The sequence below is a fragment of the Pleurodeles waltl genome, chromosome 10 (assembly GCF_031143425.1).
Source record: "Pleurodeles waltl isolate 20211129_DDA chromosome 10, aPleWal1.hap1.20221129, whole genome shotgun sequence".
In the NCBI taxonomy this organism is placed as follows: Eukaryota; Metazoa; Chordata; class Amphibia; order Caudata; family Salamandridae; genus Pleurodeles; species Pleurodeles waltl.
Window position 1 is genome coordinate 596,840,861 of NC_090449.1, and position 144,179 is coordinate 596,985,039.

Sequence of the window (144,179 nt, forward strand, 5' to 3'; positions counted from 1 at the left end):
TGATAGAAAACAGAGGTGTTTTTTACAAAGTGCCTACCTGTAGATTTTGGCCTCTAGCTCAGCCGGCACCAGGGGAAAGCTACCAAACCTGTGCATTTTTGAAAACATAGAGACCGAGGGGAATCTAAGATGGGGTGACTTGTGGGGCTCTGACAGGTTCTGTTACCCAGAATCCGTTGCAAACCTCAAAATTTGGCTAAAAAAACATGTTTTCCTCACATTTCGGTGACAGAAAGTTCTGGATCTGAGAGGAGCCACAAATTTCCTTCCACCCAGCGTTCCTCCAAGTCTCCCGATAAAAATGCTACCTCACTTGTGTGGGTAGCCCGAGTGCCCGCGACCAGGAAATGCCCCAAAACACAACGTGGACACATCCCATTTTTTGACAGAAAACAGAGGTGTTTTTGCAAAGTGCCTACTTGTAGATTTTGGCCTCTAGCTCAGCCTGCACTAGGGAAACCTACCAAACCTGTGCATTTTTTAAAACTAGAGACCGATGGGAATCCAAGATGGGGTGACTTGTGGGGCTCTGACCAGCTTCTGTTACCCAGAATCCTTTGCAAACCTCAAAATTTGGCTGAAAAAACACGTTTTCCTCACATTTCGGTGACAGAAAGTTCTGGAATCTGAGAGGAGCCACAAATTTCCTTCCACCCAGCGTTCCCCCAAGTCTCCCGATAAAAATGATATCTCACTTGTGTGGGTAGGCCGAGCGCCTGCGACAGAAAATGCCCCAAAAACGCAATGTGGACACATCCCATTTTTTGATAGAAAACAGAGGTGTTTTTTGCAAATTGCCTACCTGTAGATTTTGGCCTCTAGCTCAGCCGGCACCTAGGGAAACATACCAAACCTGTGCATTTTTTTAAACCAGAGACCTAGGGGAATTCAAGATAGGGTGACTTGTGGGGCTCTGACCAGGTTCTGTTAGCCAGAATCCTTTGCAAACCTCAAAATTTGCCTAATAAAACATGTTTTCCTCACATTTCGGTGGACAGAAAGTTCTGGAATCTGAGAGGAGCCACAAATTTCCTTCCACCCAGCGTTCCTCCAAGTCTCCCGATAAAAATGCTACCTCACTTGTGTGGGTAGCCCGAGCGCCCGGGACAGGAAATGCCCCAAAACACAACGTGGACACATCCCATTTTTTGACAGAAAACAGAGGTTTTTTTGCAAAGTGCCTACTTGTAGATTTTGGCCTCTAGCTCAGCCTGCACCTAGGGAAACCTACCAACCTGTGCATTTTTTAAAACTAGAGACCGATGGGAATCCAAGATGGGATGACTTGTGGGGCTCTGACCAGCTTCTGTTACCCAGAATCCTTTGCAAACCTCAAAATTTGGCTAAAAAAACACGTTTTCCTTACATTTTGGTGACAGAAAGTTCTGGAATCTGAGAAGAGCCACAAATTTTCTTCCACCAAGCTTTCCCCCAAGTCTCCCGATAAAAATGATACCTCACTTGTGTGGGTAGGCCGAGCGCCTGCGACAGGAAATGCCCCTAAACGCAACGTGGACACATCCCATTTTTTGATAGAAAACAGAGGTGTTTTTTGCAAATTGCCTACCTGTAGATTTTGGCCTCTAGCTCAGCCGGCACCTAGGGAAACATACCAAACCTGTGCATTTTTTTAAACTAGAGACCGATGGGAATTCAAGATAGGGTGACTTATGGGGCTCTGACCAGGTTCTGTTAGCCAGAATCCTTTGCAAACCTCAACATTTGGCTAAAAAAACACGTTTTCCTCACATTTCGGTGACAGAAAGTTCTGGAATCTGAGAGGAGCCACAAATTTCCTTCCACCCAGCGTTCCTCCAAGTCTCCCGATAAAAATGCTACCTCACTTGTGTGGGTAGGCCGAGCGCCTGCGACAGGAAATGCCCCAAAACGCAACATGGACACATCCCATTTTTTCATAGAAAACAGAGGTGTTTTTTGCAAATTGCCTACCTGTAGATTTAGGACTCTAGCTCAGCCGGCACCTAGGGAAACCTACCAAACCTGTGCATTTTTTAAAACTAGAGAACAAGGGGAATCAAAGATGAGGTGACTTGTGGGGCTCTGACCAGGTTCTGTTACCCAGAATCCATTGCAAACTTCAAAATTTGGCTAAAAAAACATGTTTTCCTCACATTTCGGTGACAGAAAGTTCTGGAATCTGAGAGGAGCCACAAATTTCCTTCCACCCATCGTTCCCCCCAAGTCTCCCCGATAAAAATGATAGCTCATTTGTGTGGGTAGGCCTAGCGCCCGCGACAGGAAGTGCCCCAAAACACAACGTGGACACATCCCATTTTTTTACAGAAAACAGAGGTGTTTTTTGCAAAGTGCCTACCTGTAGATTTTGGCCTCTAGCTCAGCCTGCACCTAGGGAAAGCTACCAAACCTGTGCATTTTTTAAAACTAGAGACCGATGGGAATCCAAGATGGGGTGACTTGTGGGGCTCTGACCAGCTTCTGTTACCCAGAATCCTTTGCAAACCTCAAAATTTGGCTAAAAAAACACGTTTTCCCTCACATTTTGGTGACAGAAAGTTCTGGAATCTGAGAAGAGCCACAAATTTCCTTCCACCCAGCGTTCCCTCAAGTCTCCCGATAAAAATGATACCTCACTTGTGTGGGTAGGCCTAGCGCCAGCGACAGGAAAGGCCCTAAAACGCAACGTGGACACATCCCATTTTTTGACAGAAAACAGAGGTGTTTTTTGCAAAGTGCCTACCTGTAGATTTTGGCCTCTAGCTCAGCCGGCACCTAGGGAAACCTACCAAACCTGTGCATTTTTTAAAACTAGAGACCAAGGGGAATCAAAGATGGGGTGACTTGTGGGGCTCTGACCAGGTTCTGTTACCCAGAATCCTTTTCAAACCTCAAAATTTGGCTAAAAAAACACGTTTTCCTCACATTTCAGTGACAGAAAGTTCTGGAACCTGAGAGGAGCCACAAATTTCCTTCCACCCAGTGTTCCCCCAAGTCTCCCGATAAAAATGATACCTCACTTCTGTGGGTAGGCCTAGCGCCCGCGACAGGAAAGGCCCCAAAACGAAACGTGGACACATCCCATTTTTTGACAGAAAACAGAGGTGTTTTTTTGCAAAGTGCCTACCTGTAGATTTTGGCCTCTAGCTCAGCCGGCACCAGGGGAAAGCTACCAAACCTGTGCATTTTTGAAAACATAGAGACCGAGGGGAATCAAAGATGGGGTGACTTGTGGGGCTCTGATCAGGTTCTGTTACCCAGAATCCGTTGCAAACCTCAAAATTTGGCTAAAAAAACATGTTTTCCTCACATTTCGGTGACAGAAAGTTTCTTGAATCTGGGAGGAGCCACAAATTTCCTTCCACCCACCGTTCTTCCAAGTCTCCCGATAAAATGCTACCACACTTGTGTGGGTAGCCCGAGAGCCCCGCGACAGGAAATGCCCCAAAACACAACGTGGACACATCCCATTTTTTGAAAGAAAACAGAGGTGTTTTTGCAAAGTGCCTACTTGTAGATTTTGGCCTCTAGCTCAGCCTGTACCTTGGGAAAGCTACCAAACCTGTGCATTTTTGAAAACTAGAGACCAATGGGAATCCAAGATGGGGTGACTTGTGGGGCTCTGACCAGCTTCTGTTACCCAGAAACCTTTGCAAACCTCAAAATTTGGCTAAAAAAAACACGTTTTCCTCACATTTTGGTGACAGAAAGTTCTGGAATCTGAGAAGAGCCACAAATTTCCTTCCACACAGCGTTTCCCCAAGTCTCCCGATAAAAATGATACCTCACTTGTGTGGGTAGGCCGAGCGCCTGCGACAGGAAATGACCCAAAACGCAACGTGAACACATCCCATTTTTAATAGAAAACAGAGGTGTTTTTTGCAAATTGCCTACCTGTAGATTTAGGACTCAAGCTCAGCCGGCACCTAGGGAAACCTACCAAACCTGTGCATTTTTTAAAACTAGAGGCCAAGGGGAATCAAAGATGAGGTGACTTGTGGGGCTCTGACCAGGTTCTGTTACCCAGAATCCGTTGCAAACCTCAAAATTTGGCTAAAAAACATGTTTTCCTTCCATTTCGGTGACAGAAAGTTCTGGAATCTGAGAGGAGCCACAAATTTCCTTCCACCCAGCGTTCCCCAAGTCTCCCGATAAAATTATAGCTCATTTGTGTGGGTAGGCCTAGCGCCCACGACAGGAAGTTGCCCAAAACACAACGTGGACACATCCCATTGTTTTACAGAAAACAGAGGTGTTTTTTGCAAAGTGCCTACCTGTAGATTTTGGCCTCTAGGTCAGCCTGCACCTTGGGAAAGCTACCAAACCTGTGCATTTGTGAAAACTAGAGACCGATGGGAATCCAAGATGGGGTGACTTGTGGGGCTCTGACGAGCTTCTGTTACCCAGAAACCTTTGCAAACCTCAAAATTTGGCTAAAAAAACACGTTTTCCTCACATTTTGGTGACAGAAAGTTCTGGAATCTGAGAAGAGCCACAAATTTCCTTCCACCCAGCGTTCCCCCAAGTCTCCCGATAAAAATGATACCTCACTTGTGTGGGTAGGCCGAGCGCCAGCGACAGGAAATGCCCCAAAACGCAACGTGGACACATCCCATTTTTTGATAGAAAACAGAGGTGTTTTTTACAAAGTGCCTACCTGTAGATTTTGGCCTCTAGCTCAGCCGGCACCAGGGGAAAGCTACCAAACCTGTGCATTTTTGAAAACATAGAGACCGAGGGGAATCTAAGATGGGGTGACTTGTGGGGGCTCTGACAGGTTCTGTTACCCAGAATCCGTTGCAAACCTCAAAATTTGGCTAAAAAAACATGTTTTCCTCACATTTCGGTGACAGAAAGTTCTGGAATCTGAGAGGAGCCACAAATTTCCTTCCACCCAGCGTTCCTCCAAGTCTCCCGATAAAAATGCTACCTCACTTGTGTGGGTAGCCCGAGTGCCCCCGACAGGAAATGCCCCAAAACACAACGTGGACACATCCCATTTTTTGACAGAAAACAGAGGTGTTTTTGCAAAGTGCCTACTTGTAGATTTTGGCCTCTAGCTCAGCCTGCACCTAGGGAAACCTACCAAACCTGTGCATTTTTTAAAACTCAAGACCGATGGGAATCCAAGATGGGGTGACTTGTGGGGCTCTGACCAGCTTCTGTTACCCAGAATCCTTTGCAAACCTCAAAATTTGGCTGAAAAAACACGTTTTCCTCACATTTCGGTGACAGAAAGTTCTGGAAATCTGAGAGGAGCCACAAATTTCCTTCCACCCAGCGTTCCCCCAAGTCTCCCGATAAAAATGATATCTCACTTGTGTGGGTAGGCCGAGCGCCTGCGACAGGAAATGCCCCAAAACGCAATGTGGACACATCCCATTTTTTGATAGAAAACAGAGGTGTTTTTTGCAAATTGCCCTACCTGTAGATTTTGGCCTCTAGCTCAGCCGGCACCTAGGGAAACATACCAAACCTGTGCATTTTTTTAAACCAGAGACCTAGGGGAATTCAAGATAGGGTGACTTGTGGGGCTCTGACCAGGTTCTGTTAGCCAGAATCCTTTGCAAACCTCAAAATTTGCCTAAAAAAACATGTTTTCCTCACATTTCGGTGACAGAAAGTTCTGGAATCTGAGAGGAGCCACAAATTTCCTTCCACCCAGCGTTCCTCCAAGTCTCCCGATAAAAATGCTACCTCACTTGTGTGGGTAGCCCGAGCGCCCGGGACAGGAAATGCCCCAAAACACAACGTGGACACATCCCATTTTTTGACAGAAAACAGAGGTTTTTTTGCAAAGTGCCTACTTGTAGATTTTGGCCTCTAGCTCAGCCTGCACCTAGGGAAACCTACCAAACCTGTGCATTTTTTTAAAACTAGAGACCGATGGGTATCCAAGATGGGATGACTTGTGGGGCTCTGACCAGCTTCTGTTACCCAGAATCCTTTGCAAACCTCAAAATTTGGCTAAAAAAACAAGTTTTCCTTACATTTTGGTGACAGAAAGTTCTGGAATCTGAGAAGAGCCACAAATTTTCTTCCACCAAGCTTTCCCCCAAGTCTCCCGATAAAAATGATACCTCACTTGTGTGGGTAGGCCGAGCGCCTGCGACAGGAAATGCCCCCTAAACGCAACGTGGACACATCCCATTTTTTGATAGAAAACAGAGGTGTTTTTTGCAAATTGCCTACCTGTAGATTTTGGCCTCTAGCTCAGCCGGCACCTAGGGAAACATACCAAACCTGTGCATTTTTTTAAACTAGAGACCGATGGGAATTCAAGATAGGGTGACTTGTGGGGCTCTGACCAGGTTCTGTTAGCCAGAATCCTTTGCAAACCTCAACATTTGGCTAAAAAAACAAGTTTTCCTCACATTTCGGTGACAGAAAGTTCTGGAATCCTGAGAGGAGCCACAAATTTCCTTCCACCCAGCCCTTCCCCCAAGTCTCCCGCTAAAAATTATACCTCACTTGTGTGGGTAGGCTGAGCGCCTGCGACAGGAAATGACCCAAAACGCAACGTGGACACATCCCATTTTTTGATAGAAAACAGAGGTGTTTTTTTGCAAATTGCCTACCTGTAGATTTTGGCCTCTAGCTCAGCCGGCAGATAGGGAAACATACCAAACCTGTGCATTTTTTAAACCAGAGACCTAGGGGAATTCAAGATAGGGTGACTTGTGGGGCTCTGACCAGGTTCTGTTAGCCAGAATCCTTTGCAAACCTCAAAATTTGCCTAAAAAACACGTTTTCCTCACATTTCGGTGACAGAAAGTTCTGGAATCTGAGAGGAGCCATAAATTTCCTTCCACCCAGCGTTCCTCCATGTCTCCCGATAAAAATGCTACCTCACTTGTGTGGGTAGGCCGAGCGCCTGCGACAGGAAATGACCCAAAACGCAACGTGGACACATCCCATTTTTTAATAGAAAACAGAGGTGTTTTTTGCAAATTGCCTACCTGTAGATTTAGGACTCAAGCTCAGCCGGCACCTAGGGAAACCTACCAAACCTGTGCATTTTTTAAAACTAGAGGCCAAGGGGAATCAAAGATGAGGTGACTTGTGGGGCTCTGACCAGGTTCTGTTACCCAGAATCCGTTGCAAACCTCAAAATTTGGCTAAAAAAACATGTTTTCCTTCCATTTCGGTGACAGAAAGTTCTGGAATCTGAGAGGAGCCACAAATTTCCTTCCACCCAGCGTTCCCCCAAGTCTCCCGATAAAAATTATAGCTCATTTGTGTGGGTAGGCCTAGCGCCCACGACAGGAAGTTGCCCAAAACACAACGTGGACACATCCCATTGTTTACAGAAAACAGAGGTGTTTTTTGCAAAGTGCCTACCTGTAGATTTTGGCCCTCTAGGTCAGCCTGCACCTTGGGAAAGCTACCAAACCTGTGCATTTGTGAAAACTAGAGACCGATGGGAATCCAAGATGGGGTGACTTGTGGGGCTCTGACGAGCTTCTGTTACCCAGAAACCTTTGCAAACCTCAAAATTTGGCTAAAAAAACACGTTTTCCTCACATTTTGGTGACAGAAAGTTCTGGAATCTGAGAAGAGCCACAAATTTCCTTCCACCCAGCGTTCCCCCAAGTCTCCCGATAAAAATGATACCTCACTTGTGTGGGTAGGCCGAGCGCCAGCGACAGGAAATGCCCCAAAACGCAACGTGGACACATCCCATTTTTTGATAGAAAACAGAGGTGTTTTTTACAAAGTGCCTACCTGTAGATTTTGGCCTCTAGCTCAGCCGGCACCAGGGGAAAGCTACCAAACCTGTGCATTTTTGAAAACATAGAGACCGAGGGGAATCTAAGATGGGGTGACTTGTGGGGCTCTGGACAGGTTCTGTTACCCAGAATCCGTTGCAAACCTCAAAATTTTGGCTAAAAAAACATGTTTTCCTCACATTTCGGTGACAGAAAGTTCTGGAATCTGAGAGGAGCCACAAATTTCCTTCCACCCAGCGTTCCTCCAAGTCTCCCGATAAAAATGCTACCTCACTTGTGTGGGTAGCCCGAGTGCCCGCGACAGGAAATGCCCCAAAACACAACGTGGACACATCCCATTTTTTGACAGAAAACAGAGGTGTTTTTGCAAAGTGCCTACTTGTAGATTTTGGCCTCTAGCTCAGCCTGCACCTAGGGAAACCTACCAAACCTGTGCATTTTTTTAAAACTAGAGACCGATGGGAATCCAAGATGGGGTGACTTGTGGGGCTCTGACCAGCTTCTGTTACCCAGAATCCTTTGCAAACCTCAAAATTTGGCTGAAAAAACACGTTTTCCTCACATTTCGGTGACAGAAAGTTCTGGAATCTGAGAGGAGCCACAAATTTCCTTCCACCCAGCGTTCCCCCAAGTCTCCCGATAAAAATGATATCTCACTTGTGTGGGTAGGCCGAGCGCCTGCGACAGGAAATGCCCCAAAAACGCAATGTGGACACATCCCATTTTTTGATAGAAAACAGAGGTGTTTTTTGCAAATTGCCTACCTGTAGATTTTGGCCTCTAGCTCATCCGGCACCTAGGGAAACATACCAAATCTGTGCATTTTTTTAAACCAGAGACCTAGGGGAATTCAAGATAGGGTGACTTGTGGGGCTCTGACCAGGTTCTGTTAGCCAGAATCCTTTGCAAACCTCAAAATTTGCCTAAAAAAACATGTTTTCCTCACATTTCGGTGACAGAAAGTTCTGGAATCTGAGAGGAGCCACAAATTTCCTTCCACCCAGCGTTCCTCCAAGTCTCCCGATAAAAATGCTACCTCACTTGTGTGGGTAGCCCGAGCGCCCGGGACAGGAAATGCCCCAAAACACAACGTGGACACATCCCATTTTTTGACAGAAAACAGAGGTTTTTTTGCAAAGTGCCTACTTGTAGATTTTGGCCTCTAGCTCAGCCTGCACCTAGGGAAAACCTACCAAACCTGTGCATTTTTTAAAACTAGAGACCGATGGGAATCCAAGATGGGATGACTTGTGGGGCTCTGACCAGCTTCTGTTACCCAGAATCCTTTGCAAACCTCAAAATTTGGCTAAAAAAAACACATTTTCCTTACATTTTGGTGACAGAAAGTTCTGGAATCTGAGAAGAGCCACAAATTTTCTTCCACCAAGCTTTCCCCAAGTCTCCCGATAAAAATGATACCTCACTTGTGTGGGTAGGCCGAGCGCCTGCGACAGGAAATGCCCCTAAACGCAACGTGGACACATCCCATTTTTTGATAGAAAACAGAGGTGTTTTTTGCAAATTGCCTACCTGTAGATTTTGGCCTCTAGCTCAGCCGGCACCTAGGGAAACATACCAAACCTGTGCATTTTTTTAAACTAGAGACCGATGGGAATTCAAGATAGGGTGACTTGTGGGGCTCTGACCAGGTTCTGTTAGCCAGAATCCTTTGCAAACCTCAACATTTGGCTAAAAAAACACGTTTTCCTCACATTTCGGTGACAGAAAGTTCTGGAATCTGAGAGGAGCCACAAATTTCCTTCCACCCAGCGTTCCTCCAAGTCTCCCGATAAAAATGCTACCTCACTTGTGTGGGTAGGCCGAGCGCCTGCGACAGGAAATGCCCCAAAACGCAACATGGACACATCCCATTTTTTCATAGAAAACAGAGGTGTTTTTTGCAAATTGCCTACCTGTAGATTTAGGACTCTAGCTCAGCCGGCACCTAGGGAAACCTACCAAACCTGTGCATTTTTTAAACTAGAGAACAAGGGGAATCAAAGATGAGGTGACTTGTGGGGCTCTGACCAGGTTCTGTTACCCAGAATCCATTGCAAACTTCAAAATTTGGCTAAAAAAAACATGTTTTCCTCACATTTCGGTGACAGAAAGTTCTGGAATCTGAGAGGAGCCACAAATTTCCTTCCACCCATCGTTCCCCCAAGTCTCCCGATAAAATGATAGCTCATTTGTGTGGTAGGCCTAGCGCCCGCGACAGGAAGTGCCCCAAAACACAACGTGGACACATCCCATTTTTTTACAGAAAACAGAGGTGTTTTTTGCAAAGTGCCTACCTGTAGATTTTGGCCTCTAGCTCAGCCTGCACCTAGGGAAAGCTACCAAACCTGTGCATTTTTAAAACTAGAGACCGATGGGAATCCAAGATGGGGTGACTTGTGGGGCTCTGACCAGCTTCTGTTACCCAGAATCCTTTGCAAACCTCAAAATTTGGCTAAAAAAACACGTTTTCCTCACATTTTGGTGACAGAAAGTTCTGGAATCTGAGAAGAGCCACAAATTTCCTTCCACCCAGCGTTCCCCCAAGTCTCCCGATAAAAATGATACCTCACTTGTGTGGGTAGGCCTAGCGCCAGCGACAGGAAAGGCCCCAAAACGCAACGTGGACACATCCCATTTTTTGACAGAAAACAGAGGTGTTTTTTGCAAAGTGCCTACCTGTAGATTTTGGCCTCTAGCTCAGCCGGCACCTAGGGAAACCTACCAAATCTGTGCATTTTTAAAACTAGAGACCAAGGGGAATCAAAGATGGGGTGACTTGTGGGGCTCTGACCAGGTTCTGTTACCCAGAATCCTTTTCAAACCTCAAAATTTGGCTAAAAAAACACGTTTTCCTCACATTTCAGTGACAGAAAGTTCTGGAACCTGAGAGGAGCCACAAATTTCCTTCCACCCAGTGTTCCCCCAAGTCTCCCGATAAAAATGATACCTCACTTCTGTGGGTAGGCCTAGCGCCCGCGACAGGAAATGCCCCAAAACGCAACGTGGACACATCCCATTTTTTGACAGAAAACAGAGGTGTTTTTTTGCAAAGTGCCTACCTGTAGATTTTGGCCTCTAGCTCAGCCGGCACCAGGGGAAAGCTACCAAACCTGTGCATTTTTTGAAAACATAGAGACCGAGGGGAATCAAAGATGGGGTGACTTGTGGGGCTCTGATCAGGTTCTGTTACCCAGAATCCGTTGCAAACCTCAAAATTTGGCTAAAAAAACATGTTTTCCTCACATTTCGGTGACAGAAAGTTCTTGAATCTGGGAGGAGCCACAAATTTCCTTCCACCCACCGTTCTTCCAAGTCTCCCGATAAAAATGCTACCACACTTGTGTGGGTAGCCCGAGAGCCCGCGACAGGAAATGCCCCAAAACACAACGTGGACACATCCCATTTTTTGACAGAAAACAGAGGTGTTTTTGCAAAGTGCCTACTTGTAGATTTTGGCCTCTAGCTCAGCCTGTACCTTGGGAAAGCTACCAAACCTGTGCATTTTTGAAAACTAGAGACCAATGGGAATCCAAGATGGGGTGACTTGTGGGGCTCTGACCAGCTTCTGTTACCCAGAAAACCTTTGCAAACCTCAAAATTTGGCTAAAAAACACGTTTTCCTCACATTTTGGTGACAGAAAGTTCTGGAATCTGAGAAGAGCCACAAATTTCCTTCCACACAGCGTTTCCCCAAGTCTCCCGATAAAAATGATACCTCACTTGTGTGGGTAGCCCGAGCGCCCGGGACAGGAAATGCCCCAAAACACAACGTGGACACATCCCATTTTTTGACAGAAAACAGAGGTTTTTTTGCAAAGTGCCTACTTGTAGATTTTGGCCTCTAGCTCAGCCTGCACCTAGGGAAACCTACCAAACCTGTGCATTTTTTAAAACTAGAGACCGATGGGAATCCAAGATGGGATGACTTGTGGGGCTCTGACCAGCTTCTGTTACCCAGAATCCTTTGCAAACCTCAAAATTTGGCTAAAAAAACACGTTTTCCTTACATTTTGGTGACAGAAAGTTCTGGAATCTGAGAAGAGCCACAAATTTTCTTCCACCAAGCTTTCCCCCAAGTCTCCCGATAAAAATGATACCTCACTTGTGTGGGTAGGCCGAGCGCCTGCGACAGGAAATGCCCCTAAACGCAACGTGGACACATCCCATTTTTTGATAGAAAACAGAGGTGTTTTTTGCAAATTGCCTACCTGTAGATTTTGGCCTCTAGCTCAGCCGGCACCTAGGGAAACATACCAAACCTGTGCATTTTTTTAAACTAGAGACCGATGGGAATTCAAGATAGGGTGACTTGTGGGGCTCTGACCAGGTTCTGTTAGCCAGAATCGTTTGCAAACCTCAACATTTGGCTAAAAAAACACGTTTTCCTCACATTTCGGTGACAGAAAGTTCTGGAATCTGAGAGGAGCCACAAATTTCCTTCCACCCAGCGTTCCTCCAAGTCTCCCGATAAAAATGCTACCTCACTTGTGTGGGTAGGCCGAGCGCCTGCGACAGGAAGTGCCCCAAAACACAACGTGGACACATCCCATTTTTTTACAGAAAACAGAGGTGTTTTTTGCAAATTGCCTACCTGTAGATTTAGGACTCTAGCTCAGCCGGCACCTAGGGAAACCTACCAAACCTGTGCATTTTTTAAAACTAGAGAACAAGGGGAATCAAAGATGAGGTGACTTGTGGGGCTCTGACCAGGTTCTGTTACCCAGAATCCATTGCAAACTTCAAAATTTGGCTAAAAAAACATGTTTTCCTCACATTTCGGTGACAGAAAGTTCTGGAATCTGAGAGGAGCCACAAATTTCCTTCCACCCATCGTTCCCCCAAGTCTCCCGATAAAAATGATAGCTCATTTGTGTGGGTAGGCCCTAGCGCCCGCGACAGGAAGTGCCCCAAAACACAACGTGGACACATCCCATTTTTTTACAGAAAACAGAGGTGTTTTTTGCAAAGTGCCTACCTGTAGATTTTGGCCTCTAGCTCAGCCTGCACCTAGGGAAAGCTACCAAACCTGTGCATTTTTTAAAACTAGAGACCGATGGGAATCCAAGATGGGGTGACTTGTGGGGCTCTGACCAGCTTCTGTTACCCAGAATCCTTTGCAAACCTCAAAATTTGGCTAAAAAAACACGTTTTCCTCACATTTTGGTGACAGAAAGTTCTGGAATCTGAGAAGAGCCACAAATTTCCTTCCACCCAGCGTTCCCCCAAGTCTCCCGATAAAAATGATACCTCACTTGTGTGGGTAGGCCTAGCGCCAGCGACAGGAAAGGCCCCAAAACGCAACGTGGACACATCCCATTTTTTGACAGAAAACAGAGGTGTTTTTTGTAAAGTGCCTACCTGTAGATTTTGGCCTCTAGCTCAGCCGGCACCTAGGGAAACCTACCAAACCTGTGCATTTTTTAAAACTAGAGACCAAGGGGAATCAAAGATGGGGTGACTTGTGGGGCTCTGACCAGGTTCTGTTACCCAGAATCCTTTTCAAACCTCAAAATTTGGCTAAAAAAACACGTTTTCCTCACATTTCAGTGACAGAAAGTTCTGGAACCTGAGAGGAGCCACAAATTTCCTTCCACACAGCGTTTCCCCAAGTCTCCCGATAAAAATGATACCTCACTTGTGTGGGTAGCCCGAGCGCCCGGGACAGGAAATGCCCCAAAACACAACGTGGACACATCCCATTTTTTGACAGAAAACAGAGGTTTTTTTGCAAAGTGCCTACTTGTAGATTTTGGCCTCTAGCTCAGCCTGCACCTAGGGAAACCTACCAAACCTGTGCATTTTTTAAAACTAGAGACCGATGGGAATCCAAGATGGGATGACTTGTGGGGCTCTGACCAGCTTCTGTTACCCAGAATCCTTTGCAAACCTCAAAATTTGGCTAAAAAAAACACGTTTTCCTTACATTTTGGTGACAGAAAGTTCTGGAATCTGAGAAGAGCCACAAATTTTCTTCCACCAAGCTTTCCCCCAAGTCTCCCGATAAAAATGATACCTCACTTGTGTGGGTAGGCCGAGCGCCTGCGACAGGAAATGCCCCTAAACGCAACGTGGACACATCCCATTTTTTGATAGAAAACAGAGGTGTTTTTTGCAAATTGCCTACCTGTAGATTTTGGCCTCTAGCTCAGCCGGCACCTAGGGAAACATACCAAACCTGTGCATTTTTTTAAACTAGAGACCGATGGGAATTCAAGATAGGGTGACTTGTGGGGCTCTGACCAGGTTCTGTTAGCCAGAATCGTTTGCAAACCTCAACATTTGGCTAAAAAAACACGTTTTCCTCACATTTCGGTGACAGAAAGTTCTGGAATCTGAGAGGAGCCACAAATTTCCTTCCACCCAGCGTTCCTCCAAGTCTCCCGATAAAAATGCTACCTCACTTGTGTGGGTAGGCCGAGCGCCTGCGACAGGAAGTGCCCCAAAACACAACGTGGACACATCCCATTTTTTACAGAAAACAGAGGTGTTTTTTGCAAATTGCCTACCTGTAGATTTAGGACTCTAGCTCAGCCGGCACCTAGGGAAACCTACCAAACCTGTGCATTTTTTAAAACTAGAGAACAAGGGGAATCAAAGATGAGGTGACTTGTGGGGCTCTGACCAGGTTCTGTTACCCAGAATCCATTGCAAACTTCAAATTTGGCTAAAAAAACATGTTTTCCTCACATTTCGGTGACAGAAAGTTCTGGAATCTGAGAGGAGCCACAAATTTCCTTCCACCCATCGTTCCCCCCAAGTCTCCCGATAAAAATGATAGCTCATTTGTGTGGGTAGGCCTAGCGCCCGCGACAGGAAGTGCCCCAAAACACAACGTGGACACATCCCATTTTTTTACAGAAAACAGAGGTGTTTTTTGCAAAGTGCCTACCTGTAGATTTTGGCCTCTAGCTCAGCCTGCACCTAGGGAAAGCTACCAAACCTGTGCATTTTTTAAAACTAGAGACCGATGGGAATCCAAGATGGGGTGACTTGTGGGGCTCTGACCAGCTTCTGTTACCCAGAATCCTTTGCAAACCTCAAAATTTGGCTAAAAAAACACGTTTTCCTCACATTTTGGTGACAGAAAGTTCTGGAATCTGAGAAGAGCCACAAATTTCCTTCCACCCAGCGTTCCCCCAAGTCTCCCGATAAAAATGATACCTCACTTGTGTGGGTAGGCCTAGCGCCAGCGACAGGAAAGGCCCCAAAACGCAACGTGGGACACATCCCATTTTTTGACAGAAAACAGAGGTGTTTTTTGTAAAGTGCCTACCTGTAGATTTTGGCCTCTAGCTCAGCCGGCACCTAGGGAAACCTACCAAACCTGTGCATTTTTTAAAACTAGAGACCAAGGGGAATCAAAGATGGGGTGACTTGTGGGGCTCTGACCAGGTTCTGTTACCCAGAATCCTTTTCAAACCTCAAAATTTGGCTAAAAAAACACGTTTTCCTCACATTTCAGTGACAGAAAGTTCTGGAACCTGAGAGGAGCCACAAATTTCCTTCCACCCAGTGTTCCCCCAAGTCTCCCGATAAAAATGATACCTCACTTCTGTGGGTAGGCCTAGCGCCCGCGACAGGAAATGCCCCAAAACGCAACGTGGACACATCCCATTTTTTGACAGAAAACAGAGGTGTTTTTTTGCAAAGTGCCTACCTGTAGATTTTGGCTTCTAGCTCAGCCGGCACCAGGGGAAAGCTACCAAACCTGTGCATTTTTGAAAACATAGAGACCGAGGGGAATCAAAGATGGGGTGACTTGTGGGGCTCTGATCAGGTTCTGTTACCCAGAATCCGTTGCAAACCTCAAAATTTGGCTAAAAAAACATGTTTTCCTCACATTTCGGTGACAGAAAGTTCTTGAATCTGGGAGGAGCCACAAATTTCCTTCCACCCACCGTTCTTCCAAGTCTCCCGATAAAAATGCTACCACACTTGTGTGGGTAGCCCGAGAGCCCGCGACAGGAAATGCCCCAAAACACAACGTGGACACATCCCATTTTTTGACAGAAAACAGAGGTGTTTTTGCAAAGTGCCTACTTGTAGATTTTGGCCTCTAGCTCAGCCTGTACCTTGGGAAAGCTACCAAACCTGTGCATTTTTGAAAACTAGAGACCAATGGGAATCCAAGATGGGGTGACTTGTGGGGCTCTGACCAGCTTCTGTTACCCAGAAACCTTTGCAAACCTCAAAATTTGGCTAAAAAAACACGTTTTCCTCACATTTTGGTGACAGAAAGTTCTGGAATCTGAGAAGAGCCACAAATTTCCTTCCACACAGCGTTTCCCCAAGTCTCCCGATAAAAATGATACCTCACTTGTGTGGGTAGGCTGAGCGCCAGCGACAGGAAATGCCCCAAAACGCAACGTGGACACATCCCATTTTTTGACAGAAAACAGAGGTGTTTTTTGCAAAGTGCCTACCTGTAGATTTTGGCCTCTACCTCAGCCAGCACCTAGGGAAACCTACCAGACCTGTGCATTTTTGAAAACTAGAGACCTAGGGGAATCCAAGATGGGGTGACTTGTGGGGCTCTGACCAGGTTCTGTTACCCAGAATCCTTTGCAAACCTCAAAATATGGCTAAAAAAACACGTTTTCCTCACATTTTGGTGACAGAAAGTTCTGGAAAATGAGAAGAGACACAAATTCCCTTCCACTTAGCGTTCCTTCAAGTCTCCCGATAAAAATGATACCTCACTTGTGTGGGTAGGCCTAGCGCCCGCGACAGGAAATGCCCCAAGACGCAACGGTGACACATCCCATTTTTTGACAGAAAACAGAGGTGTTTTTTGCAATGTGCCTACCTGTAGATTTTGGCCTCTAGCTCAGCCGGCACCTAGGGAAACCTACCAAACCTGTGCATTTTTTTAAACTAGAGACCAAGGGGAATCAAAGATGGGGTGACTTGTGGGGCTCTGACCAGGTTCTGTTACCCAGAAATCCTTTTCAAACCTCAAAATTTGGCTAAAAAAACACGTTTTCCTCACATTTCAGTGACAGAAAGTTCTGGAATCTGAGAGGAGCCACAAATTTCCTTCCACCCAGTGTTCCCCCAAGTCTCTCGATAAAAATGATACCTCACTTCTGTGGGAGGCCTAGCGCCCGCAACAGGAAATGCCCCAAAACGCAACGTGGACACATCCCATTTTTTGACAGAAAACAGAGGTGTTTTTTGCAAAGTGCCTACCTGTAGATTTTGGCCTCTAGCTCAGCCTGCACCTGGGAAACCTACCAAACCTGTGCATTTTTTAAAACTAGAGACCGATGGAAATCCAAGATGGGGTGACTTGTGGGGCTCTGACCAGGTTCTGTTAGCCAGAATCCTTTGGAAACCTCAAAATTTGCCTAAAAAACACGTTTTCCTCACATTTCGGTGACAGAAAGTTCTGGAATCTGAGAGGAGCCACAAATTTCCTTCCACCCAGCGTTCCTCCAAGTCTCCCGATAAAAATGCTACCTCACTTGTGTGGGTAGGGCCGAGCGCCTGCGACAGGAAATGCCCCAAAACGCAACATGGACACATCCCATTTTTTGACAGAAAACAGAGGTGTTTTTTGCAAAGTGCCTACCTGTAGCTTTAGGACTCTAGCTCAGCCTGCACCTATGGAAACCTACCAAACCTGTACATTTTTTAAAACTAGAGACCAAGGGGAATCAAAGATGAGGTGACTTGTGGGGCTCTGACCAGGTTCTGTTACCCAGAATCCGTTGCAAACCTCAAAATTTGGCTAAAAAAACATGTTTTCCTCAAATTTCGGTGACAGAAAGTTCTGGAATCTGAGAGGAGCCACAAATTTCCTTCCGCCCAGCGTTCCCCCAAGTCTCCCGATAAAAATGCTACCTCACTTTTGTGGGTAGCCCGAGTGCCCGCGACAGGAAATGCCCCAAAACACAACGTGGACACATCCCATTTTTTGACAGAAAACAGAGGTGTTTTTTGCAAAGTGCCTACCTGTAGATTTTGGCCTCTAGCTCAGCCAGCACCTAGGGAAACCTACCAGACCTGTGCATTTTTGACAACTAGAGACCTAGGGGAATCCAAGATGGGGTGACTTGTGGGGCTCTGACCAGCTTCTGTTACCCAGAAACCTTTGCAAACCTCAAAATTTGGCTAAAAAAACACGTTTTCCTCACATTTTGGTGACAGAAAGTTCTGGAATCTGAGAAGAGCCACAAATTTCCTTCCACACAGCGTTTCCCCAAGTCTCCCGATAAAAATGATACCTCACTTGTGTGGGTAGGCTGAGCGCCAGCGACAGGAAATGCCCCAAAACGCAAAGTGGACACATCCCATTTTTTGACAGAAAACAGAGGTGTTTTTTGCAAAGTGCCTACCTGTAGATTTGGCCTCTACCTCAGCCAGCACCTAGGGAAACCTACCAGACCTGTGCATTTTTGAAAACTAGAGACCTAGGGGAATCCAAGATGGGGTGACTTGTGGGGCTCTGACCAGGTTCTGTTACCCAGAATCCTTTGCAAACCTCAAAATATGGCTAAAAAAAACACGTTTTCCTCACATTTTGGTGACAGAAAGTTCTGGAAAATGAGAAGAGACACAAATTCCCTTCCACTTAGCGTTCCTTCAAGTCTCCCGATAAAAATGATACCTCACTTGTGTGGGTAGGCCTAGCTCCCGCGACAGGAAATGCCCCAAGACGCAACGGTGACACATCCCATTTTTTGACAGAAAACAGAGGTGTTTTTTGCAATGTGCCTACCTGTAGATTTTGGCCTCTAGCTCAGCCGGCACCTAGGGAAACCTACCAAACCTGTGCATTTTTTTAAACTAGAGACCAAGGGGAATCAAAGATGGGGTGACTTGTGGGGCTCTGACCAGGTTCTGTTACCCAGAATCCTTTTCAAACCTCAAAATTTGGCTAAAAAAACATGTTTTCCTCACATTTCAGTGACAGAAAGTTCTGGAATCTGAGAGGAGCCACAAATTTCCTTCCACCCAGTGTTCCCCCAAGTCTCTCGATAAAAATGATACCTCACTTCTGTGGGTAGGCCTAGCGCCCGCAACAGGAAATGCCCCAAAACGCAACGTGGACACATCCCATTTTTTGACAGAAAACAGAGGTGTTTTTTGCAAAGTGCCTACCTGTAGATTTTGGCCTCTAGCTCAGCCTGCACCTAGGGAAACCTACCAAACCTGTGCATTTTTTAAAACTAGAGACCGATGGAAATCCAAGATGGGGTGACTTGTGGGGCTCTGACCAGGTTCTGTTAGCCAGAATCCTTTGGAAACCTCAAAATTTGCCTAAAAAACACGTTTTCCTCACATTTCAGTGACAGAAAGTTCTGGAATCTGAGAGGAGCCACAAATTTCCTTCCACCCAGCGTTCCTCCAAGTCTCCCGATAAAAATGCTACCTCACTTGTGTGGGTAGGCCGAGCGCCTGCGACAGGAAATGCCCCAAAACGCAACGTGGACACATCCCATTTTTTGACAGAAAACAGAGGTGTTTTTTGCAAAGTGCCTACCTGTAGCTTTAGGACTCTAGCTCAGCCTGCACCTATGGAAACCTACCAAACCTGTACATTTTTTAAAACTAGAGACCAAGGGGAATCAAAGATGAGGTGAATTGTGGGGCTCTGACCAGGTTCTGTTACCCAGAATCCGTTGCAAACCTCAAAATTTGGCTAAAAAAACATGTTTTCCTCAAATTTCGGTGACAGAAAGTTCTGGAATCTGAGAGGAGCCACAAATTTCCTTCCGCCCAGCGTTCCCCCAAGTCTCCCGATAAAAATGATAGCTCATTTGTGTGGGTAGGCCTAGCGCCCGCGACAGGAGGTTGCCCAAAACACAACGTGGACACATCCCATTTTTTTACAGAAAACAGAGGTGTTTTCTGTAAAGTGCCTACCTGTAGATTTTGGCCTCTAGCTCAGCCTGTACCTTGGGAAAGCTACCAAACCTGTGCATTTTTGAAAACTAGAGACCGATGGGAATCCAAGATGGGTGACTTGTGGGGCTCTGACCAGCTTCTGTTACCCAGAAACCTTTGCAAACCTCAAAATTTGGCTAAAAAAACACGTTTTCCTCACATTTTGGTGACAGAAAGTTCTGGAATCTGAGAAGAGCCACAAATTTCCTTCCACACAGCGTTTCCCCAAGTCTCCCGATAAAAATGATACCTCACTTGTGTGGGTAGGCCGAGCGCCAGCGACAGGAAATGCCCCAAAACGCAACGTGGACACATCCCATTTTTTGACAGAAAACAGAGGTGTTTTTTGCAAAGTGCCTACCTGTAGATTTTGGTCTCTAGCTCAGCCGGCACCAGGGGAAAGCTACCAAACCTGTGCATTTTTGAAAACATAGAGACCGAGGGGAATCAAAGATGGGGTGACTTGTGGGGCTCTGATCAGGTTCTGTTACCCAGAATCCGTTGCAAACCTCAAAATTTGGCTAAAAAAACATGTTTTCCTCACATTTTGGTGACAGAAAGTTCTGGAATCTGAGAGGAGCCACAAATTTCCTTCCACCCAGCGTTGTTCCAAGTCTCCCGATAAAAATGCTACCTCACTTGTGTGGGTAGCCCGAGCGCCCGCGACAGGAAATGCCCCAAAACACAACGTGGACACATCCCATTTTTTGACAGAAAACAGAGGTGTTTTTGCAAAGTGCCTACTTGTAGATTTTGGCCTCTAGCTCAGCCTGCACCTAGGGAAACCTACCAAGCCTGTGCATTTTTTAAAACTAGAGACCGATGGGAATCCAAGATGGGGTGACTTGTGGGGCTCTGACCAGCTTCTGTTACCCAGAATCCTTTGCAAACCTCAAAATTTGGCTGAAAAAACACGTTTTCCTCACATTTCGGTGACAGAAAGTTCTGGAATCGGAGAGGAGCCACAAATTTCCTTCCACCCAGCGTTCCCCCAAGTCTCCCGATAAAAATGATACCTCACTTGTGTGGGTAGGCCGAGCGCCTGCGACAGGAAATGCCCCAAAACGCAACGTGGACACATCCCATTTTTTTATAGAAAACAGAGGTGTTTTTTGCAAATTGCCTACCTGTAGATTTTGGCCTCTAGCTCAGCCGGCACCTAGGGAAACATACCAAACCTGTGCATTTTTTCAAACCAGAGACCTAGGGGAATTCAAGATAGGGTGACTTGTGGGGCTCTGACCAGGTTCTGTTAGCCAGAATCCTTTGCAAACCTCAAAATTTGCCTTTAAAAACACGTTTTCCTCACATTTCGGTGACAGAAAGTTCTGGAATCTGAGAGGAGCCACAAATTTCCTTCCACCCTGCGTTCCTCCAAGTCTCCTGATAAAAATGCTACCTCACTTGTGTGGGTAGGGTGAGCGCCTGCGACAGGAAATGCCCCAAAACGCAACGTGGACACATCCCATTTTTTAATAGGAAACAGAGGTGTTTTTTGCAAATTGCCTACCTGTAGATTTAGGACTCTAGCTCAGCCGGCACCTAGGGAAACCTTCCAAACCTGTGCATTTTTTAAAACTAGAGACCGATGGGAATCCCAGATGGGGTGACTTGTGGGGCTCTGACCAGCTTGTGTTACCCAGAATCCTTTGCAAACCTCAAAATTTGGCTAAAAAAACACATTTTCCTCACATTTTGGTGACAGAAAGTTCTGGAATCTGAGAATAGCCACAAATTTCCTTCCACCCAGCGCTCCCCCAAGTCTCCGGATAAAAATGATACCTCACTTGTGTAGGCATGCATAGCGCCCACGGCAGGAAATGCCCCAAAACACAACGTGCACACATCCCATTTTTTGACAGGAAACAGAGGTGTTTTTTGGAAAGTGCCTACCTGTAGATTTTGGCCTCTAGCTCAGCTGGCAGCTAGGGAAACATACCAAACCTGTGCATTTCTGAAAACGAGAGACCTAGGGGAATCCAAGATGGGGTGACTTGTCGGGCTCTGACCAGGTTCTGTTGCCCAGAATCCTTGGCAAACCTCAAAATTTGGCTAAAAAAACAAGTTTTCCTCACATTTCAGTGACATAAAGTTCTGGAATCTGAGGGGAGCCACAAATTTCCTTCCACCCAGCGTTCCCCCAAGTCTCCCGATAAAAATGATACCTCACTTGTGTGGGTAGGCCTAGCCCAAGTGACAGGCAATGCCCCAAAACGCAACGTGGACACATCCCATTTTTTGGCAGAAAACAGAGGTGTTTTTTGCAAAGTGCCTACCTGTAGATTTTGGCCTCTAGCTCAGCCAGCACCTAAGGAAACCTACCAGACCTGTGCATTTTTGACAACTAGAGACCTAGGGGAATCCAAGATGGGGTGACTTGTGGGGCTCTGACCAGGTTCTGTTACCCAGAATCCTTTGCAAACCTCAAAATATGGCTAAAAAAACACGTTTTCCTCAAATTTGGTGACAGAAAGTTCTGGAAAATGAGAAGAGACACAAATTCCCTTCCACTTAGCGTTCCTTCAAGTCTCCTGATAAAAATGATACCTCACTTGCGTGGGTAGGCCTAGCGCCCGCGACAGGAAATACCCCAAGACGCAACGGTGATACATCCCATTTTTTGACAGAAAACAGAGGTGTTTTTTGCAATGTGCCTACCTGTAGATTTTGGCCTCTAGCTCAGCCGGCACCTAGGGAAACCTACCAAACCTGTGCATTTTTTAAAACTAGAGACCAAGGGGAATCAAAGATGGGGTGACTTGTGGGGCTCTGACCAGGTTCTGTTACCCAGAATCCTTTTCAAACCTCAAAATGTGGCTGAAAAAACACGTTTTCCTCACATTTCAGTGACAGAAAGTTCTGGAATCTGAGAGGAGCCACAAATTTCCTTCCACCCAGTGTTCCCCCAAGTCTCTCGATAAAAATGATACCTCACTTCTGTGGGTAGGCCTAGCGCCCGCGACAGGAAATGCCCCAAAACGCAACGTGGACACATCCCATTTTTTGACAGAAAACAGAGGTGTTTTTTGCAAAGTGCCTACCTGTAGATTTTGGCCTCTAGCTCAGCCTGCACCTAGGGAAACCTACCAAACCTGTGCATTTTTAAAACTAGAGACCGATGGGAATCCAAGATGGGGTGACTTGTGGGGCTCTGACCAGCTTCTGTTACCCAGAATCCTTTGCAAACCTCAAAATTTGGCTAAAAAAACACGTTTTCCTCACATTTTGGTGACAGAAAGTTCTGGAATCTGAGAAGAGCCACAAATTTCCTTCCACCCAGCGTTCCCCCAAGTCTTCCGCTAAAAATGATACCTCACTTGTGTGGGTAGGCCGAGCGCCTGCGACAGGAAATGCCCCAAAATGCAACGTGGACACATCCCATTTTTTGATAGAAAACAGAGGTGTTTTTTTGCAAATTGCCTACCTGTAGATTTTGGCCTCTAGCTCAGCCGGCACCTAGGGAAACATACCAAACCTGTGCATTTTTTTAAACCAGAGACCTAGGGGAATTCAAGATAGGGTGACTTGTGGGGCTCTGACCAGGTTCTGTTAGCCAGAATCCTTTGCAAACCTCAAAATTTGCCTAAAAAACACGTTTTCCTCACATTTCGGTGACAGAAAGTTCTGGAATCTGAGAGGAGCCACAAATTTCCTTCCACCCAGCGTTCCTCCAAGTCTCCCGATAAAAATGCTACCTCACTTGTGTGGGTAGGCCGAGCGCCTGCGACAGGAAATGACCCAAAACGCAACGTGGACACATCCCATTTTTTAATAGAAAACAGAGGTGTTTTTTGCAAATTGCCTACCTGTAGATTTAGGACTCAAGCTCAGCCGGCACCTAGGGAAACCTACCAAACCTGTGCATTTTTTAAATCTAGAGACCAAGGGGAATCAAAGATGAGGTGACTTGTGGGGCTCTGACCAGGTTCTGTTACCCAGAATCCTTTGCAAACCTCAAAATTTGGCTGAAAAAAAACGTTTTCCTCACATTTCGGTGACAGAAAGTTCTGGAATCTGAGAGGAGCCACAAATTTCCTTCCACCCAGCGTTCCCCCAAGTCTCCCGATAAAAATGATACCTCACTTGTGTGGGTAGGCCGAGCTCCTGCGACAGGAAATGCCCCAAAACGCAATGTGGACACATCCCATTTTTTGATAGAAAACAGAGGTGTTTTTTGCAAATTGCCTACCTGTAGATTTTGGCCTCTAGCTCAGCCGGCACCTAGGGAAACCTACCAAACCTGTGCATTTTTTAAAACTAGAGACCAAGGGGAATCAAACATGGGGTGACTTGTGGGGCTCTGACCAGGTTCTGTTACCCAGAATGCTTTTCAAACCTCAAAATTTGCCTAAAAAACACATTTTCCTCACATTTCGGTGACAGAAAGTTCTGGAATCTGGGAGGAGCCACAAATTTCCTTCCACCCAGCGTTCCTCCAAGTCTCCCGATAAAAATGCTACCTCACTTGTGTGGGTAGGCCGAGCGCCTGCGACAGGAAATGCCCAAAACGCAACGTGGACACATCCCATTTTTTGACAGAAAACAGAGGTGTTTTTTGCAAAGTGCCTACCTGTAGATTTAGGACTTTAGCTCAGCCGGCACCTAGGGAAACCTACCAAACCTGTACATTTTTTAAAACTAGAGACCAAGGGGAATCAAAGATGAGGTGACTTGTGGGGCTCTGACCAGGTTCTGTTACCCAGAATCCGTTGCAAACCTCAAAATTTGGCTAAAAAAACATGTTTTCCTCAAATTTCGGTGACAGAAAGTTCTGGAATCTGAGAGGAGCCACAAATTTCCTTCCGCCCAGCGTTCCCCCAAGTCTCCCGATAAAAATGATAGCTCATTTGTGTGGGTAGGCCTAGCGCCCGCGACAGGAGGTTGCCCAAAACACAACGTGGACACATCCCATTTTTTTACAGAAAACAGATGTGTTTTCTGCAAAGTGCCTACCTGTAGATTTTGGCCTCTAGCTCAGCCTGTACCTTGGGAAAGCTACCAAACCTGTGCATTTTTGAAAACTAGAGACCGATGGGAATCCAAGATGGGGTGACTTGTGGGGCTCTGACCAGCTTCTGTTACCCAGAAACCTTTGCAAACCTCAAAATTTGGCTAAAAAAAACATGTTTTCCTCACATTTTGGTGACAGAAAGTTCTGGAATCTGAGAAGAGCCACAAATTTCCTTCCACACAGCGTTTCCCAAAGTCTCCCGATAAAAATGATACCTCACTTGTGTGGGTAGGCCGAGCGCCAGCGACAGGAAATGCCCCAAAACGCAACGTGGACACATCCCATTTTTTGACAGAAAACAGAGGTGTTTTTTGCAAAGTGCCTACCTGTAGATTTTGGTCTCTAGCTCAGCCGGCACCAGGGGAAAGCTACCAAACCTGTGCATTTTTGAAAACATAGAGACCGAGGGGAATCAAAGATGGGGTGACTTGTGGGGCTCTGATCAGGTTCTGTTACCCAGAATCCGTTGCAAACCTCAAAATTTGGCTAAAAAAACATGTTTTCCTCACATTTCGGTGACAGAAAGTTCTGGAATCTGAGAGGAGCCACAAATTTCCTTCCACCCAGCGTTGTTCCAAGTCTCCCGATAAAAATGCTACCTCACTTGTGTGGGTAGCCCGAGCGCCCGCGACAGGAAATGCCCCAAAACACAACGTGGACACATCCCATTTTTTGACAGAAAACAGAGGTGTTTTTGCAAAGTGCCTACTTGTAGATTTTGGCCTCTAGCTCAGCCTGCACCTAGGGAAACCTACCAAACCTGTGCATTTTTTAAAACTAGAGACCGATGGGAATCCAAGATGGGGTGACTTGTGGGGCTCTGACCAGCTTCTGTTACCCAGAATCCTTTGCAAACCTCAAAATTTGGCTGAAAAAACACGTTTTCCTCACATTTCGGTGACAGAAAGTTCTGGAATCTGAGAGGAGCCACAAATTTCCTTCCACCCAGCGTTCCCCCAAGTCTCCCGATAAAAATGATACCTCACTTGTGTGGGTAGGCCGAGCGCCTGCGACAGGAAATGCCCCAAAACGCAACGTGGACACATCCCATTTTTTTATAGAAAACAGAGGTGTTTTTTGCAAATTGCCTACCTGTAGATTTAGGACTCTAGCTCAGCCGGCACCTAGGGAAACCTTCCAAACCTGTGCATTTTTTAAAACTACAGACCGATGGGAATCCCAGATGGGGTGACTTGTGGGGCTCTGACCAGCTTGTGTTACCCAGAATCCTTTGCAAACCTCAAAATTTGCCTAAAAAACACATTTTCCTCACATTTCGGTGACAGAAAGTTCTGGAATCTGGGAGGAGCCACAAATTTCCTTCCACCCAGCGTTCCTCCAAGTCTCCCGATAAAAATGCTACCTCACTTGTGTGGGTAGGCCGAGCGCCTGCGACAGGAAATGCCCCAAAACGCAACGTGGACACATCCCATTTTTTGACAGAAAACAGAGGTGTTTTTTGCAAAGTGCCTACCTGTAGATTTAGGACTTTAGCTCAGCCGGCACCTAGGGAAACCTACCAAACCTGTACATTTTTTAAAACTAGAGACCAAGGGGAATCAAAGATGAGGTGACTTGTGGGGCTCTGACCAGGTTCTGTTACCCAGAATCCGTTGCAAACCTCAAAATTTGGCTAAAAAAACATGTTTTCCTCAAATTTCGGTGACAGAAAGTTCTGGAATCTGAGAGGAGCCACAAATTTCCTTCCGCCCAGCGTTCCCCCAAGTCTCCCGATAAAAATGATAGCTCATTTGTGTGGGTAGGCCTAGCGCCCGCGACAGGAGGTTGCCCAAAACACAACGTGGACACATCCCATTTTTTTACAGAAAACAGATGTGTTTTCTGCAAAGTGCCTACCTGTAGATTTTGGCCTCTAGCTCAGCCTGTACCTTGGGAAAGCTACCAAACCTGTGCATTTTTGAAAACTAGAGACCGATGGGAATCCAAGATGGGGTGACTTGTGGGGCTCTGACCAGCTTCTGTTACCCAGAAACCTTTGCAAACCTCAAAATTTGGCTAAAAAAACATGTTTTCCTCACATTTTGGTGACAGAAAGTTCTGGAATCTGAGAAGAGCCACAAATTTCCTTCCACACAGCGTTTCCCAAAGTCTCCCGATAAAAATGATACCTCACTTGTGTGGGTAGGCCGAGCGCCAGCGACAGGAAATGCCCCAAAACGCAACGTGGACACATCCCATTTTTTGACAGAAAACAGAGGTGTTTTTTGCAAAGTGCCTACCTGTAGATTTTGGTCTCTAGCTCAGCCGGCACCAGGGGAAAGCTACCAAACCTGTGCATTTTTGAAAACATAGAGACCGAGGGGAATCAAAGATGGGGTGACTTGTGGGGCTCTGATCAGGTTCTGTTACCCAGAATCCGTTGCAAACCTCAAAATTTGGCTAAAAAAACATGTTTTCCTCACATTTCGGTGACAGAAAGTTCTGGAATCTGAGAGGAGCCACAAATTTCCTTCCACCCAGCGTTGTTCCAAGTCTCCCGATAAAAATGCTACCTCACTTGTGTGGGTAGCCCGAGCGCCCGCGACAGGAAATGCCCCAAAACACAACGTGGACACATCCCATTTTTTGACAGAAAACAGAGGTGTTTTTGCAAAGTGCCTACTTGTAGATTTTGGCCTCTAGCTCAGCCTGCACCTAGGGAAACCTACCAAACCTGTGCATTTTTTAAAACTAGAGACCGATGGGAATCCAAGATGGGGTGACTTGTGGGGCTCTGACCAGCTTCTGTTACCCAGAATCCTTTGCAAACCTCAAAATTTGGCTGAAAAAACACGTTTTCCTCACATTTCGGTGACAGAAAGTTCTGGAATCTGAGAGGAGCCACAAATTTCCTTCCACCCAGCGTTCCCCCAAGTCTCCCGATAAAAATGATACCTCACTTGTGTGGGTAGGCCGAGCGCCTGCGACAGGAAATGCCCCAAAACGCAACGTGGACACATCCCATTTTTTTATAGAAAACAGAGGTGTTTTTTGCAAATTGCCTACCTGTAGATTTAGGACTCTAGCTCAGCCGGCACCTAGGGAAACCTTCCAAACCTGTGCATTTTTTAAAACTACAGACCGATGGGAATCCCAGATGGGGTGACTTGTGGGGCTCTGACCAGCTTGTGTTACCCAGAATCCTTTGCAAACCTCAAAATTTGGCTAAAAAAACACATTTTCCTCACATTTTGGTGACAGAAAGTTCTGGAATCTGAGAATAGCCACAAATTTCCTTCCACCCAGCGCTCCCCCAAGTCTCCGGATAAAAATGATACCTCACTTGTGTGGGCATGCATAGCGCCCACGGCAGGAAATGCCCCAAAACACAACGTGCACACATCCCATTTTTTGACAGGAAACAGAGGTGTTTTTTGCAAAGTGCCTACCTGTAGATTTTGGCCTCTAGCTCAGCTGGCAGCTAGGGAAACATACCAAACCTGTGCATTTCTGAAAACGAGAGACCTAGGGGAATCCAAGATGGGGTGACTTGTAGGGCTCTGACCAGGTTCTGTTGCCCAGAATCCTTGGCAAACCTCAAAATTTGGCTAAAAAAACAAGTTTTCCTCACATTTCAGTGACATAAAGTTCTGGAATCTGAGGGGAGCCACAAATTTCCTGCCACCCAGCGTTCCCCCAAGTCTCCCGATAAAAATGATACCTCACTTGTGTGGGTAGGCCTAGCCCAAGTGACAGGCAATGCCCCAAAACGCAACGTGGACACATCCCATTTTTTGGCAGAAAACAGAGGTGTTTTTTGCAAAGTGCCTACCTGTAGATTTTGGCCTCTAGCTCAGCCAGCACCTAGGGAAACCTACCAGACCTGTGCATTTTTGACAACTAGAGACCTAGGGGAATCCAAGATGGGGTGACTTGTGGGGCTCTGACCAGGTTCTGTTACCCAGAATCCTTTGCAAACCTCAAAATATGGCTAAAAAAACACGTTTTCCTCAAATTTGGTGACAGAAAGTTCTGGAAAATGAGAAGAGACACAAATTCCCTTCCACTTAGCGTTCCTTCAAGTCTCCTGATAAAAATGATACCTCACTTGCGTGGGTAGGCCTAGCGCCCGCGACAGGAAATACCCCAAGACGCAACGGTGATACATCCCATTTTTTGACAGAAAACAGAGGTGTTTTTTGCAATGTGCCTACCTGTAGATTTTGGCCTCTAGCTCAGCCGGCACCTAGGGAAACCTACCAAACCTGTGCATTTTTTAAAACTAGAGACCAAGGGGAATCAAAGATGGGGTGACTTGTGGGGCTCTGACCAGGTTCTGTTACCCAGAATCCTTTTCAAACCTCAAAATGTGGCTGAAAAAACACGTTTTCCTCACATTTCAGTGACAGAAAGTTCTGGAATCTGAGAGGAGCCACAAATTTCCTTCCACCCAGTGTTCCCCCAAGTCTCTCGATAAAAATGATACCTCACTTCTGTGGGTAGGCCTAGCGCCCGCGACAGGAAATGCCCCAAAACGCAACGTGGACACATCCCATTTTTTGACAGAAAACAGAGGTGTTTTTTGCAAAGTGCCTACCTGTAGATTTTGGCCTCTAGCTCAGCCTGCACCTAGGGAAACCTACCAAACCTGTGCATTTTTTAAAACTAGAGACCGATGGGAATCCAAGATGGGGTGACTTGTGGGGCTCTGACCAGCTTCTGTTACCCAGAATCCTTTGCAAACCTCAAAATTTGGCTAAAAAAACACGTTTTCCTCACATTTTGGTGACAGAAAGTTCTGGAATCTGAGAAGAGCCACAAATTTCCTTCCACCCAGCGTTCCCCCAAGTCTTCCGCTAAAAATGATACCTCACTTGTGTGGGTAGGCCGAGCGCCTGCGACAGGAAATGCCCCAAAACGCAACGTGGACACATCCCATTTTTTGATAGAAAACAGAGGTGTTTTTTTGCAAATTGCCTACCTGTAGATTTTGGCCTCTAGCTCAGCCGGCACCTAGGGAAACATACCAAACCTGTGCATTTTTTTAAACCAGAGACCTAGGGGAATTCAAGATAGGGTGACTTGTGGGGCTCTGACCAGGTTCTGTTAGCCAGAATCCTTTGCAAACCTCAAAATTTGCCTAAAAAACATGTGTTTCTCACATTTCGGTGACAGAAAGTTCTGGAATCTGAGAGGAGCCACAAATTTCCTTCCACCCAGCGTTCCTCCAAGTCTCCCGATAAAAATGCTACCTCACTTGTGTGGGTAGGCCGAGCGCCTGCGACAGGAAATGACCCAAAACGCAACGTGGACACATCCCATTTTTTAATAGAAAACAGAGGTGTTTTTTGCAAATTGCCTACCTGTAGATTTAGGACTCAAGCTCAGCCGGCACCTAGGGAAACCTTCCAAACCTGTGCATTTTTTAAATCTAGAGACCAAGGGGAATCAAAGATGAGGTGACTTGTGGGGCTCTGACCAGGTTCTGTTACCCAGAATCCGTTGCAAACCTCAAAATTTGGCTAAAAAAACATGTTTTCCTTCCATTTCGGTGACAGAAAGTTCTGGAATCTGAGAGGAGCCACAAATTTCCTTCCACCCAGCGTTCCCCCAAGTCTCCCAATAAAAATTATAGCTCATTTGTGTGGGTAGGCCTAGCGCCCACGACAGGAAGTTGCCCAAAACACAACGTGGACACATCCCATTTTTTTACAGAAAACAGAGGTGTTTTTTGCAAAGTGCCTACCTGTAGATTTTGGCCTCTAGCTCAGCCTGCACCTTGGGAAAGCTACCAAACCTGTGCATTTGTGAAAACTAGAGACCGATGGGAATCCAAGATGGGGTGACTTGTGGGGCTCTGACGAGCTTCTGTTACCCAGAAACCTTTGCAAACCTCAACATTTGGCTAAAAAAACACGTTTTCCTCACATTTTGGTGACAGAAAGTTCTGGAATCTGAGAAGAGCCACAAATTTCCTTCCACCCAGCGTTCCCCCAAGTCTCCCGATAAAAATGATACCTCACTTGTGTGGGTAGGCCGAGCGCCAGCGACAGGAAATGCCCCAAAACGCAACGTGGACACATCCCATTTTTTGACAGAAAACAGAGGTGTTTTTTACAAAGTGCCTACCTGTAGATTTTGGCCTCTAGCTCAGCCGGCACCAGGGGAAAGCTACCAAACCTGTGCATTTTTGAAAACATAGAGACCGAGGGGAATCTAAGATGGGGTGACTTGTGGGGCTCTGACAGGTTCTGTTACCCAGAATCCGTTGCAAACCTCAAAATTTGGCTAAAAAAACATGTTTTCCTCACATTTCGGTGACAGAAAGTTCTGGAATCTGAGAGGAGCCACAAATTTCCTTCCACCCAGCGTTCCTCCAAGTCTCCCGATTAAAATGCTACCTCACTTGTGTGGGTAGGCTGAGCGCCTGCGACAGGAAATGCCCCAAAACGCAACGTGGACACATCCCATTTTTTAATAGGAAACAGAGGTGTTTTTTGCAAATTGCCTACCTGTAGATTTAGGACTCTAGCTCAGCCGGCACCTAGGGAAACCTTCCAAACCTGTGCATTTTTTAAAACTAGAGACCGATGGGAATCCAAGATGGGGTGACTTGTGGGGCTCTGACCAGCTTCTGTTACCCAGAATCCTTTTCAAACCTCAAAATTTGGCTAAACAAACACATTTTCCTCACATTTTGGTGACAGAAAGTTCTGGAATCTGAGAAGAGCCACAAATTTCCTTCCACCCAGCGCTCCCCCAAGTCTCCGGATAAAAATGATACCTCACTTGTGTGGGCATGCATAGCGCCCACGGCAGGAAATGCCCCAAAACACAACGTGCACACATCCCATTTTTTGACAGGAAACAGAGGTTTTTTTTGCAAAGTGCCTACCTGTAGATTTTGGCCTCTAGCTCAGCTGGCAGCTAGGGAAACATACCAAACCTGTGCATTTTTGAAAACGAGAGACCTAGGGGAATCCAAGATGGGGTGACTTGTCGGGCTCTGACCAGGTTCTGTTGCCCAGAATCCTTGGCAAACCTCAAAATTTGGCTAAAAAAACAAGTTTTCCTCACATTTCAGTGACATAAAGTTCTGGAATCTGAGGGGAGCCACAAATTTCCTTCCACCCAGCGTTCCCCCAAGTCTCCCGATAAAAATGATACCTCACTTGTGTGGGTAGGCCGAGCGCCTGCGACAGGAAATGCCCCAAAACGCAATGTGGACACATCCCATTTTTTGATAGAAAACAGAGGTGTTTTTTGCAAATTGCCTACCTGTAGATTTTGGCCTCTAGCTCAGCCGGCACCTAGGGAAACATACCAAACCTGTGCATTTTTTTAAACCAGAGACCTAGGGGAATTCAAGATAGGGTGACTTGTGGGGCTCTGACCAGGTTCTGTTAGCCAGAATCCTTTGCAAACCTCAAAATTTGCCTAAAAAAACATGTTTTCCTCACATTTCGGTGACAGAAAGTTCTGGAATCTGAGAGGAGCCACAAATTTCCTTCCACCCAGCGTTCCTCCAAGTCTCCCGATAAAAATGCTACCTCACTTGTGTGGGTAGCCCGAGCGCCCGGGACAGGAAATGCCCCAAAACACAACGTGGACACATCCCATTTTTTGAGTGAAAACAGAGGTTTTTTTGCAAAGTGCCTACTTGTAGATTTTGGCCTCTAGCTCAGCCTGCACCTAGGGAAACCTACCAAACCTGTGCATTTTTTAAAACTAGAGACCGATGGGAATCCAAGATGGGATGACTTGTGGGGCTCTGACCAGCTTCTGTTACCCATAATCCTTTGCAAACCTCAAAATTTGGCTAAAAAAACACGTTTTCCTCACATTTTGGTGACAGAAAGTTCTGGAATCTGAGAAGAGCCACAAATTTTCTTCCACCAAGCTTTCCCCCAAGTCTCCCGATAAAAATGATACCTCACTTGTGTGGGTAGGCCGAGCGCCTGCGACAGGAAATGCCCCTAAACGCAACGTGGACACATCCCATTTTTTGATAGAAAACAGAGGTGTTTTTTGCAAATTGCCTACCTGTAGATTTTGGCCTCTAGCTCAGCCGGCACCTAGGGAAACATACCAAACCTGTGCATTTTTTTAAACTAGAGACCGATGGGAATTCAAGATAGGGTGACTTGTGGGGCTCTGACCAGGTTCTGTTAGCCAGAATCCTTTGCAAACCTCAATATTTGGCTAAAAAAACACGTTTTCCTCACATTTCGGTGACAGAAAGTTCTGGAATCTGAGAGGAGCCACAAATTTCCTTCCACCCAGCGTTCCTCCAAGTCTCCCGATAAAAATGCTACCTCACTTGTGTGGGTAGGCCGAGCGCCTGCGACAGGAAATGCCCCAAAACGCAACATGGACACATCCCATTTTTTCATAGAAAACAGAGGTGTTTTTTGCAAATTGCCTACCTGTAGATTTAGGACTCTAGCTCAGCCGGCACCTAGGGAATCCTACCAAACCTGTGCATTTTTTAAAACTAGAGAACAAGGGGAATCAAAGATGAGGTGACTTGTGGGGCTCTGACCAGGTTCTGTTAGCCAGAATCCGTTGCAAACTTCAAAATTTGGCTAAAAAAACATGTTTTCCTCACATTTCGGTGACAGAAAGTTCTGGAATCTGAGAGGAGCCACAAATTTCCTTCCACCCAGCGTTCCCCCAAGTCTCCCGATAAAAATGATAGCTCATTTGTGTGGGTAGGCCTAGCGCCCGCGACAGGAAGTGCCCCAAAACACAACGTGGACACATCCCATTTTTTTACAGAAAACAGAGGTGTTTTTTGCCAAGTGCCTACCTGTAGATTTTGGCCTCTAGCTCAGCCTGCACCTAGGGAAAGCTACCAAACCTGTGCATTTTTTAAAACTAGAGACCGATGGGAATCCAAGATGGGGTGACTTGTGGGGCTCTGACAAGCTTCTGTTACCCAGAATCCTTTGCAAACCTCAAAATTTGGCTAAAAAAACACGTTTTCCTCACATTTTGGTGACAGAAAGTTCTGGAATCTGAGAAGAGCCACAAATTTCCTTCCACCCAGCGTTCCCCCAAGTCTCCCGATAAAAATGATACCTCACTTGTGTGGGTAGGCCTAGCGCCAGCGACAGGAAGGGCCCCAAAACGCAACGTGGACACATCCAATTTTTTGACAGAAAACAGAGGTGTTTTTTGCAAAGTGCCTACCTGTAGATTTTGGCCTCTAGCTCAGCCAGCACGTAGGGAAACCTACCAAACCTGTGCATTTTTGAAAACTAGAGACCTAGGGGAATTCAAGATGGGGTGACTTGTGGGGCTCTGTCCAGGTTCTATTACCCAGAATCCTTAGCAAACCTCAAAATTTGGCTAAAAAAACACATTTTCCTCACATTTTGGTGACAGAAAGTACTGGAAAATGAGAAGAACCACAAATTCCCTTCCACTTAGCGTTCCTTCAAGTCTCCCGATAAAAATGATACCTCACTTGTGTGGGTAGGCCTAGCGCCCGCGACAGGAAATGCCCCAAGACGCAACGTGGACACATCCCAATTTTTGACAGAAAACAGAGGTGTTTTTTGCAAAGTGCCTACCTGTAGATTTTGGCCTCTAGCTCAGCCGGCACCTAGGGAAACCTACCAAACCTGTGCATTTTTTAAAACTAGAGACCAAGGGGAATCCAAGATGGGGTGACTTGTGGGGCTCTGACCAGCTTCTGTTACCCAGAATCCTTTGCAAACCTCAAAATTTGGCTAAAAAAACACGTTTTCCTCACATTTTGGTGACAGAAAGTTCTGGAATCTGAGAAGAGCCACAAATTTCCTTCCACCCAGCGTTCCCCCAAGTCTCCCGATAAAAATGATACCTCACTTGTGTGGGTAGGCCTAGCGCCAGCGACAGGAAGGGCCCCAAAACGCAACGTGGACACATCCAATTTTTTGACAGAAAACAGAGGTGTTTTTTGCAAAGTGCCTACCTGTAGATTTTGGCCTCTAGCTCAGCCAGCACGTAGGGAAACCTACCAAACCTGTGCATTTTTGAAAACTAGAGACCTAGGGGAATTCAAGATGGGGTGACTTGTGGGGCTCTGTCCAGGTTCTATTACCCAGAATCCTTAGCAAACCTCAAAATTTGGCTAAAAAAACACATTTTCCTCACATTTTGGTGACAGAAAGTACTGGAAAATGAGAAGAACCACAAATTCCCTTCCACTTAGCGTTCCTTCAAGTCTCCCGATAAAAATGATACCTCACTTGTGTGGGTAGGCCTAGCGCCCGCGACAGGAAATGCCCCAAGACGCAACGTGGTCACATCCCAATTTTTGACAGAAAACAGAGGTGTTTTTTGCAAAGTGCCTACCTGTAGATTTTGGCCTCTAGCTCAGCCGGCACCTAGGGAAACCTACCAAACCTGTGCATTTTTTAAAACTAGAGACCAAGGGGAATCCAAGATGGGGTGACTTGTGGGGCTCTGACCAGCTTCTGTTACCCAGAATCCTTTGCAAACCTCAAAATTTGGCTAAAAAAACACGTTTTCCTCACATTTTGGTGACAGAAAGTTCTGGAATCTGAGAAGAGCCACAAATTTCCTTCCACCCAGCGTTCCCCCAAGTCTCCCGATAAAAATGATACCTCACTTGTGTGGGTAGGCCTAGCGCCAGCGACAGGAAGGGCCCCAAAACGCAACGTGGACACATCCAATTTTTTGACAGAAAACAGAGGTGTTTTTTGCAAAGTGCCTACCTGTAGATTTTGGCCTCTAGCTCAGCCAGCACGTAGGGAAACCTACCAAACCTGTGCATTTTTGAAAACTAGAGACCTAGGGGAATTCAAGATGGGGTGACTTGTGGGGCTCTGACCAGGTTCTATTACCCAGAATCCTTAGCAAACCTCAAAATTTGGCTAAAAAAACACATTTTCCTCACATTTTGGTGACAGAAAGTACTGGAAAATGAGAAGAACCACAAATTCCCTTCCACTTAGCGTTCCTTCAAGTCTCCCGATAAAAATGATACCTCACTTGTGTGGGTAGGCCTAGCGCCCGCGACAGGAAATGCCCCAAGACGCAACGTGGACACATCCCAATTTTTGACAGAAAACAGAGGTGTTTTTTGCAAAGTGCCTACCTGTAGATTTTGGCCTCTAGCTCAGCCGGCACCTAGGGAAACCTACCAAACCTGTGCATTTTTTAAAACTAGAGACCAAGGGGAATCCAAGATGGGGTGACTTGTGGGGCTCTGACCAGCTTCTGTTACCCAGAATCCTTTGCAAACCTCAAAATTTGGCTAAAAAAACACGTTTTCCTCACATTTTGGTGACAGAAAGTTCTGGAATCTGAGAAGAGCCACAAATTTCCTTCCACCCAGCGTTCCCCCAAGTCTCCCGATAAAAATGATACCTCACTTGTGTGGGTAGGCCTAGCGCCAGCGACAGGAAGGGCCCCAAAACGCAACGTGGACACATCCAATTTTTTGACAGAAAACAGAGGTGTTTTTTGCAAAGTGCCTACCTGTAGATTTTGGCCTCTAGCTCAGCCAGCACGTAGGGAAACCTACCAAACCTGTGCATTTTTGAAAACTAGAGACCTAGGGGAATTCAAGATGGGGTGACTTGTGGGGCTCTGACCAGGTTCTATTACCCAGAATCCTTAGCAAACCTCAAAATTTGGCTAAAAAAACACATTTTCCTCACATTTTGGTGACAGAAAGTACTGGAAAATGAGAAGAACCACAAATTCCCTTCCACTTAGCGTTCCTTCAAGTCTCCCGATAAAAATGATACCTCACTTGTGTGGGTAGGCCTAGCGCCCGCGACAGGAAATGCCCCAAGACGCAACGTGGACACATCCCAATTTTTGACAGAAAACAGAGGTGTTTTTTGCAAAGTGCCTACCTGTAGATTTTGGCCTCTAGCTCAGCCGGCACCTAGGGAAACCTACCAAACCTGTGCATTTTTTAAAACTAGAGACCAAGGGGAATCAAAGATGGGGTGACTTGTGGGGCTCTGACCAGGTTCTGTTACCCAGAATCCTTTTCAAACCTCAAAATTTGGCTAAAAAAACACGTTTTCCTCACATTTCAGTGACAGAAAGTTCTGGAATCTGAGAGGAGCCACAAATTTCCTTCCACCCAGTGTTCCCCCAAGTCTCCCGATAAAAATGATACCTCACTTCTGTGGGTAGGCCTAGCGCCCGTGACAGGAAATGCCCCAAAATGCAACGTGGACACATCCCATTTTTTGACAGAAACCAGAGGTGTTTTTTTGCAAAGGGCCTACCTGTAGATTTTGGCCTCTAGCTCAGCCGGCACCAGGGGAAAGCTACCAAACCTGTGCATTTTTGAAAACATAGAGACCGAGGGGAATCAAAGATGGGGTGACTTGTGGGGCTCTGATCAGGTTCTGTTACCCAGAATCCGTTGCAAACCTCAAAATTTGGCTAAAAAAACATGTTTCCCTCACATTTCGGTGACAGAAAGTTCTGGAATCTGGGAGGAGCCACAAATTTCCTTCCACCCACCGTTCTTCCAAGTCTCCCGATAAAAATGCTACCACACTTGTGTGGGTAGCCCGAGAGCCCGCGACAGGAAATGCCCCAAAACACAACGTGGACACATCCCATTTTTTGACAGAAAACAGAGGTGTTTTTGCAAAGTGCCTACTTGTAGATTTTGGCCTCTAGCTCAGCCTGCACCTAGGGAGACCTACCAAACCTGTGCATTTTTTAAAACTAGAGACCGATGGGAATCCAAGATGGGGTGACTTGTGGGGCTCTGACCAGCTTGTGTTACCCAGAATCCTTTGCAAACCTAAAAATTTGGCTAAAAAAAACACATTTTCCTCACATTTTGGTGACAGAAAGTTCTGGAATCTGAGAAGAGCCACAAATTTCCTTCCACCCTGCGCTCCCCCAAGTCTCCGGATAAAAATGATACCTCACTTGTGTGGGCATGCGTAGCGCCCACGGCAGAAAATGCCCCAAAACACAACGTGCACACATCCCATTTTTTGACAGGAAACAGAGGTGTTTTTTGCAAAGTGCCTACCTGTAGATTTTGGCCTCTAGCTCAGCTGGCAGCTAGGGAAACATACCAAACCTGTGCATTTTTTAAAACTAGAGACCGATGGGAATCCAAGATGGGGTGACTTGTGGGGCTCTGACCAGCTTCTGTTACCCAGAATCCTTTGCAAACCTCAAAATTTGGCTAAAAAAACACGTTTTCCTCACATTTTGGTGACAGAAAGTTCTGGAATCTGAGAAGAGCCACAAATTTCCTTCCACCCAGCGTTCCCCCAAGTCTCCCGCTAAAACTTATACCTCACTTGTGTGGGTAGGCCGAGCGCCTGCGACAGGAAATGCCCCAAAACGCATCTTGGACACATCCCATTTTTTGATAGAAAACAGAGGTGTTTTTTTGCAAATTGCCTACCTGTAGATTTTGGCCTCTAGCTCAGCCGGCACCTAGGGAAACATACCAAACCTGTGCATTTTTTTAAACCAGAGACCTAGGGGAATTCAAGATAGGGTGACTTGTGGGGCTCTGACCAGGTTCTGTTAGCCAGAATCCTTTGCAAACCTCAAAATTTGCCTAAAAAACACGTTTTCCTCACATTTCGGTGACAGAAAGTTCTGGAATCTGAGAGGAGCCACAAATTTCCTTCCACCCAGCGTTCCTCCAAGTCTCCCGATAAAAATGCTACCTCACTTGTGTGGGTAGGCCTAGCGCCCGCGACAGGAAATGCCCCAAGACGCAACGTGGACACATCCCAATTTTTGACAGAAAACAGAGGTGTTTTTTGCAAAGTGCCTACCTGTAGATTTTGGCCTCTAGCTCAGCCGGCACCTAGGGAAACCTACAAAACCTGTGCATTTTTTAAAACTAGAGACCAAGGGGAATCCAAGATGGGGTGACTTGTGGGGCTCTGACCAGCTTCTGTTACCCAGAATCCTTTGCAAACCTCAAAATTTGGCTAAAAAAACACGTTTTCCTCACATTTTGGTGACAGAAAGTTCTGGAATCTGAGAAGAGCCACAAATTTCCTTCCACCCAGCGTTCCCCCAAGTCTCCCGATAAAAATGATACCTCACTTGTGTGGGTAGGCCTAGCGCCAGCGACAGGAAGGGCCCCAAAACGCAACGTGGACACATCCAATTTTTTGACAGAAAACAGAGGTGTTTTTTGCAAAGTGCCTACCTGTAGATTTTGGCCTCTAGCTCAGCCAGCACGTAGGGAAACCTACCAAACCTGTGCATTTTTGAAAACTAGAGACCTAGGGGAATTCAAGATGGGGTGACTTGTGGGGCTCTGACCAGGTTCTATTACCCAGAATCCTTAGCAAACCTCAAAATTTGGCTAAAAAAACACATTTTCCTCACATTTTGGTGACAGAAAGTACTGGAAAATGAGAAGAACCACAAATTCCCTTCCACTTAGCGTTCCTTCAAGTCTCCCGATAAAAATGATACCTCACTTGTGTGGGTAGGCCTAGCGCCCGCGACAGGAAATGCCCCAAGACGCAACGTGGACACATCCCAATTTTTGACAGAAAACAGAGGTGTTTTTTGCAAAGTGCCTACCTGTAGATTTTGGCCTCTAGCTCAGCCGGCACCTAGGGAAACCTACCAAACCTGTGCATTTTTTAAAACTAGAGACCAAGGGGAATCAAAGATGGGGTGACTTGTGGGGCTCTGACCAGGTTCTGTTACCCAGAATCCTTTTCAAACCTCAAAATTTGGCTAAAAAAACACGTTTTCCTCACATTTCAGTGACAGAAAGTTCTGGAATCTGAGAGGAGCCACAAATTTCCTTCCACCCAGTGTTCCCCCAAGTCTCCCGATAAAAATGATACCTCACTTCTGTGGGTAGGCCTAGCGCCCGTGACAGGAAATGCCCCAAAATGCAACGTGGACACATCCCATTTTTTGACAGAAACCAGAGGTGTTTTTTTGCAAAGGGCCTACCTGTAGATTTTGGCCTCTAGCTCAGCCGGCACCAGGGGAAAGCTACCAAACCTGTGCATTTTTGAAAACATAGAGACCGAGGGGAATCAAAGATGGGGTGACTTGTGGGGCTCTGATCAGGTTCTGTTACCCAGAATCCGTTGCAAACCTCAAAATTTGGCTAAAAAAACATGTTTCCCTCACATTTCGGTGACAGAAAGTTCTGGAATCTGGGAGGAGCCACAAATTTCCTTCCACCCACCGTTCTTCCAAGTCTCCCGATAAAAATGCTACCACACTTGTGTGGGTAGCCCGAGAGCCCGCGACAGGAAATGCCCCAAAACACAACGTGGACACATCCCATTTTTTGACAGAAAACAGAGGTGTTTTTGCAAAGTGCCTACTTGTAGATTTTGGCCTCTAGCTCAGCCTGCACCTAGGGAGACCTACCAAACCTGTGCATTTTTTAAAACTAGAGACCGATGGGAATCCAAGATGGGGTGACTTGTGGGGCTCTGACCAGCTTGTGTTACCCAGAATCCTTTGCAAACCTAAAAATTTGGCTAAAAAAAACACATTTTCCTCACATTTTGGTGACAGAAAGTTCTGGAATCTGAGAAGAGCCACAAATTTCCTTCCACCCAGCGCTCCCCCAAGTCTCCGGATAAAAATGATACCTCACTTGTGTGGGCATGCGTAGCGCCCACGGCAGAAAATGCCCCAAAACACAACGTGCACACATCCCATTTTTTGACAGGAAACAGAGGTGTTTTTTGCAAAGTGCCTACCTGTAGATTTTGGCCTCTAGCTCAGCTGGCAGCTAGGGAAACATACCAAACCTGTGCATTTTTTAAAACTAGAGACCGATGGGAATCCAAGATGGGGTGACTTGTGGGGCTCTGACCAGCTTCTGTTACCCAGAATCCTTTGCAAACCTCAAAATTTGGCTAAAAAAACACGTTTTCCTCACATTTTGGTGACAGAAAGTTCTGGAATCTGAGAAGAGCCACAAATTTCCTTCCACCCAGCGTTCCCCCAAGTCTCCCGCTAAAACTTATACCTCACTTGTGTGGGTAGGCCGAGCGCCTGCGACAGGAAATGCCCCAAAACGCATCTTGGACACATCCCATTTTTTGATAGAAAACAGAGGTGTTTTTTTGCAAATTGCCTACCTGTAGATTTTGGCCTCTAGCTCAGCCGGCACCTAGGGAAACATACCAAACCTGTGCATTTTTTTAAACCAGAGACCTAGGGGAATTCAAGATAGGGTGACTTGTGGGGCTCTGACCAGGTTCTGTTAGCCAGAATCCTTTGCAAACCTCAAAATTTGCCTAAAAAACACGTTTTCCTCACATTTCGGTGACAGAAAGTTCTGGAATCTGAGAGGAGCCACAAATTTCCTTCCACCCAGCGTTCCTCCAAGTCTCCCGATAAAAATGCTACCTCACTTGTGTGGGTAGGCCGAGCGCCTGCGACAGGAAATGCCCCAAAACGCAACGTGGACACATCCCATTTTTTAATAGAAAACAGAGGTGTTTTTTGCAAATTGCCTACCTGTAGATTTAGGACTCTAGCTCAGCCGGCACCTAGGGAAACCTACCAAACCTGTTCATTTTTTAAAACTAGAGACCAAGAGGAATCAAAGATGAGGTGACTTGTGGGGCTCTGACCAGGTTCTGTTACCCAGAATCCGTTGCAAACCTCAAAATTTGGCTAAAAAAACATGTTTTCCTCAAATTTCGGTGACAGAAAGTTCTGGAATCTGAGAGGAGCCACAAATTTCCTTCCGCCCAGCGTTCCCCCAAGTCTCCCGATAAAAATGATAGCTCATTTGTGTGGGTAGGCCTAGCGCCCGCGACAGGAGGTTGCCCAAAACACAACGTGGACACATCCCATTTTTTTTACAGAAAACAGAAGTGTTTTTTGCAAAGTGCCTACCTGTAGATTTTGGCCTCTAGCTCAGCCTGTACCTTGGGAAAGCTACCAAACCTGTGCATTTTTGAAAACTAGAGACCGATGGGAATCCAAGATGGGGTGACTTGTGGGGCTCTGACCAGCTTCTGTTACCCAGAAACCTTTGCAAACCTCAAAATTTGGCTAAAAAAACACGTTTTCCTCACATTTTGGTGACAGAAAGTTCTGTAATCTGAGAAGAGCCACAAATTTCCTTCCACACAGTGTTTCCCCAAGTCTCCCGATAAAAATGATACCTCACTTGTGTGGGTAGGCCGAGCGCCAGCGACAGGAAATGCCCCAAAACGCAACGTGGACACATCCCATTTTTTGACAGAAAACAGAGGTGTTTTTTGCAAAGTGCCTACCTGTAGATTTTGGCCTCTAGCTCAGCCTGTACCTTGGGAAAGCTACCAAACCTGTGCATTTTTGAAAACTAGAGACCGATGGGAATCCAAGATGGGGTGACTTGTGGGGCTCTGACCAGCTTCTGTTACCCAGAAACCTTTGCAAACCTCAAAATTTGGCTAAAAAAACACGTTTTCCTCACATTTTGGTGACAGAAAGTTCTGTAATCTGAGAAGAGCCACAAATTTCCTTCCACACAGCGTTTCCCCAAGTCTCCCGATAAAAATGATACCTCACTTGTGTGGGTAGGCCGAGCGCCAGCGACAGGAAATGCCCCAAAACGCACCGTGGACACATCCCATTTTTTGATAGAAAACAGAGGTGTTTTTTTGCAAATTGCCTACCTGTAGATTTTGGCCTCTAGCTCAGCCGGCACCTAGGGAAACATACCAAACCTGTGCATTTCTTTAAACCAGAGACCTAGGGGAATTCAAGATAGGGTGACTTGTGGGGCTCTGACCAGGTTCTGTTAGCCAGAATCCTTTGCAAACCTCAAAATTTGCCTAAAAAACACGTTTTCCTCACATTTCGGTGACAGAAAGTTCTGGAATCTGAGAGGAGCCACAAATTTCCTTCCACCCAGCGTTCCTCCAAGTCTCCCGATAAAAATGCTACCTCACTTGTGTGGGTAGGCCGAGCGCCTGCGACAGGAAATGACCCAAAACGCAACGTGGACACATCCCATTTTTTGACAGAAAACAGAGGTGTTTTTGCAAAGTGCCTACTTGTAGATTTTGGCCTCTAGCTCAGCCTGCACCTAGGGAAACCTACCAAACCTGTGCATTTTTTAAAACTAGAGACCGATGGGAATCCAAGATGGGGTGACTTGTGGGGCTCTGACCAGGTTCTGTTACCCAGAATCCTTTGCAAACCTCAAAATATGGCTAAAAAAACACATTTTCCTCACATTTTGGTGACAGAAAGTTCTGGAAAATGAGAAGAGACACAAATTCCCTTCCACTTAGCGTTCCTTCAAGTCTCCCGATAAAAATGATACCTCACTTGTGTGGGTAGGCCTAGCGCCCGCGACAGGAAATGCCCCAAGACGCAACGGTGACACATCCCATTTTTTGACAGAAAACAGAGGTGTTTTTTGCAATGTGCCTACCTGTAGATTTTGGCCTCTAGCTCAGCCGGCACCTAGGGAAACCTACCAAACCTGTGCATTTTTTTAAACTAGAGACCAAGGGGAATCAAAGATGGGGTGACTTGTGGGGCTCTGACCAGGTTCTGTTACCCAGAATCCTTTTCAAACCTCAAAATTTGGCTAAAAAAACACGTTTTCCTCACATTTCAGTGACAGAAAGTTCTGGAATCTGAGAGGAGCCACAAATTTCCTTCCACCCAGTGTTCCCCCAAGTCTCTCGATAAAAATTATACCTCACATCTGTGGGTAGGCCTAGCGCCCGCAACAGGAAATGCCCCAAAACGCAACGTGGACACATCCCATTTTTTGACAGAAAACAGAGGTGTTTTTTGCAAAGTGCCTACCTGTAGATTTTGGCCTCTAGCTCAGCCTGCACCTAGGGAAACCTACCAAACCTGTGCATTTTTTAAAACTAGAGACCGATGGTAATCCAAGATGGGGTGACTTGTGGGGCTCTGACCAGCTTCTGTTACCCAGAATCCTTTGCAAACCTCAAAATTTGGCTAAAAAAACACGTTTTCCTCACATTTTGGTGACAGAAAGTTCTGGAATCTGAGAAGAGCCACAAATTTCCTTCCACCCAGCGTTCCCCCAAGTCTCCCGCTAAAAATTATACCTCACTTGTGTGGGTAGGCCGAGCGCCTGCGACAGGAAATGCCCCAAAACGCAACGTGGACACATCCCATTTTTTGATATAAAACAGAGGTGTTTTTTTGCAAATTGCCTACCTGTAGATTTTGGCCTCTAGCTCAGCCGGCACCTAGGGAAACATACCAAACCTGTGCATTTTTTTAAACCAGAGACCTAGGGGAATTCAAGATAGGGTGACTTGTGGGGCTCTGACCAGGTTCTGTTAGCCAGAATCCTTTGCAAACCTCAAAATTTGCCTAAAAAACACGTTTTCCTCACATTTCGGTGACAGAAAGTTCTGGAATCTGAGAGGAGCCACAAATTTCCTTCCACCCAGCGTTCCTCCAAGTCTCCCGATAAAAATGCTACCTCACTTGTGTGGGTAGGCCGAGCGCCTGCGACAGGAAATGCCCCAAAACGCAACGTGGACACATCCCATTTTTTAATTGAAAACAGAGGTGTTTTTTGCAAATTGCCTACCTGTAGATTTAGGACTCTAGCTCAGCCGGCACCTAGGGAAACCTACCAAACCTGTTCATTTTTTAAAACTAGAGACCAAGAGGAATCAAAGATGAGGTGACTTGTGGGGCTCTGACCAGGTTCTGTTACCCAGAATCCGTTGCAAACCTCAAAATTTGGCTAAAAAAACATGTTTTCCTCAAATTTCGGTGACAGAAAGTTCTGGAATCTGAGAGGAGCCACAAATTTCCTTCCGCCCAGCGTTCCCCCAAGTCTCCCGATAAAAATGATAGCTCATTTGTGTGGGTAGGCCTAGCGCCCGCGACAGGAGGTTGACCAAAACACAACGTGGACACATCCCATTTTTTTTTACAGAAAACAGAAGTGTTTTTTGCAAAGTGCCTACCTGTAGATTTTGGCCTCTAGCTCAGCCTGTACCTTGGGAAAGCTACCAAACCTGTGCATTTTTTAAAACTAGAGACCGATGGGAATCCAAGATGGGGTGACTTGTGGGGCTCTGACCAGCTTCTGTTACCCAGAAACCTTTGCAAACCTCAAAATTTCGCTAAAAAAACACGTTTTCCTCACATTTTGGTGACAGAAAGTTCTGTAATCTGAGAAGAGCCACAAATTTCCTTCCACACAGCGTTTCCCCAAGTCTCCCGATAAAAATTATACCTCACTTGTGTGGGTAGGCCGAGCGCCAGCGACAGGAAATGCCCCAAAACGCAACGTGGACACATCCCATTTTTTGACTGAAAACAGAGGTGTTTTTTGCAAAGTGCCTACCTGTAGATTTTGGCCTCTAGCTCAGCCGGCACCAGGGGAAAGCTACCAAACCTGTGCATTTTTTAAAACATAGAGACCGAGGGGAATCAAAGATGGGGTGACTTGTGGGGCTCTGATCAGGTTCTGTTACCCAGAATCCGTTGCAAACCTCAAAATTTGGCTAAAAAAACATGTTTTCCTCACATTTCGGTGACAGAAAGTTCTGGAATCTGAGAGGAGCCACAAATTTCCTTCCACCCAGCGTTGTTCCAAGTCTCCCGATAAAAATGCTACCTCACTTGTGTGGGTAGCCCGAGCGCCCGCGACAGGAAATGCCCCAAAACACAACGTGGACACATCCCATTTTTTGACAGAAAACAGAGGTGTTTTTGCAAAGTGCCTACTTGTAGATTTTGGCCTCTAGCTCAGCCTGCACCTAGGGAAACCTACCAAACCTGTGCATTTTTTAAAACTAGAGACCGATGGGAATCCAAGATGGGGTGACTTGTGGGGCTCTGACCAGCTTCTGTTACCCAGAATCCTTTGCAAACCTCAAAATTTGGATGAAAAAACACGTTTTCCTCACATTTCGGTGACAGAAAGTTCTGGAATCGGAGAGGAGCCACAAATTTCCTTCCACCCAGCGTTCCCCCAAGTCTCCCGATAAAAATGATACCTCACTTGTGTGGGTAGGCCGAGCGCCTGCGACAGGAAATGCCCCAAAACGCAACGTGGACACATCCCATTTTTTTATAGAAAACAGAGGTGTTTTTTGCAAATTGCCTACCTGTAGATTTTGGCCTCTAGCTCAGCCGGCACCTAGGGAAACATACCAAACCTGTGCATTTTTTCAAACCAGAGACCTAGGGGAATTCAAGATAGGGTGACTTGTGGGGCTCTGACCAGGTTCTGTTAGCCAGAATCCTTTGCAAACCTCAAAATTTGCCTTTAAAAACACGTTTTCCTCACATTTCGGTGACAGAAAGTTCTGGAATCTGAGAGGAGCCACAAATTTCCTTCCACCCAGCGTTCCTCCAAGTCTCCCGATTAAAATGCTACCTCACTTGTGTGGGTAGGCTGAGCGCCTGCGACAGGAAATGCCCCAAAACGCAACGTGGACACATCCCATTTTTTAATAGGAAACAGAGGTGTTTTTTGCAAATTGCCTACCTGTAGATTTAGGACTCTAGCTCAGCCGGCACCTAGGGAAACCTTCCAAACCTGTGCATTTTTTAAAAGTAGAGACCGATGGGAATCCAAGATGGGGTGACTTGTGGGGCTCTGACCAGCTTCTGTTACCCAGAATCCTTTTCAAACCTCAAAATTTGGCTAAACAAACACATTTTCCTCACATTTTGGTGACAGAAAGTTCTGGAATCTGAGAAGAGCCACAAATTTCCTTCCACCCAGCGCTCCCCCAAGTCTCCGGATAAAAATGATACCTCACTTGTGTGGGCATGCATAGCGCCCACGGCAGGAAATGCCCCAAAACACAACGTGCACACATCCCATTTTTTGACAGGAAACAGAGGTGTTTTTTGCAAAGTGCCTACCTGTAGATTTTGGCCTCTAGCTCAGCTGGCAGCTAGGGAAACATACCAAACCTGTGCATTTTTGAAAACGAGAGACCTAGGGGAATCCAAGATGGGGTGACTTGTCGGGCTCTGACCAGGTTCTGTTGCCCAGAATCCTTGGCAAACCTCAAAATTTGGCTAAAAAAACAAGTTTTCCTCACATTTCAGTGACATAAAGTTCTGGAATCTGAGGGGAGCCACAAATTTCCTTCCACCCAGCGTTCCCCCAAGTCTCCCGATAAAAATGATACCTCACTTGTGTGGGTAGGCCTAGCCCAAGCGACAGGCAATGCCCCAAAACGCAACGTGGACACATCCCATTTTTTGACAGAAAACAGAGGTGTTTTTTGCAAAGTGCCTACGTGTAGATTTTGGCCTCTAGCTCAGCCAGCACCTAGGGAAACCTACCAGACCTGTGCATTTTTGAAAACTAGAGACCTAGGGGAATCCAAGATGGGGTGACTTGTGGGGCTCTGACCAGGTTCTGTTACCCAGAATCCTTTGCAAACCTCAAAATATGGCTAAAAAAACACGTTTTCCTCAAATTTGGTGACAGAAAGTTCTGGAAAATGAGAAGACACACAAATTCCCTTCCACTTAGCGTTCCTTCAAGTCTCCCGATAAAAATGATACCTCACTTGTGTGGGTAGGTCTAGCGCCCGCGACAGGAAATACCCCAAGACGCAACGGTGATACATCCCATTTTTTGACAGAAAACAGAGGTGTTTTTTGCAATGTGCCTACCTGTAGATTTTGGCCTCTAGCTCAGCCGGCACCTAGGGAAACCTACCAAACCTGTGCATTTTTTAAAACTAGAGACCAAGGGGAATCAAAGATGGGGTGACTTGTGGGGCTCTGACCAGGTTCTGTTACCCAGAATCCTTTTCAAACCTCAAAATGTGGCTGAAAAAACACGTTTTCCTTACATTTCAGTGACAGAAAGTTCTGGAATCTGAGAGGAGCCACAAATTTCCTTCCACCCAGTGTTCCCCCAAGTCTCTCGATAAAAATGATACCTCACTTCTGTGGGTAGGCCTAGCGCCCGCGACAGGAAATGCCCCAAAACGCAACGTGGACACATCCCATTTTTTGACAGAAAACAGAGGTGTTTTTTGCAAAGTGCCTACCTGTAGATTTTGGCCTCTAGCTCAGCCTGCACCTAGGGAAACCTACCAAACCTGTGCATTTTTTAAAACTAGAGACCAATGGGAATCCAAGATGGGGTGACTTGTGGGGCTCTGACCAGCTTCTGTTACCCAGAATCCTTTGCAAACCTCAAAATTTGGCTAAAAAAACACGTTTTCCTCACATTTGGTGACAGAAAGTTCTGGAAAATGAGAAGACACACAAATTCCCTTCCACTTAGCGTTCCTTCAAGTCTCCCGATAAAAATGATACCTCACTTGTGTGGGTAGGTCTAGCGCCCGCGACAGGAAATACCCCAAGACGCAACGGTGATACATCCCATTTTTTGACAGAAAACAGAGGTGTTTTTTGCAATGTGCCTACCTGTAGATTTTGGCCTCTAGCTCAGCCGGCACCTAGGGAAACCTACCAAACCTGTGCATTTTTTAAAACTAGAGACCAAGGGGAATCAAAGATGGGGTGACTTGTGGGGCTCTGACCAGGTTCTGTTACCCAGAATCCTTTTCAAACCTCAAAATGTGGCTGAAAAAACACGTTTTCCTCACATTTCAGTGACAGAAAGTTCTGGAATCTGAGAGGAGCCACAAATTTCCTTCCACCCAGTGTTCCCCCAAGTCTCTCGATAAAAATGATACCTCACTTCTGTGGGTAGGCCTAGCGCCCGCGACAGGAAATGCCCCAAAACGCAACGTGGACACATCCCATTTTTTGACAGAAAACAGAGGTGTTTTTTGCAAAGTGCCTACCTGTAGATTTTGGCCTCTAGCTCAGCCTGCACCTAGGGAAACCTACCAAACCTGTGCATTTTTTAAAACTAGAGACCAATGGGAATCCAAGATGGGGTGACTTGTGGGGCTCTGACCAGCTTCTGTTACCCAGAATCCTTTGCAAACCTCAAAATTTGGCTAAAAAAACACGTTTTCCTCACATTTTGGTGACAGAAAGTTCTGGAATCTGAGAAGAGCCACAAATTTCCTTCCACCCAGCGTTCCCCCAAGTCTCCCGCTAAAAATGATACCTCACTTGTGTGGGTAGGCCGAGCGCCTGCGACAGGAAATGCCCCAAACCGCAACGTGGACACATCCCATTTTTTGATAGAAAACAGAGGTGTTTTTTTGCAAATTGCCTACCTGTAGATTTTGGCCTCTAGCTCAGCCGGCACCTAGGGAAACATACCAAACCTGTGCATTTTTTTAAACCAGAGACCTAGGGGAATTCAAGATAGGGTGACTTGTGGGGCTCTGACCAGGTTCTGTTAGCCAGAATCCTTTGCAAACCTCAAAATTTGCCTAAAAAACACGTTTTCCTCACATTTAGGTGACAGAAAGTTCTGGAATCTGAGAGGAGCCACAAATTTCCTTCCACCCAGCGTTCCTCCAAGTCTCCCGATAAAAATGCTACCTCACTTGTGTGGGTAGGCCGAGCGCCTGCGACAGGAAATGACCCAAAACGCAACGTGGACACATCCCATTTTTTAATAGAAAACAGAGGTGTTTTTTGCAAATTGCCTACCTGTAGATTTAGGACTCTAGCTCAGCCGGCACCTAGGGAAACCTACCAAACCTGTGCATTTTTTAAAACTAGAGACCAAGGGGAATCAAAGATGAGGTGACTTGTGGGGCTCTGACCAGGTTCTGTTACCCAGAATCCGTTGCAAACCTCAAAATTTGGCTAAAAAAACATGTTTTCCTTCCCTTTCGGTGACAGAAAGTTCTGGAATCTGAGAGAAGCCACAAATTTCCTTCCACCCAGCGTTCCCCCAAGTCTCCCGATAAAAATTATAGCTCATTTGTGTGGGTAGGCCTAGCGCCCGCGACAGGAAGTTGCCCAAAACACAACGTGGACACATCCCATTTTTTTACAGAAAACAGAGGTGTTTTTTGCAAAGTGCCTACCTGTAGATTTTGGCCTCTAGCTCAGCCTGCACCTTGGGAAAGCTACCAAACCTGTGCATTTGTGAAAACTAGAGACCAATGGGAATCCAAGATGGGGTGACTTGTGGGGCTCTGACGAGCTTCTGTTACCCAGAAACCTTTGCAAACCTCAAAATTTGGCTAAAGAAACACGTTTTCCTCACATTTTGGTGACAGAAAGTTCTGGAATCTGAGAAGAGCCACAAATTTCCTTCCACCCAGCGTTCCCCCAAGTCTCCCGATAAAAATGATACCTCACTTGTGTGGGTAGGCCGAGCGCCAGTGACAGGAAATGCCCCAAAACGCAACGTGGACACATCCCATTTTTTGACAGAAAACAGAGGTGTTTTTTACAAAGTGCCTACCTGTAGATTTTGGCCTCTAGCTCAGCCGGCACCAGGGGAAAGCTACCAAACCTGTGCATTTTTGAAAACATAGAGACCGAGGGGAATCTAAGATGGGGTGACTTGTGGGGCTCTGACAGGTTCTGTTACCCAGAATCCGTTGCAAACCTCAAAATTTGGCTAAAAAAACATGTTTTCCTCACATTTCGGTGACAGAAAGTTCTGGAATCTGAGAGGAGCCACAAATTTCCTTCCACCCAGCGTTCCTCCAAGTCTCCCGATAAAAATGCTACCTCACTTGTGTGGGTAGCCCGAGTGCCCGCGACAGGAAATGCCCCAAAACACAACGTGGACACATCCCATTTTTTGACAGAAAACAGAGGTGTTTTTGCAAAGTGCCTACTTGTAGATTTTGGCCTCTAGCTCAGCCTGCACCTAGGGAAACCTACCAAACCTGTGCATTTTTTAAAACTAGAGACCGATGGGAATCCAAGATGGGGTGACTTGTGGGGCTCTGACCAGCTTCTGTTACCCAGAATCCTTTGCAAACCTCAAAATTTGGCTGAAAAAACACATTTTCCTCACATTTCGGTGACAGAAAGTTCTGGAATATGAGAGGAGCCACAAATTTCCTTCCACCCAGCGTTCCCCCAAGTCTCCCGATAAAAATGATACCTCACTTGTGTGGGTAGGCCGAGCGCCTGCGACAGGAAATGCCCCAAAACGCAATGTGGACACATCCCATTTTTTGATAGAAAACAGAGGTGTTTTTTGCAAATTGCCTACCTGTAGATTTCGGCCTCTAGCTCAGCCGGCACCTAGGGAAACATACCAAACCTGTACATTTTTTTAAACCAGAGACCTAGGGGAATTCAAGATATGGTGACTTGTGGGGCTCTGACCAGGTTCTGTTAGCCAGAATCCTTTGCAAACCTCAAAATTTGCCTAAAAAAACATGTTTTCCTCACATTTCGGTGACAGAAAGTTCTGGAATCTGAGAGGAACCACAAATTTCCTTCCACCCAGCGTTCCTCCAAGTCTCCCGATAAAAATGCTACCTCACTTGTGTGGGTAGCCCGAGCACCCGGGACAGGAAATGCCCCAAAACACAACGTGGACACATCCCATTTTTTGACAGAAAACAGAGGTTTTTTTGCAAAGTGCCTACTTGTAGATTTTGGCCTCTAGCTCAGCCTGCACCTAGGGAAACCTACCAAACCTGTGCATTTTTTAAAACTAGAGACCGATGGGAATCCAAGATGGGATGACTTGTGGGGCTCTGACCAGCTTCTGTTACCCAGAATCCTTTGCAAACCTCAAAATTTGGCTGAAAAAACACGTTTTCCTCACATTTTGGTGACAGAAAGTTCTGGAATCTGAGAAGAGCCACAAATTTTCTTCCACCAAGCTTTCCCCCAAGTCTCCCGATAAAAATGATACCTCACTTGTGTGGGTAGGCCGAGCGCCTGCGACAGGAAATGCCCCTAAACGCAACGTGGACACATCCCATTTTTTGATAGAAAACAGAGGTGTTTTTTGCAAATTGCCTACCTGTAGATTTTGGCCTCTAGCTCAGCCGGCACCTAGGGAAACATACCAAACCTGTGCATTTTTTTAAACTAGAGACCGATGGGAATTCAAGATAGGGTGATTTGTGGGGCTCTGACCAGGTTCTGTTAGCCAGAATCCTTTGCAAACCTCAACATTTGGCTAAAAAAACACGTTTTCCTCACATTTCGGTGACAGAAAGTTCTGGAATCTGAGAGGAGCCACAAATTTCCTTCCACCCAGCGTTCCTCCAAGTCTCCCGATAAAAATGCTACCTCACTTGTGTGGGTAGGCCGAGCGCCTGCGACAGGAAATGCCCCAAAACGCAACATGGACACATCCCATTTTTTCATAGAAAACAGAGGTGTTTTTTGCAAATTGCCTATCTGTAGATTTAGGACTCTAGCTCAGCCGGCACCTAGGGAAACCTACCAAACCTGTGCATTTTTTAAAACTAGAGAACAAGGGGAATCAAAGATGAGGTGACTTGTGGGGCTCTGACCAGGTTCTGTTACCCAGAATCCGTTGCAAACTTCAAAATTTGGCTAAAAAAACATATTTTCCTCACATTTCGGTGACAGAAAGTTCTGGAATCTGAGAGGAGCCACAAATTTCCTTCCACCCAGCGTTCCCCCAAGTCTCCCGATAAAAATGATAGCTCATTTGTGTGGGTAGGCCTAGCGCCCGCGACAGGAAGTGCCCCAAAACACAACGTGGACACATCCCATTTTTTTACAGAAAACAGAGGTGTTTTTTGCAAAGTGCCTACCTGTAGATTTTGGCCTCTAGCTCAGCCTGCACCTAGGGAAAGCTACCAAACCTGTGCATTTTTTTAAACTAGAGACCGATGGGAATCCAAGATGGGGTGACTTGTGGGGCTCTGACCAGCTTCTGTTACCCAGAATCCTTTGAAAACCTCAAAATTTGGCTAAAAAAACACGTTTTCCTCACATTTTGGTGACAGAAAGTTCTGGAATCTGAGAAGAGCCACAAATTTCCTTCCACCCAGCGTTCCCCCAAGTCTCCCGATAAAAATGATACCTCACTTGTGTGGGTAGGCCTAGCGCCAGCGACAGGAAAGGCCCCAAAACGCAACGTGGACACATCCCATTTTTTGACAGAAAACAGAGGTGTTTTTTGCAAAGTGCCTACCTGTAGATTTTGGCCTCTAGCTCAGCCAGCACGTAGGGAAACCTACCAAACCTGTGCATTTTTGAAAACTAGAGACCTAGGGGAATTCAAGATGGGGTGACTTGTGGGGCTCTGACCAGGTTCTATTACCCAGAATCCTTAGCAAACCTCAAAATTTGGCTAAAAAAACACGTTTTCCTCACATTTTGGTGACAGAAAGTACTGGAAAATGAGAAGAACCACAAATTCCCTTCCACTTAGCGTTCCTTCAAGTCTCCCGATAAAAATGATACCTCACTTGTGTGGGTAGGCCTAGCGCCCGCGACAGGAAATGCCCCAAGACGCAACGTGGACACATCCCATTTTTTGACAGAAAACAGAGGTGTTTTTTGCAAAGTGCCTACCTGTAGATTTTGGCCTCTAGCTCAGCCGGCACCTAGGGAAACCTACCAAACCTGTGCATTTTTTAAAACTAGAGACCAAGGGGAATCAAAGATGGGGTGACTTGTGGGGCTCTGACCAGGTTCTGTTTCCCAGAATCCTTTTCAAACCTCAAAATTTGGCTAAAAAAACACGTTTTCCTCACATATCAGTGACAGAAAGTTCTGGAATCTGAGAGGAGCCACAAATTTCCTTCCACCCAGTGTTCCCCCAAGTCTCCCGATAAAAATGATACCTCACTTCTGTGGGTAGGCCTAGCGCCCGCGACAGGAAATGCCTTAAAACGCAACGTGGACACATCCCATTTTTTGACAGAAAACAGAGGTGTTTTTTTGCAAAGTGCCTACCTGTAGATTTTGGCCTCTAGCTCAGCCGGCACCAGGGGAAAGCTACCAAACCTGTGCATTTTTGAAAACATAGAGACCGAGGGGAATCAAAGATGGGGTGACTTGTGGGGCTCTGATCAGGTTCTGTTACCCAGAATCCGTTGCAAACCTCAAAATTTGGCTAAAAAAACATGTTTTCCTCACATTTCGGTGACAGAAAGTTCTGGAATCTGGGAGGAGCCACAAATTTCCTTCCACCCAGCGTTCCTCCAAGTCTCCCGATAAAAATGCTACCTCACTTGTGTGGGTATCCCGAGTGCCCGCGACAGGAAATGCCCCAAAACACAACGTGGACACATCCCATTTTTTGACAGAAAACAGAGGTGTTTTTGCAAAGTGCCTACTTGTAGATTTTGGCCTCTAGCTCAGCCTGCACCTAGGGAAACCTACCAAACCTGTGCATTTTTTAAAACTAGAGACCGATGGGAATCCAAGATGGGGTGACTTGTGGGGCTCTGACCAGCTTCTGTTACCCAGAATCCTTTGCAAACCTCAAAATTTGGCTGAAAAAACATATTTTCCTCACATTTCGGTGACAGAAAGTTCTGGAATCTGAGAGGAGCCACAAATTTCCTTCCACCCAGCGTTCCCCCAAGTCTCCCGATAAAAATGATACCTCACTTGTGTGGGTAGGCCGAGCGCCTGCGACAGGAAATGCCCCAAACCGCAACGTGGACACATCCCATTTTTTGATAGAAAACAGAGGTGTTTTTTTGCAAATTGCCTACCTGTAGATTTTGGCCTCTAGCTCAGCCGGCACCTAGGGAAACATACCAAACCTGTGCATTTTTTTAAACCAGAGACCTAGGGGAATTCAAGATAGGGTGACTTGTGGGGCTCTGACCAGGTTCTGTTAGCCAGAATCCTTTGCAAACCTCAAAATTTGCCTAAAAAACACGTTTTCCTCACATTTAGGTGACAGAAAGTTCTGGAATCTGAGAGGAGCCACAAATTTCCTTCCACCCAGCGTTCCTCCAAGTCTCCCGATAAAAATGCTACCTCACTTGTGTGGGTAGGCCGAGCGCCTGCGACAGGAAATGACCCAAAACGCAACGTGGACACATCCCATTTTTTAATAGAAAACAGAGGTGTTTTTTGCAAATTGCCTACCTGTAGATTTAGGACTCAAGCTCAGCCGGCACCTAGGGAAACCTACCAAACCTGTGCATTTTTTAAAACTAGAGACCAAGGGGAATCAAAGATGAGGTGACTTGTGGGGCTCTAACCAGGTTCTGTTACCTAGAATCCGTTGCAAACCTCAAAATTTGGCTAAAAAAACATGTTTTCCTTCCATTTCGGTGACAGAAAGTTCTGGAATCTGAGAGGAGCCACAAATTTCCTTCCACCCAGCGTTCCCCCAAGTCTCCCGATAAAAATTATAGCTCATTTGTGTGGGTAGGCCTAGCGCCCGCGACAGGAAGTTGCCCAAAACACAACGTGGACACATCCCATTTTTTTACAGAAAACAGAGGTGTTTTTTGCAAAGTGCCTACCTGTAGATTTTGGCCTCTAGCTCAGCCTGCACCTTGGGAAAGCTACCAAACCTGTGCATTTGTGAAAACTAGAGACCAATGGGAATCCAAGATGGGGTGACTTGTGGGGCTCTGACGAGCTTCTGTTACCCAGAAACCTTTGCAAACCTCAAAATTTGGCTAAAAAAACACGTTTTCCTCACATTTTGGTGACAGAAAGTTCTGGAATCTGAGAAGAGCCACAAATTTCCTTCCACCCAGCATTCCCCCAAGTCTCCCGATAAAAATGATACCTCACTTGTGTGGGTAGGCCGAGCGCCAGCGACAGGAAATGCCCCAAAACGCAACGTGGACACATCCCATTTTTTGACAGAAAACAGAGGTGTTTTTTACAAAGTGCCTACCTGTAGATTTTGGCCTCTAGCTCAGCCGGCACCAGGGGAAAGCTACCAAACCTGTGCATTTTTGAAAACATAGAGACCGAGGGGAATCTAAGATGGGGTGACTTGTGGGGCTCTGACAGGTTCTGTTACCCAGAATCCGTTGCAAACCTCAAAATTTGGCTAAAAAAACATGTTTTCCTCACATTTCGGTGACAGAAAGTTCTGGAATCTGAGAGGAGCCACAAATTTCCTTCCACCCAGCGTTCCTCCAAGTCTCCCGATAAAAATGCTACCTCACTTGTGTGGGTAGCCCGAGTGCCCGCGACAGGAAATGCCCCAAAACACAACGTGGACACATCCCATTTTTTGACAGAAAACAGAGGTGTTTTTGCAAAGTGCCTACTTGTAGATTTTGGCCTCTAGCTCAGCCTGCACCTAGGGAAACCTACCAAACCTGTGCATTTTTTAAAACTAGAGACCGATGGGAATCCAAGATGGGGTGACTTGTGGGGCTCTGACCAGCTTCTGTTACCCAGAATCCTTTGCAAACCTCAAAATTTGGCTGAAAAAACACATTTTCCTCACATTTCGGTGACAGAAAGTTCTGGAATCTGAGAGGAGCCACAAATTTCCTTCCACCCAGCGTTCCCCCAAGTCTCCCGATAAAAATGATACCTCACTTGTGTGGGTAGGCCGAGCGCCTGCGACAGGAAATGCCCCAAAACGCAATGTGGACACATCCCATTTTTTGATAGAAAACAGAGGTGTTTTTTGCAAATTGCCTACCTGTAGATTTTGGCCTCTAGCTCAGCCGGCACCTAGGGAAACATACCAAACCTGTGCATTTTTTCAAACCAGAGACCTAGGGGAATTCAAGATAGGGTGACTTGTGGGGCTCTGACCAGGTTCTGTTAGCCAGAATCCTTTGCAAACCTCAAAATTTGCCTTTAAAAACACGTTTTCCTCACATTTCGGTGACAGAAAGTTCTGGAATCTGAGAGGAGCCACAAATTTCCTTCCACCCAGCGTTCCTCCAAGTCTCCCGATTAAAATGCTACCTCACTTGTGTGGGTAGGCTGAGCGCCTGCGACAGGAAATGCCCCAAAACGCAACGTGGACACATCCCATTTTTTAATAGGAAACAGAGGTGTTTTTTGCAAATTGCCTACCTGTAGATTTAGGACTCTAGCTCAGCCGGCACCTAGGGAAACCTTCCAAACCTGTGCATTTTTTAAAACTAGAGACCGATGGGAATCCAAGATGGGGTGACTTGTGGGGCTCTGACCAGCTTCTGTTACCCAGAATCCTTTTCAAACCTCAAAATTTGGCTAAACAAACACATTTTCCTCACATTTTGGTGACAGAAAGTTCTGGAATCTGAGAAGAGCCACAAATTTCCTTCCACCCAGCGCTCCCCCAAGTCTCCGGATAAAAATGATACCTCACTTGTGTGGGCATGCATAGCGCCCACGGCAGGAAATGCCCCAAAACACAACGTGCACACATCCCATTTTTTGACAGGAAACAGAGGTGTTTTTTGCAAAGTGCCTACCTGTAGATTTTGGCCTCTAGCTCAGCTGGCAGCTAGGGAAACATACCAAACCTGTGCATTTTTGAAAACGAGAGACCTAGGGGAATCCAAGATGGGGTGACTTGTCGGGCTCTGACCAGGTTCTGTTGCCCAGAATCCTTGGCAAACCTCAAAATTTGGCTAAAAAAACAAGTTTTCCTCACATTTCAGTGACATAAAGTTCTGGAATCTGAGGGGAGCCACAAATTTCCTTCCACCCAGCGTTCCCCCAAGTCTCCCGATAAAAATGATACCTCACTTGTGTGGGTAGGCCTAGCCCAAGCGACAGGCAATGCCCCAAAACGCAACGTGGACACATCCCATTTTTTGACAGAAAACAGAGGTGTTTTTTGCAAAGTGCCTACGTGTAGATTTTGGCCTCTAGCTCAGCCAGCACCTAGGGAAACCTACCAGACCTGTGCATTTTTGAAAACTAGAGACCTAGGGGAATCCAAGATGGGGTGACTTGTGGGGCTCTGACCAGGTTCTGTTACCCAGAATCCTTTGCAAACCTCAAAATATGGCTAAAAAAACACGTTTTCCTCAAATTTGGTGACAGAAAGTTCTGGAAAATGAGAAGACACACAAATTCCCTTCCACTTAGCGTTCCTTCAAGTCTCCCGATAAAAATGATACCTCACTTGTGTGGGTAGGCCTAGCGCCCGCGACAGGAAATACCCCAAGACGCAACGGTGATACATCCCATTTTTTGACAGAAAACAGAGGTGTTTTTTGCAATGTGCCTACCTGTAGATTTTGGCCTCTAGCTCAGCCGGCACCTAGGGAAACCTACCAAACCTGTGCATTTTTTAAAACTAGAGACCAAGGGGAATCAAAGATGGGGTGACTTGTGGGGCTCTGACCAGGTTCTGTTACCCAGAATCCTTTTCAAACCTCAAAATGTGGCTGAAAAAACACGTTTTCCTCACATTTCAGTGACAGAAAGTTCTGGAATCTGAGAGGAGCCACAAATTTCCTTCCACCCAGTGTTCCCCCAAGTCTCTCGATAAAAATGATACCTCACTTCTGTGGGTAGGCCTAGCGCCCGCGACAGGAAATGCCCCAAAACGCAACGTGGACACATCCCATTTTTTGACAGAAAACAGAGGTGTTTTTTGCAAAGTGCCTACCTGTAGATTTTGGCCTCTAGCTCAGCCTGCACCTAGGGAAACCTACCAAACCTGTGCATTTTTTAAAACTAGAGACCAATGGGAATCCAAGATGGGGTGACTTGTGGGGCTCTGACCAGCTTCTGTTACCCAGAATCCTTTGCAAACCTCAAAATTTGGCTAAAAAAACACGTTTTCCTCACATTTTGGTGACAGAAAGTTCTGGAATCTGAGAAGAGCCACAAATTTCCTTCCACCCAGCGTTCCCCCAAGTCTCCCGCTAAAAATGATACCTCACTTGTGTGGGTAGGCCGAGCGCCTGCGACAGGAAATGCCCCAAACCGCAACGTGGACACATCCCATTTTTTGATAGAAAACAGAGGTGTTTTTTTGCAAATTGCCTACCTGTAGATTTTGGCCTCTAGCTCAGCCGGCACCTAGGGAAACATACCAAACCTGTGCATTTTTTTAAACCAGAGACCTAGGGGAATTCAAGATAGGGTGACTTGTGGGGCTCTGACCAGGTTCTGTTAGCCAGAATCCTTTGCAAACCTCAAAATTTGCCTAAAAAACACGTTTTCCTCACATTTAGGTGACAGAAAGTTCTGGAATCTGAGAGGAGCCACAAATTTCCTTCCACCCAGCGTTCCTCCAAGTCTCCCGATAAAAATGCTACCTCACTTGTGTGGGTAGGCCGAGCGCCTGCGACAGGAAATGACCCAAAACGCAACGTGGACACATCCCATTTTTTAATAGAAAACAGAGGTGTTTTTTGCAAATTGCCTACCTGTAGATTTAGGACTCTAGCTCAGCCGGCACCTAGGGAAACCTACCAAACCTGTGCATTTTTTAAAACTAGAGACCAAGGGGAATCAAAGATGAGGTGACTTGTGGGGCTCTGACCAGGTTCTGTTACCCAGAATCGGTTGCAAACCTCAAAATTTGGCTAAAAAAACATGTTTTCCTTCCCTTTCGGTGACAGAAAGTTCTGGAATCTGAGAGAAGCCACAAATTTCCTTCCACCCAGCGTTCCCCCAAGTCTCCCGATAAAAATTATAGCTCATTTGTGTGGGTAGGCCTAGCGCCCGCGACAGGAAGTTGCCCAAAACACAACGTGGACACATCCCATTTTTTTACAGAAAACAGAGGTGTTTTTTGCAAAGTGCCTACCTGTAGATTTTGGCCTCTAGCTCAGCCTGCACCTTGGGAAAGCTACCAAACCTGTGCATTTGTGAAAACTAGAGACCAATGGGAATCCAAGATGGGGTGACTTGTGGGGCTCTGACGAGCTTCTGTTACCCAGAAACCTTTGCAAACCTCAAAATTTGGCTAAAAAAACACGTTTTCCTCACATTTTGGTGACAGAAAGTTCTGGAATCTGAGAAGAGCCACAAATTTCCTTCCACCCAGCGTTCCCCCAAGTCTCCCGATAAAAATGATACCTCACTTGTGTGGGTAGGCCGAGCGCCAGTGACAGGAAATGCCCCAAAACGCAACGTGGACACATCCCATTTTTTGACAGAAAACAGAGGTGTTTTTTACAAAGTGCCTACCTGTAGATTTTGGCCTCTAGCTCAGCCGGCACCAGGGGAAAGCTACCAAACCTGTGCATTTTTGAAAACATAGAGACCGAGGGGAATCTAAGATGGGGTGACTTGTGGGGCTCTGACAGGTTCTGTTACCCAGAATCCGTTGCAATCCTCAAAATTTGGCTAAAAAAACATGTTTTCCTCACATTTCGGTGACAGAAAGTTCTGGAATCTGAGAGGAGCCACAAATTTCCTTCCACCCAGCGTTCCTCCAAGTCTCCCGATAAAAATGCTACCTCACTTGTGTGGGTAGCCCGAGCGCCCGGGACAGGAAATGCCCCAAAACACAACGTGGACACATCCCATTTTTTGACAGAAAACAGAGGTTTTTTTGCAAAGTGCCTACTTGTAGATTTTGGCCTCTAGCTCAGCCTGCACCTAGGGAAACCTACCAAACCTGTGCATTTTTTAAAACTAGAGACCGATGGGAATCCAAGATGGGATGACTTGTGGGGCTCTGACCAGCTTCTGTTACCCAGAATCCTTTGCAAACCTCAAAATTTGGCTGAAAAAACACGTTTTCCTCACATTTTGGTGACAGAAAGTTCTGGAATCTGAGAAGAGCCACAAATTTTCTTCCACCAAGCTTTCCCCCAAGTCTCCCGATAAAAATGATACCTCACTTGTGTGGGTAGGCCGAGCGCCTGCGACAGGAAATGCCCCTAAACGCAACGTGGACACATCCCATTTTTTGATAGAAAACAGAGGTGTTTTTTGCAAATTGCCTACCTGTAGATTTTGGCCTCTAGCTCAGCCGGCACCTAGGGAAACATACCAAACCTGTGCATTTTTTTAAACTAGAGACCGATGGGAATTCAAGATAGGGTGATTTGTGGGGCTCTGACCAGGTTCTGTTAGCCAGAATCCTTTGCAAACCTCAACATTTGGCTAAAAAAACACGTTTTCCTCACATTTCGGTGACAGAAAGTTCTGGAATCTGAGAGGAGCCACAAATTTCCTTCCACCCAGCGTTCCTCCAAGTCTCCCGATAAAAATGCTACCTCACTTGTGTGGGTAGGCCGAGCGCCTGCGACAGGAAATGCCCCAAAACGCAACATGGACACATCCCATTTTTTCATAGAAAACAGAGGTGTTTTTTGCAAATTGCCTATCTGTAGATTTAGGACTCTAGCTCAGCCGGCACCTAGGGAAACCTACCAAACCTGTGCATTTTTTAAAACTAGAGAACAAGGGGAATCAAAGATGAGGTGACTTGTGGGGCTCTGACCAGGTTCTGTTACCCAGAATCCGTTGCAAACTTCAAAATTTGGCTAAAAAAACATATTTTCCTCACATTTCGGTGACAGAAAGTTCTGGAATCTGAGAGGAGCCACAAATTTCCTTCCACCCAGCGTTCCCCCAAGTCTCCCGATAAAAATGATAGCTCATTTGTGTGGGTAGGCCTAGCGACCGCGACAGGAAGTGCCCCAAAACACAACGTGGACACATCCCATTTTTTTACAGAAAACAGAGGTGTTTTTTGCAAAGTGCCTACCTGTAGATTTTGGCCTCTAGCTCAGCCTGCACCTAAGGAAAGCTACCAAACCTGTGCATTTTTTTAAACTAGAGACCGATGGGAATCCAAGATGGGGTGACTTGTGGGGCTCTGACCAGCTTCTGTTACCCAGAATCCTTTGAAAACCTCAAAATTTGGCTAAAAAAACACGTTTTCCTCACATTTTGGTGACAGAAAGTTCTGGAATCTGAGAAGAGCCACAAATTTCCTTCCACCCAGCGTTCCCCCAAGTCTCCCGATAAAAATGATACCTCACTTGTGTGGGTAGGCCTAGCGCCAGCGACAGGAAAGGCCCCAAAACGCAACGTGGACACATCCCATTTTTTGACAGAAAACAGAGGTGTTTTTTGCAAAGTGCCTACCTGTAGATTTTGGCCTCTAGCTCAGCCAGCACGTAGGGAAACCTACCAAACCTGTGCATTTTTGAAAACTAGAGACCTAGGGGAATTCAAGATGGGGTGACTTGTGGGGCTCTGACCAGGTTCTATTACCCAGAATCCTTAGCAAACCTCAAAATTTGGCTAAAAAAACACGTTTTCCTCACATTTTGGTGACAGAAAGTACTGGAAAATGAGAAGAACCACAAATTCCCTTCCACTTAGCGTTCCTTCAAGTCTCCCGATAAAAATGATACCTCACTTGTGTGGGTAGGCCTAGCGCCCGCGACAGGAAATGCCCCAAGACGCAACGTGGACACATCCCATTTTTTGACAGAAAACAGAGGTGTTTTTTGCAAAGTGCCTACCTGTAGATTTTGGCCTCTAGCTCAGCCGGCACCTAGGGAAACCTACCAAACCTGTGCATTTTTTAAAACTAGAGACCAAGGGGAATCAAAGATGGGGTGACTTGTGGGGCTCTGACCAGGTTCTGTTTCCCAGAATCCTTTTCAAACCTCAAAATTTGGCTAAAAAAACACGTTTTCCTCACATATCAGTGACAGAAAGTTCTGGAATCTGAGAGGAGCCACAAATTTCCTTCCACCCAGTGTTCCCCCAAGTCTCCCGATAAAAATGATACCTCACTTCTGTGGGTAGGCCTAGCGCCCGCGACAGGAAATGCCCCAAAACGCAACGTGGACACATCCCATTTTTTGACAGAAAACAGAGGTGTTTTTTTGCAAAGTGCCTACCTGTAGATTTTGGCCTCTAGCTCAGCCGGCACCAGGGGAAAGCTACCAAACCTGTGCATTTTTGAAAACATAGAGACCGAGGGGAATCAAAGATGGGGTGACTTGTGGGGCTCTGATCAGGTTCTGTTACCCAGAATCCGTTGCAAACCTCAAAATTTGGCTAAAAAAACATGTTTTCCTCACATTTCGGTGACAGAAAGTTCTGGAATCTGGGAGGAGCCACAAATTTCCTTCCACCCAGCGTTCCTCCAAGTCTCCCGATAAAAATGCTACCTCACTTGTGTGGGTATCCCGAGTGCCCGCGACAGGAAATGCCCCAAAACACAACGTGGACACATCCCATTTTTTGACAGAAAACAGAGGTGTTTTTGCAAAGTGCCTACTTGTAGATTTTGGCCTCTAGCTCAGCCTGCACCTAGGGAAACCTACCAAACCTGTGCATTTTTTAAAACTAGAGACCGATGGGAATCCAAGATGGGGTGACTTGTGGGGCTCTGACCAGCTTCTGTTACCCAGAATCCTTTGCAAACCTCAAAATTTGGCTGAAAAAACACATTTTCCTCACATTTCGGTGACAGAAAGTTCTGGAATCTGAGAGGAGCCACAAATTTCCTTCCACCCAGCGTTCCCCCAAGTCTCCCGATAAAAATGATACCTCACTTGTGTGGGTAGGCCGAGCGCCTGCGACAGGAAATGCCCCAAACCGCAACGTGGACACATCCCATTTTTTGATAGAAAACAGAGGTGTTTTTTTGCAAATTGCCTACCTGTAGATTTTGGCCTCTAGCTCAGCCGGCACCTAGGGAAACATACCAAACCTGTGCATTTTTTTAAACCAGAGACCTAGGGGAATTCAAGATAGGGTGACTTGTGGGGCTCTGACCAGGTTCTGTTAGCCAGAATCCTTTGCAAACCTCAAAATTTGCCTAAAAAACACGTTTTCCTCACATTTAGGTGACAGAAAGTTCTGGAATCTGAGAGGAGCCACAAATTTCCTTCCACCCAGCGTTCCTCCAAGTCTCCCGATAAAAATGCTACCTCACTTGTGTGGGTAGGCCGAGCGCCTGCGACAGGAAATGACCCAAAACGCAACGTGGACACATCCCATTTTTTAATAGAAAACAGAGGTGTTTTTTGCAAATTGCCTACCTGTAGATTTAGGACTCAAGCTCAGCCGGCACCTAGGGAAACCTACCAAACCTGTGCATTTTTTAAAACTAGAGACCAAGGGGAATCAAAGATGAGGTGACTTGTGGGGCTCTAACCAGGTTCTGTTACCTAGAATCCGTTGCAAACCTCAAAATTTGGCTAAAAAAACATGTTTTCCTTCCATTTCGGTGACAGAAAGTTCTGGAATCTGAGAGGAGCCACAAATTTCCTTCCACCCAGCGTTCCCCCAAGTCTCCCGATAAAAATTATAGCTCATTTGTGTGGGTAGGCCTAGCGCCCGCGACAGGAAGTTGCCCAAAACACAACGTGGACACATCCCATTTTTTTACAGAAAACAGAGGTGTTTTTTGCAAAGTGCCTACCTGTAGATTTTGGCCTCTAGCTCAGCCTGCACCTTGGGAAAGCTACCAAACCTGTGCATTTGTGAAAACTAGAGACCAATGGGAATCCAAGATGGGGTGACTTGTGGGGCTCTGACGAGCTTCTGTTACCCAGAAACCTTTGCAAACCTCAAAATTTGGCTAAAAAAACACGTTTTCCTCACATTTTGGTGACAGAAAGTTCTGGAATCTGAGAAGAGCCACAAATTTCCTTCCACCCAGCATTCCCCCAAGTCTCCCGATAAAAATGATACCTCACTTGTGTGGGTAGGCCGAGCGCCAGCGACAGGAAATGCCCCAAAACGCAACGTGGACACATCCCATTTTTTGACAGAAAACAGAGGTGTTTTTTACAAAGTGCCTACCTGTAGATTTTGGCCTCTAGCTCAGCCGGCACCAGGGGAAAGCTACCAAACCTGTGCATTTTTGAAAACATAGAGACCGAGGGGAATCTAAGATGGGGTGACTTGTGGGGCTCTGACAGGTTCTGTTACCCAGAATCCGTTGCAAACCTCAAAATTTGGCTAAAAAAACATGTTTTCCTCACATTTCGGTGACAGAAAGTTCTGGAATCTGAGAGGAGCCACAAATTTCCTTCCACCCAGCGTTCCTCCAAGTCTCCCGATAAAAATGCTACCTCACTTGTGTGGGTAGCCCGAGTGCCCGCGACAGGAAATGCCCCAAAACACAACGTGGACACATCCCATTTTTTGACAGAAAACAGAGGTGTTTTTGCAAAGTGCCTACTTGTAGATTTTGGCCTCTAGCTCAGCCTGCACCTAGGGAAACCTACCAAACCTGTGCATTTTTTAAAACTAGAGACCGATGGGAATCCAAGATGGGGTGACTTGTGGGGCTCTGACCAGCTTCTGTTACCCAGAATCCTTTGCAAACCTCAAAATTTGGCTGAAAAAACACATTTTCCTCACATTTCGGTGACAGAAAGTTCTGGAATCTGAGACGAGCCACAAATTTCCTTCCACCCAGCGTTCCCCCAAGTCTCCCGATAAAAATGATACCTCACTTGTGTGGGTAGGCCGAGCGCCTGCGACAGGAAATGCCCCAAAACGCAATGTGGACACATCCCATTTTTTGATAGAAAACAGAGGTGTTTTTTGCAAATTGCCTACCTGTAGATTTCGGCCTCTAGCTCAGCCGGCACCTAGGGAAACATACCAAACCTGTACATTTTTTTAAACCAGAGACCTAGGGGAATTCAAGATAGGGTGACTTGTGGGGCTCTGACCAGGTTCTGTTAGCCAGAATCCTTTGCAAACCTCAAAATTTGCCTAAAAAAACATGTTTTCCTCACATTTCGGTGACAGAAAGTTCTGGAATCTGAGAGGAGCCACAAATTTCCTTCCACCCAGCGTTCCTCCAAGTCTCCCGATAAAAATGCTACCTCACTTGTGTGGGTAGCCCGAGCGCCCGGGACAGGAAATGCCCCAAAACACAACGTGGACACATCCCATTTTTTGACAGAAAACAGAGGTTTTTTTGCAAAGTGCCTACTTGTAGATTTTGGCCTCTAGCTCAGCCTGCACCTAGGGAAACCTACCAAACCTGTGCATTTTTTAAAACTAGAGACCGATGGGAATCCACGATGGGATGACTTGTGGGGCTCTGACCAGCTTCTGTTACCCAGAATCCTTTGCAAACCTCAAAATTTGGCTAAAAAAACACGTTTTCCTCACATTTTGGTGACAGAAAGTTCTGGAATCTGAGAAGAGCCACAAATTTTCTTCCACCAAGCTTTCCCCCAAGTCTCCCGATAAAAATGATACCTCACTTGTGTGGGTAGGCCGAGCGCCTGCGACAGGAAATGCCCCTAAACGCAACGTGGACACATCCCATTTTTTGATAGAAAACAGAGGTGTTTTTTGCAAATTGCCTACCTGTAGATTTTGGCCTCTAGCTCAGCCGGCACCTAGGGAAACATACCAAACCTGTGCATTTTTTTAAACTAGAGACCGATGGGAATTCAAGATAGGGTGACTTGTGGGGCTCTGACCAGGTTCTGTTAGCCAGAATCCTTTGCAAACCTCAACATTTGGCTAAAAAAACACGTTTTCCTCACATTTCGGTGACAGAAAGTTCTGGAATCTGAGAGGAGCCACAAATTTCCTTCCACCCAGCGTTCCTCCAAGTCTCCCGATAAAAATGCTACCTCACTTGTGTGGGTAGGCCGAGCGCCTGCGACAGGAAATGCCCCAAAACGCAACATGGACACATCCCATTTTTTCATAGAAAACAGAGGTGTTTTTTGCAAATTGCATATCTGTAGATTTAGGACTCTAGCTCAGCCGGCACCTAGGGAAACCTACCAAACCTGTGCATTTTTTAAAACTAGAGAACAAGGGGAATCAAAGATGAGGTGACTTGTGGGGCTCTGACCAGGTTCTGTTACCCAGAATCCGTTGCAAACTTCAAAATTTGGCTAAAAAAACATATTTTCCTCACATTTCGGTGACAGAAAGTTCTGGAATCTGAGAGGAGCCACAAATTTCCTTCCACCCAGCGTTCCCCCAAGTCTCCCGATAAAAATGATAGCTCATTTGTGTGGGTAGGCCTAGCGCCCGCGACAGGAAGTGCCCCAAAACACAACGTGGACACATCCCATTTTTTTACAGAAAACAGAGGTGTTTTTTGCAAAGTGCCTACCTGTAGATTTTGGCCTCTAGCTCAGCCTGCACCTAGGGAAAGCTACCAAACCTGTGCATTTTTTAAAACCAGAGACCGATGGGAATCCAAGATGGGGTGACTTGTGGGGCTCTGACCAGCTTCTGTTACCCAGAATCCTTTGCAAACCTCAAAATTTGGCTAAAAAAACACGTTTTCCTCACATTTTGGTGACAGAAAGTTCTGGAATCTGAGAAGAGCCACAAATTTCCTTCCACCCAGCGTTCCCCCAAGTCTCCCGATAAAAATGATACCTCACTTGTGTGGGTAGGCCTAGCGCCAGCGACAGGAAAGGCCCCAAAACGCAACGTGGACACATCCCATTTTTTGACAGAAAACAGAGGTGTTTTTTGCAAAGTGCCTACCTGTATATTTTGGCCTCTAGCTCAGCCAGCACGTAGGGAAACCTACCAAACCTGTGCATTTTTGAAAACTAGAGACCTAGGGGAATTCAAGATGGGGTGACTTGTGGGGCTCTGACCAGGTTCTATTACCCAGAATCCTTAGCAAACCTCAAAATTTGGCTAAAAAAACACGTTTTCCTCACATTTTGGTGACAGAAAGTACTGGAAAATGAGAAGAACCACAAATTCCCTTCCACTTAGCGTTCCTTCAATCTCCCGATAAAAATGATACCTCACTTGTGTGGGTAGGCCTAGCGCCCGCGACAGGAAATGCCCCAAGACGCAACGTGGACACATCCCATTTTTTGACAGAAAACAGAGGTGTTTTTTGCAAAGTGCCTACCTGTAGATTTTGGCCTCTAGCTCAGCCGGCACCTAGGGAAACCTACCAAACCTGTGCATTTTTTAAAACTAGAGACCAAGGGGAATCAAAGATGGGGTGACTTGTGGGGCGGCTCTGACCAGGTTCTGTTTCCCAGAATCCTTTTCAAACCTCAAAATTTGGCTAAAAAAACACGTTTTCCTCACATTTCAGTGACAGAAAGTTCTGGAATCTGAGAGGAGCCACAAATTTCCTTCCACCCAGTGTTCCCCCAAGTCTCCCGATAAAAATGATACCTCACTTCTGTGGGTAGGCCTAGCGCCCGCGACAGGAAATGCCCCAAAACGCAACGTGGACACATCCCATTTTTTGACAGAAAACAGAGGTGTTTTTTTGCAAAGTGCCTACCTGTAGATTTTGGCCTCTAGCTCAGCCGGCACCAGGGGAAAGCTACCAAACCTGTGCATTTTTGAAAACATAGAGACCGAGGGGAATCAAAGATGGGGTGACTTGTGGGGCTCTGATCAGGTTCTGTTACCCAGAATCCGTTGCAAACCTCAAAATTTGGCTAAAAAAACATGTTTTCCTCACATTTCGGTGACAGAAAGTTCTGGAATCTGGGAGGAGCCACAAATTTCCTTCTACCCAGCGTTCCTCCAAGTCTCCCGATAAAAATGCTACCTCACTTGTGTGGGTAGCCCGAGTGCCCGCGACAGGAAATGCCCCAAAACACAACGTGGACACATCCCATTTTTTGACAGAAAACAGAGGTGTTTTTGCAAAGTGCCTACTTGTAGATTTTGGCCTCTAGCTCAGCCTGCACCTAGGGAAACCTACCAAACCTGTGCATTTTTTAAAACTAGAGACCGATGGGAATCCAAGATGGGGTGACTTGTGGGGCTCTGACCAGCTTCTGTTACCCAGAATCCTTTGCAAACCTCAAAATTTGGCTGAAAAAACACATTTTCCTCACATTTCGGTGACAGAAAGTTCTGGAATCTGAGAGGAGCCACAAATTTCCTTCCACCCAGCGTTCCCCCAAGTCTCCCGATAAAAATGATACCTCACTTGTGTGGGTAGGCCGAGCGCCTGCGACAGGAAATGCCCCAAAACGCAACGTGGACACATCCCATTTTTTAATAGGAAACAGAGGTGTTTTTTGCAAATTGCCTACCTGTAGATTTTGGCCTCTAGCTCAGCCGGCACCTAGGGAAACATACCAAACCTGTGCATTTTTTTAAACCAGAGACCTAGGGGAATTCAAGATAGGGTGACTTGTGGGGCTCTGACCAGGTTCTGTTACCCAGAATCCTTTGCAAACCTCAAAATTTGGCTAAAAAAACACATTTTCCTCACATTTTGGTGACAGAAAGTTCTGGAATCTGAGAAGAGCCACAAATTTCCTTCCACCCAGCGCTCCCCCAAGTCTCCGGATAAAAATGATACCTTACTTGTGTGGGCATGCGTAGCGCCCACGGCAGGAAATGCCCCAAAACACAACGTGCACACATCCCATTTTTTGACAGGAAACAGAGGTGTTTTTTGCAAAGTGCCTACCTGTAGATTTTGGCCTCTAGCTCAGCCGGCACCTAGGGAAACCTTCCAAACCTGTGCATTTTTTAAAACTAGAGACCGATGGGAATCCAAGATGGGGTGACTTGTGGGGCTCTGACCAGCTTCTGTTACCCAGAATCCTTTGCAAACCTCAAAATTTGGCTAAAAAAACACATTTTCCTCACATTTTGGTGACAGAAAGTTCTGGAATCTGAGAAGAGCTACAAATTTCCTTCCACCCAGCGCTCCCCCAAGTCTCCGGATAAAAATGATACCTCACTTGTGTGGGCATGCATAGCGCCCACGGCAGGAAATGCCCCAAAACACAACGTGCACACATCCCATTTTTTGACAGGAAACAGAGGTGTTTTTTGCAAAGTGCCTACCTGTAGATTTTGGCCTCTAGCTCAGCTGGCAGCTAGGGAAACATACCAAACCTGTGCATTTTTGAAAACGAGAGACCTAGGGGAATCCAAGATGGGGTGACTTGTCGGGCTCTGACCAGGTTCTGTTGCCCAGAATCCTTGGCAAACCTCAAAATTTGGCTAAAAAAACAAGTTTTCCTCACATTTCAGTGACATAAAGTTCTGGAATCTGAGGGGAGCCACAAATTTCCTTCCACCCAGCATTCCTCCAAGTCTCCTGATAAAAATGCTACCTCACTTGTGTGGGTAGCCCGAGCACCCGCGACAGGAAATGCCCCAAAACACAACGTGGACACATCCCATGTTTTGACAGAAAACAGAGGTGTTTTTTGCAAAGTGCCTACTTGTAGATTTTAGCCTCTAGCTCAGCCTGCACCTAGGGAAACCTGCCAAACCTGTGCATTTTTTAAAACTAGAGACCGATGGGAATCCAAGATGGGGTGACTTGTGGGGCTCTGACCAGCTTCTGTTACCCAGAATCCTTTGCAAACCTCAAAATTTGGCTAAAAAAACACGTTTTCCTCACATTTTGGTGACAGAAAGTACTGGAAAATGAGAAGAACCACAAATTCCCTTCCACTTAGCGTTCCTTCAAGTCTCCCGATAAAAATGATACCTCACTTGTGTGGGTAGGCCTAGCGCCCGCGACAGGAAATGCCCCAAGACGCAACGTGGACACATCCCATTTTTTGACAGAAAACAGAGGTGTTTTTTGCAAAGTGCCTACCTGTAGATTTTGGCCTCTAGCTCAGCCAGCACCAAGGGAAACCTACCAGACCTGTGCATTTTTTTAAACTAGAGACCTAGGGGAATCCAAGATGGGGTGACTTGTGGGGCTCTGACCAGGTTCTGTTACCCAGAATCCTATGCAAACCTCAAAATATGGCTAAAAAAACACATTTTCTTCAAATTTGGTGACAGAAAGTTCTGGAAAATGAGAAGAGACACAAATTCCCTTCCACTTAGCGTTCCTTCAAGTCTCCCGATAAAAATTATACCTCACTTGTGTGGGTAGGCCTAGCGCCCGGGACAGGAAATGCCCCAAGACACAACGGTGATACATCCCATTTTTTGACAGAAAACAGAGGTGTTTTTTGCAATGTGCCTACCTGTAGATTTTGGCCTCTAGCTCAGCCGGCACCTAGGGAAACCTACCAAACCTGTGCATTTTTTAAAACTAGAGACCAAGGGGAATCAAAGATGGGGTGACTTGTGGGGCTCTGACCAGGTTCTGTTACCCAGAATCCTTTTCAAACCTCAAAATGTGGCTGAAAAAACACGTTTTCCTCACATTTTAGTGACAGAAAGTTCTGGAATCTGAGAGGAGCCACAAATTTCCTTCCACCCAGTGTTCCCCCAAGTCTCTCGATAAAAATGATACCTCACTTCTGTGGGTAGGCCTAGCGCCCGCGACAGGAAATGCCCCAAAACGCAACGTGGACACATCCCATTTTTTGACAGAAAACAGAGGTGTTTTTTGCAAAGTGCCTACCTGTAGATTTTGGCCTCTAGCTCAGCCTGCACCTAGGGAAACCTACCAAACCTGTGCATTTTTTAAAACTAGAGACCGATGGGAATCCAAGATGGGGTGACTTGTGGGGCTCTGACCAGCTTCTGTTACCCAGAATCCTTTGCAAACCTCAAAATTTGGCTAAAAAAACACGTTTTCCTCACATTTTGGTGACAGAAAGTTCTGGAATCTGAGAAGAGCCACAAATTCCCTTCCACCCAGCGTTCCCCCAAGTCTCCCGCTAAAAATGATACCTCACTTGTGTGGGTAGGCCGAGCGCCTGCGACAGGAAATGCCCCAAAACGCACCGTGGACACATCCCATTTTTTGATAGAAAACAGAGGTGTTTTTTTGCAAATTGCCTACCTGTAGATTTTGGCCTCTAGCTCAGCCGGCACCTAGGGAAACATACCAAACCTGTGCATTTCTTTAAACCAGAGACCTAGGGGAATTCAAGATAGGGTGACTTGTGGGGCTCTGACCAGGTTCTGTTAGCCAGAATCCTTTGCAAACCTCAAAATTTGCCTAAAAAACACGTTTTCCTCACATTTCGGTGACAGAAAGTTCTGGAATCTGAGAGGAGCCACAAATTTCCTTCCACCCAGCGTTCCTCCAAGTCTCCCGATAAAAATGCTACCTCACTTGTGTGGGTAGGCCGAGCGCCTGCGACAGGAAATGACCCAAAACGCAACGTGGACACATCCCATTTTTTGACAGAAAACAGAGGTGTTTTTGCAAAGTGCCTACTTGTAGATTTTGGCCTCTAGCTCAGCCTGCACCTAGGGAAACCTACCAAACCTGTGCATTTTTTAAAACTAGAGACCGATGGGAATCCAAGATGGGGTGACTTGTGGGGCTCTGACCAGGTTCTGTTACCCAGAATCCTTTGCAAACCTCAAAATATGGCTAAAAAAACACATTTTCCTCACATTTTGGTGACAGAAAGTTCTGGAAAATGAGAAGAGACACAAATTCCCTTCCACTTAGCGTTCCTTCAAGTCTCCCGATAAAAATGATACCTCACTTGTGTGGGTAGGCCTAGCGCCCGCGACAGGAAATGCCCCAAGACGCAACGGTGACACATCCCATTTTTTGACAGAAAACAGAGGTGTTTTTTGCAATGTGCCTACCTGTAGATTTTGGCCTCTAGCTCAGCCGGCACCTAGGGAAACCTACCAAACCTGTGCATTTTTTTAAACTAGAGACCAAGGGGAATCAAAGATGGGGTGACTTGTTGGGCTCTGACCAGGTTCTGTTACCCAGAATCCTTTTCAAACCTCAAAATTTGGCTAAAAAAACACGTTTTCCTCACATTTCAGTGACAGAAAGTTCTGGAATCTGAGAGGAGCCACAAATTTCCTTCCACCCAGTGTTCCCCCAAGTCTCTCGATAAAAATTATACCTCACTTCTGTGGGTAGGCCTAGCGCCCGCAACAGGAAATGCCCCAAAACGCAACGTGGACACATCCCATTTTTTGACAGAAAACAGAGGTGTTTTTTGCAAAGTGCCTACCTGTAGATTTTGGCCTCTAGCTCAGCCTGCACCTAGGGAAACCTACCAAACCTGTGCATTTTTTAAAACTAGAGACCGATGGTAATCCAAGATGGGGTGACTTGTGGGGCTCTGACCAGCTTCTGTTACCCAGAATCCTTTGCAAACCTCAAAATTTGGCTAAAAAAACACGTTTTCCTCACATTTTGGTGACAGAAAGTTCTGGAATCTGAGAAGAGCCACAAATTTCCTTCCACCCAGCGTTCCCCCAAGTCTCCCGCTAAAAATTATACCTCACTTGTGTGGGTAGGCCGAGCGCCTGCGACAGGAAATGCCCCAAAACGCAACTTGGACACATCCCATTTTTTGATATAAAACAGAGGTGTTTTTTTGCAAATTGCCTACCTGTAGATTTTGGCCTCTAGCTCAGCCGGCACCTAGGGAAACATACCAAACCTGTGCATTTTTTTAAACCAGAGACCTAGGGGAATTCAAGATAGGGTGACTTGTGGGGCTCTGACCAGGTTCTGTTAGCCAGAATCCTTTGCAAACCTCAAAATTTGCCTAAAAAACACGTTTTCCTCACATTTCGGTGACAGAAAGTTCTGGAATCTGAGAGGAGCCACAAATTTCCTTCCACCCAGCGTTCCTCCAAGTCTCCCGATAAAAATGCTACCTCACTTGTGTGGGTAGGCCGAGCGCCTGCGACAGGAAATGCCCCAAAACGCAACGTGGACACATCCCATTTTTTAATAGAAAACAGAGGTGTTTTTTGCAAATTGCCTACCTGTAGATTTAGGACTCTAGCTCAGCCGGCACCTAGGGAAACCTACCAAACCTGTGCATTTTTTAAAACTAGAGACCAAGGGGAATCAAAGATGAGGTGACTTGTGGGGCTCTGACCAGGTTCTGTTACCCAGAATCCGTTGCAAACCTCAAAATTTGGCTAAAAAAACATGCTTTCCTCACATTTCAGTGACAGAAAGTTCTGGAATCTGAGAGGAGCCACAAATTTCCTTCCACCCAGCGTTCCCCCAAGTCTCCCGATAAAAATGATAGCTCATTTGTGTGGGTAGGCCTAGCGCCCTCGACAGGAAGTTGCCCAAAACACAACGTGGACACATCCCATTTTTTTACAGAAAACAGAGGTGTTTTTTGCAAAGTGCCTACCTGTAGATTTTGGCCTCTAGCTCAGCCTGCACCTTGGGAAAGCTACCAAACCTGTGCATTTGTGAAAACTAGAGACCGATGGGAATCCAAGATGGGGTGACTTGTGGGGCTCTGACGAGCTTCTGTTACCCAGAAACATTTGCAAACCTCAAAATTTGGCTAAAAAAACACGTTTTCCTCACATTTTGGTGACAGAAAGTTCTGGAATCTGAGAAGAGCCACAAATTTCCTTCCACACAGCGTTCCCCCAAGTCTCCCGATAAAAATGATACCTCACTTGTGTGGGTAGGCCGAGCGCCAGCGACAGGAAATGCCCCAAAACGCAACGTGGACACATCCCATTTTTTGACAGAAAACAGAGGTGTTTTTTGCAAAGTGCCTACCTGTAGATTTTGGCCTCTAGCTCAGCCGGCACCAGGGGAAAGCTACCAAACCTGTGCATTTTTTAAAACATAGAGACCGAGGGGAATCTAAGATGGGGTGACTTGTGGGGCTCTGACAGGTTCTGTTACCCAGAATCCGTTGCAAACCTCAAAATTTGGCTAAAAAAACACGTTTTCCTCACATTTCGGTGACAGAAAGTTCTGGAATCTGAGAGGAGCCACAAATTTCCTTCCACCAAGCTTTCCCCCAAGTCTCCCGATAAAAATGATACCTCACTTGTGTGGGTAGGCCGAGCGCCAGCGACAGGAAATGCCCCTAAACGCAACGTGGACACATCCCATTTTTTGACAGAAAACAGAGGTGTTTTTTGCAAAGTGCCTACCTGTAGATTTTGGCCTCTAGCTCAGCCGGCACCAGGGGAAAGCTACCAAACCTGTGCATTTTTTAAAACATAGAGACCGAGGGGAATCTAAGATGGGGTGACTTGTGGGGCTCTGACAGGTTCTGTTACCCAGAATCCGTTGCAAACCTCAAAATTTGGCTAAAAAAACATGTTTTCCTCACATTTCGGTGACAGAAAGTTCTGGAATCTGAGAGGAGCCACAAATTTCCTTCCACCCAGCGTTCCTCCAAGTCTCCCGATAAAAATGCTACCTCACTTGTGTGGGTAGCCCGAGTGCCCGCGACAGGAAATGCCCCAAAACACAACGTGGACACATCCCATTTTTTGACAGAAAACAGAGGTGTTTTTGCAAAGTGCCTACTTGTAGATTTTGGCCTCTAGCTCAGCCTGCACCTAGGGAAACCTACCAAACCTGCGCATTTTTTAAAACTAGAGACCGATGGGAATCCAAGATGGGGTGACTTGTGGGGCTCTGACCAGCTTCTGTTACCCAGAATCCTTTGCAAACCTCAAAATTAGGCTGAAAAAACACGTTTTCCTCACATTTCGGTGACAGAAAGTTCTGGAATCTGAGAGGAGCCACAAATTTCCTTCCACCCAGCGTTCCCCCAAGTCTCCCGATAAAAATGATACCTCCCTTGTGTGGGTAGGCCGAGCGCCTGTGACAGGAAATGCCCCAAAACGCAATGTGGACACATCCCATTTTTTGATAGAAAACAGAGGTGTTTTTTGCAAATTGCCTACCTGTAGATTTTGGCCTCTAGCTCAGCCGGCACCTAGGGAAACATACCAAACCTGTGCATTTTTTTAAACCAGAGACCTAGGGGAATTCAAGATAGGGTGACTTGTGGGGCTCTGACCAGGTTCTGTTAGCCAGAATCCTTTGCAAACCTCAAAATTTGCCTAAAAAAACATGTTTTCCTCACATTTCGGTGACAGAAAGTTCTGGAATCTGAGAGGAGCCACAAATTTCCTTCCACCCAGCGTTCCTCCAAGTCTCCCGATAAAAATGCTACCTCACTTGTGTGGGTAGCCCGAGCGCCCGGGACAGGAAATGCCCCAAAACACAACGTGGACACATCCCATTTTTTGACAGAAAACAGAGGTTTTTTTGCAAAGTGCCTACTTGTAGATTTTGGCCTCTAGCTCAGCCTGCACCTAGGGAAACCTACCAAACCTGTGCATTTTTTAAAACTAGAGACCGATGGGAATCCAAGATGGGATGACTTGTGGGGCTCTGACCAGCTTCTGTTACCCAGAATCCTTTGCAAACCTCAAAATTTGGCTAAAAAAACACGTTTTCCTCACATTTTGGTGACAGAAAGTTCTGGAATCTGAGAAGAGCCACAAATTTCCTTCCACCAAGCTTTCCCCCAAGTCTCCCGATAAAAATGATACCTCACTTGTGTGGGTAGGCCGAGTGCCTGCGACAGGAAATGCCCCTAAACGCAACGTGGACACATCCCATTTTTTGATAGAAAACAGAGGTGTTTTTTGCAAATTGCCTACCTGTAGATTTTGGCCTCTAGCTCAGCCGGCACCTAGGGAAACATACCAAACCTGTGCATTTTTTTAAGCTAGAGACCGATGGGAATTCAAGATAGGGTGACTTGTGGGGCTCTGACCAGGTTCTGTTAGCCAGAATCCTTTGCAAACCTCAACATTTGGCTAAAAAAACACGTTTTCCTCACATTTCGGTGACAGAAAGTTCTGGAATCTGAGAGGAGCCACAAATTTCCTTCCACCCAGCGTTCCTCCAAGTCTCCCGATAAAAATGCTACCTCACTTGTGTGGGTAGGCCGAGCGCCTGCGACAGGAAATGCCCCAAAACGCAACATGGACACATCCCATTTTTTCATAGAAAACAGAGGTGTTTTTTGCAAATTGCCTACCTGTAGATTTAGGAATCTAGCTCAGCCGGCACCTAGGGAAACCTACCAAACCTGTGCATTTTTTAAAACTAGAGAACAAGGGGAATCAAAGATGAGGTGACTTGCTGGGCTCTGACCAGGTTCTGTTACCCAGAATCCGTTGCAAACTTCAAAATTTGGCTAAAAAAACATGTTTTCCACACATTTCGGTGACAGAAAGTTCTGGAATCTGAGAGGAGCCACAAATTTCCTTCCACCCAGCGTTCCCCCAAGTCTCCCGATAAAAATGATAGCTCATTTGTGTGGGTAGGCCAAGCGCCCGCAACAGGAAGTGCCCCAAAACACAACGTGGACACATCCCATTTTTTTACAGAAAACAGAGGTGTTTTTTGCAAAGTGCCTACCTGTAGATTTTTGGCCTCTAGCTCAGCCTGCACCTAGGGAAAGCTACCAAACCTGTGCATTTTTTAAAACTAGAGACCGATGGGAATCCAAGATGGGGTGACTTGTGGGGCTCTGACCAGCTTCTGTTACCCAGAATCCTTTGCAAACCTCAAAATTTGGCTAAAAAAACACGTTTTCCTCACATTTTGGTGACAGAAAGTTCTGGAATCTGAGAAGAGCCACAAATTTCCTTCCACCCAGCGTTCCCCCAAGTCTCCCGATAAAAATGATACCTCACTTGTGTGGGTAGGCCTAGCGCCAGAGACAGGAAAGGCCCCAAAACGCAACGTGAACACATCCCATTTTTTTGACAGAAAACAGAGGTGTTTTTTGCAAAGTGCCTACCAGTAGATTTTGGCCTGTAGCTCAGCCAGCACTTAGGGAAACCTACCAAACCTGTGCATTTTTGAAAACTAGAGACCTAGGGGAATTAAAGATGGGGTGACTTGTGGGGCTCTGACCAGGTTCTATTACCCAGAATCCTTAGCAAACCTCAAAATTTGGCTAAAAAAACACGTTTTCCTCACATTTTGGTGACAGAAAGTACTGGAAAATGAGAAGAACCACAAATTCCCTTCCACTTAGCGTTCCTTCAAGTCTCCCGAATAAAAATGATACCTCACTTGTGTGGGTAGGCCTAGCGCCCGCGACAGGAAATGCCCCAAGACGCAACATGGACACATCCCATTTTTTGACAGAAAACAGAGGTGTTTTTTGCAAAGTGCCTACCTGTAGATTTTGGCCTCTAGCTCAGCCGGCACCAGGGGGAAAGCTACCAAACCTGTGCATTTTTGAAAACATAGAGGACCGAGGGGAATCAAAGATGGGGTGACTTGTGGGGCTCTGATCAGGTTCTGTTACCCAGAATCCATTGCAAACCTCAAAATTTGGCTAAAAAAACATGTTTTCCTCACATTTCGGTGACAGAAAGTTCTGGAATCTGGGAGGAGCCACAAATTTCCTTCCACCCACCGTTCTTCCAAGTCTCCAGATAAAAATGCTACCACACTTGTGTGGGTAGCCCGAGAGCCCGCGACAGGAAATGCCCCAAAACACAACGTGGACACATCCCATTTTTTGACAGAAAACAGAGGTGTTTTTGCAAAGTGCCTACTTGTAGATTTTGGCCTCTAGCTCAGCCTGCACCTAGGGAAACCTACCAAACCTGTGCATTTTTTAAAACTAGAGACCAATGGGAATCCAAGATGGGGTGACTTGTGGGGCTCTGACCAGCTTCTGTTACCCAGAATCCTTTGCAAACCTCAAAATTTGGCTAAAAAAACACATTTTCCTCACATTTTGGTGACAGAAAGTTCTGGAATCTGAGAAGAGCCACAAATTTCCTTCCACCCAGCGCTCCCCCAAGTCTCCGGATAAAAATGATACCTCACTTGTGTGGGCATGCGTAGCGCCCACGGCAGGAAATGCCCCAAAACACAACGTGCACACATCCCATTTTTTGACAGGAAACAGAGGTGTTTTTTGCAAAGTGCCTACCTGTAGATTTTGGCCTCTAGCTCAGCTGGCAGCTAGGGAAACATACCAAACCTGTGCATTTTTGAAAACGAGAGACCTAGGGGAATCCAAGATGGGGTGACTTGTGGGGCTCTGACCAGGTTCTGTTGCCCAGAATCCTTGGCAAACCTCAAAATTTAGCTAAAAAAACAAGTTTTCCTCACATTTCAGTGACATAAAGTTCTGGAATCTGAGGGGAGCCACAAATTTCCTTCCACCCAGCGTTCCTCCAAGTCTCCTGATAAAAATGCTACCTCACTTGTGTGGGTAGCCCAAGCGCCCGCGACAGGAAATGCCCCAAAACACAACGTGGACACATCCCATGTTTTGACAGAAAACAGAGGTGTTTTTTGCAAAGTGCCTACTTGTAGATTTTGGCCTCTAGCTCAGCCTGCACCTAGGGAAACCTACCAAACCTGTGCATTTTTTAAAACTAGAGACCGATGGGAATCCAAGATGGGGTGACTTGTGGGGCTCTGACCAGCTTCTGTTACCCAGAATCCTTTGCAAACCTCAAAATTTGGCTAAAAAAACACGTTTTCCTCACAGTTTGGTGACAGAAAGTTCTGGAATCTGAGAAGAGCCACAAATTTCCTTCCACCCAGCGTTCCCCCAAGTCTCCCGATAAAAATGATACCTCACTTGTGTGGGTAGGCCTAGCGCAAGCGACAGGAAATGCCCCAAAACGCAACGTGGACACATCCCATTTTTTGACAGAAAACAGAGGTGTTTTTTGCAAAGTGCCTACCTGTAGATTTTGGCCTCTAGCTCAGCCAGCACTTAGGGAAACCTACCAGACCTGTGCATTTTTGAAAACTAGAGAACTAGGGGAATCCAAGATGGGGTGACTTGTGGGGCTCTGACCAGGTTCTGTTACCCAGAATCCTTTGCAAACCTCAAAATATGGCTAAAAAAACACATTTTCCTCACATTTTGGTGACAGAAAGTTCTGGAAAATGAGAAGAGACACAAATTCCCTTCCACTTAGCGTTCCTTCAAGTCTCCCGATAAAAATGATACCTCACTTGTGTGGGTAGGCCTAGCGCCCGCGACAGGAAATGCCCCAAGACGCAACGGTGACACATCCCATTTTTTGACAGAAAACAGAGGTGTTTTTTGCAATGTGCCTACCTGTAGATTTTGGCCTCTAGCTCAGCCGGCACCTAGGGAAACCTACCAAACCTGTGCATTTTTAAAAACTAGAGACCAAGGGGAATCAAAGATGGGGTGACTTGTGGGGCTCTGACCAGGTTCTGTTACCCAGAATCCTTTTCAAACCTCAAAATTTGGCTAAAAAAACACGTTTTCCTCACATTTCAGTGACAGAAAGTTCTGGAATCTGAGAGAAGCCACAAATTTCCTTCCACCCAGTGTTCCCCCAAGTCTCTCGATAAAAATGATACCTCACTTCTGTGGGTAGGCCTAGCGCCCGCGACAGGAGGTTGCCCAAAACACAACGTGGACACATCCCATTTTTTTACAGAAAACAGAGGTGTTTTTTGCAAAGTGCCTACCTGTAGATTTTGGCCTCTAGCTCAGACTGCACCTAGGGAAACCTACCAAACCTGTGCATTTTTTAAAACTAGAGACCGATGGGAATCCAAGATGGGGTGACTTGTGGGGCTCTGACCAGCTTCTGTTACCCAGAATCCTTTGCAAACCTCAAAATTTGGCTAAAAAAACACGTTTTCCTCACATTTTGGTGACAGAAAGTTCTGGAATCTGAGAAGAGCCACAAATTTCCTTCCACCCAGCGTTCCCCCAAGTCTCCCGCTAAAAATGCTACCTCACTTGTGTGGGTAGGCCGAGCGCCTGCGACAGGAAATGCCCCAAAACGCAACGTGGACACATCCCATTTTTTGATAGAAAACAGAGGTGTTTTTTTGCAAATTGCCTACCTGTAGATTTTGGCCTCTAGCTCAGCCGGCACCTAGGGAAACATACCAAACCTGTGCATTTTTTTAAACCAGAGACCTAGGGGAATTCATGATAGGGTGACTTGTGGGGCTCTGACCAGGTTCTGTTAGCCAGAATCCTTTGCAAACCTCAAAATTTGCCTAAAAAACACGTTTTCCTCACATTTCGGTGACAGAAAGTTCTGGAATCTGAGAGGAGCCACAAATTTCCTTCCACCCAGCGTTCCTCCAAGTCTCCCGATAAAAATGCTACCTCACTTGTGTGGGTAGGCCGAGCGCCTGCGACAGGAAATGCCCCAAAACGCAACGTGGACACATCCCATTTTTTAATAGAAAACAGAGGTGTTTTTTGCAAATTGCCTACCTGTAGATTTAGGACTCTAGCTCAGCCGGCACCTAGGGAAACCTACCAAACCTGTGCATTTCTTAAAACTAGAGACCAAGGGGAATCAAAGATGAGGTGACTTGTGGGGCTCTGACCAGGTTCTGTTACCCAGAATCCGTTGCAAACCTCAAAATTTGGCTAAAAAAACATGTTTTCCTCAAATTTCGGTGACAGAAAGTTCTGGAATCTGAGAGGAGCCACAAATTTCCTTCCACCCAGCGTTCCCCCAAGTCTCCCGATAAAAATGATAGCTCATTTGTGTGGGTAGGCCTAGCGCCCGCGACAGGAGGTTGCCCCAAAACGCAACGTGGACACATCCCATTTTTTGACAGAAAACAGAGGTGTTTTTTGCAAAGTGCCTACCTGTAGATTTTGGCCTCTAGCTCAGGCTGCACCTTGGGAAACCTACCAAACCTGTGCATTTTTTAAAACTAGAGACCGATGGGAATCCAAGATCGGGTGACTTGTGGGGCTCTGACCAGCTTCTGTTACCCAGAAACCTTTGCAAACCTCAAAATTTGGCTAAAAAAACACGTTTTCCTCACATTTTGGTGACAGAAAGTTCTGGAATCTGAGAAGAGCCACAAATTTCCTTCCACACAGCGTTCCCCCAAGTCTCCCGATAAAAATGATACCTCACTTGTGTGGGTAGGCCGAGCGCCAGCGACAGGAAATGCCCCAAAACGCAACGTGGACACATCCCATTTTTTGACAGAAAACAGAGGTGTTTTTTGCAAAGTGCCTACCTGTAGATTTTGGCCTCTAGCTCAGCCGGCACCAGGGGAAAGCTACCAAACCTGTGCATTTTTTAAAACATAGAGACCGAGGGGAATCAAAGATGGGGTGACTTGTGGGGCTCTGATCAGGTTCTGTTACCCAGAATCCATTGCAAACCTCAAAATTTGGCTAAAAAAACATGTTTTCCTCACATTTCGGTGACAGAAAGTTCTGGAATCTGGGAGGAGCCACAAATTTCCTTCCACCCACCGTTCTTCCAAGTCTCCAGATAAAAATGCTACCACACTTGTGTGGGTAGCCCGAGCGCCCGCGACAGGAAATGCCCCAAAACGCAACGTGGACACATCCCATGTTTTGACAGAAAACAGAGGTGTTTTTTGCAAAGTGCCTACTTGTAGATTTTGGCCTCTAGCTCAGCCTGCACCTAGGGAAACCTGCCAAACCTGTGCATTTTTTAAAACTAGAGAACGATGGGAATCCAAGATGGGGTGACTTGTGGGGCTCTGACCAGCTTCTGTTACCCAGAATCCTTTGCAAACCTCAAAATGTGGCTAAAAAAACACGTTTTCCTCACATTTTGGTGACAGAAAGTTCTGGAATCTGAGAAGAGCCACAAATTTCCTTCCACCCAGCGTTCCCCCAAGTCTCCCGATAAAAATGATACCTCACTTGTGTGGGTAGGCCTAGCCCAAGCGACAGGCAATGCCCCAAAACGCAACGTGGACACATCCCATTTTTTGACAGAAAACAGAGGTGTTTTTTGCAAAGTGCCTACCTGTAGATTTTGGCCTCTAGCTCAGCCAGCACCTAGGGAAACCTACCAGACCTGTGCATTTTTGAAAACTAGAGACCTAGGGGAATCCAAGATGGGGTGACTTGTGGGGCTCTGACCAGGTTCTGTTACCCAGACTCCTTTGCAAACCTCAAAATATGGCTAAAAAAACACGTTTTCCTCACATTTTGGTGACAGAATGTTCTGGAAAATGAGAAGAGACACAAATTCCCTTCCACTTAGCGTTCCTTCAAGTCTCCCGATAAAAATGATACCTCACATGTGTGGGTAGGCCTAGCGCCCGCGACAGGAAATGCCCCAAGACGCAACGGTGACACATCCCATTTTTTGACAGAAAACAGAGGTGTTTTTTGCAATATGCCTACCTGTAGATTTTGGCCTCTAGCTCAGCCGGCACCTAGGGAAACCTACCAAACCTGTGCATTTTTTAAAACTAGAGACCAAGGGGAATCAAAGATGGGGTGACTTGTGGGGCTCTGACCAGGTTCTGTTACCCAGAATCCTTTTCAAACCTCAAAATTTGACTAAAAAAAACAAGTTTTCCTCACATTTCAGTGACAGAAAGTTCTGGAATCTGAGAGGAGCCACAAATTTCCTTCCACCCAGTGTTCCCCCAAGTCTCTCGATAAAAATGATACCTCACTTCTGTGGGTAGGCCTAGCCCCCGCGACAGGAAATGCCCCAAAACGCAACGTGGACACATCCCATTTTTTGACAGAAAACAGAGGTGTTTTTTGCAAAGGGCCTACCTGTAGATTTTGGCCTCTAGCTCAGCCTGCACCTAGGGAAACCTACCAAACCTGTGCATTTTTTAAAACTAGAGACCGATGGGAATCCAAAATGGGGTGACTTGTGGGGCTCTGACCAGCTTCTGTTACCCAGAATCCTTTGCAAACCTCAAAATTTGGCTAAAAAAACAATTTTCCTCACATTTTGGTGACAGAAAGTTCTGGAATCTGAGAAGAGCCACAAATTTCCTTCCACCCAGCGTTCCCCCAAGTCTCCCGCTAAAAATTATACCTCACTTGTGTGGGTAGGGCGAGCGCCTGCGACAGGAAATGCCCCAAAACGCAACGTGGACACATCCCATTTTTTTAAAGAAAACAGAGGTGTTTTTTTGCAAATTGCCTACCTGTAGATTTTGGCCTCTAGCTCAGCCGGCACCTAGGGAAACATACCAAACCTGTGCATTTTTTTAAACCAGAGACCTAGGGGAATTCAAGATAGGGTGACTTGTGGGGCTCTGACCAGGTTCTGTTAGCCAGAATCCTTTGCAAACCTCAAAATTTGCCTAAAAAACACGTTTTCCTCACATTTCGGTGACAGAAAGTTCTGGAATCTGAGAGGAGCCACAAATTTCCTTCCACCCAGCGTTCCTCCAAGTCTCCCGATAAAAATGCTACCTCACTTGTGTGGGTAGGCCGAGCGCCTGCGACAGGAAATGCCCCAAAACGCAATGTGGACACATCCCATTTTTTTATAGAAAACAGAGGTGTTTTTTGCAAATTGCCTACCTGTAGATTTAGGACTCTAGCTCAGCCGGCACCTAGGGAAACGTACCAAACCTGTGCATTTTTTAAAACTAGAGACCAAGGGGAATCAAAGATGAGGTGACTTGTGGGGCTCTGACCAGGTTCTGTTACCCAGAATCCTTTTCAAACCTCAAAATTTGGCTAAAAAAACACATTTTCCTCACATTTTGGTGACAGAAAGTTCTGGAATCTGAGAAGAGCCTCAAATTTCCTTCCACCCAGCGCTCCCCCAAGTCTCCGGATAAAAATGATACCTCACTTGTGTGGGCATGCATAGCGCCCACGGCACGAAATGCCCCAAAACACAACGTGCACACATCCCATTTTTTGACAGGAAACAGAGGTGTTTTTTGCAAAGTGCCTACCTGTAGATTTTGGCCTCTAGCTCAGCTGGCAGCTAGGGAAACATACCAAACCTGTGCATTTTTGAAAACGAGAGACCTAGGGGAATCCAAGATGGGGTGACTTGTGGGGCTCTGACCAGGTTCTGTTGCCCAGAATCCTTGGCAAACCTCAAAATGTGGCTAAAAAAACAAGTTTTCCTCACATTTCAGTGACATAAAGTTCTGGAATCTGAGGGGAGCCACAAACTTCCTTCCACCCAGCGTTCCTCCAAGTCTCCTGATAAAAATGCTACCTCACTTGTGTGGGTAGCCCGAGCGCCCGCGACAGGAAATGCCCCAAAACACAACGTGGACACATCCCATGTTTTGACAGAAAACAGAGGTGTTTTTTGCAAAGTGCCTACTTGTAGATTTTGGCCTCTAGCTCAGCCTGCACCTAGGGAAACCTGCCAAACCTGTGCATTTTTTAAAACTAGAGACCGATGGGAATCCAAGATGGGGTGACTTGTGGGGCTCTGACCAGCTTCTGTTACCCAGAATCCTTTGCAAACCTCAAAATGTGGCTAAAAAAACACGTTTTCCTCACATTTTGGTGACAGAAAGTTCTGGAATCTGAGAAGAGCCACAAATTTACTTCCACCCAGCGTTCCCCCAAGTCTCCCGATAAAAATGATACCTCACTTGTGTGGGTAGGCCTAGCCCAAGCGACAGGCAATGCCCCAAAACGCAACGTGGACACATCCCATTTTTTGACAGAAAACAGAGGTGTTTTTTGCAAAGTGCCTACCTGTAGATTTTGGCCTCTAGCTCAGCCAGCACCTAGGGAAACCTACCAGACCTGTGCATTTTTGAAAACTAGAGACCTAGGGGAATCCAAGATGGGGTGACTTGTGGGGCTCTGACCAGGTTCTGTTACCCAGAATCCTTTGCAAACCTCAAAATATGGCTAAAAAAACACGTTTTCCTCACATTTTGGTGACAGAAAGTTCTGGAAAATGAGAAGAGACACAAATTCCCTTCCACTTAGCGTTCCTTCAAGTCTCCCGATAAAAATGATACCTCACTTGTGTGGGTAGGCCTAGCGCCCGCGACAGGAAATGCCCCAAGACGCAACGGTGACACATCCCATTTTTTGACAGAAAACAGAGGTGTTTTTTGCAATATGCCTACCTGTAGATTTTGGCCTCTAGCTCAGCCGGCACCTAGGGAAACCTATCAAACCTGTGCATTTTTTAAAACTAGAGACCAAGGGGAATCAAAGATGGGGTGACTTGTGGGGCTCTGACCAGGTTCTGTTACCCAGAATCCTTTTCAAACCTCAAAATTTGACTAAAAAAAACAAGTTTTCCTCACATTTCAGTGACAGAAAGTTCTGGAATCTGAGAGGAGCCACAAATTTCCTTCCACCCAGTGTTCCCCCAAGTCTCTCGATAAAAATGATACCTCACTTCTGTGGGTAGGCCTAGCCCCCGCGACAGGAAATGCCCCAAAACGCAACGTGGACACATCCCATTTTTTGACAGAAAACAGAGTTGTTTTTTGCAAAGGGCCTACCTGTAGATTTTGGCCTCTAGCTCAGCCTGCACCTAGGGAAACCTACCAAACCTGTGAATTTTTTAAAACTAGAGACCGATGGGAATCCAAGATGGGGTGACTTGTGGGGCTCTGACCAGCTTCTGTTACCCAGAATCCTTTGCAAACCTCAAAATTTGGCTAAAAAAACACGTTTTCCTCACATTTTGGTGACAGAAAGTTCTGGAATCTGAGAAGAGCCACAAATTTCCTTCCACCCAGCGTTCCCCCAAGTCTCCCGCTAAAAATTATACCTCACTTGTGTGGGTAGGGCGAGCGCCTGCGACAGGAAATGCCCCAAAACGCAACGTGGACACATCCCATTTTTTTATAGAAAACAGAGGTGTTTTTTTGCAAATTGCCTACCTGTAGATTTTGGCCTCTAGCTCAGCCGGCACCTAGGGAAACATACCAAACCTGTGCATTTTTTTAAACCAGAGACCTAGGGGAATTCAAGATAGGGTGACTTGTGGGGCTCTGACCAGGTTCTGTTAGCCAGAATCCTTTGCAAACCTCAAAATTTGCCTAAAAAACACGTTTTCCTCACATTTCGGTGACAGAAAGTTCTGGAATCTGAGAGGAGCCACAAATTTCCTTCCACCCAGCGTTCCTCCAAGTCTCCCGATAAAAATGCTACCTCACTTGTGTGGGTAGGCCGAGCGCCTGCGACAGGAAATGCCCCAAAACGCAACGTGGACACATCCCATTTTTTTATAGAAAACAGAGGTGTTTTTTGCAAATTGCCTACCTGTAGATTTAGGACTCTAGCTCAGCCGGCACCTAGGGAAACCTTCCAAACCTGTGCATTTTTTAAAACTAGAGACCAAGGGGAATCAAAGATGAGGTGACTTGTGGGGCTCTGACCAGCTTCTGTTACCCAGAATCCTTTGCAAACCTCAAAATTTGGCTAAAAAAACACGTTTTCCTCACATTTTGGTGACAGAAAGTTCTGGAATCTGAGAAGAGCCACAAATTTCCTTCCACACAGCGTTCCCCCAAGTCTCCCGATAAAAATGATACCTCACTTGTGTGGGTAGCCCGAGCGCCCGCGACAGGAAATGCCCCAAAACACAACGTGGACACATCCCATTTTTTGACAGAAAACAGAGGTGTTTTTGCAAAGTGCCTGCTTGTAGATTTTGGCCTCTAGCTCAGCCTGCACCTAGGGAAACCCACCAAACCTGTGCATTTTTTAAAACTAGAGACCGATGGGAATCCAAGATGGGGTGACTTGTGGGGCTCTGACCAGCTTCTGTTACCCAGAATCCTTTGCAAACCTCAAAATTTGGCTGAAAAAACACGTTTTCCTCACATTTCGGTGACAGAAAGTTCTGGAATCTGAGAGGAGCCACAAATTTCCTTCCACCCAGCGTTCCCCCAAGTCTCCCGATAAAAATGATACCTCACTTGTGTGGGTAGGCCGAGCGCCTGCGTCAGGAAATGCCCCAAAACGCAACGTGGACACATCCCATTTTTTGATAGAAAACAGAGGTGTTTTTTGCAAATTGCCTACCTGTAGATTTTGGCCTCTAGCTCAGCCGGCACCTAGGGAAACATACCAAACCTGTGCATTTTTTCAAACCAGAGACCTAGGTGAATTCAAGATAGGGTGACTTGTGGGGCTCTGACCAGGTTCTGTTAGCCAGAATCCTTTGCAAACCTCAAAATTTGCCTTAAAAAACACGTTTTCCCTCACATTTCGGTGACAGAAAGTTCTGGAATCTGAGAGGAGCCACAAATTTCCTTCCACCCAGCGTTCCTCCAAGTCTCCCGATAAAAATGCTACCTCACTTGTGTGGGTAGGCTGAGCGCCTGCGACAGGAAATGCCCCAAAACGCAACGTGGACACATCCCATTTTTTAATAGGAAACAGAGGTGTTTTTTGCAAATTGCCTACCTGTAGATTTAGGACTCTAGCTCAGCCGGCACCTAGGGAAACCTTCCAAACCTGTGCATTTTTTAAAACTAGAGACCGATGGGAATCCAAGATGGGGTGACTTGTGGGGCTCTGACCAGCTTCTGTTACCCAGAATCCTTTGCAAACCTCAAAATTTGGCTAAAAAAACACATTTTCCTCACATTTTGGTGACAGAAAGTTCTGGAATCTGAGAAGAGCCACAAATTTCCTTCCACCCAGCGCTCCCCCAAGTCTCCGGATAAAAATGATACCTCACTTGTGTGGGCATGCATAGCGCCCACGGCAGGAAATGCCCCAAAACACAACGTGCACACATCCCATTTTTTGACAGGAAACAGAGGTGTTTTTTGCAAAGTGCCTACCTGTAGATTTTTGCCTCTAGCTCAGCTGGCAGCTAGGGAAACATACCAAACCTGTGCATTTTTGAAAACGAGAGACCTAGGGGAATCCAAGATGGGGTGACTTGTGGGGCTCTGACCAGGTTCTGTTGCCCAGAATCCTTGGCAAACCTCAAAATTTGGCTAAAAAAACAAGTTTTCCTCACATTTCAGTGACATAAAGTTCTGGAATCTGAGGGGAGCCACAAATTTCCTTCCACCCAGCGTTCCTCCAAGTCTCCTGATAAAAATGCTACCTCACTTGTGTGGGTAGCCCGAGCGCCCGCAACAGGAAATGCCCCAAAACGCAACGTGGACACATCCCATTTTTTGACAGAAAACAGAGGTGTTTTTTGCAAAGTGCCTACCTGTAGATTTTGGCCTCTAGCTCAGCCGGCACCAGGGGAAAGCTACCAAACATGTGCATTTTTGAAAACATAGAGACCGAGGGGAATCAAAGATGGGGTGACTTGTGGGGCTCTGATCAGGTTCTGTTACCCAGAATCCGTTGCAAACCTCAAAATTTGGCTAAAAAAACATGTTTTCCTCACATTTCGGTGACAGAAAGTTCTGGAATCTGAGAGGAGCCACAAATTTCCTTCCACCCAGCGTTCCTCCAAGTCTCCCGATAAAAATGCTACCTCACTTGTGTGGGTAGCCCGAGCGCCCGCGACAGGAAATGCCCCAAAACACAACGTGGACACATCCCATTTTTTGACAGAAAAAAGAGGTGTTTTTGCAAAGTGCCTACTTGTAGATTTTGGCCTCTAGCTCAGCCTGCACCTAGGGAAACCTACCAAACCTGTGCATTTTTTAAAACTAGAGACCGATGGGAATCCAAGATGGGGTGACTTGTGGGGCTCTGACCAGCTTCTGTTACCCAGAATCCTTTGCAAACCTCAAAATTTGGCTGAAAAAACACGTTTTCCTCACATTTCGGTGACAGAAAGTTCTGGAATCTGAGAGGAGCCACAAATTTCCTTCCACCCAGCGTTCCCCCAAGTCTCCCGATAAAAATGATACCTCACTTGTGTGGGTAGGCCGAGCGCCTGCGACAGGAAATGCCCCAAAACGCAACGTGGACACATCCCATTTTTTTATAGAAAACAGAGGTGTTTTTTGCAAATTGCCTACCTGTAGATTTTGGCCTCTAGCTCAGCCGGCACCTAGGGAAACATACCAAACCTGTGCATTTTTTCAAACCAGAGACCTAGGTGAATTCAAGATAGGGTGACTTGTGGGGCTCTGACCAGGTTCTGTTAGCCAGAATCCTTTGCAAACCTCAAAATTTGCCTTAAAAAACACGTTTTCCTCACATTTCGGTGACAGAAAGTTCTGGAATCTGAGAGGAGCCACAAATTTCCTTCCACCCAGCGTTCCTCCAAGTCTCCCGATAAAAATGCTACCTCACTTGTGTGGGTAGGCTGAGCGCCTGCGACAGGAAATGCCCCAAAACGCAACGTGGACACATCCCATTTTTTAATAGGAAACAGAGGTGTTTTTTGCAAATTGCCTACCTGTAGATTTAGGACTCTAGCTCAGCCAGCACCTAGGGAAACCTTCCAAACCTGTGCATTTTTTAAAACTAGAGACCGATGGGAATCCAAGATGGGGTGACTTGTGGGGCTCTGACCAGCTTCTGTTACCCAGAATCCTTTGCAAACCTCAAAATTTGGCTAACAAAACACATTTTCCTCACATTTTGGTGACAGAAAGTTCTGGAATCTGAGAAGAGCCACAAATTTCCTTCCACCCAGCGCTCCCCCAAGTCTCCGGATAAAAATTATACCTCACTTGTGTGGGCATGCATAGCGCCCACGGCAGGAAATGCCCCAAAACACAACGTGCACACATCCCATTTTTTGACAGGAAACAGAGGTGTTTTTTGCAAAGTGCCTACCTGTAGATTTTGGCCTCTAGCTCAGCTGGCAGCTAGGGAAACATACCAAACCTGTGCATTTTTGAAAACGAGAGACCTAGGGGAATCCAAGATGGGGTGACTTGTGGGGCTCTGACCAGGTTCTGTTGCCCAGAATCCTTGGCAAACCTCAAAATTTGGCTAAAAAAACAAGTTTTCCTCACATTTCAGTGACATAAAGTTCTGGAATCTGAGGGGAGCCACAAATTTCCTTCCACCCAGCGTTCCTCCAAGTCTCCTGATAAAAATGCTACCTCACTTGTGTGGGTAGCCCGAGCGCCCGCAACAGGAAATGCCCCAAAACGCAACGTGGACACATCCCATTTTTTGACAGAAAACAGAGGTGTTTTTTGCAAAGTGCCTACCTGTAGATTTTGGCCTCTAGCTCAGCCGGCACCAGGGGAAAGCTACCAAACCTGTGCATTTTTGAAAACATAGAGACCGAGGGGAATCAAAGATGGGGTGACTTGTGGGGCTCTGATCAGGTTCTGTTACCCAGAATCCGTTGCAAACCTCAAAATTTGGCTAAAAAAACATGTTTTCCTCACATTTCGGTGACAGAAAGTTCTGGAATCTGAGAGGAGCCACAAATTTCCTTCCACCCAGCGTTCCTCCAAGTCTCCCGATAAAAATGCTACCTCACTTGTGTGGGTAGCCCGAGCGCCCGCGACAGGAAATGCCCCAAAACACAACGTGGACACATCCCATTTTTTGACAGAAAACAGAGGTGTTTTTGCAAAGTGCCTACTTGTAGATTTTGGCCTCTAGCTCAGCCTGCACCTAGGGAAACCTACCAAACCTGTGCATTTTTTAAAACTAGAGACCGATGGGAATCCAAGATGGGGTGACTTGTGGGGCTCTGACCAGCTTCTGTTACCCAGAATCCTTTGCAAACCTCAAAATTTGGCTGAAAAAACACGTTTTCCTCATATTTCGGTGACAGAAAGTTCTGGAATCTGAGAGGAGCCACAAATTTCCTTCCACCCAGCGTTCCCCCAAGTCTCCCGATAAAAATGATACCTCACTTGTGTGGGTAGGCCGAGCGCCTGCGACAGGAAATGCCCCAAAACGCAACGTGGACACATCCCATTTTTTGATAGAAAACAGAGGTGTTTTTTGCAAATTGCCTACCTGTAGATTTTGGCCTCTAGCTCAGCCGGCACCTAGGGAAATATACCAAACCTGTGCATTTTTTCAAACCAGAGACCTAGGTGAATTCAAGATAGGGTGACTTGTGGGGCTCTGACCAGGTTCTGTTAGCCAGAATCCTTTGCAAACCTCAAAATTTGCCTTAAAAAACACGTTTTCCTCACATTTCGGTGACAGAAAGTTCTGGAATCTGAGAGGAGCCACAAATTTCCTTCCACCCAGCGTTCCTCCAAGTCTCCCGATAAAAATGCTACCTCACTTGTGTGGGTAGGCTGAGCGCCTGCGACAGGAAATGCCCCAAAACGCAACGTGGACACATCCCATTTTTTAATAGAAAACAGAGGTGTTTTTTGCAAATTGCCTACCTGTAGATTTAGGACTCTAGCTCAGCCAGCACCTAGGGAAACCTTCCAAACCTGTGCATTTTTTAAAACTAGAGACCGATGGGAATCCAAGATGGGGTGACTTGTGGGGCTCTGACCAGCTTCTGTTACCCAGAATCCTTTGCAAACCTCAAAATTTGGCTAAAAAAACACATTTTCCTCACATTTTGGTGACAGAAAGTTCTGGAATCTGAGAAGAGCCACAAATTTCCTTCCACCCAGCGCTCCCCCAAGTCTCCGGATAAAAATTATACCTCACTTGTGTGGGCATGCATAGCGCCCACGGCAGGAAATGCCCCAAAACACAACGTGCACACATCCCATTTTTTGACAGGAAACAGAGGTGTTTTTTGCAAAGTGCCTACCTGTAGATTTTGGCCTCTAGCTCAGCTGGCAGCTAGGGAAACATACCAAACCTGTGCATTTTTGAAAACGAGAGACCTAGGGGAATCCAAGATGGGGTGACTTGTGGGGCTCTGACCAGGTTCTGTTGCCCAGAATCCTTGGCAAACCTCAAAATTTGGCTAAAAAAACAAGTTTTCCTCACATTTCAGTGACATAAAGTTCTGGAATCTGAGGGGAGCCACAAATTTCCTTCCACCCAGCGTTCCTCCAAGTCTCCTGATAAAAATGCTACCTCACTTGTGTGGGTAGCCCGAGCGCCCGCAACAGGAAATGCCCCAAAACGCAACGTGGACACATCCCATTTTTTGACAGAAAACAGAGGTGTTTTTTGCAAAGTGCCTACCTGTAGATTTTGGCCTCTAGCTCAGCCGGCACCAGGGGAAAGCTACCAAACCTGTGCATTTTTGAAAACATAGAGACCGAGGGGAATCAAAGATGGGGTGACTCGTGGGGCTCTGATCAGGTTCTGTTACCCAGAATCCGTTGCAAACCTCAAAATTTGGCTAAAAAAACATGTTTTCCTCACATTTCGGTGACAGAAAGTTCTGGAATCTGAGAGGAGCCACAAATTTCCTTCCACCCAGCGTTCCTCCAAGTCTCCCGATAAAAATGCTACCTCACTTGTGTGGGTAGCCCGAGCGCCCGCGACAGGAAATGCCCCAAAACGCAACGTGGACACATCCCATTTTTTGATAGAAAACAGAGGTGTTTTTTGCAAATTGCCTACCTGTAGATTTTGGCCTCTAGCTCAGCCGGCACCTAGGGAAACATACCAAACCTGTGCATTTTTTCAAACCAGAGACCTAGGTGAATTCAAGATAGGGTGACTTGTGGGGCTCTGACCAGGTTCTGTTAGCCAGAATCCTTTGCAAACCTCAAAATTTGCCTTAAAAAACACGTTTTCCTCACATTTCGGTGACAGAAAGTTCTGGAATCTGAGAGGAGCCACAAATTTCCTTCCACCCAGCGTTCCTCCAAGTCTCCCGATAAAAATGCTACCTCACTTGTGTGGGTAGGCTGAGCGCCTGCGACAGGAAATGCCCCAAAACGCAACGTGGACACATCCCATTTTTTAATAGGAAACAGAGGTGTTTTTTGCAAATTGCCTACCTGTAGATTTAGGACTCTAGCTCAGCCGGCACCTAGGGAAACCTTCCAAACCTGTGCATTTTTTAAAACTAGAGACCGATGGGAATCCAAGATGGGGTGACTTGTGGGGCTCTGACCAGCTTCTGTTACCCAGAATCCTTTGCAAACCTCAAAATTTGGCTAAAAAAACACATTTTCCTCACATTTTGGTGACAGAAAGTTCTGGAATCTGAGAAGAGCCACAAATTTCCTTCCACCCAGCGCTCCCCCAAGTCTCCGGATAAAAATGATACCTCACTTGTGTGGGCATGCATAGCGCCCACGGCAGGAAATGCCCCAAAACACAACGTGCACACATCCCATTTTTTGACAGGAAACAGAGGTGTTTTTTGCAAAGTGCCTACCTGTAGATTTTGGCCTCTAGCTCAGCTGGCAGCTAGGGAAACATACCAAACCTGTGCATTTTTGAAAACGAGAGACCTAGGGGAATCCAAGATGGGGTGACTTGTGGGGCTCTGACCAGGTTCTGTTGCCCAGAATCCTTGGCAAACCTCAAAATTTGGCTAAAAAAACAAGTTTTCCTCACATTTCAGTGACATAAAGTTCTGGAATCTGAGGGGAGCCACAAATTTCCTTCCACCCAGCGTTCCTCCAAGTCTCCTGATAAAAATGCTACCTCACTTGTGTGGGTAGCCCGAGCGCCCGCAACAGGAAATGCCCCAAAACGCAACGTGGACACATCCCATTTTTTGACAGAAAACAGAGGTGTTTTTTGCAAAGTGCCTACCTGTAGATTTTGGCCTCTAGCTCAGCCGGCACCAGGGGAAAGCTACCAAACATGTGCATTTTTTAAAACATAGAGACCGAGGGGAATCAAAGATGGGGTGACTTGTGGGGCTCTGATCAGGTTCTGTTACCCAGAATCCGTTGCAAACCTCAAAATTTGGCTAAAAAAACATGTTTTCCTCACATTTCGGTGACAGAAAGTTCTGGAATCTGAGAGGAGCCACAAATTTCCTTCCACCCAGCGTTCCTCCAAGTCTCCCGATAAAAATGCTACCTCACTTGTGTGGGTAGCCCGAGCGCCCGCGACAGGAAATGCCCCAAAACACAACGTGGACACATCCCATTTTTTGACAGAAAAAAGAGGTGTTTTTGCAAAGTGCCTACTTGTAGATTTTGGCCTCTAGCTCAGCCTGCACCTAGGGAAACCTACCAAACCTGTGCATTTTTTAAAACTAGAGACCGATGGGAATCCAAGATGGGGTGACTTGTGGGGCTCTGACCAGCTTCTGTTACCCAGAATCCTTTGCAAACCTCAAAATTTGGCTGAAAAAACACGTTTTCCTCACATTTCGGTGACAGAAAGTTCTGGAATCTGAGAGGAGCCACAAATTTCCTTCCACCCAGCGTTCCCCCAAGTCTCCCGATAAAAATGATACCTCACTTGTGTGGGTAGGCCGAGCGCCTGCGACAGGAAATGCCCCAAAACGCAACGTGGACACATCCCATTTTTTTATAGAAAACAGAGGTGTTTTTTGCAAATTGCCTACCTGTAGATTTTGGCCTCTAGCTCAGCCGGCACCTAGGGAAACATACCAAACCTGTGCATTTTTTCAAACCAGAGACCTAGGTGAATTCAAGATAGGGTGACTTGTGGGGCTCTGACCAGGTTCTGTTAGCCAGAATCCTTTGCAAACCTCAAAATTTGCCTTAAAAAACACGTTTTCCTCACATTTCGGTGACAGAAAGTTCTGGAATCTGAGAGGAGCCACAAATTTCCTTCCACCCAGCGTTCCTCCAAGTCTCCCGATAAAAATGCTACCTCACTTGTGTGGGTAGGCTGAGCGCCTGCGACAGGAAATGCCCCAAAACGCAACGTGGACACATCCCATTTTTTAATAGGAAACAGAGGTGTTTTTTGCAAATTGCCTACCTGTAGATTTAGGACTCTAGCTCAGCCAGCACCTAGGGAAACCTTCCAAACCTGTGCATTTTTTAAAACTAGAGACCGATGGGAATCCAAGATGGGGTGACTTGTGGGGCTCTGACCAGCTTCTGTTACCCAGAATCCTTTGCAAACCTCAAAATTTGGCTAACAAAACACATTTTCCTCACATTTTGGTGACAGAAAGTTCTGGAATCTGAGAAGAGCCACAAATTTCCTTCCACCCAGCGCTCCCCCAAGTCTCCGGATAAAAATTATACCTCACTTGTGTGGGCATGCATAGCGCCCACGGCAGGAAATGCCCCAAAACACAACGTGCACACATCCCATTTTTTGACAGGAAACAGAGGTGTTTTTTGCAAAGTGCCTACCTGTAGATTTTGGCCTCTAGCTCAGCTGGCAGCTAGGGAAACATACCAAACCTGTGCATTTTTGAAAACGAGAGACCTAGGGGAATCCAAGATGGGGTGACTTGTGGGGCTCTGACCAGGTTCTGTTGCCCAGAATCCTTGGCAAACCTCAAAATTTGGCTAAAAAAACAAGTTTTCCTCACATTTCAGTGACATAAAGTTCTGGAATCTGAGGGGAGCCACAAATTTCCTTCCACCCAGCGTTCCTCCAAGTCTCCTGATAAAAATGCTACCTCACTTGTGTGGGTAGCCCGAGCGCCCGCAACAGGAAATGCCCCAAAACGCAACGTGGACACATCCCATTTTTTGACAGAAAACAGAGGTGTTTTTTGCAAAGTGCCTACCTGTAGATTTTGGCCTCTAGCTCAGCCGGCACCAGGGGAAAGCTACCAAACCTGTGCATTTTTGAAAACATAGAGACCGAGGGGAATCAAAGATGGGGTGACTTGTGGGGCTCTGATCAGGTTCTGTTACCCAGAATCCGTTGCAAACCTCAAAATTTGGCTAAAAAAACATGTTTTCCTCACATTTCGGTGACAGAAAGTTCTGGAATCTGAGAGGAGCCACAAATTTCCTTCCACCCAGCGTTCCTCCAAGTCTCCCGATAAAAATGCTACCTCACTTGTGTGGGTAGCCCGAGCGCCCGCGACAGGAAATGCCCCAAAACACAACGTGGACACATCCCATTTTTTGACAGAAAACAGAGGTGTTTTTGCAAAGTGCCTACTTGTAGATTTTGGCCTCTAGCTCAGCCTGCACCTAGGGAAACCTACCAAACCTGTGCATTTTTTAAAACTAGAGACCGATGGGAATCCAAGATGGGGTGAGTTGTGGGGCTCTGACCAGCTTCTGTTACCCAGAATCCTTTGCAAACCTCAAAATTTGGCTGAAAAAACACGTTTTCCTCACATTTCGGTGACAGAAAGTTCTGGAATCTGAGAGGAGCCACAAATTTCCTTCCACCCAGCGTTCCCCCAAGTCTCCCGATAAAAATGATACCTCACTTGTGTGGGTAGGCCGAGCGCCTGCGACAGGAAATGCCCCAAAACGCAACGTGGACACATCCCATTTTTTTATAGAAAACAGAGGTGTTTTTTGCAAATTGCCTACCTGTAGATTTTGGCCTCTAGCTCAGCCGGCACCTAGGGAAACATACCAAACCTGTGCATTTTTTCAAACCAGAGACCTAGGTGAATTCAAGATAGGGTGACTTGTGGGGCTCTGACCAGGTTCTGTTAGCCAGAATCCTTTGCAAACCTCAAAATTTGCCTTAAAAAACACGTTTTCCTCACATTTCGGTGACAGAAAGTTCTGGAATCTGAGAGGAGCCACAAATTTCCTTCCACCCAGCGTTCCTCCAAGTCTCCCGATAAAAATGCTACCTCACTTGTGTGGGTAGGCTGAGCGCCTGCGACAGGAAATGCCCCAAAACGCAACGTGGACACATCCCATTTTTTAATAGGAAACAGAGGTGTTTTTTGCAAATTGCCTACCTGTAGATTTAGGACTCTAGCTCAGCCAGCACCTAGGGAAACCTTCCAAACCTGTGCATTTTTTAAAACTAGAGACCGATGGGAATCCAAGATGGGGTGACTTGTGGGGCTCTGACCAGCTTCTGTTACCCAGAATCCTTTGCAAACCTCAAAATTTGGCTAAAAAAACACATTTTCCTCACATTTTGGTGACAGAAAGTTCTGGAATCTGAGAAGAGCCACAAATTTCCTTCCACCCAGCGCTCCCCCAAGTCTCCGGATAAAAATGATACCTCACTTGTGTGGGCATGCATAGCGCCCACGGCAGGAAATGCCCCAAAACACAACGTGCACACATCCCATTTTTTGACAGGAAACAGAGGTGTTTTTTGCAAAGTGCCTACCTGTAGATTTTGGCCTCTAGCTCAGCTGGCAGCTAGGGAAACATACCAAACCTGTGCATTTTTGAAAACGAGAGACCTAGGGGAATCCAAGATGGGGTGACTTGTGGGGCTCTGACCAGGTTCTGTTGCCCAGAATCCTTGGCAAACCTCAAAATTTGGCTAAAAAAACAAGTTTTCCTCACATTTCAGTGACATAAAGTTCTGGAATCTGAGGGGAGCCACAAATTTCCTTCCACCCAGCGTTCCTCCAAGTCTCCTGATAAAAATGCTACCTCACTTGTGTGGGTAGCCCGAGCGCCCGCAACAGGAAATGCCCCAAAACGCAACGTGGACACATCCCATTTTTTGACAGAAAACAGAGGTGTTTTTTGCAAAGTGCCTACCTGTAGATTTTGGCCTCTAGCTCAGCCGGCACCAGGGGAAAGCTACCAAACCTGTGCATTTTTGAAAACATAGAGACCGAGGGGAATCAAAGATGGGGTGACTTGTGGGGCTCTGATCAGGTTCTGTTACCCAGAATCCGTTGCAAACCTCAAAATTTGGCTAAAAAAACATGTTTTCCTCACATTTCGGTGACAGAAAGTTCTGGAATCTGAGAGGAGCCACAAATTTCCTTCCACCCAGCGTTCCTCCAAGTCTCCCGATAAAAATGCTACCTCACTTGTGTGGGTAGCCCGAGCGCCCGCGACAGGAAATGCCCCAAAACACAACGTGGACACATCCCATTTTTTGACAGAAAACAGAGGTGTTTTTGCAAAGTGCCTACTTGTAGATTTTGGCCTCTAGCTCAGCCTGCACCTAGGGAAACCTACCAAACCTGTGCATTTTTTAAAACTAGAGACCGATGGGAATCCAAGATGGGGTGACTTGTGGGGCTCTGACCAGCTTCTGTTACCCAGAATCCTTTGCAAACCTCAAAATTTGGCTGAAAAAAAAAGTTTTCCTCACATTTCGGTGACAGAAAGTTCTGGAATCTGAGAGCAGCCACAAATTTCCTTCCACCCAGCGTTCCCCCAAGTCTCCCGATAAAAATGATACCTCACTTGTGTGGGTAGGCCGAGCGCCTGCGACAGGAAATGCCCCAAAACGCAACGTGGACACATCCCATTTTTTTATAGAAAACAGAGGTGTTTTTTGCAAATTGCCTACCTGTAGATTTTGGCCTCTAGCTCAGCTGGCACCTAGGGAAACATACCAAACCTGTGCATTTTTTCAAACCAGAGACCTAGGTGAATTCAAGATAGGGTGACTTGTGGGGCTCTGACCAGGTTCTGTTAGCCAGAATCCTTTGCAAACCTCAAAATTTGCCTTAAAAAACACGTTTTCCTCACATTTCGGTGACAGAAAGTTCTGGAATCTGAGAGGAGCCACAAATTTCCTTCCACCCAGCGTTCCTCCAAGTCTCCCGATAAAAATGCTTCCTCACTTGTGTGGGTAGGCTGAGCGCCTGCGACAGGAAATGCCCCAAAACGCAACGTGGACACATCCCATTTTTTAATAGAAAACAGAGGTGTTTTTTGCAAATTGCCTACCTGTAGATTTAGGACTCTAGCTCAGCCGGCACCTAGGGAAACCTTCCAAACCTGTGCATTTTTTAAAACTAGAGACCGATGGGAATCCAAGATGGGGTGACTTGTGGGGCTCTGACCAGCTTCTGTTACCCAGAATCCTTTGCAAACCTCAAAATTTGGCTAAAAAAACACATTTTCCTCACATTTTGGTGACAGAAAGTTCTGGAATCTGAGAAGAGCCACAAATTTCCTTCCACCCAGCGCTCCCCCAAGTCTCCGGATAAAAATGATACCTCACTTGTGTGGGCATGCATAGCGCCCACGGCACGAAATGCCCCAAAACACAACGTGCACACATCCCATTTTTTGACAGGAAACAGAGGTGTTTTTTGCAAAGTGCCTACCTGTAGATTTTGGCCTCTAGCTCAGCTGGCAGCTAGGGAAACATACCAAACCTGTGCATTTTTGAAAACGAGAGACCTAGGGGAATCCAAGATGGGGTGACTTGTGGGGCTCTGACCAGGTTCTGTTGCCCAGAATCCTTGGCAAACCTCAAAATTTGGCTAAAAAAACAAGTTTTCCTCACATTTCAGTGACATAAAGTTCTGGAATCTGAGGGGAGCCACAAATTTCCTTCCACCCAGCGTTCCTCCAAGTCTCCTGATAAAAATGCTACCTCACTTGTGTGGGTAGCCCGAGCGCCCGCAACAGGAAATGCCCCAAAACACAACGTGGACACATCCCATGTTTTGACAGAAAAGAGAGGTGTTTTTTGCAAAGTGCCTACTTGTAGATTTTTGCCTCTAGCTCAGCCTGCACCTAGGGAAACCTGCCAAACCTGTGCATTTTTTAAAACTAGAGACCGATGGGAATCCAAGATGGGGTGACTTGTGGGGCTCTGACCAGCTTCTGTTACCCAGAATCCTTTGCAAACCTCAAAATTTGGCTAAAAAGACACGTTTTCCTCACATTTTGGTGACAGAAAGTTCTGGAATCTGAGAAGAGCCACAAATTTCCTTCCACCCAGCGTTCCCCCAAGTCTCCCGATAAAAATGATACCTCACTTGTGTGGGTAGGCCTAACCCAAGCGACAGGCAATGCCCCAAAACGCAACGTGGACACATCCCATTTTTTGACAGAAAACAGAGGTGTTTTTTGCAAAGTGCCTACCTGTAGATTTTGGCCTCTAGCTCAGCCAGCACCTAGGGAAACCTACCAGACCTGTGCATTTTTGAAAACTAGAGACCTAGGGGAATCCAAGATGGGGTGACTTGTGGGGCTCTGACCAGGTTCTGTTACCCAGAATCCTTTGCAAACCTCAAAATATGGCTAAAAAAACACGTTTTCCTCACATTTTGGTGACAGAAAGTTCTGGAAAATGAGAAGAGACACAAATTCCCTTCCACTTAGCGTTCCTTCAAGTCTCCCGATAAAAATGATACCTCACTTGTGTGGGTAGGCCTAGCGCCCGCGACAGGAAATGCCCCAAGACGCAACGGTGACACATCCCATTTTGTGATAGAAAACAGAGGTGTTTTTTGCAATGTGCCTACCTGTAGATTTTGGCCTCTAGCTCAGCCGGCACCTAGGTAAACCTACCAAACCTGTGCATTTTTTAAAACTAGAGACCAAGGGGAATCAAAGAAAGATGGGGTGACTTGTGGGGCTCTGACCAGGTTCTGTTACCCAGAATCCTTTTCAAACCTCAAAATTTGGCTAAAAAAACACATTTTCCTCACATTTTGGTGACAGAAAGTTCTGGAATCTGAGAAGAGCCACAAATTTCCTTCCACCCAGCGCTCCCCCAAGTCTCCGGATAAAAATGATACCTCACTTGTGTGGGCATGCATAGCGCCCACGGCACGAAATGCCCCAAAACACAACGTGCACACATCCCATTTTTTGACAGGAAACAGAGGTGTTTTTTGCAAAGTGCCTACCTGTAGATTTTGGCCTCTAGCTCAGCTGGCAGCTAGGGAAACATACCAAACCTGTGCATTTTTGAAAACGAGAGACCTAGGGGAATCCAAGATGGGGTGACTTGTGGGGCTCTGACCAGGTTCTGTTGCCCAGAATCCTTGGCAAACCTCAAAATTTGGCTAAAAAAAACAAGTTTTCCTCACATTTCAGTGACATAAAGTTCTGGAATCTGAGGGGAGCCACAAACTTCCTTCCACCCAGCGTTCCTCCAAGTCTCCTGATAAAAATGCTACCTCACTTGTGTGGGTAGCCCGAGCGCCCGCGACAGGAAATGCCCCAAAACACAACGTGGACACATCCCATGTTTTGACAGAAAACAGAGGTGTTTTTTGCAAAGTGCCTACTTGTAGATTTTGGCCTCTAGCTCAGCCTGCACCTAGGGAAACCTGCCAAACCTGTGCATTTTTTAAAACTAGAGACCGATGGGAATCCAAGATGGGGTGACTTGTGGGGCTCTGACCAGCTTCTGTTACCCAGAATCCTTTGCAAACCTCAAAATGTGGCTAAAAAAACACGTTTTCCTCACATTTTGGTGACAGAAAGTTCTGGAATCTGAGAAGAGCCACAAATTTCCTTCCACCCAGCGTTCCCCCAAGTCTCCCGATAAAAATGATACCTCACTTGTGTGGGTAGGCCTAGCCCAAGCGACAGGCAATGCCCCAAAACGCAACGTGGACACATCCCATTTTTTGACAGAAAACAGAGGTGTTTTTTGCAAAGTGCCTACCTGTAGATTTTGGCCTCTAGCTCAGCCAGCACCTAGGGAAACCTACCAGACCTGTGCATTTTTGAAAACTAGAGACCTAGGGGAATCCAAGATGGGGTGACTTGTGGGGCTCTGACCAGGTTCTGTTACCCAGAATCCTTTGCAAACCTCAAAATATGGCTAAAAAAACACGTTTTCCTCACATTTTGGTGACAGAAAGTTCTGGAAAATGAGAAGAGACACAAATTCCCTTCCACTTAGCGTTCCTTCAAGTCTCCCGATAAAAATGATACCTCACTTGTGTGGGTAGGCCTAGCGCCCGCGACAGGAAATGCCCCAAGACGCAACGGTGACACATCCCATTTTTTGACAGAAAACAGAGGTGTTTTTTGCAATATGCCTACCTGTAGATTTTGGCCTCTAGCTCAGCCGGCACCTAGGGAAACCTACCAAACCTGTGCATTTTTTAAAACTAGAGACCAAGGGGAATCAAAGATGGGGTGACTTGTGGGGCTCTGACCAGGTTCTGTTACCCAGAATCCTTTTCAAACCTCAAAATTTGACTAAAAAAACAAGTTTTCCTCACATTTCAGTGACAGAAAGTTCTGGAATCTGAGAGGAGCCACAAATTTCCTTCCACCCAGTGTTCCCCCAAGTCTCTCGATAAAAATGATACCTCACTTCTGTGGGTAGGCCTAGCCCCCGCGACAGGAAATGCCCCAAAACGCAACGTGGACACATCCCATTTTTTGACAGAAAACAGAGGTGTTTTTTGCAAAGTGCCTACCTGTAGATTTTGGCCTCTAGCTCAGCCTGCACCTAGGGAAACCTACCAAACCTGTGCATTTTTTAAAACTAGAGACCGATGGGAATCCAAGATGGGGTGACTTGTGGGGCTCTGACCAGCTTCTGTTTCCCAGAATCCTTTGCAAACCTCAAAATTTGGCTAACAAAACACGTTTTCCTCACATTTTGGTGACAGAAAGTTCTGGAATCTGAGAAGAGCCACAAATTTCCTTCCACCCAGCGTTCCCCCAAGTCTCCCGCTAAAAATTATACCTCACTTGTGTGGGTAGGGCGAGCGCCTGCGACAGGAAATGCCCCAAAACGCAACGTGGACACATCCCATTTTTTTATAGAAAACAGAGGTGTTTTTTTGCAAATTGCCTACCTGTAGATTTTGGCCTCTAGCTCAGCCGGCACCTAGGGAAACATACCAAACCTGTGCATTTTTTTAAACCAGAGACCTAGAGGAATTCAAGATAGGGTGACTTGTGGGGCTCTGACCAGGTTCTGTTAGCCAGAATCCTTTGCAAACCTAAAAATTTGCCTAAAAAACACGTTTTCCTCACATTTCGGTGACAGAAAGTTCTGGAATCTGAGAGGAGCCACAAATTTCCTTCCACCCAGCGTTCCTCCAAGTCTCCCGATAAAAATGCTACCTCACTTGTGTGGGTAGGCCGAGCGCCTGCGACAGGAAATGCCCCAAAACGCAACGTGGACACAACCCATTTTTTTATAGAAAACAGAGGTGTTTTTTGCAAATTGCCTACCTGTAGATTTAGGACTCTAGCTCAGCCGGCACCTAGGGAAACCTACCAAACCTGTGCATTTTTTAAAACTAGAGACCAAGGGGAATCAAAGATGAGGTGACTTGTGGGGCTCTGACCAGCTTCTGTTACCCAGAAACCTTTGCAAACCTCAAAATTTGGCTAAAAAAACACGTTTTCCTCACATTTTGGTGACAGAAAGTTCTGGAATCTGAGAAGAGCCACGAATTTCCTTCCACACAGCGTTCCCCCAAGTCTCCCGATAAAAATGATACCTCACTTGTGTGGGTAGGCCGAGCGCCAGCGACAGGAAATGCCCCAAAACGCAACGTGGACACATCCCATTTTTGACAGAAAACAGAGGTGTTTTTTGCAAAGTGCCTACCTGTAGATTTTGGCCTCTAGCTCAGCCGGCACCAGGGGAAAGCTACCAAACCTGTGCATTTTTGAAAACATAGAGACCGAGGGGAATCAAAGATGGGGTGACTTGTGGGGCTCTGATCAGGTTCTGTTACCCAGAATCCGTTGCAAACCTCAAAATGTGGCTAAAAAAACATGTTTTCCTCACATTTCGGTGACAGAAAGTTCTGGAATCTGAGAGGAGCCACAAATTTCCTTCCACCCAGCGTTCCTCCAAGTCTCCCGTTAAAAATGCTACCTCACTTGTGTGGGTAGCCCGAGCGCCCGCGACAGGAAATGCCCCAAAACACAACGTGGACACATCCCATTTTTTGACAGAAAACAGAGGTGTTTTTGCAAAGTGCCTGCTTGTAGATTTTGGCCTCTAGCTCAGCCTGCACCTAGGGAAACCTACCAAACCTGTGCATTTTTTAAAACTAGAGACCGATGGGAATCCAAGATGGGGTGACTTGTGGGGCTCTGACCAGCTTCTGTTACCCAGAATCCTTTGCAAACCTCAAAATTTGGCTGAAAAAACACGTTTTCCTCACATTTCGGTGACAGAAAGTTCTGGAATCTGAGAGGAGCCACAAATTTCCTTCCACCCAGCGTTCCCCCAAGTCTCCCGATAAAAATGATACCTCACTTGTGTGGGTAGGCCGAGCGCCTGCGACAGGAAATGCCCCAAAACGCAACGTGGACACATCCCATTTTTTGATAGAAAACAGAGGTGTTTTTTGCAAATTGCCTACCTGTAGATTTTGGCCTCTAGCTCAGCCGGCACCTAGGGAAACATACCAAACCTGTGCATTTTTTCAAACCAGAGACCTAGGGGAATTCAAGATAAGGTGACTTGTGGGGCTCTGACCAGGTTCTGTTAGCCAGAATCCTTTGCAAACCTAAAAATTTGCCTTAAAAAACACGTTTTCCTCACATTTCGGTGACAGAAAGTTCTGGAATCTGAGAGGAGCCACAAATTTACTTCCACCCAGCGTTCCTCCAAGTCTCCCGATAAAAATGCTACCTCACTTGTGTGGGTAGGCTGAGTGCCTGCGACAGGAAATGCCCCAAAACGCAACGTGGACACATCCCATTTTTTAATAGGAAACAGAGGTGTTTTTTGCAAATTGCCTACCTGTAGATTTAGGACTCTAGCTCAGCCGGCACCTAGGGAAACCTACCAAACCTGTGCATTTTTTAAAACTAGAGACCAAGGGGAATCAAAGACGAGGTGACTTGTGGGGCTCTGACCAGGTTCTGTTACCCAGAATCCGTTGCAAACCTCAAAATTTGGCTAAAAAAACATGTTTTCCTCACATTTCGGTGACAGAAAGTTCTGGAATCTGAGAGGAGCCACAAATTTCCTTCCACCCAGCGTTCCTCCAAGTCTCCCGATAAAAATGCTACCTCACTTGTGTGGGTAGCCCGAGCGCCCGCGACAGGAAATGCCCCAAAACACAACGTGGACACATCCCATTTTTTGACAGAAAACAGAGGTGTTTTTGCAAAGTGCCTGCTTGTAGATTTTGGCCTCTAGCTCTGCCTGCACCTAGGGAAACCTACCAAACCTGTGCATTTTTTAAAACTAGAGACCGATTGGAATCCAAGATGGGGTGACTTGTGGGGCTCTGACCAGCTTCTGTTACCCAGAATCCTTTGCAAACCTCAAAATTTGGCTGAAAAAACACGTTTTCCTCACATTTCGGTGACAGAAAGTTCTGGAATCTGAGAGGAGCCACAAATTTCCTTCCACCCAGCGTTCCCCCAAGTCTCCCGATAAAAATGATACCTCACTTGTGTGGGTAGGCCGAGCGCCTGCGACAGGAAATGCCCCAAAACGCAACGTGGACACATCCCATTTTTTGATAGAAAACAGAGGTGTTTTTTGCAAATTGCCTACCTGTAGATTTTGGCCTCTAGCTCAGCCGGCACCTAGGGAAACATACCAAACCTGTGCATTTTTTCAAACCAGAGACCTAGGGGAATTCAAGATAAGGTGACTTGTGGGGCTCTGACCAGGTTCTGTTAGCCAGAATCCTTTGCAAACCTAAAAATTTGCCTTAAAAAACACGTTTTCCTCACATTTCGGTGACAGAAAGTTCTGGAATCTGAGAGGAGCCACAAATTTACTTCCACCCAGTGTTCCTCCAAGTCTCCCGATAAAAATGCTACCTCACTTGTGTGGGTAGGCTGAGTGCCTGCGACAGGAAATGCCCCAAAACGCAACGTGGACACATCCCATTTTTTAATAGGAAACAGAGGTGTTTTTTGCAAATTGCCTACCTGTAGATTTAGGACTCTAGCTCAGCCGGCACCTAGGGAAACCTACCAAACCTGTGCATTTTTTAAAACTAGAGACCAAGGGGAATCAAAGACGAGGTGACTTGTGGGGCTCTGACCAGGTTCTGTTACCCAGAATCCGTTGCAAACCTCAAAATTTGGCTAAAAAAACATGTTTTCCTCACATTTCGGTGACAGAAAGTTCTGGAATCTGAGAGGAGCCACAAATTTCCTTCCACCCAGCGTTCCTCCAAGTCTCCCGATAAAAATGCTACCTCACTTGTGTGGGTAGCCCGAGAGCCCGCGACAGGAAATGCCCCAAAACACAACGTGGACACATCCCATTTTTTGACAGAAAACAGAGGTGTTTTTGCAAAGTGCCTGCTTGTAGATTTTGGCCTCTAGCTCTGCCTGCACCTAGGGAAACCTACCAAACCTGTGCATTTTTTAAAACTAGAGACCGATTGGAATCCAAGATGGGGTGACTTGTGGGGCTCTGACCAGCTTCTGTTACCCAGAATCCTTTGCAAACCTCAAAATTTGGCTGAAAAAACACGTTTTCCTCACATTTCGGTGACAGAAAGTTCTGGAATCTGAGAGGAGCCACAAATTTCCTTCCACCCAGCGTTCCCCCAAGTCTCCCGATAAAAATGATACCTCACTTGTGTGGGTAGGCCGAGCGCCTGCGACAGGAAATGCCCCAAAACGCAACGTGGACACATCCCATTTTTTGATAGAAAACAGGTGTTTTTTGCAAATTGCCTACCTGTAGATTTTGGCCTCTAGCTCAGCCGGCACCTAGGGAAACATACCAAACCTGTGCATATTTTCAAACCAGAGACCTAGGGGAATTCAAGATAAGGTGACTTGTGGGGCTCTGACCAGGTTCTGTTAGCCAGAATCCTTTGCAAACCTCAAAATTTGCCTTAAAAAACACATTTTCCTCACATTTCGGTGACAGAAAGTTCTGGAATCTGAGAGGAGCCACAAATTTCCTTCCACCCAGCGTTCCTCCAAGTCTCCCGATAAAAATGCTACCTCACTTGTGTGGGTAGGCTGAGCGCCTGCGACAGGAAATGCCCCAAAACGCAACGTGGACACATCCCATTTTTTTATAGGAAACAGAGGTGTTTTTTGCAAATTGCCTACCTGTAGATTTAGGACTCTAGCTCAGCCGGCACCTAGGGAAACCTACCAAACCTGTGCATTTTTTAAAACTAGAGACCAAGGGGAATCAAAGACGAGGTGACTTGTGGGGCTCTGACCAGGTTCTGTTACCCAGAATCCGTTGCAAACCTCAAAATTTGGCTAAAAAAACATGTTTTCCTCACATTTCGGTGACAGAAAGTTCTGGAATCTGAGAGGAGCCACAAATTTCCTTCCACCCAGCGTTCCCCCAAGTCTCCCGATAAAAATGATAGCTCATTTGTGTGGGTAGGCCTAGCGCCCGCGACAGGAAGTGCCCCAAAACACAACGTGGACACATCCCATTTTTTTACAGAAAACAGAGGTGTTTTTTGCAAAGTGCCTACCTGTAGATTTTGGCCTCTAGCTCAGCCTGCACCTAGGGAAAGCTACCAAATCTGTGCATTTTTGAAAACTAGAGACCGATGGGAATCCAAGATGGGGTGACTTGTGGGGCTCTGACCAGGTTCTGTTACCCAGAATCCTTTGCAAACCTCAAAATATGGCTAAAAAAACACGTTTTCCTCACATTTTGGTGACAGAAAGTTCTGGAAAATGAGAAGAGACACAAATTCCCTTCCACTTAGCGTTCCTTCAAGTCTCCCGATAAAAATGATACCTCACTTGTGTGGGTAGGCCTAGCGCCCGCGACAGGAAATGCCCCAAGACGCAACGGTGACACATCCCATTTTTTGACCGAAAACAGAGGTGTTTTTTGCAATATGCCTACCTGTAGATTTTGGCCTCTAGCTCAGCTGGCACCTAGGGAAACCTACCAAACCTGTGCATTTTTTAAAACTAGAGACCAAGGGGAATCAAAGATGGGGTGACTTGTGGGGCTCTGACCAGGTTCTGTTACCCAGAATCCTTTTCAAACCTCAAAATTTGACTAAAAAAACAAGTTTTCCTCACATTTCAGTGACAGAAAGTTCTGGAATCTGAGAGGAGCCACAAATTTCCTTCCACCCAGTGTTCCCCCAAGTCTCTCGATAAAAATGATACCTCACTTCTGTGGGTAGGCCTAGCCCCCGCGACAGGAAATGCCCCAAAACGCAACGTGGACACATCCCATTTTTTGACAGAAAACAGAGGTGTTTTTTGCAAAGTGCCTACCTGTAGATTTTGGCCTCTAGCTCAGCCTGCACCTAGGGAAACCTACCAAACCTGTGCATTTTTTAAAACTAGAGACCGATGGGAATCCAAGATGGGGTGACTTGTGGGGCTCTGACCAGCTTCTGTTACCCAGAATCCTTTGCAAACCTCAAAATTTGGCTAAAAAAACACGTTTTCCTCACATTTTGGTGACAGAAAGTTCTGGAATCTGAGAAGAGCCACAAATTTCCTTCCACCCAGCGTTCCCCCAAGTCTCCCGCTAAAAATTATACCTCACTTGTGTGGGTAGGGCGAGCGCCTGCGACAGGAAATGCCCCAAAACGCAACGTGGACACATCCCATTTTTTTTATAGAAAACAGAGGTGTTTTTTTGCAAATTGCCTACCTGTAGATTTTGGCCTCTAGCTCAGCCGGCACCTAGGGAAACATACCAAACCTGTGCATTTTTTTAAACCAGAGACCTAGGGGAATTCAAGATAGGGTGACTTGTGGGGCTCTGACCAGGTTCTGTTAGCCAGAATCCTTTGCAAACCTCAAGATTTGCCTAAAAAACACGTTTTCCTCACATTTCGGTGACAGAAAGTTCTGGAATCTGAGAGGAGCCACAAATTTCCTTCCACCCAGCGTTCCTCCAAGTCTCCTGATAAAAATGCTACCTCACTTGTGTGGGTAGGCCGAGCGCCTGCGACAGGAAATGCCCCAAAACGCAACGTGGACACATCCCATTTTTTTATAGAAAACAGAGGTGTTTTTTGCAAATTGCCTACCTGTAGATTTAGGACTCTAGCTCAGCCGGCACCTAGGGAAACCTACCAAACCTGTGCATTTTTTAAAACTAGAGACCAAGGGGAATCAAAGATGAGGTGACTTGTGGGGCTCTGACCAGGTTCTGTTACCCAGAATCCGTTGCAAACCTCAAAATTTGGCTAAAAAAACATGTTTTCCTCAAATTTCGGTGCCAGAAAGTTCTGGAATCTGAGAGGAGCCACAAATTTCCTTCCGCCCAGCGTTCCCCCAAGTCTCCCGATAAAAATGATAGCTCATTTGTGTGGGTAGGCCTAGCGCCCGCAACAGGAGGTTGCCCAAAACACAACGTGGACACATCCCATTTTTTTACAGAAAACAGAGGTGTTTTTTGCAAAGTGCCTACCTGTAGATTTTGGCCTCTAGCTCAGCCTGCACCTTGGGAAAGCTACCAAACCTGTGCATTTTTGAAAACTAGAGACCGATGGGAATCCAAGATGGGGTGACTTGTGGGGCTCTGACCAGCTTCTGTTACCCAGAAACCTTTGCAAACCTCAAAATTTGGCTAAAAAAACACGTTTTCCTCACATTTTGGTGACAGAAAGTTCTGGAATCTGAGAAGAGCCACGAATTTCCTTCCACACAGCGTTCCCCCAAGTCTCCCGATAAAAATGATACCTCACTTGTGTGGGTAGGCCGAGCGCCAGCGACAGGAAATGCCCCAAAACGCAACGTGGACACATCCCATTTTTGACAGAAAACAGAGGTGTTTTTTGCAAAGTGCCTACCTGTAGATTTTGGCCTCTAGCTCAGCCGGCACCAGGGGAAAGCTACCAAACCTGTGCATTTTTGAAAACATAGAGACCGAGGGGAATCAAAGATGGGGTGACTTGTGGGGCTCTGATCAGGTTCTGTTACCCAGAATCCGTTGCAAACCTCAAAATGTGGCTAAAAAAACATGTTTTCCTCACATTTCGGTGACAGAAAGTTCTGGAATCTGAGAGGAGCCACAAATTTCCTTCCACCCAGCGTTCCTCCAAGTCTCCCGTTAAAAATGCTACCTCACTTGTGTGGGTAGCCCGAGCGCCCGCGACAGGAAATGCCCCAAAACACAACGTGGACACATCCCATTTTTTGACAGAAAACAGAGGTGTTTTTGCAAAGTGCCTGCTTGTAGATTTTGGCCTCTAGCTCAGCCTGCACCTAGGGAAACCTACCAAACCTGTGCATTTTTTAAAACTAGAGACCGATGGGAATCCAAGATGGGGTGACTTGTGGGGCTCTGACCAGCTTCTGTTACCCAGAATCCTTTGCAAACCTCAAAATTTGGCTGAAAAAACACGTTTTCCTCACATTTCGGTGACAGAAAGTTCTGGAATCTGAGAGGAGCCACAAATTTCCTTCCACCCAGCGTTCCCCCAAGTCTCCCGATAAAAATGATACCTCACTTGTGTGGGTAGGCCGAGCGCCTGCGACAGGAAATGCCCCAAAACGCAACGTGGACACATCCCATTTTTTGATAGAAAACAGAGGTGTTTTTTGCAAATTGCCTACCTGTAGATTTTGGCCTCTAGCTCAGCCGGCACCTAGGGAAACATACCAAACCTGTGCATTTTTTCAAACCAGAGACCTAGGGGAATTCAAGATAAGGTGACTTGTGGGGCTCTGACCAGGTTCTGTTAGCCAGAATCCTTTGCAAACCTAAAAATTTGCCTTAAAAAACACGTTTTCCTCACATTTCGGTGACAGAAAGTTCTGGAATCTGAGAGGAGCCACAAATTTCCTTCCACCCAGCGTTCCTCCAAGTCTCCCGATAAAAATGCTACCTCACTTGTGTGGGTAGGCTGAGTGCCTGCGACAGGAAATGCCCCAAAACGCAACGTGGACACATCCCATTTTTTAATAGGAAACAGAGGTGTTTTTTGCAAATTGCCTACCTGTAGATTTAGGACTCTAGCTCAGCCGGCACCTAGGGAAACCTACCAAACCTGTGCATTTTTTAAAACTAGAGACCAAGGGGAATCAAAGACGAGGTGACTTGTGGGGCTCTGACCAGGTTCTGTTACCCAGAATCCGTTGCAAACCTCAAAATTTGGCTAAAAAAACATGTTTTCCTCACATTTCGGTGACAGAAAGTTCTGGAATCTGAGAGGAGCCACAAATTTCCTTCCACCCAGCGTTCCTCCAAGTCTCCCGATAAAAATGCTACCTCACTTGTGTGGGTAGCCCGAGCGCCCGCGACAGGAAATGCCCCAAAACACAACGTGGACACATCCCATTTTTTGACAGAAAACAGAGGTGTTTTTGCAAAGTGCCTGCTTGTAGATTTTGGCCTCTAGCTCTGCCTGCACCTAGGGAAACCTACCAAACCTGTGCATTTTTTAAAACTAGAGACCGATGGGAATCCAAGATGGGGTGACTTGTGGGGCTCTGACCAGCTTCTGTTACCCAGAATCCTTTGCAAACCTCAAAATTTGGCTGAAAAAACACGTTTTCCTCACATTTCGGTGAAAGAAAGTTCTGGAATCTGAGAGGAGCCACAAATTTCCTTCCACCCAGCGTTCCCCCAAGTCTCCCGATAAAAATGATACCTCACTTGTGTGGGTAGGCCGAGCGCCTGCGACAGGAAATGCCCCAAAACGCAACGTGGACACATCCCATTTTTTGATAGAAAACAGAGGTGTTTTTTGCAAATTGCCTACCTGTAGATTTTGGCCTCTAGCTCAGCCGGCACCTAGGGAAACATACCAAACCTGTGCATTTTTTCAAACCAGAGACCTAGGGGAATTCAAGATAAGGTGACTTGTGGGGCTCTGACCAGGTTCTGTTAGCCAGAATCCTTTGCAAACCTCAAAATTTGCCTTAAAAAACACGTTTTCCTCACATTTCGGTGACAGAAAGTTCTGGAATCTGAGAGGAGCCACAAATTTCCTTCCACCCAGCGTTCCTCCAAGTCTCCCGATAAAAATGCTACCTCACTTGTGTGGGTAGGCTGAGCGCCTGCGACAGGAAATGCCCCAAAACGCAACGTGGACACATCCCATTTTTTTATAGGAAACAGAGGTGTTTTTTGCAAATTGCCTACCTGTAGATTTAGGACTCTAGCTCAGCCGGCACCTAGGGAAACCTACCAAACCTGTGCATTTTTTAAAACTAGAGACCAAGGGGAATCAAAGACGAGGTGACTTGTGGGGCTCTGACCAGGTTCTGTTACCCAGAATCCGTTGCAAACCTCAAAATTTGGCTAAACAAACATGTTTTCCTCACATTTCGGTGACAGAAAGTTCTGGAATCTGAGAGGAGCCACAAATTTCCTTCCACCCAGCGTTCCCCCAAGTCTCCCGATAAAAATGATAGCTCATTTGTGGGTAGGCCTAGCGCCCGCGACAGGAAGTGCCCCAAAACACAACGTGGACACATCCCATTTTTTTACAGAAAACAGAGGTGTTTTTTGCAAAGTGCCTACCTGTAGATTTTGGCCTCTAGCTCAGCCTGCACCTAGGGAAAGCTACCAAATCTGTGCATTTTTGAAAACTAGAGACCGATGGGAATCCAAGATGGGGTGACTTGTGGGGCTCTGACCAGGTTCTGTTACCCAGAATCCTTTGCAAACCTCAAAATATGGCTAAAAAAACACGTTTTCCTCACATTTTGGTGACAGAAAGTTCTGGAAAATGAGAAGAGACACAAATTCCCTTCCACTTAGCGTTCCTTCAAGTCTCCCGATAAAAATGATACCTCACTTGTGTGGGTAGGCCTAGCGCCCGCGACAGGAAATGCCCCAAGACGCAACGGTGACACATCCCATTTTTTGACAGAAAACAGAGGTGTTTTTTGCAATATGCCTACCTGTAGATTTTGGCCTCTAGCTCAGCCGGCACCTAGGGAAACCTACCAAACCTGTGCATTTTTTAAAACTAGAGACCAAGGGGAATCAAAGATGGGGTGACTTGTGGGGCTCTGACCAGGTTCTGTTACCCAGAATCCTTTTCAAACCTCAAAATTTGACTAAAAAAACAAGTTTTCCTCACATTTCAGTGACAGAAAGTTCTGGAATCTGAGAGGAGCCACAAATTTCCTTCCACCCAGTGTTCCCCCAAGTCTCTCGATAAAAATGATACCTCACTTCTGTGGGTAGGCCTAGCCCCCGCGACAGGAAATGCCCCAAAACGCAACGTGGACACATCCCATTTTTTGACAGAAAACAGAGGTGTTTTTTGCAAAGTGCCTACCTGTAGATTTTGGCCTCTAGCTCAGCCTGCACCTAGGGAAACCTACCAAACCTGTGCATTTTTTAAAACTAGAGACCGATGGGAATCCAAGATGGGGTGACTTGTGGGGCTCTGACCAGCTTCTGTTACCCAGAATCCTTTGCAAACCTCAAAATTTGGCTAAAAAAACACGTTTTCCTCACATTTTGGTGACAGAAAGTTCTGGAATCTGAGAAGAGCCACAAATTTCCTTCCACCCAGCGTTCCCCCAAGTCTCCCGCTAAAAATTATACCTCACTTGTGTGGGTAGGGCGAGCTCCTGCGACAGGAAATGCCCCAAAACGCAACGTGGACACATCCCATTTTTTTATAGAAAACAGAGGTGTTTTTTTGCAAATTGCCTACCTGTAGATTTTGGCCTCTAACTCAGCCGGCACCTAGGGAAACATACCAAACCTGTGCATTTTTTTAAACCAGAGACCTAGGGGAATTCAAGATAGGGTGACTTGTGGGGCTCTGACCAGGTTCTGTTAGCCAGAATCCTTTGCAAACCTCAAGATTTGCCTAAAAAACACGTTTTCCTCACATTTCGGTGACAGAAAGTTCTGGAATCTGAGAGGAGCCACAAATTTCCTTCCACCCAGCGTTCCTCCAAGTCTCCTGATAAAAATGCTACCTCACTTGTGTGGGTAGGCCGAGCGCCTGCGACAGGAAATGCCCCAAAACGCAACGTGGACACATCCCATTTTTTTATAGAAAACAGAGGTGTTTTTTGCAAATTGCCTACCTGTAGATTTAGGACTCTAGCTCAGCCGGCACCAAGGGAAACCTACCAAACCTGTGCATTTTTTAAAACTAGAGACCAAGGGGAATCAAAGATGAGGTGACTTGTGGGGCTCTGACCAGGTTCTGTTACCCAGAATCCGTTGCAAACCTCAAAATTTGGCTAAAAAAACATGTTTTCCTCAAATTTCGGTGACAGAAAGTTCTGGAATCTGAGAGGAGCCACAAATTTCCTTCCGCCCAGCGTTCCCCCAAGTCTCCCGATAAAAATGATAGCTCATTTGTGTGGGTAGGCCTAGCGCCCGCAACAGGAGGTTGCCCAAAACACAACGTGGACACATCCCATTTTTTTACAGAAAACAGAGGTGTTTTTTGCAAAGTGCCTACCTGTAGATTTTGGCCTCTAGCTCAGCCTGCACCTTGGGAAAGCTACCAAACCTGTGCATTTATGAAAACTAGAGACCGATGGGAATCCAAGATGGGGTGACTTGTGGGGCTCTGACCAGCTTCTGTTACCCAGAAACCTTTGCAAACCTCAAAATTTGGCTAAAAAAACACGTTTTCCTCACATTTTGGTGACAGAAAGTTCTGGAATCTGAGAAGAGCCACAAATTTCCTTCCACACAGCGTTCCCCCAAGTCTCCCGATAAAAATGATACCTCACTTGTGTGGGTAGGCCGAGCGCCAGCGACAGGAAATGCCCCAAAACGCAACGTGGACACATCCCATTTTTTGACAGAAAACAGAGGTGTTTTTTGCAAAGTGCCTACCTGTAGATTTTGGCCTCTAGCTCAGCCGGCACCAGGGGAAAGCTACCAAACCTGTGCATTTTTGAAAACATAGAGACCGAGGGGAATCAAAGATGGGGTGACTTGTGGGGCTCTGATCAGGTTCTGTTACCCAGAATCCGTTGCAAACCTCAAAATGTGGCTAAAAAAACATGTTTTCCTCACATTTCGGTGACAGAAAGTTCTGGAATCTGAGAGGAGCCACAAATTTCCTTCCACCCAGCGTTCCTCCAAGTCTCCCGATAAAAATGCTACCTCACTTGTGTGGGTAGCCCGAGCGCCCACGACAGGAAATGCCCCAAAACACAACGTGGACACATCCCATTTTTTGACAGAAAACAGAGGTATTTTTGCAAAGTGCCTGCTTGTAGATTTTGGCCTCTAGCTCAGCCTGCACCTAGGGAAACCTACCAAACCTGTGCATTTTTTAAAACTAGAGACCGATGGGAATCCAAGATGGGGTGACTTGTGGGGCTCTGACCAGCTTCTGTTACCCAGAATCCTTTGCAAACCTCAAAATTTGGCTGAAAAAACACGTTTTCCTCACATTTCGGTGACAGAAAGTTCTGGAATCTGAGAGGAGCCACAAATTTCCTTCCACCCAGCGTTCCCCCAAGTCTCCCGATAAAAATGATACCTCACTTGTGTGGGTAGGCCGAGCGCCTGCGACAGGAAATGCCCCAAAACGCAACGTGGACACATCCCATTTTTTGATAGAAAACAGAGGTGTTTTTTGCAAATTGCCTACCTGTAGATTTTGGCCTCTAGCTCAGCCGGCACCTAGGGAAACATACCAAACCTGTGCATTTTTTCAAACCAGAGACCTAGGGGAATTCAAGATAAGGTGACTTGTGGGGCTCTGACCAGGTTCTGTTAGCCAGAATCCTTTGCAAACCTCAAAATTTGCCTTAAAAAACACGTTTTCCTCACATTTCGGTGACAGAAAGTTCTGGAATCTGAGAGGAGCCACAAATTTCCTTCCACCCAGCGTTCCTCCAAGTCTCCCGATAAAAATGCTACCTCACTTGTGTGGGTAGGCTGAGCGCCTGCGACAGGAAATGCCCCAAAACGCAACGTGGACACATCCCATTTTTTAATAGGAAACAGAGGTGTTTTTTGCAAATTGCCTACCTGTAGATTTAGGACTCTAGCTCAGCCGGCACCTAGGGAAACCTACCAAACCTGTGCATTTTTTAAAACTAGAGACCAAGGGGAATCAAAGACGAGGTGACTTGTGGGGCTCTGACCAGGTTCTGTTACCCAGAATCCGTTGCAAACCTCAAAATTTGGCTAAAAAAACATGTTTTCCTCACATTTCGGTGACAGAAAGTTCTGGAATCTGAGAGGAGCCACAAATTTCCTTCCACCCAGCGTTCCTCCAAGTCTCCCGATAAAAATGCTACCTCACTTGTGTGGGTAGCCCGAGCGCCCGCGACAGGAAATGCCCCAAAACACAACGTGGACACATCCCATTTTTTGACAGAAAACAGAGGTGTTTTTGCAAAGTGCCTGCTTGTAGATTTTGGCCTCTAGCTCAGCCTGCACCTAGGGAAACCTACCAAACCTGTGCATTTTTTAAAACTAGAGACCGATGGGAATCCAAGATGGGGTGACTTGTGGGGCTCTGACCAGCTTCTGTTACCCAGAATCCTTTGCAAACCTCAAAATTTGGCTGAAAAAACACGTTTTCGTCACATTTCGGTGACAGAAAGTTCTGGAATCTGAGAGGAGCCACAAATTTCCTTCCACCCAGCGTTCCTCCAAGTCTCCCGATAAAAATGCTACCTCACTTGTGTGGGTAGGCCGAGCGCCTGCGACAGGAAATGCCCCAAAACGCAACGTGGACACATCCCATTTTTTGATAGAAAACAGAGGTGTTTTTTGCAAATTGCCTACCTGTAGATTTTGGCCTCTAGCTCAGCCGGCACCTAGGGAAACATACCAAACCTGTGCATTTTTTCAAACCAGAGACCTAGGGGAATTCAAGATAAGGTGACTTGTGGGGCTCTGACCAGGTTCTGTTAGCCAGAATCCTTTGCAAACCTCAAAATTTGCCTTAAAAAACACGTTTTCCTCACATTTCGGTGACAGAAAGTTCTGGAATCTGAGAGGAGCCACAAATTTCCTTCCACCCAGCGTTCCTCCAAGTCTCCCGATAAAAATGCTACCTCACTTGTGTGGGTAGGCTGAGCGCCTGCGACAGGAAATGCCCCAAAACGCAACGTGGACACATCCCATTTTTTAATAGGAAACAGAGGTGTTTTTTGCAAATTGCCTACCTGTAGATTTAGGACTCTAGCTCAGCCGGCACCTAGGGAAACCTACCAAACCTGTGCATTTTTTAAAACTAGAGACCAAGGGGAATCAAAGACGAGGTGACTTGTGGGGCTCTGACCAGGTTCTGTTACCCAGAATCCGTTGCAAACCTCAAAATTTGGCTAAAAAAACATGTTTTCCTCACATTTCGGTGACAGAAAGTTCTGGAATCTGAGAGGAGCCACAAATTTCCTTCCACCCAGCGTTCCCCCAAGTCTCCCGATAAAAATGATAGCTCATTTGTGTGGGTAGGCCTAGCGCCCGCGACAGGAAGTGCCCCAAAACACAACGTGGACACATCCCATTTTTTTACAGAAAACAGAGGTGTTTTTTGCAAAGTGCCTACCTGTAGATTTTGGCCTCTAGCTCAGCCTGCACCTAGGGAAAGCTACCAAATCTGTGCATTTTTGAAAACTAGAGACCGATGGGAATCCAAGATGGGGTGACTTGTGGGGCTCTGACCAGGTTCTGTTAGCCAGAATCCTTTGCAAACCTCAAAATTTGGCTGAAAAAACACGTATTCCTCACATTTCGGTGATAGAAAGTTCTGGAATCTGAGAGGAGCCACAAATTTCCTTCCACCCAGCGTTCCTCCAAATCTCCCGATAAAAATGCTACCTCACTTGTGTGGGTAGACTGAGCGCCTGCGTCAGGAAATGCCCCAAAACGCAACGTGGACACATCCCATTTTTTGATAGAAAACAGAGGTGTTTTTTGCAAATTGCCTACCTGTAGATTTTGGCCTCTAGCTCAGCCAGCACCTAGGGAAACATACCAAACCTGTGCATTTTTTTAAACCAGAGACCTAGGGGAATTCAAGATAGGGTGACTTGTGGGGCTCTGACCAGGTTCTGTTAGCCAGAATCCTTTGCAAACCTCAAAATTTGCCTAAAAAAACACGTTTTTCTCACATTTCGGTGATAGAAAGTTCTGGAATCTGAGAGGAGCCACAAATTTCCTTCCACCCAGCGTTCCCCCAAGACTCCCGATAAAAATGCTACCTCACTTGTGTGGGTAGGCCGAGCGCCTGCGACAGGAAATGCCCCAAAACGCAACGTGGACACATCCCATTTTTTAAGAGAAAACAGAGGTGTTTTTTGCAAATTGCCTACCTGTAGATTTAGGACACTAGCTCACCCGGCACCTAGGGAAACCTACCAAACCTGTGCATTTTTTAAAACTAGAGACCAAGGGGAATCAAAGATGAGGTGACTTGTGGGGCTCTGAACAGGTTGTGTTACCCGGAATCCGTTGCAAACCTCAAAATTTGGCTACAAAAACATGTTTTCCTCACATTTCGGTGACAGAAAGTTCTGGAATCTGAGAGGAGCCACAAATTTCCTTCCACCCAGCGTTCCCCCAAGTCTCCCGATAAAAATGATAGCTCATTTGTGTGGGTAGGCCTAGCGCCCGCGACAGGAAGTGCCCCAAAACACAACGTGGACACATCCCATTTTTTTTTACAGAAAACAGAGGTGTTTTTTGCAAAGTGCCTACCTGTAGATTTTGGCCTCTAGCTCAGCCTGCACCTAGGGAAAGCTACCAAACCTGTGCATTTTTTAAAACTAGAGACCGATGGGAATCCAAGATGGGGTGACTTGTGGGGCTCTGACCAGCTTCTGTTACCCAGAATCCTTTGCAAACCTCAAAATTTGGCTAAAAAAACACGTTTTCCTCACATTTTGGTGACAGAAAGTTCTGGAATCTGAGAAGAGCCACAAATTTCCTTCCACCCAGCGTTCCCCCAAGTCTCCCGATAAAAGTGATTCCTCACTTGTGTGGGTAGGCCTAGCGCCAGCGACAGGAAATGCCCCAAAACGCAACGTGGACACATCCCATTTTTTTTACAGAAAACAGAGGTGTTTTTTTGCAAAGTGCCTACCTGTAGATTTTGGCCCCTAGCTCAGCCGGCACCTGGGGAAAGCCACCAAACCTGTGCATTTTTGAAAACATAGAGACCGAGGGGAATCAAAGATGGGGTGACTTGTGGGGCTCTGATCAGGTTCTGTTACCCAGAATCCGTTGCAAACCTCAAAATTTGGCAAAAAAAACATGTTTTCCTCACATTTCGTTGACAGAAAGTTCTGGAATCTGAGAGGAGCCACAAATTTCCTTCCACCCAGCGTTCCTCCAAATCTCCCGATAAAAATGGTACCTCACTTGTGTGGGTAGGCCGAGCGCCTGCGACAGGAAATGCCCCAAAACGCAACGTGGACACATCCCATTTTTTGATTGAAAACAGAGGTGTTTTTTGCAAATTGCCTACCTGTAGATTTAGGACTCTAGCTCACCCGGCACCTAGGGAAACCTACCAAACCTGTGCATTTTTTAAAACCAGAGACCTAGGGGAATTCAAGATAGGGTGACTTGTGGGGCTCTGACCAGGTTCTGTTACCCAGAATCCTTTGCAAACCTCAAAATTTGGCTAAAAAAACACGTTTTCCTCACATTTTGGTGACAGAAAGTTCTGGAAAATGAGAAGAGCCACAAATTCCCTTCCACTTAGCGTTCCTTCAAGTCTCCCGATAAAAATGATACCTCACTTGTGTGGGTAGGCATAGCGCCCGCGACAGGAAATGCCCCAAGACGCAACGTGGACACATCCCATTTTTTGACAGAAAACAGAGGTGTTTTTTGCAAAGTGCCTACCTGTAGATTTTGGCCTCTAGCTCAGCCGGCATCTAGGGAAACCTACCAAACCTGTGCATTTTTTAAAACTAGAGACGAAGGGGAATCAAAGATGGGGTGACTTGTGGGGCTCTGACCAGGTTCTGTTACCCAGAATCCTTTTCAAACCTCAAAATTTGGCTAAAAAAACACGTTTTCCTCACATTTCAGTGACAGAAAGTTCTGGAATCTGAGAGGAGCCACAAATTTCCTTCCACCCAGTGTTCCCCCAAGTCTCCCGATAAAAATCATACCTCACTTCTGTGGGTAGGTCTAGCGCCTGCGACAGGAAATGCCCCAAAACGCAACGTGGACACATCACATTTTTTGACAGAAAACAGAGGTGTTTTTTTGCAAAGTGCCTACCTGTAGATTTTGGCCCCTAGCTCAGCCGGCACCTGGGGAAAGCCACCAAACCTGTGCATTTTTGAAAACATAGAGACCGAGGGGAATCAAAGATGGGGTGACTTGTGGGGCTCTGATCAGGTTCTGTTACCCAGAATCCGTTGCAAACCTCAAAATTTGGCAAAAAAAACATGTTTTCCTCACATTTCGTTGACAGAAAGTTCTGGAATCTGAGAGGAGCCACAAATTTCCTTCCACCCAGCGTTCCTCCAAATCTCCCGATAAAAATGGTACCTCACTTGTGTGGGTAGGCCGAGCGCCTGCGTCAGGAAATGCCCCAAAACGCAACGTGGACACATCCCATTTTTTGATAGAAAACAGAGGTGTTTTTTGCAAATTGCCTACCTGTAGATTTTGGCCTCTAGCTCAGCCGGCACCTAGGGAAACATACCAAACCTGTGCATTTTTTTAAAAGAGACCTAGGGGAATTCAAGATAGGGTGACTTGTGGGGCTCTGACCAGGTTCTGTTAGCCAGAATCCTTTGCAAACCTCAAAATTTGCCTAAAAAAACACGTTTTCCTCACATTTCGGTGACAGAAAGTTCTGGAATCTGAGAGGAGCCACAAATTTCCTTCCACCCAGCGTTCCCCCAAGTCTCCCGATAAAAATGCTACCTCACTTGTGTGGGTAGGCCGAGCGCCTGCGACAGGAAATGCCCCAAAACGCAACGTGGACGCATCCCATTTTTTAATAGAAAACAGAGGTGTTTTTTGCAAATTGCCTACCTGTAGATTTAGGACTCTAGCTCACCCGGCACCTAGGGAAACCTACCAAACCTGTGCATTTTTTAAAACCAGAGACCTAGGGGAATTCAAGATAGGGTGACTTGTGGGGCTCTGACCAGGTTCTGTTAGCCAGAATCCTTTGCAAACCTCAAAATTTGCCTAAAAAAACACGTTTTCCTCACATTTCGGTGACAGAAAGTTCTGGAATCTGAGAGGAGCCACAAATTTCCTTCCACCCAGCGTTCCCCCAAGTCTCCCGATAAAAATGCTACCTCACTTGTGTGGGTAGGCCGAGCGCCTGCGACAGGAAATGCCCCAAAACGCAATGTGGACACATCCCATTTTTTAATAGCAAACAGAGGTGTTTTTTGCAAATTGCCTACCTGTAGATTTAAGACTCTAGCTCACCCTGCACCTAGGGAAACCTACCAAACCTGTGCATTTTTTAAAACTAGAGACCAAGGGGAATCAAAGATGAGGTGACTTGTGGGGCTCTGAACAGGTTGTGTTACCCGGAATCCGTTGCAAACCTCAAAATTTGGCTAAAAAAACATGTTTTCCTCTCATTTCGGTGACAGAAAGTTCTGGAATCTGAGAGGAGCCACAAATTTCCTTCCACCCAGCGTTCCCCCTAGTCTCCCGATAAAAATGATAGCTCATTTGTGTGGGTAGGCCTAGCGCCCGCGACAGGAAGTGCCCCAAAACACAACGTGGACACATCCCATTTTTTTTACAGAAAACAGAGGTGTTTTTTGCAAAGTGCCTACCTGTAGATTTTGGCATCTAGCTCAGCGTGCACCTAGGGAAAGCTACCAAACCTGTGCATTTTTGAAAACTAGAGACCGATGGGAATCCAAGATGGGGTGACTTGTGGGGCTCTGACCAGCTTCTGTTACCCAGAATCCTTTGCAAACCTCAAAATTTGGCTAAGAAAACACGTTTTCCTCACATTTTGGTGACAGAAAGTTCTGGAATCTGAGAAGAGCCACAAATTTCCTTCCACCCAGCGTTCCCCCAAGTCTCCCGATAAAAATGATACCGCACTTGTGTGGGTAGGCCTAGCGCCAGCGACAGGAAATGCCCCAAAACGCAACGTGGACCCATCCCATTTTTTTACAGAAAACAGAGGTGTTTTTTGCAAAGTGCCTACCTGTAGATTTTGGCCTCTAGCTCAGCCGGCATCTAGGGAAACCTACCAAACCTGTGCATTTTTTAAAACTAGAGACGAAGGGGAATCAAAGATGGGGTGACTTGTGGGGCTCTGACCAGGTTCTGTTACCCAGAATCCTTTTCAAACCTCAAAATTTGGCTAAAAAAACACGTTTTCCTCACATTTCAGTGACAGAAAGTTCTGGAATCTGAGAGGAGCCACAAATTTCCTTCCACCCAGTGTTCCCCCAAGTCTCCCGATAAAAATGATACCTCACTTCTGTGGGTAGGTCTAGCGCCCGCGACAGGAAATGCCCCAAAACGCAACGTGGACACATCACATTTTTTGACAGAAAACAGAGGTGTTTTTTTGCAAAGTGCCTACCTGTAGATTTTGGCCCCTAGCTCAGCCGGCACCTGGGGAAAGCCACCAAACCTGTGCATTTTTGAAAACATAGAGACCGAGGGGAATCAAAGATGGGGTGACTTGTGGGGCTCTGATCAGGTTCTGTTACCCAGAATCCGTTGCAAACCTCAAAATTTGGCAAAAAAAACATGTTTTCCTCACATTTCGTTGACAGAAAGTTCTGGAATCTGAGAGGAGCCACAAATTTCCTTCCACCCAGCGTTCCTCCAAATCTCCCGATAAAAATGGTACCTCACTTGTGTGGGTAGGCCGAGCGCCTGCGTCAGGAAATGCCCCAAAACGCAACGTGGACACATCCCATTTTTTGATAGAAAACAGAGGTGTTTTTTGCAAATTGCCTACCTGTAGATTTTGGCCTCTAGCTCAGCCGGCACCTAGGGAAGCATACCAAACCTGTGCATTTTTTTAAACCAGAGAACTAGGGGAATTCAAGATAGGGTGACTTGTGGGGCTCTGACCAGGTTCTGTTAGCCAGAATCCTTTGCAAACCTCAAAATTTGCCTAAAAAAACACGTTTTCCTCACATTTCGGTGACAGAAAGTTCTGGAATCTGAGAGGAGCCACAAATTTCCTTCCACCCAGCGTTCCCCCAAGTCTCCCGATAAAAATGCTACCTCACTTGTGTGGGTAGGCCGAGCGCCTGCGACAGGAAATGCCCCAAAACGCAACGTGGACGCATCCCATTTTTTAATAGAAAACAGAGGTGTTTTTTGCAAATTGCCTACCTGTAGATTTAGGACTCTAGCTCACCCGGCACCTAGGGAAACCTACCAAACCTGTGCATTTTTTAAAACCAGAGACCTAGGGGAATTCAAGATAGGGTGACTTGTGGGGCTCTGACCAGGTTCTGTTAGCCAGAATCCTTTGCAAACCTCAAAATTTGCCTAAAAAAACACGTTTTCCTCACATTTCGGTGACAGAAAGTTCTGGAATCTGAGAGGAGCCACAAATTTCCTTCCACCCAGCGTTCCCCCAAGTCTCCCGATAAAAATGCTACCTCACTTGTGTGGGTAGGCCGAGCGCCTGCGACAGGAAATGCCCCAAAACGCAATGTGGACACATCCCATTTTTTAATAGCAAACAGAGGTGTTTTTTGCAAATTGCCTACCTGTAGATTTAAGACTCTAGCTCACCCTGCACCTAGGGAAACCTACCAAACCTGTGCATTTTTTAAAACTAGAGACCAAGGGGAATCAAAGATGAGGTGACTTGTGGGGCTCTGAACAGGTTGTGTTACCCGGAATCCGTTGCAAACCTCAAAATTTGGCTAAGAAAACACGTTTTCCTCACATTTTGGTGACAGAAAGTTCTGGAATCTGAGAAGAGCCACAAATTTCCTTCCACCCAGCGTTCCCCCAAGTCTCCCGATAAAAATGATACCTCACTTGTGTGGGTAGGCCTAGCGCCAGCGACAGGAAATGCCCCAAAACGCAACGTGGACCTATCCCATTTTTTTACAGAAAACAGAGGTGTTTTTTGCAAAGTGCCTACCTGTAGATTTTGGCCTCTAGCTCAGCCAACACCTAGGGAAACCTACCAAACCTGTGCATTTTTGAAAACTAGTGACCTAGGGGAATCCAAGATGGGGTGACTTGTGGGGCTCTGACCAGGTTCTGTTACCCAGAATCCTTTGCAAACCTCAAAATTTGGCTAAAAAACACGTTTTCCTCACTTTTTGGTGACAGAAAGTTCTGGAAAATGAGAAGAGCCACAAATTCCCTTCCACTTAGCGTTCCTTCAAGTCTCCCGATAAAAATGATACCTCACTTGTGTGGGTAGGCATAGCGCCCGCGACAGAAAATGCCCCAAGACGCAACGTGGACACATCCCATTTTTTGACAGAAAACAGAGGTGTTTTTTGCAAAGTGCCTACCTGTAGATTTTGGCCTCTAGCTCAGCCGGCACCTAGGGAAACATACCAAACCTGTGCATTTTTTAAAACTAGAGACCTAGGGGAATCAAAGATGAGGTGACTTGTGGGGCTCTGACCAGGTTCTGTTACCCAGAATCCGTTGCAAACCTCAAACTTTGGCTAAAAAAACATGTTTTCCTCACATTTCGGTGACAGAAAGTTCTGGAATCTGAGAGGAGCCACAAATTTCCTTCCACCCAGCGTTCCCCCAAGTCTCCCGATAAAAATGATAGCTCATTTGTGTGGGTAGGCCTAGCGCCCGCGACAGGAAGTGCCCCAAAACACAACGTGGACGCATCCCATTTTTTTACAGAAAACAGAGGTGTTTTTTGCAAAGTGCCTACCTGTAGATTTTGGTCTCTAGCTCAGCCTGCACCTAGGGAAAGCTACCAAACCTGTGCATTTTTGAAAACTAGAGACCTAGGAGAATCCAAGATGGGGTGACTTGTGGGGCTCTGACCAGGTTCTGTTACCCAGAATCCTTTGCAAACCTCAAAATCTTGCTAAAAAAACATGTTTTCCTCAAATTTCGGTGACAGAAAGTTCTGGAATCTGAGGAGAGCCACAAATTTCCTTCCCCCCAGCGTTCCCCCAGGTCTCCCGATAAAAATGATACATCACTTGTGTGGGCACGCCTCGCGCCCGCGGCAGGAAATACCCCAAAACATAATGTGGACACATCCCATTTTTTGACAGGAAACAGAGGTGTTTTTTTGCAAAGTGCCTAACTGTAGATTTTGGCCTCTAGCTCAGCCTGCACCTAGGGAAACCTACCAAACCTGTGCATTTTTGAAAACTAGAGACCTAGGGGAATCCAAGATGGAGTGACTTGTGGGGCTCTGACCAGCTTCTGTTACCCAGAATCCTTTGCAAACCTCAGAATTTGGCTAAAAAAACATATTTTCCTCACGTTTTGGTGACAGAAAGTTCTGGAATCTGAGAAGAGCCACAAATTCCCTTCCACCCAGCGTTCCCCAAAGTCTCCTGATAAAAATGATACCTCAATTGTGTGGGTAGGCCTAGCGCCCGCGACAGGAAAATGCCCCAAAATGCAACGTGGACACATCCCATTTTTTGACAGAAAAAGGAGGTCTTTTTTGCAAAGTGCCTACCTGTAGATTTAGGACTCTAGCTCAGCCGGCACCTAGGGAAACCTACCAAACCTGTGCATTTTTGAAAACTAGAGACCAAGGGGAATCAAGGATGAGGTGACTTGTGGGGCTCTGACCAGGTTCTGTTACCCAGAATCCTTTGCAAACCTCAAAATTTGGCTAAAAAACACGTTTTCCTCACATTTCAGTGACAGAACTTTCTGGAATCTGAGGAGAGCCACAAATTTCCTTCCACCCAGCGTTCCTCCAGGTCTCCCAATAAAAATGATACCTCACTTGTGTGGGCACGCCTAGCGCCGGCAGCAGGAAATACCCCAAAACATAATGTGGACACATCCCATTTTTTGACAGGAAACAGAGGTATTTTTTTGCAAAGTGCCTAACTGTAGATTTTGGCCTCTAGTTCAGCCTGCACCTAGGGAAACCTACCAAACCTGTGCATTTTTTAAAACTAGAGACCTAGGGGAATCCAAGATGGGGTGACTTGTGGGGCTCTGACCAGCTTCTGTTACCCAGAATCCTTTGCAAACCTCAGAATTTGGCTAAAAAAACACATTTTCCTCACATTTTGGTGACAGAAAGTTCTGGAATCTGAGAAGAGCCACAAATTCCCTTCCACCCAGCGTTCCTCCAAGTCTCCTGATAAAAATGCTACCTCACTTGTGTGGGTAGGCCGAGCGCCTGCGACAGGAAATGCCCCAAAACGCAACGTGGACACATCCCATTTTTTGACAGAAAACAGAGGTGTTTTTTGCAAATTGCCTACCTGTAGATTTAGGACTCTAGCTCAGCCGGCACCTAGGGAAACCTACCAAACCTGTGCATTTTTTAAAACTAGAGACCAAGGGGAATCAAAGATGAGGTGACTTGTGGGGCTCTGATCAGGTTCTGTTACCCAGAATCCGTTGCAAACCTCAAAATTTGGCTACAAAAACATGTTTTCCTCACATTTCGGTGACAGAAAGTTCTGGAATCTGAGAGGAGCCACAAATTTCCTTCCACCCAGCGTTCCCCCAAGTATCCCGATAAAAATGATAGCTCATTTGTGTGGGTAGGCCTAGCGCCCGCGACAGGAAGTGCCCCAAAACACAACGTGGACACATCCCATTTTTTTTACAGAAAACAGAGGTGTTTTTTGCAAAGTGCCTACCTGTAGATTTTGGCCTCTAGCTCAGCGTGCACCTAGGGAAAGCTACCAAACCTGTGCATTTTTGAAAACTAGAGACCTAGGGGAATCCAAGATGGGGTGACTTGTGGGGCTCTGACCAGGTTCTGTTACTCAGAATCCTTTTCAAACCTCAAAATCTTGCTAAAAAAACAAGTTTTCCTCACATTTCGGTGACAGAAAGTTCTGGAATCTGAGGAGAGCCACAAATGTCCTTCCACCCAGCGTTCCCCCAGGTCTCCTGATAAAAATGATACCTCACTTGTGTGGGCACGCCTAGCGCCCGCGGCAGGAAAAACCCCAAAACACAATGTGGACACATCCCATTTTTTGACAGGAAACAGAGGTGTTTTTTTGCAAAGTGCCTACCTGTAGATTTTGGCCTCTAGCTCAGCCGCCACCTAGGGAAACATACAAAACCTGTGCATTTTTTAAAACTAGAGACCAGGGGAATCAAAGATGAGGTGACTTGTGGGGCTCTGACCAGGTTCTGTTAGCCAGAATCCTTTGCAAACCTCAAAATTTGCCTAAAAAAACATGTTTTCCTCACATTTCGGTGACAGAAAGTTCTGGAATCTGAGAGGAGCCACAAATTTCCTTCCACCCAGCGTTCCCCCAAGTCTCCCGATAAAAATGATACCTCACTTCTGTGGGTAGGCCTATCGCCCGCGACAGGTAATGCTCCAAAACGCAACGTGGACACATCCCATTTTTTGACAGAAAACAGAGGTGTTTTTTGCAAAGTGCCTACCTGTAGATTTTGGCCTTTAGCTCAGCCGGCACCTAGGGAAACATACCAAACCTGTGCATTTTTTTAAACTAGAGACCTAGGGGAATTCAAGATGGGGTGACATGTGGGGCTCTGACCAGGTTCTGTTAGCCAGAATCCTTTGCAAACCTCAAAATTTGGCTAAAAAAACACGTTTTCCTCACATTTCGGTGACAGAAAGTTCTGGAATCTGAGAGGAGCCACAAATTTCCTTCCACCCAGCGTTCCTCCAAGTCTCCCGATAAAAATGCTACCTCACTTGTGTGGGGAGGTCGAGCGCCTGCGACAGGAAATGCGCCAAAACGCAACGTGGACAAATCCCATTTTTTGATAGAAAACAGAGGTGTTTTTTGCAAATTGCCTACCTGTAGATTTAGGACTCTAGCTCAGCCGGCACCTAGAGAAACCTACCAAACCGCTGCATTTTTTTAAACTAGAGACCAAGGGGAATCAAAGATGAGGTGACTTGTGGGGCTCTGACCAGGTTCTGTTACCCAGAATCCGTTGCAAACCTCAAAATTTGGCTAAAAAAACATGTTTTCCTCACATTTCGGTGACAGAAAGTTCTGGAATCTGAGAGGAGCCACAAATTTCCTTCCACCCAGCGTTCCCCCAAGTCTCCCGATAAAAATGATAGTTCATTTGTGTGGGTAGGCCTAGCACCCGCGACAGGAAGTGCCCCAAAACACAACGTGGACACATCCCATTTTTTTACAGAAAACAGAGGTGTTTTTTGCAAAGTGCCTATCTGGAGATTTTGGCCTCTAGCTCAGCCGGCACTTAGGGAAAGCTACCAAACCTGTGCATTTTTGAAAACTAGAGACCTAGGGGAATCCAAGATGGGGTGACTTGTGGGGCTCTGACCAGGTTCTGTTACCCAGAATCCTTTGCAAACCTCAAAATCTTGCTAAAAAAAGATGTTTTCCTCACATTTCGGTGACAGAAAGTTCTGGAATCTGAGGAGAGCCACAAATTTCCTTCCACCCAGCGTTCCCCCAGGTCTCCTGATAAAAATGATACCTCACTTGTGTGGGCACGCCTAGCGCCCGCGGCAGGAAATACCCCAAAACACAATGTGGACACATCCCATTTTTTGACAGGAAACAGAGGTGTTTTTTTGCAAAGTGCCTAGCTGTAGATTTTGGCCTCTAGCTCAGCCGGCACCTAGGGAAACATACCAAACCCGTGCATTTTTTAAACTAGAGACCTAGAGGAATCCAAGATGGAGTGACTTGTGGGGCTCTGACCAGGTTCTGTTACCCAGAATCCTTTGCAAACCTCAAAATCTTGCTAAAAAAACGTTTTCCTCACATTTCGGTGACAGAAAGTTCTGGAATCTGAGGAGAGCCACAAATTTCCTTCCACCCAGCGTTCTCCCAGGTCTCCCGATAAAAATGATACCTCACTTGTGTGGGCACGCCAAGCGCCCGCGGCAGGAAATACCCCAAAACACAATGTGGACACATCCCATTTTTTGACAGGAAACAGAGGTGTTTTTTTGCAAAGTGCCTACCTGTAGATTTTGGCCTCTAGCTCAGCCGGCACCTAGGGAAACATACCAAACCTGTGCATTTTTGAAAACTAGAGACCTAGGGGAATCCAAGATGGGGTGACTTGTGGGGCTCTGACCAGGTTCTGTTACCCAGAATCCTTTGCAAACCTCAAAATCTTGCTAAAAAAACATGTTTTCCTCACATTTCAGTGACAGAACGTTCTAGAATCTGAGAGGAGCCACAAATTTCCTTCCACCCAGCGTTCCCCCAAGTCTCCCGATAGAAATTGTACTTCACTTGTGTGGGTAGGCCTAGCGCCCGAAACAGGAAATGCCCCAAAACACAACGTGGACACAACCCATTTTTTGACAGAAAACAGAGGTGTTTTTTTCGAAGTGCATACCTGTAGATTTTGGCCTCTAGCTCAGCCGGCACCTAGGGAAATCTACGAAACCTGTGTATTTTTGAAAACTAGAGACCTAGGGGAATCCAAGTTGGGGTGACTTGTGGGGCTCTGATCAGGTTCTGTTATCCAGAATCCTTTGCAAACCTCAAAATCTTGCTAAAAAAACATGTTTTCCTCACATTTCGGTGACAGAAAGTTCTGGAATCTGAGGAGAGCCACAAATTTCCTTCCACCCAGCGTTCCCCCAGGTCTCCTGATAAAAATGATACCTCACTTGTGTGGGCACGCCTAGCGCCCGCGGCAGGAAATACCCCAAAACACAATGTGGACACATCCCATTTTTTGACAGGAAACAGAGGTGTTTTTTTGCAAAGTGCCTAGCTGTAGATTTTGGCCTCTAGCTCAGCCGGCACCTAGGGAAACATACCAAACCCGTGCATTTTTTAAACTAGAGACCTAGAGGAATCCAAGATGGAGTGACTTGTGGGGCTCTGACCAGGTTCTGTTACCCAGAATCCTTTGCAAACCTCAAAATCTTGCTAAAAAAACGTTTTCCTCACATTTCGGTGACAGAAAGTTCTGGAATCTGAGGAGAGCCACAAATTTCCTTCCACCCAGCGTTCTCCCAGGTCTCCCGATAAAAATGATACCTCACTTGTGTGGGCACGCCAAGCGCCCGCGGCAGGAAATACCCCAAAACACAATGTGGACACATCCCATTTTTTGACAGGAAACAGAGGTGTTTTTTTGCAAAGTGCCTACCTGTAGATTTTGGCCTCTAGCTCAGCCGGCACCTAGGGAAACATACCAAACCTGTGCATTTTTGAAAACTAGAGACCTAGGGGAATCCAAGATGGGGTGACTTGTGGGGCTCTGACCAGGTTCTGTTACCCAGAATCCTTTGCAAACCTCAAAATCTTGCTAAAAAAACATGTTTTCCTCACATTTCAGTGACAGAACGTTCTAGAATCTGAGAGGAGCCACAAATTTCCTTCCACCCAGCGTTCCCCCAAGTCTCCCGATAGAAATTGTACTTCACTTGTGTGGGTAGGCCTAGCGCCCGAAACAGGAAATGCCCCAAAACACAACGTGGACACAACCCATTTTTTGACAGAAAACAGAGGTGTTTTTTTCGAAGTGCATACCTGTAGATTTTGGCCTCTAGCTCAGCCGGCACCTAGGGAAATCTACGAAACCTGTGTATTTTTGAAAACTAGAGACCTAGGGGAATCCAAGTTGGGGTGACTTGTGGGGCTCTGATCAGGTTCTGTTATCCAGAATCCTTTGCAAACCTCAAAATTTGGCTAAAAAAACATGTTTTCCTCACATTTCAGTGACAGAAAGTTCTGGAATCTGAGAGGAGCCAGAGATTTCCTTCCACCCAGTGTTCCCCCAAGTCTCCCGATAAAAATGATACCTCACTTGTGTGGGTAGGCCTAGCGCTCGCGACAGGAAATTCCCCAAAACACAACTTGGACGCATCCCATTTTTTTACAGAAAATAGAGGTGTTTTTTGCAAAGTGCCTACCTGTAGGTTTTGGCCTCTAGCTCAGCCGTCACCAGGGGAAAGCTACCAAACCTGTGCATTTTTTAAAACTAGAGACCGAGGGGAATCAAAGATGCGGTGACTTGTGGGGCTCTGATCAGGTTCTGTTACCCAGAATCCTTTGTAAACCTCAAAATTTGGCTAACAAAACATGTTTTCCTCACATTTCGGTGACAGAAAGTTCTGGAATCTGAGAGGAGCCACAAATTTCCTTCCCCCCAGCGTTCCCCCAAGTCTCCCAATAAAAATGATAGCTCACTTGTGTGGGTAGGCCTAGCGCCCGCGACAGGAAGTGCCCCAAAACACAATGTGGACATATCCCATTTTTTGACAGAAAACAGAGGTGTTTTTTGCAAAGTGCCTACCTGTAGATTTTGGCCTCTAGCTCAGCCTGCACCTAGGGAAAGCTACCAAACCTGTGTATTTTTTAAAACTAGAGACCTAGGGGAATCTAAGATGGGGTGACTTGTGGGGCTCTGACCAGGTTCTATATCCCAGAATCCTTTGCAAACCTCAAAATCTGGCTAAAAAAACATGTTTTCCTCACATTTCGGTGACAGAAAGTTCTGGAATCTGAGGAGAGCCACAAATTTCCTTCCACCCAGCGATCCCTCAGGTCTCCCGATAACAATGATACCTCACTTGTGGGGGCACGCCTAGCGCCCGCGGCAGGAAATGCCACAAAACACGTGGACACATCCCATTTTTTGACAGTAAACAGAGGTGTTTTTTTGCAAAGTGCCTACCTGTAGATTTTGGCCTCTAGCTCAGCCGGCACCTAGGGAAACATACCAAACCTGTGCATTTTTTTAAACTAGAGACCGAGGGGAATCCAAGATGGGGTGACTTGTGGGGCTCTGACCATCTTCTGTTACCAAGAATCCTTTGCAGACCTCAAAATTTGGCTAAAAAAACACGTTTTCCTCACATTTTGGTGACAGAAAGTTCTGGAATCTGAGAAGAGCCACAAATTTCCTTCCACCCAGCGTTCCCCGAAGTCTCCCGATAAAAATGATACCTCACTTGTGTGGGTAGGCCTAGCGCCCGCGACAGGAAATGCGCCAAAACGCAACGTGGACACATCTCATTTTTTGACAGAAAACAGAGGTGTTTTTTGCACAGTGCCTACCTGAAGATTTAGGACTCTAGCTCAGCAGCCACCTAGGGAAACCTACCAAACCTGAGCATTTTGGAAAACTAGAGACCAAGGGGAATCAAAGATGAGGTGACTTGTGGGGCTCCGACCAGGTTCTGTTACCCAGAATCCTTTGCAAACCTCAAAATTTGGCTAAAAAAACACGTTTTCCTCACATTTCAGTGACAGAGAGTTCTGGAATCTGAGAGGAGCCACAAATTTCCTTCCACCCAGTGTTCCCCCAAGTCTCCCGATAAAAATGATACCTCACTTGTGTGGGTAGGCCTAGCGCCCGAAACAGGAAGTGCCCAAAAACACAATGTGGACACATCCCATTTTTTGACAGAAATCAGAGGTGTTTTTTGCAAAGTGCCTACCTATAGATTTTGGCCTCTAGCTCAGCCGGCACCTAGGGAAACCTACCAAACCTGTGCATTTTTGAAAACTAGAGACCTAGGAGAATCCAAGATGGGGTGACTTGTGGGGCTCTGATCAGGTTCTGTTACCCAGAATCCCTTGCAAACCTCAAATTTTGGCTTAAAAAACAAGTTTTCCTCACATTTCGGTGACAGAAAGTTCTGGAATCTGAGAGGAGCCACAAATGTCCTTCCACCCAGCATTCCCCCAAGTCTCCCAATAAAAATGATACCTCACTTGTGTGGGTAGACCTAGCGCCCGCGACAGGAGATGCCCCAAAACACAATGTGGACACATCCCATTTTTTGACAGGAAACAGAGGTGTTTTTTTGCAAAGTGCCTACCTGTAGATTTTGGCCTCTAGCTCAGCCTGCACCTAGGGAAAGCTACCAAACCTGTGCATTGTTGAAAACTAGAGACCTAGGGGAATCCAAGATGGGGTGACTTGTGGGGCTCTGACCAGGTTCTGTTACCCAGAATCCTTTGTAAACCTCAAAATTTGGCTAAAAAAACATGTTTTCCTCACATTTCAGTGACAGAAAGTTCTGGAATCTGAGAGGAGCCACAAATTTCCTTCCACCCAGTGTTCCCCCAAGTCTCCCGATAAAAATGATACCTCACTTGTGTGGGAAGGCCTAGCGCTCGCGACAGGAAATTCCCCAAAACACAACGTGGACGCATCCCATTTTTTGACAGAAAATAGAGGTGTTTTTTGCAAAGTGCCTACCTGTAGGTTTTGGCCTCTAGCTCAGCCGGCACCAGGGGAAAGCTACCAAACCTGTGCATTTTTTAAAACTAGAGACCGAGGGGAATCAAAGATGGGGTGACTTGTGGGGCTCTGATCAGGTTCTGTTACCCAGAATCCTTTGTAAACCTCAAAATTTGGCTAAAAAAACATGTTTTCCTCACATTTCGGTGTCAGAAAGTTCTGGAATCTGAGAGGAGCCACAAATTTTCTTCCACCCAGCGTTCCCCCAAGTCTCCCAATAAAAATGATATCTCACTTGTGTGGGTAGGCCTAGCGCCCGCGACAGGAAGTGCACCAAAACACAATGTGGACACATCCCATTTTTTGACAGAAAACAGAGGTGTTTTTTGCAAAGTGCCTACCTGTAGATTTTGGCCTCTAGCTCAGCCTGCACCTAGGGAAAGCTACCAAACCTGTGCTTTTTTGAAAGCTAGAGACCTAGGGGAATCTAAGATGGGGTGACTTGTGGGGCTCTGACCAGGTTCTATAACCCAGAATCCTTTGCAAACCTCAAAATCTGGCTAAAAAAACATGTTTTCCTCACATTTCAGTGACAGAAAGTTCTGGAATCTGAGGAGAGCCACAAATTTCCTTCCACCCAGCGTTCCCTCAGGTCTCCCGATAACAATGATACCTCACTTGTGGGGGCACGCCTAGCGCCCGCGGCATTAAATGCCACAAAACACAACGTGGACACATCCCGTTTTTTGACAGTAAACAGAGGTGTTTTTTTGCAAAGTGCCTACCTGTAGATTTTGGCCTCTAGCTCAGCCGGCACCTAGGGAAACATACCAAACCTGTGCATTTTTTTAAACTAGAGACCGAGGGGAATCCAAGATGGGGTGACTTGTGGGGCTCTGACCATCTTCTGTTACCAAGAATCCTTTGCAGACCTCAAAATTTGGCTAAAAAAACACGTTTTCCTCACATTTTGGTGACAGAAAGTTCTGGAATCTGAGAAGAGCCACAAATTTCCTTCCACCCAGCGTTCCCCGAAGTCTCCCGATAAAAATGATACCTCACTTGTGTGGGTAGGCCTAGCGCCCGCGACAGGAAATGCGCCAAAACGCAACGTGGACACATCTCATTTTTTGACAGAAAACAGAGGTGTTTTTTGCACAGTGCCTACCTGAAGATTTAGGACTCTAGCTCAGCCGGCACCTAGGGAAACCTACCAAACCTGCGCATTTTGGAAAACTAGAGACCAAGGGGAATCAAAGATGAGGTGACTTGTGGGGCTCCGACCAGGTTCTGTTACCCAGAATCCTTTGCAAACCTCAAAATTTGGCTAAAAACTCACGTTTTCCTCACATTTCAGTGACAGAAAGTTCTGGAATCTGAGAGGAGCCACAAATTTCCTTCCACCCAGTGTTCCCCCAAGTCTCCAGATAAAAATGATACCTCACTTGTGTGGGTAGGCCTAGCGCCCGAAACAGGAAGTACCCCAAAACACAATGTGGACACATCCCATTTTTTGACAGAATACAGAGGTGTTTTTTGCAAAGTGCCTACCTGTAGATTTTGGCCTCTAGCTCAGCCGGCACCTAGGGAAACCTACCAAACCTGTGCATTTTTGAAAACTAGAGACCTAGGAGAATCCAAGATGGGGTGACTTGTCGGGCTCTGATCAGGTTCTGTTACCCAGAATCCCTTGCAAACCTCAAAATTTGGCAAAAAAAACAAGTTTTCCTCACATTTCGGTGACAGAAAGTTCTGGAATCTGAGAGGAGCCACAAATGTCCTTCCACCCAGCATTCCCCCAAGTCTCCCAATAAAAATGATACCTCACTTGTCTGGGTAGACCTAGCGCCCACGACAGGAGATGCCCCAAAACACAATGTGGACACATCCCATTTTTTGACAGGAAACAGAGGAGTTTTTTTGCAAAGTGCCTACCTGTAGATTTTGGCCTCTAGCTCAGCCTGCACCTAGGGAAAGCTACCAAACCTGTGCATTGTTGAAAACTAGAGACCTAGGGGAATCCAAGATGGGGTGACTTGTGGGGCTCTGACCAGGTTCTGTTACCCAGAATCCTTTGCAAACCTCAAAATCTTGCTAAAAAAACATGTTTTCCTCACATTTCAGTGACAGAATGTTCTAGAATCTGAGAGGAGCCACAAATTTCCTTCCACCCAGCGTTCCCCCAAGTCTCCCGATAAAAATGATACTTCACTTGTGTGGGTAGGCCTAGCGCCCGAAACAGGAAATGCCCCAAAACACAATGTGGACACAACCCATTTTTTGACAGAAAACAGAGGTGTTTTTTTCGAAGTGCATACCTGTAGATTTTGGCCTCTAGCTCAGCCGGCACCTAGGGAAACCTACCAAACCTGTGCATTTTTTAAAACTAGAGACCGAGGGGAATCCAAGATGGGGTGACTTGTGGGGCTCTGACCATCTTCTGTTACCAAGAATCCTTTGCAGACCTCAAAATTTGGCTAAAAAAACACGTTTTCCTCCCATTTTGGTGACAGAAAGTTCTGGAATCTGACAAGAGCCACAAATTTCCTTCCACCCAGCGTTCCCCGAAGTCTCCCGATAAAAATGATACCTCACATGTGTGGGTAGGCCTAGCGCCCGCGACAGGAAATGCGCCAAAACGCAACGTGGACACATCTCATTTTTTGACAGAAAACAGAGGTGTTTTTTGCACAGTGCCTACCTGAAGATTTAGGACTCTAGCTCAGCCGGCACCTAGGGTAACCTACCAGAACTGCGCATTTTGGAAAACTAGAGACCAAGGGGAATCAAAGATGAGGTGACTTGTGGGGCTCCGACCAGGTTCTGTTACCCAGAATCCTTTGCAAACCTCAAAATTTGGCTAAAAAACACGTTTTCCTCACATTTCAGTGACAGAAAGTTCTGGAATCTGAGAGGAGCCACAAATTTCCTTCCACCCAGTGTTCCCCCAAGTCTCCAGATAAAAATGATACCTCACTTGTGTGGGTAGGCCTAGCGCCCGAAACAGGAAGTGCCCCAAAACACAATGTGGACACATCCCATTTTTTGACAGAAAACAGAGGTGTTTTTTGCAAAGTGCCTACCTGTAGATTTTGACCTCTAGCTCAGCCGGCACCTAGGGAAACCTACCAAACCTGTGCATTTTTGAAAACTAGAGACCTAGAAGAATCCAAGATGGGGTGACTTGTGGGGCTCTGATCAGGTTCTGTTACCCAGAATCCCTTGCAAACCTCAAATTGTGGCTAAAAAAACAAGTTTTCCTCACATTTCGGTGACAGAAAGTTCTGGAATCTGAGAGGAGCCACAAATGTCCTTCCACCCAGCATTCCCCCAAGTCTCCCAATAAAAATGATACCTCATTTGTGTGGGTAGGCCTAGCGCCCGCGACAGGAGATGCCCCAAAACACAATGTGGACACATCCCATTTTTTGACAGGAAACAGAGGTGTTTTTTTGCAAAGTGCCTACCTGTAGATTTTGGCCTCTAGCTCAGCCTGCACCTAGGGAAAGCTACCAAACCTGTGCATTGTTAAAAACTAGGGACCTAGGGGAATCCAAGATGGGGTGACTTGTGGGGCTCTGACCAGGTTCTGTTACCCAGAATCCTTTGCAAACCTCAAAATCTTGCTAAAAAAACATGTTTTCCTCACATTTCAGTGACAGAACGTTCTAGAATCTGAGAGGAGCCACAAATTTCCTTCCACCCAGCGTTCCCCCAAGTCTCCCGATAAAAATGATACTTCACTTGTGTGGGTAGGCCTAGCGCCCGAAACAGGAAATGCCCCAAAACACAATGTGGACACAACCCATTTTTTGACAGAAAACAGAGGTGTTTTTTTCGAAGTGCATACCTGTAGATTTTGGCCTCTAGCTCAGCCGGCACCTAGGGAAACCTACCAAACCTGTGCATTTTTGAAAACTAGAGACCTAGGAGAATCCAAGATGGGGTGACTTGTGGGGCTCTGATCAGGTTCTGTTACCCAGAATCCCTTGCAAACCTCAAATTTTGGCTAAAAAAACAAGTTTTCCTTACATTTCGGTGACAGAAAGTTCTGGAATCTGAGAGGAGCCACAAATGTCCTTCCACCCAGCATTCCCCCAAGTCTCCCAATAAAAATGATACCTCACTTGTGTGGGTAGGCCTAGCGCCCGCGACAGGAGATGCCCCAAAACACAATGTGGACACATCCCATTTTTTGACAGGAAACAGAGGTGTTTTTTTGCAAAGTGCCTACCTGTAGATTTTGGCCTCTAGCTCAGCCTGCACCTAGGGAAAGCTACCAAACCTGTGCATTGTTGAAAACTAGAGACCTAGGGGAATCCAAGATGGGGTGACTTGTGGGGCTCTGACCAGGTTCTGTTACCCAGAATCCTTTGCAAACCTCAAAATCTTGCTAAAAAAACATGTTTTCCTCACATTTCAGTGTCAGAACGTTCTAGAATCTGAGAGGAGCCACAAATTTCCTTCCACCCAGCGTTCCCCCAAGTCTCCCGATAAAAATGATACTTCACTTGTGTGGGTAGGCCTAGCGCCCGAAACAGGAAATGCCCCAAAACACAATGTGGACACAACCCATTTTTTGACAGAAAACAGAGGTGTTTTTTTCGAAGTGCATACCTGTAGATTTTGGCCTCTAGCTCAGCCGGCACCTAGGGAAACCTACCAAACCTGTGCATTTTTGAAAACTAGAGACCTAGGGGAATCCAAGTTGGGGTGACTTGTGGGGCTCTGATCAGGTTCTGTTTCCCAGAATCCTTTGCAATTCTTTGCAAACCTCAAAATTTGGCTAAAAAAACATGTTTTCCTCACATTTCAGTGACAGAAAGTTCTGGAATCTGAGAGGAGCCACAAATTTCCTTCCACCCAGTGTTCCCCCAAGTCTCCCGATAAAAATGATAGCTCACTTGTGTGGGTAGGCCTAGCGCTCGCGACAGGAAATTCCCCAAAACACAACGTGGACGCATCCCATTTTTTGACAGAAAATAGAGGTGTTTTTTGCAAAGTGCCTACATGTAGATTTTGGCCTCTAGCTCAGCCGGCACCAGGGGAAAACTACCAAACCTGTGCATTTCTTTAAACTAGAGACCGAGGGGAATCAAAGATGGGATGACTTGTGGGGCTCTGATCAGGTTCTGTTACCCAGAATCCTTTGTAAACCTCAAAATTTGGCTAAAAAAACATGTTTTCCTCACATTTCGGTGACAGAAAGTTCTGGAATCTGAGGAGAGCCACAAATTTCCTTCCACCCAGCGATCCCTCAGGTCTCCCGATAACAATGATACCTCACTTGTGGGGGCACGCCTAGCGCCCGCGGCAGGAAATGCCACAAAACACAACGTGGACACATCCCATTTTTTGACAGTAAACAGAGGTGTTTTTTTGCAAAGTGCCTACCTGTAGATTTTGGCCTCTAGCTCAGCCGGCACCTAGGGAAAGCTACCAAACCTGTGCATTGTTGAAAACTAGAGACCTAGGGGAATCCAAGATGGGGTGACTTGTGGGGCTCTGACCAGGTTCTGTTACCCAGAATCCTTTGCAAACCTCAAAATCTTGCTAAAAAAACATGTTTTCGTCACATTTCAGTGACAGAACGTTCTAGAATCTGAGAGGAGCCACAAATTTCCTTCCACCCAGCGTTCCCCCAAGTCTCCCGATAAAAATGATACTTCACTTGTGTGGGTAGGCCTAGCGCCCGAAACAGGAAATGCCCCAAAACACAATGTGGACACAACCCATTTTTTGACAGAAAACAGAGGTGTTTTTTTCAAAGTGCATACCTGTAGATTTTGGCCTCTAGCTCAGCCGGCACCTAGGGAAACCTACCAAACCTGTGCATTTTTTAAAACTAGAGACCGAGGGGAATCCAAGATGGGGTGACTTGTGGGGCTCTGACCATCTTCTGTTACCAAGAATCCTTTGCAGACCTCAAAATTTGGCTAAAAAAACACGTTTTCCTCCCATTTTGGTGACAGAAAGTTCTGGAATCTGAGAAGAGCCACAAATTTCCTTCCACCCAGCGTTCCCCGAAGTCTCCCGATAAAAATGATACCTCACATGTGTGGGTAGGCCTAGCGCCCGCGACAGGAAATGCGCCAAAACGCAACGTGGACACATCTCATTTTTTGACAGAAAACAGAGGTGTTTTTTGCACAGTGCCTACCTGAAGATTTAGGACTCTAGCTCAGCCGGCACCTAGGGTAACCTACCAAACCTGCGCATTTTGGAAAACTAGAGACCAAGGGGAATCAAAGATGAGGTGACTTGTGGGGCTCCTACCAGGTTCTGTTACCCAAAATCCTTTGCAAACCTCAAAATTTGGCTAAAAAAACACGTTTTCCTCAAATTTCAGTGACAGAAAGTTCTGGAATCTGAGAGGAGCCACAAATTTCCTTCCATCCAGTGTTCCCCCAAGTCTCCAGATAAAAATGATACCTCACTTGTGTGGGTAGGCCTAGCGCCCGAAACAGGAAGTGCCCCAAAACACAATGTGGACACATCCCATTTTTTGACAGAAAACAGAGGTGTTTTTTGCAAAGTGCCTACCTGTAGATTTTGGCCTCTAGCTCAGCCGGCACCTAGGGAAACCTACCAAACCTGTGCATTTTTGAAAACTAGAGACCTAGAAGAATCCAAGATGGGGTGACTTGTGGGGCTCTGATCAGGTTCTGTTACCCAGAATCCCTTGCAAACCTCAAATTTTGGCTAAAAAAACAAGTTTTCCTCACATTTCGGTGACAGAAAGTTCTGGAATCTGAGAGGAGCCACAAATGTCCTTCCACCCAGCATTCCCCCAAGTCTCCCAATAAAAATGATACCTCACTTGTGTGGGTAGGCCTAGCGCCCGCGACAGGAGATGCCCCAAAACACAATGTGGACACATCCCATTTTTTGACAGGAAACAGAGGTGTTTTTTTGCAAAGTGCTTACCTGTAGATTTTGGCCTCTAGCTCAGCCTGCACCTAGGGAAAGCTACCAAACCTGCGCATTGTTGAAAACTAGGGACCTAGGGGAATCCAAGATGGGGTGACTTGTGGGGCTCTGACCAGGTTCTGTTACCCAGAATCCTTTGCAAACCTCAAAATCTTGCTAAAAAAACATGTTTTCCTCACATTTCAGTGACAGAACGTTCTAGAATCTGAGAGGAGCCACAAATTTCCTTCCACCCAGCGTTCCCCCAAGTCTCCCGATAAAAATGATACTTCACTTGTGTGGGTAGGCCTAGCGCCCGAAACAGGAAATGCCCCAAAACACAATGTGGACACAACCCATTTTTTGACAGAAAACAGAGGTGGTTTTTTCGAAGTGCATACCTGTAGATTTTGGCCTCTAGCTCAGCCGGCACCTAGGGAAACCTACCAAACCTGTGCATTTTTGAAAACTAGAGACCTAGGAGAATCCAAGATGGGGTGACTTGTGGGGCTCTGATCAGGTTCTGTTACCCAGAATCCCTTGCAAACCTCAAATTTTGGCTAAAAAAACAAGTTTTCCTCACATTTCGGTGACAGAAAGTTCTGGAATCTGAGAGGAGCCACAAATGTCCTTCCACCCAGCATTCCCCCAAGTCTCCCAATAAAAATGATACCTCACTTGTGTGGGTAGGCCTAGCGCCCGCGACAGGAGATGCCCCAAAAAACAATGTGGACACATCCCATTTTTTGACAGGAAACAGAGGTGTTTTTTTGCAAAGTGCCTACCTGTAGATTTTGGCCTCTAGCTCAGCCTGCACCTAGGGAAAGCTACCAAACCTGTCCATTGTTGAAAACTAGAGACCTAGGGGAATTCAAGATGGGGTGACTAGTGGGGCTCTGACCAGGTTCTGTTACCCAGAATCCTTTGCAAACCTCAAAATCTTGCTAAAAAAACATGTTTTCCTCACATTTCAGTGTCAGAACGTTCTAGAATCTGAGAGGAGCCACAAATTTCCTTCCACCCAGCGTTCCCCCAAGTCTCCCGATAAAAATGATACTTCACTTGTGTGGGTAGGCCTAGCGCCCGAAACAGGAAATGCCCCAAAACACAATGTGGACACAACCCATTTTTTGACAGAAAACAGAGGTGTTTTTTTCGAAGTGCATACCTGTAGATTTTGGCCTCTAGCTCAGCCGGCACCTAGGGAAACCTACCAAACCTGTGCATTTTTGAAAACTAGAGACCTAGGGGAATCCAAGTTGGGGTGACTTGTGGGGCTCTGATCAGGTTCTGTTTCCCAGAATCCTTTGCAATTCTTTGCAAACCTCAAAATTTGGCTAAAAAAACATGTTTTCCTCACATTTCAGTGACAGAAAGTTCTGGAATCTGAGAGGAGCCACAAATTTCCTTCCACCCAGTGTTCCCCCAAGTCTCCCGATAAAAATGATAGCTCACTTGTGTGGGTAGGCCTAGCGCTCGTGACAGGAAATTCCCCAAAACACAACGTGGACGCATCCCATTTTTTGACAGAAAATAGAGGTGTTTTTTGCAAAGTGCCTACCTGTAGATTTTGGCCTCTAGCTCAGCCGGCACCAGGGGAAAGCTACCAAACCTGTGCATTTTTTTAAACTAGAGACCGAGGGGAATCAAAGATGGGGTGACTTGTGGGGCTCTGATCAGGTTCTGTTACCCAGAATCCTTTGTAAACCTCAAAATTTGGCTAAAAAAACATGTTTTCCTCACATTTGGGTGACAGAAAGTTCTGGAATCTGAGGAGAGCCACAAATTTCCTTCCACCCAGCGATCCCTCAGGTCTCCGGATAACAATGATACCTCACTTGTGGGGGCACGCCTAGCGCCCGCGGCAGGAAATGCCACAAAACACAACGTGGACACATCCCATTTTTTGACAGTAAACAGAGGTGTTTTTTTGCAAAGTGCCTACCTGTAGATTTTGGCCTCTAGCTGAGCCGGCACCTAGGGAAACATACCAAACCTGTGCATTTTTTAAAACTAGAGACCGAGGGGAATCCAAGATGGGGTGACTTGTGGGGCTCTGACCATCTTCTGTTACCAAGAATCCTTTGCAGACCTCAAAATTTGGCTAAAAAAACACGTTTTCCTCACATTTTGGTGACAGAAAGTTCTGGAATCTGAGAAGAGCCACAAATTTCCTTCCACCCAGCGTTCCCCGAAGTCTCCAGATAAAAATGATACCTCACTTGTGTGGTTAGGCCTAGCGCCCGCGACAGGAAATGCGCCAAAACGCAACGTGGACACATCTCATTTTTTCACAGAAAACAGAGGTGTTTTTTGCACAGTGCCTACCTGAAGATTTAGGACTCTAGCTCAGCCGCCACCTAGGGAAACCTACCAAACCTGCGCATTTTGGAAAACTAGAGACCAAGGGGAATCAAAGATGAGGTGACTTGTGGGGCTCCGACCAGGTTCTGTTACCCAGAATCCTTTGCAAACCTCAAAATTTGGCTAAAAAAACACGTTTTCCTCACATTTCAGTGACAGAGAGTTCTGGAATCTGAGAGGAGCCACAAATTTCCTTCCACCCAGTGTTCCCCTAAGTCTCCCGATAAAAATGATACCTCACTTGTGTGGGTAGGCCTAGCGCCCGAAACAGGAAGTGCCCTAAAACACAATGTGGACACATCCCATTTTTTGACAGAAATCAAAGGTGTTTTTTGCAAAGTGCCTACCTATAGATTTTGGCCTCTAGCTCAGCCGGCACCTAGGGAAACCTACCAAACCTGTGCATTTTTGAAAACTAGAGACCTAGGAGAGTCCAAGATGGGGTGACTTGTGGGGCTCTGATCAGGTTCTGTTACCCAGAATCCCTTGCAAACCTCACATTTTGGCTAAAAAAACAAGTTTTCCTCACATTTCGGTGACAGAAAGTTCTGGAATCTGAGAGGAGCCACGAATGTCCTTCCACCCAGCATTCCCCCAAGTCTCCCAATAAAAATGATACCTCACTTGTGTGGGTAGGCCTAGCGCCCGCGACAGGAGATGCCCCAAAACACAATGTGGACACATCCCATTTTTTGACAGGAAACAGAGGTGTTTTTTTGCAAAGTGCCTACCTGTAGATTTTGGCCTCTAGCTCAGCCTGCACCTAGCGAAAGCTACCAAACCTGTGCATTGTTAAAAACTAGAGACCTAGGGGAATCCAAGATGGGGTGACTTGTGGGTCTCTGACCAGGTTCTGTTACCCAGAATCCTTTGTAAACCTCAAAATTTGGCTAAAAAAACATGTTTTCCTCACATTTCAGTGACAGAAAGTTCTGGAATCTGAGAGGAGCCACAAATTTCCTTCCACCCAGTGTTCCCCCAAGTCTCCCAATAAAAATGATACCTCACTTGTGTGGGAAGGCCTAGCGCTCGCGACAGGAAATTCCCCAAAACACAACGTGGACGCATCCCATTTTTTGACAGAAAATAGAGGTGTTTTTTGCAAAGTGCCTACCTGTAGGTTTTGGCCTCTAGCTCAGCCGGCACCAGGGGAAAGATACCAAACCTGTGCATTTTTTAAAACTAGAGACCGAGGGGAATCAAAGATGAGGTGACTTGTGGGGCTCTGATCAGGTTCTGTTACCCAGAATCCTTTGTAAACCTCAAAATTTGGCTAAAAAAACATGTTTTCCTCACATTTCGGTGTCAGAAAGTTCTGGAATCTGAGAGGAGCCACAAATTTTCTTCCACCCAGCGTTCCCCCAAGTCTCCCAATAAAAATGAAAGCTCACTTGTGTGGGTAGGCCTAGCACCCGCGACAGGAAGTGCACCAAAACACAATGTGGACACATCCCATTTTTTTACAGAAAACAGAGGTGTTTTTTGCAAAGTGCCTACCTGTAGATTTTGGCCTCTAGCTCAGCCTGCACATAGGGAAAGCTACCAAACCTGTGCTTTTTTGAAAGCTAGAGACCTAGGGGAATCTAAGATGGGGTGACTTGTGGGGCTCTGACCAGGTTCTATAACCCAGAATCCTTTGCAAACCTCAAAATCTGGCTAAAAAAACATGTTTTCCTCACATTTCAGTGACAGAAAGTTCTTGAATCTGAGGAGAGCCACAAATTTCCTTCCACCCAGCGTTCCCTCAGGTCTCCCGATAACAATGATACCTCACTTGTGGGGGCACGCCTAGCGCCCGCGGCAGGAAATGCCACAAAACACAACGTGGACACATCCCATTTTTTGACAGTAAACAGAGGTGTTTTTTTGCAAAGTGCCTACCTGTAGATTTTGGCCTCTAGCTCAGCCGGCACCTAGGGAAACATACCAAACCTGTGCATTTTTTAAAACTAGAGACCGAGGGGAATCCAAGATGGGGTGACTTGTGGGGCTCTGATCAGGTTCTGTTACCCAGAATCCCTTCCAAACCTCACATTATGGCTAAAAAAACAAGTTTTCCTCACATTTCGGTGACAGAAAGTTCTGGAATCTGAGAGGAGCCACGAATGTCCTTCCACCCAGCATTCCCCCAAGTCTCCCAATAAAAATGATACCTCACTTGTGTGGGTAGGCCTAGCGCCCGCGACAGGAGATGCCCCAAAACACAATGTGGACACATCCCATTTTTTGACAGGAAACAGAGGTGTTTTTTTGCAAAGTGCCTACCTGTAGATTTTGGCCTCTAGCTCAGCCTGCACCTAGGGAAAGCTACCAAACCTGTGCATTGTTAAAAACTAGAGACCTAGGGGAATCCAAGATGGGGTGACTTGTGGGGCTCTGACCAGGTTCTGTTACCCAGAATCCTTTGTAAACCTCAAAATTTGGCTAAAAAAACATGTTTTCCTCACATTTCAGTGACAGAAAGTTCTGGAATCTGAGAGGAGCCACAAATTTCCTTCCACCCAGTGTTCCCCCAAGTCTCCCGATAAAAATGATACCTCACTTGTGTGGGAAGGCCTAGCGCTCGCGACAGGAAATTCCCCAAAACGCAACGTGGACGCATCCCATTTTTTGACAGAAAATAGAGGTGTTTTTTGCAAAGTGCCTACCTGTAGGTTTTGGCCTCTAGCTCAGCCGGCACCAGGGGAAAGCTACCAAACCTGTGCATTTTTTAAAACTAGAGACCGAGGGGAATCAAAGATGAGG